Below are 114,708 nucleotides of genomic sequence, written 5' to 3'. Positions count from 1 at the left end.
CCGGAGCCTCCACCTGCGGGGACGTTTGGGGAGAGTCTCTCAAGTTCTCCACAAGTGATTGTTTGAATTTCTGTTTTGTCGTTCACAGGGCAGCACAGAGTCCAAGCCGGCCCAGTCGGCCCTTCAGAGCCGTCACGTCAGCCAGACGCGGGGCGACGCGGCAGCTGGCACCCATTAGCGCCCACGCCGCTGTCCACGCGGGCGGAGCTGCCATCTGAGAGCTAAGTATAACCGCGTCGTGTTTCGTAGCCAGAGCAGACAGAAGCCTCTAGAGTTTTCCACCCCCTTCCAGAATCTACACTGGGGAGAACCACTGTGTTTACCGGGCTCTAACGGACAGACGGCAGCACGAGCCGGCACGCGGGAGGCCGGCCGGCCGGGCGCGTCATGTGCGCGGGGCACCAGCTGCAGGAACCGGCTCCACGTCCGAGGCCGCGAGCAGTGACCGCCCAGGCAAGACACTCGTCTGTCACGTCCAAATAAGCAGGTGTCAGTCTCCCTGCCGGACTCGCAGCCAGGCGTGAGCTGCTCTTCTGCTTGACGAGACAGCCTGGGCCCCGGGCACAAGTGGGTTCGAGTGAGGTTGCCTGGCACAGATGCCAGGAGGGCGGTCGGCCGATGTGGGGAGCGAGGGGAGCGGCAGCCATTGCCCGGCAAAGGTGGCAGAGCCGGGGCGGGGACAGAGGGGCCAGGGCGGGGACAGAGGGGCCGCGGCTGGCCGGGCACGGGAGAGCCGGCAGAGCCTCATGGTGGCACCCACGCAGCGCCGCCCGCGCCCGCTCACGGGACCAGGTCTGCAGGGCATTTCTGTGGCGGGCCCAGTCCTGGAGAGCTGGTGCCCAGCGTGGGCAGCGCCCGGCTGCGGGGGAGGAGGGGCTGCGGAGGGCGTGGCGCATGGGACGCCCCTCTGGGACGAGAGACACGCCTGCCCCCAGCCGGTCACGCCTGGGCACCTGCGCCCTGAGCGGCAGCCCACACTCGCACCCAGGCGGGCGTGGCCTCGCGGAGTGCCCTGTCCAGGCCCCGCTGCGACCACTGGTCCTCCCGGCAGCCTCGGGGACCACAGAGTCACGGAGGGCGTGCCTCAGTCTCCCCTTGTAAACGTGAGGCAGATGCTTTCAGCTGGCGGAAGCAGACGTGCTGCAGAAACAGAAGGACGTTCGATGATCTCGTCGGACACGGCGGGAGCCGAGGCTCCTCCTGACGCGGCCTCAGCGCCGGGCGCCCGCGAGGCGCACACTTGGCTCTGAGCAAGCGGGAGCTCCAGCCGCGCGGGGCGTCTTTTATTTTCCGTTTGTGATTTTTCAGAGAGATTTGTATCCGTTAAACTCACTGGGAATACGGACAGTCACATGGAGTTGCCGTGTGTGCGTGTCTGTGAGCATGTGCACGTGCAGAGTGTGCATGCCGAGTGCACGCGTGCCGAGTGCGCATGCCGAGTGCACGCGTGCCGAGTGCGCGTGCAGAGTGCGCGCGTGCCGAGTGCGCGTGCCGAGTGCACGTGTGCCGAGTGCACGTGCAGAGTGCGCATGCCGAGTGCGCGTGCAGAGTGCGCATGCAGAGTGCGCATGCAGAGTGTGCGTGCCAAGTGCACGTGTGCCGAGTGCACGTGCAGAGTGCGCATGCCGAGTACACGCGTGCCGAGTGTGCATGCCGAGTGCACGCGTGCCGAGTGCGCGTGCAGAGTGCGCATGCCGAGTGCACGTGCAGAATGCGCATGCCGAGTACACGTGCAGAGTGTGCATGCCGAGTGCACGCGTGCCGAGTGCGCGTGCAGAGTGCGCATGCCGAGTGCACGTGCAGAATGCACATGCCGAGTACACGTGCAGAGTGTGCATGCCGAGTGCACGCGTGCCGAGTGCGCGTGCAGAGTGCGCGCGTGCCGAGTGCGCGTGCAGAGTGCGCGTGCAGAGTGTGCGTGCCAAGTGCACGTGTGCCGAGTGCGCGTGCAGAGTGCGCATGCCGAGTACACGCGTGCCGAGTGTGCATGCCGAGTGCACGCGTGCCGAGTGCGCGTGCAGAGTGCGCATGCCGAGTGCACGTGCAGAATGCGCATGCCGAGTACACGTGCAGAGTGTGCATGCCGAGTGCACGCGTGCAGAGTGTGCATGCCGAGTGCACGCGTGCCGAGTGCGCGTGCAGAGTGCGCATGCCGAGTACACGTGCAGAGTGCGCATGCAGAGTGTGCATGCCGAGTGCACGCGTGCCAAGTGCGCGTGCAGAGTGGGCGTGCCGAGTGCGCGTGCCGAGTGCACATGCAGAGTGTGCATGCCGAGTGCACGCGTGCCGAGTGTGCGTGCCGAGTGCACGCGTGCCGAGTGCTGTGTTCCATGCAATGGAATGACAGGATAACGGTGCCTCCGCGTGCTGTTTGCTCCCAGCGTTGGACCCAGCCTTCCCTCTAAGAATTCCAAGTAAAGCTCCCACCTGTGACTTTTCATACAAGCGAACCTTCAGTTAAAAGCATTTTAGGAAAAAAAAAAACAGAAAACTGGACACAAAATTAAGGAGCACCTGGGTGCTCAGAGCGGCCTGTGGCGGGCGTGGTAACAAGGTCACGGCAACCGCAGGACTGTGCCCTGCACGCGGGGGCCGGCGTCCGGGTGGAGCTGGCAGGGCCCAGGAGGTCGGATGTGGCTGCCGCCCGCCGGCCTGGCCTGGCGGCTGAGGGGCCCACAGGACGCAGCCGGGAGGCAGGGAGGGAGGAGAGTCTCATCTCCCCATCAGGCTCTGCCCTCTCAGGAAGCCCTCGGTGGCGCATGTTTGCCCACGTGCTGACCCAGAGGCGCCAGGCAAGACAGAGTGGGTCACCCGCGGGGGCTTGGGGGCCGCAAAGCCGCCCAGACACTTTGGGAAAGGTCTTTTTCCCCTTACAACCAAAAGCAGCTCCATGCGGGCCTGGACTCCTCCCTCCCACTTAAAAAGAAGAATCAGGCCGGGCGCGGTGGCTCACGCCTGTAATCCCAGCACTCTGGGAGGTCGAGGTGGGAGGATCGCTCGAGGTCAGGAGGTCAAGACCAGCCTGAGCAAGAACGAGACCCCGTCTCTACTAAAAATAGAAAAATTAACCAGGCGTGGTGGTGGCACCTGCAGTCCCAGCTACTCGGGAGGCTGAGGCAGGAGGATCCCTGGAGCCCGTGGTTGGAGGTTGCTGCGAGCTGGGCTGACGCCATGGTGCTCTAGCCCGGGTGACAGAGTGAGACTCTGTCTCAGAAAAAAAGGAAGGGGAGGGGAGGGAATATTCTCAGGATGCAAAACCCGTGAATGCAGAGGGCTGACTGCTCCTGTCGGCAGGCTCCACGGGGCCGAGCACGGGTGCGAGTATTCGTGGAGCTGGGTGTTCCTGGGGGTCCGGGAACCAGTCTCCCGAGTTTGCCGAGGGACGACTGTGCTGCTTTGCATGTCCACCACCAGTGTCATCGCTGAATAAAGTAGGTTCTGCTAGAAGGTACCCATGACTGTTGAAGGAGGGAAGGAGGGAGGGAAGGAGAGAAGCAGGGAGGGAGAGAAGGGGGGAAGGAAGGAGGGAAGGAGGGAAGGGAGGAGGGAAGGGAGGAGGGAAGGAGGGAAGGAGGGAAGGGAGGAGGGAAGGAGGGAAGGGAGGAGGGAAGGGAGGAGGGAAGGGAGGAGGGGAGGAGGGAAGGGAGGAGGGGAGGAGGGAGGGGAGGAGGGGAGGAGGGAAGGGAGGAGGGGAGGAGGGAAGGAGGGAAGGGAGGAGGGAAGGAGGGAAGGGAGGAGGGAAGGAGGGAGGGAAGGAGGGAGGGAGGGAAGGAGGGAAGGGAGGAGGGAAGGGAGGAGGGGAGGAGGGAGGGGAGGAGGGGAGGAGGGAAGGGAGGAGGGGAGGAGGGAAGGGAGGAGGGGAGGAGGGAGGGGAGGAGGGGAGGAGGGAAGGGAGGAGGGGAGGAGGGAGGGGAGGAGGGGAGGAGGGAGGGGAGGAGGGAAGGGAGGAAAGGGGCACGACAGCAGCACGGGGGCCACCCGAGAGCCCTGCCGTGGCCTTGGCTCCGCGTGGACGTGGACGTGGCACCAGCCGGCATGCGCCCGCCATTCAGACGGGACGCTGGGCCTCAAAGCCCCGACCCTCCGCGCAGCCTGGCTCCTCGCACCACCCTCCCTCCCACTTGCGTTTCTGGGGGAGGCGATGGTGCCCCTCTCTTCTCAAAGCCTGAGTCCTTTCTTTCCCTGTTTACTAAGCTAGGTTGTGCAAGCGTTGTTTCGAGGATGCTATAAAAATGGAAAAGTAAATCTCACCTTGCACACAGAATTTTTGAAGGTCCACTTTTGCCCCAGGGTGGTGACAGTGAAAAACCCAATCGAGCAACCTCCTGCCAACGTGCGGGTCCGAGCATCGGTCGGTGGGGTCTCGTCAGCACAGGTCCCCCTGGGACGGGCCCCAGGACCCCGTGGACGCCACAATCCAGCTTCCCACGTCCGTGACGTGAAACAGTGTAGCTCTTGCGCGTGACCCTGCATGTCCTCCCGTGTGCGCTAAATCACCTCAAGACTACTTACAGCACCTCACACAACGCAAATGCTGTGCAAATACTTGCTACATTGCATTTTATTTGCATTATTTTTATTTTATTGTTATTTTTATTGCTTCTTTTCCAAATTTCACGCCCAAGGTTGGTAGAATCCTCAGATGTGGAAACCAGAGGGACCGAGGGCAGCGGCCGTTCCAAAGTCTGGAATAATTAGAGGCAACAAGGGCCCTCGCAGCTTCTTTGTAGAACTTTGGTTTTTCTGATGCTCGACAGAGATTTGATTAGCCTGGTGAGGCTGCCAGGCCAGGTGCTGCGCTTATCTAATTTATTCATTCATTCCTCTCCTCAACGAAAATGTCTTAAATGCCTTTTATGTTCCCCCCAAGCATTTTAAGCAGATGCTTAATCATAGGAAATAGCACTCCCTTTATGCAATAGCCTTATGCAACACCACAATTTGTCCTCATAAAGGCAATTAGCACACGAATTGCCACCCCCTCCGAAAGAAATTGCAACACTCGATGCCGTGGAGAAATCCTACACGTCTCGGGTGTCTTCACTCTACTTTCCCCTGAGGTAAAGCTGGAAGGCGGCCAGGGCACGCACACGCACCAGCAAGCACGTTGCCTTCCTGGGGGGAAATAATTCTGGAAAAGGGAAACAACATGTTATTGAAGAAAATCTGGAGAGGACCCGACTTCAGACACCGTCTCCCAGCAACAGTGAAGTTACTTGACTGCTCTGTCCTTTCCTCATCTGGGAAAAGGCGCGGTGAGGCCTCTCCCCTCGCGGGACTGTCAGGCGCGGTGAGGCCTCTCCCCTCGCGGGACTGTCACCCACCCGATCACAGCCGGAGCAGGGAGGCCGCTGCGGCCGCAGGGCCGACGCACCCACGCGAGTCTGCGGCAGGAGGAGGCTGGTGGCGCTGAGTGGCTCAGCCTGCTCACGACCAGGTTTGCGTCCCAGAACCTCCTCTCCAGGTGGCAAAGCTGTTGGCGGAGCCCCACGGATGGCCCCTCCTATTTCCCGCTGGCTCTTGTGGGTCCCTAACTCCCGGCACAGACTCGGGGCCGCTAATCCACCCAGGGCCGGCTGGCGTCACCCATGGGAGAAAGCTCCAGGTCACGGAGGGTCCCCGGCTGCACCCCAAACAGTCACCCAGCAGCACGACGCAGACCCGGGGCCTCCCGCTCAGGCCACCGGGGGAGCAAGGAGCTGCGGTCAGTCCCACGGCAGGTGGGGACGTGGCATGTCCCGTCCACGGAAGCTGAGGGATTCTCCCTTAACTCCCCGCCGTCCTGCGGCAGCCCCAAGGCCTCCGCCAGTGCGCGACCCGCGCGACTGTGCCATGTCCACATCTCGCTGTGCTTAGTGACTTAAATTAATGTTAAACATAATCCTGTCTTTAAATTTAGCCCCATCCTAAATAAAAGGAGTAACATCATGGACTTAATATACTCATTATAGCACTTTCTAGTACACATTCAAATAAATATATGATAATATCTAACAAATATTAACAAATACTAAAAAGAGAGCTGTCCCTTCCCGTGTGCCGACAGCATCAGGCGCAGGGTGTTTGGGGAACCGCCTTGAGAACAGCCGCCTTTGGGGACCCGCCGAGGCTGCCTGCCGAGCTCCTGCGGGCCGGGCGCACCTGGCGCGGCTGCAGCGCAATGTCCCCACCTAGTGGCCGCCGGCCCCCATTACACTGAGCCCCAGGGCCCACCATCCTCTGGGTTTCCTGTGCGTGACGGAACCTTCTGGAATGAGACGGCAGTGATGGTCGCAGGACTGGGTGAGTGTACTAAAAAGCAACTGAGTTGGAGATTTTAAAAGGGTGAATTGTATGGTATTCCTAGATTTTTAAAAAGAACTATTGTGAAAGGTTTCAATATGAACAGAAAGAGAAAATGTCAGTGTCTCTCACGGTGAAACTAAATTACCTGCAGCTTAGTGAGGGTGTCTTGACTTTGTCCGAGGGACCGGACGCTGAAAACATCCAGGGACCACAAGTCTTAGAAATAGAAATCCGCTGTTTCATTTGTGCATTTTTGCAAACCACAGCTATCCTTCCCCTTAAACACAATTCTTCCAGGATTCCTTTATCTGATGTTCTAACAAGGGCTTTCTTTTTAAGGCCACTTCTCTCTAAAAAGCGCTTTCCAGCTGCAGCTACACAGATCCGAACGTGCAGCACAGGCCTGTGCCCTCGCTCTGCAGCGCAGCTTGTGGGTGTGGTTAAATTATGATGTTTTATTCTAAGGGGAGGCTAAGAACATCTGCGTCTTGATGGAAACCATGTGTTCTCACAAGACGCTACGTCAGGCGTTCTAACAGGAGATATGCTTTACAATTACGCTTTCTGAACAGAATACCCCTGCAGAATTCCCACCAACGTTCTCACACGCCCGCTAGAGAATCTTCCTCTGCACCTCATACAGGATTGATCAGTGCAATTATTTTGTAAAGGTCTTTGTCAGTGGATTCAAAATAACCAGAAACAATAATTATTATTATTTAGCATTCAAGTGTTAATTTTCCAGCTGAGATGCAGCCTCAGGCTTGCACAGCCACAGGTGTGGATGGAGTGGAAACGAAGTCGCGTGTGCCCACCCGTCTGCAGGGAGGGAAGGCTCGGGCCGGGCTCCTCGCTGCTCTGCAAAGAGCAGGCTCCCCTCACAGGTGTGGGGACAGGCTGCTGCAAGGTCCCCGAGGGTCCACGCAACCCTTGGGTCTGTCCCTGTCAGGGTACATGTGACACTGTCCCTGTCACGAAGCCCCAAGCAGGTCTTCCTTGTCTGTAAGCCTCAGGGAGAAAGTGCCTCGGGGGCCGCCCCAGTCTGCTCCCAGAAGGAGGGCCACCCTGTCCAGCAGCAGGAGGTGACATCCAGTCCGAGGCCCCGAGGACGGCAGGCCATACCCAGAGCAGGGCAGCATCTCAGGACACGTGGAGGCCACCTTGCCTCCAGAGCTCCCGCAGGCTGGCCTGGCTCTGCCCAGCCCGGCCTCCTCCCCGCCACAGCCGTGGACCCTGCATATCTGACCCGCAAACCTATCTGCGTGTCAGCCACAGCCCAGTGCGGGCCACAGAGCCCTCGGGGAGAGAATCATTCATCCCACAACGCCAGTCGTGCTGTGGTTAAGAGAGCCTGACGTGGGTTCACAGGAAAGAGAGGGGAGCCCTGATTAGTGAGACCCGTGATGAGACAGCAGACGTCACTGCCAACCGTGCTGAAGAAAAGGATTCCGAGGGAATATTATGAACAACTTTATGCCCAGGAAGATAAAATGGAAAATTCCTGGAAAGACACAAGTCATCAAAACTGACTCCAGAAGAAATACAAAATCTGAATGGACCTGTAACAAGTAGGAACTTTAATTGCTGATTAAAAATCTCCCCACAAAGTAAGGCCCAGTCCCAGAGAGCTGCCCTAGTGAATTCTATCAAATATTTGAAGAAAAAATAATACCAATTCCCACTCAACTATTCCAGAAGAAAGAAGAGGAGATAACACTCCCCAATTCCTTCTGGCCAGGAGCACCCTGGTACCAAGGCCAGACTAACGTCGCAAGAAAACTTCAAACCCGTATCTCTCATGAACATAGACCTGAAAACCCTCAGCAAGATACTAGCAAACCAAATCCTACAGCATATAAAAGGGATTGTAAACCACGACCAAGCAGAATCTATCCCAGAATTGAAACGTTAGTCGAACATCTGAAAATCAACCAATCAACAGATGTGAAAAGTCATTGACAAAATCCAACACCTATTTATGACAAACAAGGAATGTCCTCAACCTGCCAGTGATCAAGTACAAAAATCCTGCTGCTGACACACAGCTCATCACGAAAGACTAAACGCTTCCCTCCTGAGACTTCAAACAGACAGGACGTCTGTTCTCCCCACTGCTACTCGCCGCTGTGCGGAGGGCTGTGGTCTGTGCAGCGACCCTGCTCCGGAAGGAGGAAGGAAGGAAAGAAAGAGCCATAAATCTTGAAAAGAAATAAAACTATGTGATACAGGTGACCTGATCCTCTATGTAAAAAAAAATCCCAAGACATTTACAAAGAAACTACTAGAACTAATAAACTTATCAAGATTTCAGGATACAAACAAGATCCATTCTGCAAAAATCAATTATATTTTATATACTATCAACAAACAACCTGAAATTGAATTAAGAAAAACAATTCCATTCACAATGGCATGGAAAAGAATAAAATACTTAGGTTTTTTGCTTGTGGTTTTTTTTTTTTTTTTTTTGAGACAGAGTCTTGCTCTGTCACCTAGGCTAGAGTGCCACGGCATCAGCTTAGCTCAGCTCACAGCAACCTCAGACTCCTGGGCTAAGCGATCCTCGTGCCTCAGCCTCCCGAGTAGCTGGGACTACAGGTGCACACCAACACACCCAGATAATTTCTTTCTATTTTTACTAGAGGCGGGGGTCTTGCTCTTGCTCAGGCTGGTATCGAACTCCTGAACTGAAGTGATCCTCCTGCCTCGGCCTCCCAGAGTGCTGGGATTACAGGTGTGAGCCACTGCGCCCAGCCAAAATACTTAGTATTGAATGTCACAAAAGATGTGTAACATTTGTTCACTGAACACTACAAAACATCACTGAGTTTTCATCACTGAAAACTACAAACATTATAGAAGATCCACATAAACGGGGAGACATTCTGTGCTCAGAGATTGAAAGGTTCAGTGTTGTTTACACGTCAAGTCTCCACAAATTGCCATAGATTCAACGCACCACCAAAGTATCAGCATGGTTTTAAGGAAATTGACAAATAACTATTTATTTATATGGACCTGAAAAGGATTCAAAATATCCAAAAGAACTTTGAAAAAGAAGGAAGTCTGGGCACCGGCACTACTGAATCTCAGACTTGCTACAACGCTGCGGTGATCACGCTCATCTGTATCAGCATAAGGACAGACATAAAGATCGATGAAACAGAACCTGAAATTCCAGGACGTTCACGGTCTATGTCGTAAAATCTAACGCAGAGAAACGTGTTAACGAGTCGCTGGAGAGGGATTTCTTTCCATCAAGGGCTCTCAAGCCTGCAGTCGGCCCTGGGTCTGCCGTGTGCCGAGTGCCGAGTGCCGAGTGCCGAGTGCCGCGGCTCCAGCCACCCTCCGCTCCGAATCGCACTGAGACCGTCCCCGGGGACCAGCTGTCCACACACCCTCTCCAGGGGCTGCCGTGACCCTTGGCAGTGATGAGATGAGAAGCAAATCAGGAGGTAATTCGTACATAAATTGCCAGTGAAATTGGTACAGGAAGATTATTTCCTCTAACACCTTTAAAATTGTTAATTGTGAAAATTTTCAAACAGACGCGAAAATGCTGACATTCCTATTGCCCTGTCCAACAATTCTCAGCTCGGAGCCATCCTGTGTCCGACACGCCTGCAACCCCCCAAACCTGATTATTGTGAAATAAATCCCACGTGTCATATTGCTCTATCTGTAAACATTTCAGTATATGTCTCTAAATGATGAGGATTCTTCTTAAACCAATATTCAAATAAATCATCAGTGATATCCTATGGGATTTTTTAAATCAACAGAAGAGAGCCTCCCAGAGCTGCTTGGACACTCTGCATTCAGCCTGTTAAGCCCAGAGATCTCTTTCTAAAGATGTTTTTAGACCCATCTGATGATGTAAAGTCAAATGAGTCCTACACTCATCTTTCCAAAAAATATACTTTTTCCAGCTGCAGAGAATACATTGTAACATGCCACAGTCAATAGCCTGCTGCTGTTATTGTGTCAGAAAAAATAAGTACTTCAGAGCTCACTGAACTGTTCGCTCTCACGGAATGCACCGAGTATACCTGTGGCGACAGCTACAGCGCTGGGAAGGCGGGAAGGTGCCCAGAAACTCCCAGGCTGGCAGAAGTGCTCACTGTCTGCCTCTACATCTGACAAAGGGAATTATTAAATGAAAACTTGGCTTGGAAATGTGAATCAGATTCACTCTAAAATATGTTTTATTTTCTGAACACCTGTCTGGCAATAATGATAAACAATTAAAACCAAGCCGGATGGGAAGACTCAGATAGCAAACACTTCAATGCCTTCTCTATCTGCCACAATTAACCGTATTCCTGGTGAAACTGCTGGGACGAAACAGAATCCTTCTAACTCAGTGGGCTGCCCAGGAATGGCAGTGACAGCGGCCTGCGTCCCGCGGGCTGTGGCGGGCCGTGGTCGGGTCCTGAGGTCCGCCCTGCTCAGCCTGCGCTCTGCCGAGAAGCGGCATGTTCTGCCCTGTACACGAGTCGGCCCTATGCAGGGCACCAGCCGCTCGCACAGTGACAGAGCCACAGATGTCGTCTTCACCCCTCCTGACGCCGCCTTCTCCTCGTCTTCCCAGTTGTCGTGTTCGGAAATCCGTTAACATACAGAAACAAACAAGAAGGTCACGTGTTCCTCTTAACCAACACACAGTGCGTTCGTTCTCATCTGTCTGCTCCTCTCCAAGCGCCATCTCCCGAAAGTACAGCGCCCGCAGCCAGGCCCGCGGGAGCCGTACAAAGCGCCAGTGACTAGCTGATTAAGCTGGAATGGCCCTCGTACCCACACGCCGTGCAGAATGGATCCAACTGCATGTGCTGTGTCGCACAGCACCACGTTCTGAATTAATCTACCACGCAGCAGTTCACACGGCCGCACTTTGCACTCCAGACGCCGGATCTCACAGGCCGCCCCTCCCGCCCCAGCTGGCTTTAGACCCTCATGTGAGGAGCGTCTCTCCCTGACGTGTCCTCAGCCCTCCCGCCCCCGGGACGTCCTCCGTCCCACCCTGTCCTGCCCCCACTCCTCAAAGTAAAGGGACTGTGAGCACGCGCGCCCTCGAGGGTTAGCTCTGTATCTCAAAAACCACCCCAAAAGAAGAGGAGGAGGAGGAGGAAGTTCGTTGTTCCCTTTGGTGGTGGGGTGTCACCCTGTCACCGTCTCCCACGGGACGTCCCAGCAGGACGGCCCTCACCACACGAGCCCCTGGACCTCCGACTTTGCAGCCTCCAGAACCATGAGCCCAGTGAACTTCTTTTCTTTGCGAGTCGCCCAGCCTCCGGTTCTCTGTGACAGCGACACAGACTAAGGCGGACGACTGTCATAAGGTAGATCACGATAACGAAGCATCGATGTCGGTTCATGCTGTGACTAACGTGCCGCACCAATGCGGGTGTCAACAGCGGAAACCGCGGGAGCGGAGCGGAGCACGGGGAACTCTGCCGCCTGGGTGCAAAGCCTCCTCATCATCACTTCTCTCGGTGCCTTCCTGCAACCTCGCTGTCTCCTCTCAGCAGCTGACGGCTTCCAGTACCATGAAGACACTCACAGCTTATTCCGAATCACAGGATTCTCCACCGGCAACTACGAGCTTATTGACTTGGAGACCTGAAATATAAATGGAAAGTGTACGTGCTGCGTGGCCCTCACCTGGAGATGGAATGAGTCAAAAATACGGTCTAAATTGTGACGCTCTTCCAAACATATTTTTAAAAGAAAAACGTTTTCATGTTCACAAAGATTTTTTTTCTTCTGAGAAATTGGAAAGGAGAGCTTTCTTACAAAGGGTTGTAACCTGCAGGCTGGGAATCCTAGCTGAGAAATCTGAGAGCAAGCACTCTGTCGGGGGGAAGGGAACAGGAATTTGTGCTGAGCGGGGTGGCCAAATATACAGACTTAAGCTGCGGGAGGAGTCAGGGGTATTTGTAAAGGGAGAAACATGCACATGTGCACTTGAGCTTCACGACACCTCATGGGTCCCATGTTGAAAAAATGGAGGCCTTGGCACGATCGAGAGTGGCGTTTTTGGCCCTCTGACGTCAAAAGGTGAGGCAGAGGACACGAAACCCTCTGTGCACATCCTCTGTAGACTGGCCAGACCCGCTCTGTGGTCGCTGGTCTCCTGTCGGGAAGGAGTGCTGGTCAGTCGTGCCAAAACTGCAAAAGGAGGAGCGGCATTACTGGCTGGGTGAAGTCAGCAGTGGGGCGAGTTTTTCCAAGGGCGGGTTCTGCTCAACCCTCAGAAACCCTGACACGCTGAACAAGGGAGGCGTGTATCGAGGCGTGTCCAACCTCCCACAGGCCATGGCTAGAAACTCAGGCTTAAAGTTGCTCTGGTGTCCCCTTGGCCAAGAGAGGGTCTGTTCAGTCAGTTGGGGGGCTTAGGATTTTATTTTTATTTCTCAATAGTTAACTGAGGTCTAGGAAACTGTTATCTTTTTTTCCAATAAGGTAAGATTCTGTTTCAACTTGTCTGGTATTTGTTTTTTTCTATTTCATGGCATTAGTAAGATAGTTGATTTTTAAAATTTAATTTTTTTTTTATTTTTTATTCTTTTTGGTACAGATAAGGTCCTTCTCTGTTGTTCTGTTGTCCAGGCTGGAGTTTAATGGCATCATCATAGCTCACTGCAACCCTGAATACCTGAGCTCAAACAATCCTTCCCACCTCAGCCTCCCAAATAGCTGGGACTACAGGCATGCGCCACCACACCCAGCTAATTAAAAAAAATTGTTTTTGAGACAGTCTCTCTCTGTTGCCCGGGCTAGAATGCCATGGCATCAATCAGCCTAATTCACAGCAACCTCAAATTCTTGGGCTCAAGCAATCCTCCTGCCTCAGCCTCCCAAGTAGCTGAGACTACAGGCTCGTGCCACCACACCTGGCTAATTTTTTCTATTTTTAGTAGAGATGGGGTCTTGCTCTTGTTCAGGCTCATCTCAAACTCCTGAGCTCAAGCAATCCTCCTGTGGTCTCCCAGAGTGCTAAAATTACAGGTATGAGCCACCACACCCAGCCATTTTTAAATTTTTTTGTAGAGATGGGGTCTCACTATGTTGCCCAGGCTGGTCTGGAATTCCTGGTCTCCAGCAATCCTCCCACCTCAGCCTCCCAAAATGTTGAGATTTCAGGTGTGAGCCACCATGCCCAGATTGATTTTAATGAAAGGTGACACACCAGTTGAAGATAATCTAAGTTTCACATGCTATATATCATTCCTAATTTGAACTGATTTCAAGACGATATGGCATCTACTCAGGTTAAAGTTATAATCATCTATGGCTAGCTGCACCTATCTACATCCATCTATCAATTCCATCAGCGAGGTATTTCAAGGTCACTAATAACATATGGTCCTTCCCATTTTATGTAATTATTTTCTTAAAACCGAAGCTCACACACTGCCTATAGCAATAAACACCAGTGCCACCTTTGTGGAGGGTGATGTGAGCATGTGCGTCCGCACTTTTTAAGATCAACCCATTGATGCTGAGCATGGAGACTTCTGCCCCCACTGTCTCTCACCCCAGCATCACCCAGGGCTGTGCCGTGGTTTGTCCTCGCGGTATTTGGAGTTCATGGGAATTCCTCATCATCTGGTTGCGTTGTAAATATTGCCCTTGCCTTGAATTTTACCTGCTTGCTCTGTTTTTAATGGATTCTGAGATACTGAAAAACTATGTCACTGGTGCACAATATTCCCACAACCTCCGTTTTTAAAAAATTTCATAAAAATTCTCTGGCCGGTACCACGTTTGCCCTTGTAGTCAGGGGGCAGGGGCTGCAGAAAGCACGCAGGTGTAACTGAGCCAAACTGGGTCTGTTTTGTCCGTCTGCAACAGAAAGCCAAACACCAAAGCACCGGTTTTTGCAGCAAGAAAGGTGTATTGTCAGGTGACCAAAACAAGGACACAAGAGTGGGACTCAAATGTCTTCCTGAGCTGGGGGTTGGGGCAGGTTTTATAGTCAGAGGGTCATGAGGCATAATCTGACTGGATCCTGCCATGGGGTGATGCCAGAGCTTGACCTGATTGGGTCCTGGACCCTGCCGGGCAGCGTCCACTTCTCTGTCCGGTCCCTGAGCCAGTCCCCACTCTTCGGTCTGAGTACTTGGGTCCCACCGGTGGTGGCACACTTGGTTCATCACGGCACGCTCAAGTTATGTGACCATTAACTTGGGGGCCCTTGGCAACAGAAAAACTCACAATTTTGTTACATAAAAGTTGTGGTCTGACGCTGTGACACAGGGACAGACAAAACCTTGTTGCTACAAAAAAAATGCTCTTGTAATAGCAAAAGGTGACAATGGCTAAAAGATATTACCCATTCTGCTGCTGTTATCATTAAAAATTAACAGTTTCCAAAATGCTTACTACCATGAGAAAAGTTATCATATAACGCTAAGTGTGTGGGAAAGCAGCAAATACAGGACAATCTCAGTTGCACAGAAAATTTATGTCAGGACAGATATACACAGAGAAAAAGAACAGCACCACTGTTAATGGGGAAAAAACCCAACTCTGCAAAATAATTTAAAGAGGTTTATTCTGAACCAATGAGTGACCATGCCACAGGGCTACACGATCTCAAGAGTTCCTGAGAAAGCATACCCAAGGCAGTTAGGTTACAATTCGGTTTCATGCATTTCAGGGAGACAGGAATTGCAGATAAAATCATAAACCAATACGTAGAAGGCCACCTTGGTTTAGCCTGAAAGGTGTGCAGGAGGGGCTTACAGGTTATAGGTGGGTTCAGGAATTCTTTGATGGGTAATTGGTTAAAGAAATAAAGCTTTGTCTACAGGCTTGGATTCAGTAGAAAGGAATGTTTTAAGTCTGCTAATCACAGACAAGCCACAATATGCAGACTCAGATCTGATAAGCAAATTGATGGCCTGCAGGTGAAATTGAAGACCAAATTGAAGGCCTAACCCTTGCCCTGCAGGCCTTAGGTCCTGTTTGTAATGAGTGCTGTATTTCCAGAGTCTGTTTTGTCAGCCTAGTGATTTTGTTTGTTTGTGTTGTTTTGAGACAGAGTGCAGCGGAGCCATGACAGGTCACTGCAACCTCAAACCCTTGAGCTCAAGCAACTCTCCTGCCTCAGCCTCCCGAGTAGCTGGGGCTACAGGCATGCGCCACCACGCTTGGATAATTTTTGTATTTTTGGTAGAGACAGCGTCTCACTCTTGCTTAGGCTGGTCACAAACTCCTGACGTCAAGTGATCCTCCTGCCTCGACCTCCCAGAGTGCTGGGATTACAGGCGTGAGCCACTGTGCCCGGCCAACGATCTCTACTTTAACGTTAATGCTGGTCAGGTGTAGTGTGTCCAACCTCCCTCCCCTTCGTGGCTGGGAACTCAGTTATAAGGTTTTTCTGGCCAATGAGGGAACCGTTCAGTTGGGGGAGGGCCTTAGGATGTTATTTTTGGCATACATCGCTTACTACGATTGAGAAAGGAAAAACTGCAGCCCGAGCTACAGGACGGAATGCAAAATCTATCAGGCCCAGGCAGCATCTCTGGCTTCAGTCGGGCCCCCACCGAGCTGTCCCGCCGTTACCTTCTGGCTCCTGCCAACAGCCTAGGCTACTTTATCGTAAACCCTCACAAACGGCTCAGAAACGGCCGCCTCGGTGCCCGTAACGTAAGCGCTGCCCGCGGCAGCCACGCCCGGGACCACTGCGTCTCGGCCGAGCTGGCTCCGGGCTGAGCAACCCCACACCGGCTCCTGCGCCCGAGGTCCCGGGCGGAGGCCGCGCTCCTCCCTCCACGACCCCCACGGAACGCGCCCGCGAGTCCCGGAAAAGCTGCCGCAGGAATCGGGGGACGAGCCCGATCCCGACCGAGCCCCGCTCGGCTGCAGCGCCCTGCGTCCTAGCACCAGCATTAAGAGGCAGAGAGGCCCCCGGGGCCGGGGCGCGCACAGCATGCCGGGACCCGCAGTCTCACGGCGTCCGGACTCGCGGTGCGCGCCGGGAGAAAAACAAAGCTCGCGCTGCATGCCGGGACTCGTATTAGGAGGGCGAGCCAGGCGCGTGACGGGGCGGGAGGCTCGCGGTCCCCGGCCCGCGCGGCGCTCCGGAGAGAGCGGGCCGCAGTGACGCGCTCCCGCGTGCGGCCCCCAGGCTCGGTCCCAAGACGCTCCCGGGCCCGCCGCTGGCGCAGCGCGCCTGGCTCCGCGTGGGCGCCTTGTTTACTCGCGGTCCTGAGCGTGCGTACGCACGCACGCGGTGCACGTCGTGGCGCCGTGACGTCAGCGCGCTCCAGGAAGCCGGCGCGGGCCGACGGCGGGTGAAGCCGGTGCCCGAGCGGAGCTGCCGCACCCTGGGCCCCGCCGCACCCTGAGCTCCGCCACCCCGCCCTGCGTTCCCGATGGAGGCGCCGGCCGCAGGCCGCGTTCCCGCCGAGGGCGCCCCGCCGGCGGCCGTGGCCGAGGTGCGCTGCCCGGGCCCCGCACCGCTGCGCTTGCTCGAGTGGAGGGTGGCGGCCGGCGCGGCCGTGCGGATCGGCTCCGTGCTGGCTGTGTGCGAGGCCGCCGCCTCCGCGCAGCCCTCCGGGCCCGCCCCGTCCCGCGCCGCCTCTGGCAGCTGCGTGCGCTCCGCGCGGGCCGAGCGCAGGCTCCGGTCGGAGCGCGCCGGCGTGGTGCGGGAGCTGTGTGCGCAGCCGGGCCAGGTGGTGGCCCCCGGGTGAGTGCGCCTCGCCGGGAGATGGACGGTTCCGGGACCAGGGAGGAGAGGAGGGTGGCGGGTCTTGGGTTTGCGGGAGGCGGCGTCTTGGGCCGGGGAGCGGGGCTTTGGGGTCCCGGGCCGAGAAGGGGGGGTCTTGAGAGAGGGGAGTATTGTGCTGGGAGCGATCTGGGGCGGGCTTGGGTTGGAGAGAGGCACAGGTCCTGAGGATCCAGGGCGGGCACCTTGCCCGGAAAGTGCCTCCAGGCTGCAGTGTTACGGCTTTTTCGGGGTGGGCAGGGGCGCCCCAAGGCGCTGCGCTCTGTGAGAACGTTGGAAAGAGAAGCCGCGACACTTCTCCACAGGTAGACAGTCGCCAGCTGTGATTTTACTAACTGAGGGTCATTTTGAATTAAAAGGAAAAATTCTTTAGCTCTCTGGAGTTACTCTTTTTGGGAAAGCAGTTGCATTCATTGCTTTTCTTCTGCAGTAGACGGCCTCCCTTCCCCTTTAAGAGTCCACCTTTACAAGTTAAGAAAACTCAGGGGTGGCTGTGAGTGCAGGTCTAATTAGGCCAGCTCCAGACTTGTTATTGAAATATAAAGTGTTGGGTGTGTGCACATGTTTACATTTTGTAGACTTGGTGAAACGCAGCTGTAAAACCTGGTGTAGTTCTGCTTCATAACTGAGGAAGGAGCAGAACTCAGGCCCTGCAGCCAGTGCAGTGACCCTTTGCTTGGCCACGGTGGGCGTCTTCGGGGGCTGGGTCCAGGTGGCAGGGTAGTGCATCATCATTTGATGGGCTCCATAACTGTCAGTACCTCTGTTCCAGTCTCATAAGGGAATATGTTTCCTTTCATGAAATACTTGAGCACGTACGTGTCCAATTTATGTTTCAATTTACCAGTGTTGTGTTCTGAGATTGGGTTGACATGTGGGCACAAGTGCGGGTACACGTGGCTGAGGTTAGTTTGATTGTAAGGAACAGAAACTCCAGGGAAAAAGTGCGCCTGCCTGCAGTGGGTTGGATGTGAGAGCTTCCCTCTGGAAAGGACGTCACCCTCTCTAGGCTGACACTCTTGCCCTCTTCTGCACGGCCGTGGCTCCCTCTCCCCTGGGCTTGCGCCAGCCTGCCTTTGATGAGTATCTGCTAGGTGCCTGGTTCCACAGTAGCAGGGCCTAGGACAGGACCAGCTTTTCATCGCAGCCCCACAGTGTCCTGCCTCCACTCACCAGGTGGAGAGGTGGCTCCAGCACGTCATTTGGAGATGGAGCCTGAGTCCTGGCCTTTGTCACCGGTGGCCCTCCTGCCCACTGAACGCTGGTGGGTGGGCCTGGGAGGGTTCAGGCCACACCCTCAAAAGGAGCTGTCTGCCTGGCTTCCCTGGAAGGACAGGGCTGTGGCTCAGTGGGCACTGTGGTTGGACCTCAGAAGAGTTACCCGACCTTTCAGAAGAGTTACCCGACCTTTCTTGGGCCCTAATTAGCGCTTTGTCAGCCCACAGACTGTGGAGGTGAGTCCTGGTGCTGGTGTATTCACCAGGTGGAAAACTACAGAATGGAAGAGCTCTTCTGGTTTCTCATTCTGCTCTTCTGATTATACAGAAAGAGTCCCTGAAGGCCAGACAGGTATGTAACTTCATTATATAGGTAGTTAGTATAGACACTCCATGTTCAAATAAGTTAATCTAGTGAATCCATCCAACCCAGTACATAATCAGGCAAGTAATTAGTTTGATGACAAGTTTCCAGCAGTTTGTAGCTTTCCTTTTTTTTTTTTTTTTTTTTACATCTCGGGTGTCTTAGAGCAATGGTTCATCATCATAGGGCTCTTTGAGAAATTGATGTGTTATAGTTTCTCCTCTGATGAAGCATCTAGGTGGCACCAAAGGTATTCCTGTAATCAGGAGGCTCGCTGATTCCTGTGCCACTACTCCACGGATAGCAGGTGAATCCCTGCTTTAGAGAAGGCCACACCAGTACGACATTGCATCTAAAATGCCTCCTCCATTTCCGTGTGTCCCTGCGGGTTTGTGTACAGGGTGTTTGTGGGCGTTCCAGCGCGTGTTGTAACGTGAAGTTAATGTTTCCAGTGGTATTCCTGCGTGCCCTGCGCGTGGGGATGAGGAGGAGCAGTTGGCGGAAGCATTGGTTTAAAGCCCTGTTTGCATTTCCTTCGGCAATTCTCGTCATTACTTGGGAATCAGGTTTGTGACTTTCAGTTGCCTTGTCTGGTTGGAGTCCACAGATGTGTTTGCAGCTGGGATTCAGAGCTGCTCGCTGTTCTGCACTGTTGAGGCTCGGTCTGAGTAACTGCCCTGGCTCCTGGGGGCTGCAGTCGGGAGCCCGTGAGTGTGGCCTCCCCCACAATGCCTGCTGACCTTTGTGGACACAGTTTGAAGGTCGCTAGATTCAGTCACTTGTTGATAGGTTTTGTAGAAAGACAGTTTACTGGTGAGTTTCTGCGGTGCTGTGGGGGCTTGGCTGGCATCTGTCCATAGAGAGCTGCAGGTAGAGATTGCCCTAATTTTCATTTGTAGTCCATCAGTAGTGGATTTCTCTAAAACATCAGCTCAGTAGGTCTTTGCTGGCAATTTACAATTGACCCTGAACAACACGGTTTGAACTGCAGGGGTCCATTTCCACACAGATTAGCTTCAGTAAATCTAGTCTGTTCTGCACATCCGTGGGGGCCACATCTGACAGTATTTGTGGGACGCAAAACCTGTGTATATGGAGGCCAACGTTGTGTGTCTCTGGGTTTGCAGGGCCCATTGTGGGACTTGGGGATGGGCGGATTTCGACGTCCGCGGGGATCCTGGAACCAGTCCCCTGTGGGCACTGAGGGATGGCTGCGACTGTCTCTGGAAGTCTTCCCGAGGTAGGCTGTGCGTGTCTGTGAGGACAGGGGGTATCGGCCATAATTCCAGCCTTGTCATGAGCATCTGTCCTTGTCTCCGTGACACGTGGACGTTGCTTGGTGAAGAGCCGTCTCGGTCCCTGTAAGGGCTTCTGGGCTCGGGTGAAGCCCTGGGTTTGTGGACCACGTGGCATTGGTTCCTGCAGGCTTTATCGAACTTCTGCTTTCCCTGATTGCTGACTTGTGGGACCTTTGGGAAAGGTCCTCAAGCGCAGCCCTCGGATCTTCCTGGGGGTGCCGTCCAGGACGTTGTCGGTGGTGTGTGGAATCCAGGGAGGACCAGCGGTGTCTGTCAGGGGCCGGGTGGTTCTGTGTGCCCTGTGGGCATTGTGTGCTCGCTTCTGGTCCAGGACGACTTTGTGTCTGAGGCTTTCCCACCCACGGTTACCCTTCATCCTGATCTTTTCACAGGACTTGTAAAAATGCTTGTTTTTAAGGAATGAAGCAAAGTATCTTTGAAGAAATGCCATGAAACTTACTAAACTGGAGCGTGTGAAGACCAGACGTGGGCAGCGGCTTGTGTGGTGCTGCGAGGGTCTGGACTCTGGGGCTCCCGTGGCTGAGGCACGCGTTGCTTGGCAGCAGCTTGTTTCTTGCGGAGACTGTGTCTGTGAGGAACTGCGGTGCGGTGGTGCCTAGGCAACTGCAGCCAGCGTGTCTCGTGGGGGCTTGGGGCAGAGAGGAAGCTCTGGTCCTGTTCTTGTGGTAACTCTGAAAAATGCCTTGTATCGTGGAGTATTGACAAAGCGCAGGAGAATCCCACAGGGTGTGTGTGACAGGTGAGGCAGAGCCCCAGAGAGGTGGTGGCACCCGCGGCCCCTAGAGCCTCCCTGGAGAAACAGCAGGTGCCAGTGAACGTGTGAACAGCAGTAACAAAGCCAGGCACTCGTGGCTGTGGTTGTCACTGTTGCCATCAGCAGCGTTGATCCTGACCACATCGGTGTTTATTCTTAGACGAAGAACAGTTCTGGGAACTCAGAAGTGCCGCATTTGAGTGTAGTTGAGGTAATCACTGGAGTGCCATGCGATCTGTAACAGGACTGCGTGTCTTCACAGCGCTTCGTCCCAGCAGGCAGAGAAGCAGAAACCGCTCTCCTGCCCAGGACAGACATGGAGGTTCCGAAAGGTGTGACCTGCCCGGCGTCTCCCAGTGTACGTGGCTTTGGGAGCTGTGAGATGCCCAGCGTCTCGGGGCTGTAGGTGGCCGCAAGGGACGTCCAGTCCCGCCTCTCCTGTGCTGCTGTGTCTGTAGCCTGGATTTCATCCAGAGAGGCTGCCAGAGTGGGGGAAGTAGATAGGATGATAGTATATATCTATTTCTATATTTATGTGGAGGGAAATTATTTTAATTGAACGTATTTTGAAAGTCACCATCTGACAGAAACTAAATCTGGGAATTATTAGTTTATCAAATGATTTCCTTTTTTCCTACAGATTTGTTTTCCTTTTGATCTGTTGTCATTCACAGGGAGGCATTGAAGTCTCCAAAGAAAGGAGAAAATACCTGAAACAATCAGGGAGTGTGTGGTGACCCTCAGGACCGGAGGTGGAGGCTGCGTGGACGTGGTCACTGGCGTGTGACCAGCCGTCCACACGAAGAGCGTCTGCGTTAGCCAGCGTTTGGTGTGAGATGCTACTAAAAGGCAGGGGAAAAAATCACTGAGTAAAATGAAACTCATTCCAACAACAGCAGCATTACTGTCTTTATTGCTATGTATAACAGACTTTAGAATCAAAAATCTGAGGAAAATTGTAACAAACTTAGACCAGAGTACAATGTAGATTAGTGCCTCGTTTTATTCCACAGTTAGGCAGCGAGAGGGTTTCACAGCTCTAAACACAGTTCAGTTATGATCCCCTGCAGACCTCGTCTTGGAGATAAGGAGACAACCTTTTCATCTGGATATTGAGAATCTTGATGAATTAGTAGGTTCTTTTAGTTAAATACTTTTTATCCTTTGCTGTTGATATCTGCACTATTCAAAAGATTGTTTAAAAGACCCTTATGTCTAAAACTTGGAAAGTCATCACTTTGTTTAATAATTTGTACTTCAGATGAGGTTTTGCTTTGTTTTTTTTTCCCAGTTTTTAACAAAATCATTGGGCCTTTTTGTTTCCTTAGCTCTGTGTGTGGATGTGACTTACATTTGCTGCAGATTTCCAGGTATCTGACCCAACCTTTTAAATAAAAGCCTTGAACCAAATGGGCTTTGAAGCCCATCTGCCCCAAAGTGCTGTGTAGGGTTTAAGAAATTGTGTGTGCATTGTCAGATATATCTCCATTTTTGTGTTTTCTGTAAAGTTAGTTTTAGATTAGATCATATGAAATCATCAAATATCTGGGTACAGAGGAGTCCGCAAATCTCAGTTTTATGTGTATTTTAAACGATGCAGAAATACTGGTAACAAAGCTAAAAACAACAAATGATGCAAATTCTTTGTCTCAGAAAAGTACTTTTCATATTTGGAAGAGAATCTAGAGAGAATGGAAATGATCAGAGTATTCACATGATATTTTAAAGGATAAATACAATTTTTAAAGCTTATGAAAAGACATCTTAATGGATTTTTAAGTAGTACATATTTAGCATTATGTATATGCAGAATTCTTTATAATTTTTAAGATGGGATTGTGCTGAAATTTAACTTAATATTTGTATTCTGAAGTAGCTTTTAAAGACTTTCAGTAGTCTTTAAATATTCACCGTACTAAATGGTGAATATTGCTGGTTTCATCTATTCTGCTGTGTTTTGTGTCGGCTGTAAGCTGGTGGGAACGGTGGAGTCGGCGAGCATTGTGCCGTTGACTGGCAGACACACACCGTGGCGTCGGCGCTTTGTCTTGAGCGCACCGAGGGGTGGATGCCGCTCTCCAGGCTGGCAGCATTTAAGGGCTCGCCGGCTCTCCGGGGTCTGCTGAAATTCTGCAAGGGCGGCAGTGAGCCACTTCCTGGAAGGGCTGTTCCCCGGCGGAGAGGGCAGGAGAGTGTGGATGGTGTGGCCTGCGGCGTTCCACGTGCTTTTGGAACACGTTAGGAAAATGGTTTCATCAGATGCATGGCCAGACCGCCCTGGCCAAGTGCACAGCTCCCAGAGGAGTCTAAAGAGGTGCTGGGAATTGGAGTAGCCCGTACTTACTTTCACTCGTCCTCCAAATGCTCTAGACTCTGTCCTTCTCAGCCACAGATTCAGTGACATCTGCCGGAGCTCCAGGACGGTCTGTCTTGGCCCCGATGACTTCTGAGCCCTGGCGCTGGCTGAGTCAGTGACAGCCTGCGGGGTGCTGGAGCAGGTGGTCCCTTTCGAGCACACCACCAGCCCTGTGTGACCTGGAGACGAAACAAGAGCACTTTTTCCTTCAGGCTCTTTTTGGACGTGATTTCAGACTTAGAGAAGAGCTGCAAGAATAGTACAAAGAGTCCTCACATGAGCTTCACCCAGCCCTCCTGACTGTTAACATTTGACCACAGTCGCTTAGTCTTTCTCTCCAGGGACACACGCTTTTCTGGAGAGTGGGAGAGTCAGTTGCAGATGTGACGTCACTTCACCCCTAAATACTTTAGTTTCCCAAAAGCAAAGATCTCTTCTTACGTAAGCACTGTACAGTTCTCAGCGTCAGAAATCAGCATCAGTGCAGTGCCGTTTTCTGCTCTGCAGATTTCCCTGGTAGTCCTGACGATGTCCTTCGTAACAAAAGCAGACCCTGGACCCCGTGTGGCGTGCAGCTGGCCTGCGTGAGTCAGTTCTCTGTCTTTTCTTTCTTTCCCGTAGCGTTATCAGCCCGTGGTTTTGTAGCATGTCCCTTGGTTAGATCTCAGTGACGCGTTTGGGTGGGTCTGTCCCCAGCAGTGAAGCCTTCTCCTAAGACAGTGATCTTAGCCATGTGATGTGACCTGTTGATCACTTGGTTAAGGTGGTAACTACCAGGTTTCCATAGCAGAAGGTTCCTAGTTTCCCTGTTGCAGTTAAGTATTTAATGAGAGAGAACTTTATTACTATGTAAATACCTTAAATTCCCACTAACCTTTGACACACCGTTTTTGGCGTGTTGATAATTCCTGCCCAAATCTCTGTTTCTAGGATGGTTGTACAGTAGTGATGTTCTCAGTTCCAGCATTCCTTCTCCGTTCTTTGGTTGGGTTCGTACTATAAGAACAAATGATTCACTGTTCGGCAGTGTAGATTCATGGAGTCTTTCAGTCACTGGGTTATAACCCACTGTTGCTGTTTGCTCTGATGCTCAAATTGTCCCAGATTTGGCCAGCGGGAGCCCCGGCCGGCTGGCTCCCAGGGTCTCAGAGCACAGCCTTACCTTTTGGTGTAACGCGGTGCTTTAGGCTCCTGCTCTCGTGGCTGCAGCCCTGGAATCAGCCATTTCTCCCTCCAAATACACCTCTCCACGTAGAATATTAGAAATTAGAGGAACCCCCTGAGCTCTCCTGATCTGTATGTAACAGGGAGCAGGCTGGACCCAGTCGAAGCTTCCACGTTCCAGGGCCCTGCCCCGAGCTCGCCGGTGCGCCCTCTGCCCGCCAGCCTTCCGTCTGGGAGCTGAGAGTCCAAAAGCCGGTGGAGTCTGGTACTGCACTCGTGAGTTTTGGAGGGAAATAGCTTGTTTGGAAATTGCATGTCATGATTTTCTCATGGATTTTCTTCAGGAGAACTAACATTTGTGGTGACTGCCTTGACATGCGTGGTTCAGGCTCTCTGGCAAACGCACTTTCTCCTGGTCCACCCTCTGGATGCTGGCCGCCTGCCCCAGCTGTGACACCAGGTGGCAGTGTCCTGCGGCAGCAGAATCCACACTATGGAAAGAGAGAGACAGAACCTTTCAACCCCAACACAGAAAATTACGTGACTCTTTCACATGATCAGCCAGCGTGTGGGAGACTTTTTAGACGGGGTGTGTGTTTTGGTCCTTGCTGCCATGCACATGGGGTGTGGGGACCACGCCCTCAGGCTGTGCTGCCTGCCTTGCCTCCTCCATCTCCACCCTCACCTTCCTCCTCGCGTGTCAAGACCTGGATGTTACCTAGACGCTTTTGTCCACCTCAGGTAGAGCCGACTGTCTGTGTTGGTCTCTGCCTGGGCGCCTCTGCCTGGCTGACCTCATTTGACTCCTTACCTTGCTGTGTGAGCCAGGGTGTCACAACCTGCTGCTCCGTGTGGCCTGCTGCCTTCAGGTTCTGAGCTGAGCTGCTCACCCAGGGACGGCTGCGTGCAGAGGGGCAGCTTTGCCACGCCGTGCCGGACCTGTGCTTCTGGGGAGCGGGGGCCAGGCGGGGAAGCTGCCAGGTGGCACTTGGCCTTGTCACCACCCTGCCCTCAGAGCAGGCCGCAGCCCATCCTTACTGGCAGCACAGTGCCACCATGTGAGATGTCACACAGCTTCACAGGGTGGTCTTGGGAGGTGGGGGACAGTGGACAGGGAGTGGCACCTCCAGGACACAGGCTGGTGGGCAGTGGGAGGCAGAGTGTTGGGGGACCCTCCGAGATCTGACCGGAGACTGAGCAGGCGAGAGGTGGGCAGGATGTAGCAGGCCACGCGTCCTTTGTTCAGGCAGGTGCAGCTGGTCAGGTCTTGAACACCTGGCCTCAAGTGATCCTCCTGCCTCGGCCTCCAGAAAGTGCTGGGATTGCAGGCATGAGCCACCACACCCGGCCTTCTCTGAGCTCTTTGATTTCTTGCATCAGTGTTTTAGATACTCAGCATGTGTGTATGTTTTGATAGTTTTATAACTAAGTATTTCATTAGCTTTGAAATGATAAGTGGTATTGCTTTTAAATTTTGGTTTCCACATGTCCGTTGTTAGTATACAGAAATGCTGTTAGTTTTGCGTGTTGATTTTGTGTCTTATGACCTTGTTGAACTTCTTGTTAGAGTTTTGTTTTTGTAGGTTCCTTGGGATTTCGTGTCTTGCTTTTCAGTCTGTCTCCCTTACTGCACTGGCCAGGACCCGCGGTTGAGCGAGTGTGTGGGGAGCAGACATCTGGGGGAGGCGCTGGTTCCGCAGTTGATCCTGCGTGCGATGCCAGCTGTGGGTTTCCACGGATGCCCTTTATCAGGTAGAGGCAGTTGCCCCGCTTTGCTGCGAGTTTACCGTGAGTGCTAGAGATGGAGCCCTGTGGTTCCCTTTCTCAGTTGTTCTGTCTTCGGTGTTTGTGTCCAGCTGCCACTGACCTTGTGCCCGTGAGCTGGGAGGTGAGCACCTGACTTTGAGAAGCACCTGAAGGTTTCTCTGACACCAGCACCGCCCACGGCTCTTTGAGTTTGCTGTGCCCTGGTCTCATTAAATAGTATCTGTTTTTTTAGAATTCTGACATTAAATGCTCTTAGTTATTTTCTGTATTTTGTCTTTAGAGTGTTTTTATATTTCCTCTCTTGCTCACAGAGTGTAATTCGGACCCTCATCTGCAGTCTGACTTTTGTGTTCAGTCTGGTCACGCAGGTAGATTAATTACAGAACTCTGCTCATTCATGGCAAAGTAATGCGACAAGATTAAAGAAATTGTACTTGTTGCTTTAAAAAGTTAAACAGATTTTTTCAAACAATATTATTACTACGTTGTCTGGTTTAAAAAAAAAAAAAACAAACCTGATACAGGTTGAGTATCCCGTATCCAAAATGCTTGGGACCAGAGGTGTTTTGGACGGAGCACTTTCTATGTGCCAAGTTTTGAGGGACCTTTTTTCTTGCCCTGGTTCCCCCGGCTGAGCTGGTGAGGGCCCTGTTACGGGGTGTCGGGAAGCCAGTCCCGTCTCTGCATCTCGCTCCGGTTCCTTCCTCCCCATCCCCGCACGCGCCCAGCCTGTGTGCTCACGGGACGAGCCCTCCACTCCCTGCCGGGACCGGGACGCCTGCTGCAGACACAGCCCCACATGCCCTTCTGCGGCGACGCGATCACCCCCCAGCCCAGTGCGCCCCCCGTTCAGGGAAACCAGACTAGGGAGCCGCGCTGTCTGTACTCAGCCTCGGCCGTCCAGCGGGGTGGGCATGGGATGGGCCCACCGCCTGGCCTCCTCCAGCCCTCGTCCCCTCTCCTTGGCTTTGGGCGTCTGCTCTGCCCGGGGAGCCACGTCCTGGGGGCGGCAGAGTGGCCCATGCGTGTGTGGGGTGGGGTGGGGTGTGTTCGGAGCCGAGGACCTGGAAGGAAGCAGATGCTGCCCGTGTGCTGAGGGCAGGGGGCTGCAGGCGGCTGGTTCCTGCGGGCACCCCGGCTTTGGAGACCGCGTCCGACTCCGCCGCAGCAGGTACCATGGACAGGTCCCGCTGGCGGACAGTGGCTGGGCCAGTTTCCCCAGGGCACCGTGCTGCAGGGTCTCTGCTGGGCCGGCACAGCCTCGGCCTGGGGCACCGACCGTGCCGTCCCGGCAGGAGCCAGGACACTGGATTCCCTCACTTAGATCCAGCCCCTTCCAAGGCTGCTGCGGGCTGAGCAGCGTTCAGACGTGTAAAGAAAAAAGTTTCTGTTTACATAAAAGATAGGAGTATTGTGATAGTTGTGTCAGAAGAATACAGGTGAATCATAACTGTTTTCTATACTTGAAATAATAAATGGGATGTCATTCATTATTTTTTGGTGTTATACCAGTTTGTTCCTTATTGCATTTAATTAACACAGTTTTGGTTTTTAGAAATTTTCTATCACAAATATAAGAGGATTATATCAATACTTAATGTATTTTAAGGCAATTTTTATGTTATCGCGAAGTCTTCTCCCCTGACTAGACGTGCTTAGTGTTGGCAGCTGTCTGTCATGTGTACAGCAGGGGGGTCGGTCTGTTTCACTCTACACGAGGAAGACCCCTAGGTGAAGTCCCTTGATTTTATAAACGAAGACGTACGCCCTGGAGGGGTAACGTGACTTGTTTGAAGTTAAGTGAGCGTCGCTGTAGAAACAGTACAAATGTTTTATTATTCAGGTGCTCTTTCTACCACAGCGTGATAAACCAAGAGATTTTAAAATGCGTTTCCCGTTGTGTTTTGTAGCACAGTTCTGGTGCGGTTGGAAGGATGCAGCCACCCGGTTGTCATGAAGGGCCTGTGTGCGGAGTGTGGGCAGGACCTGACCCAGTAAGTACCTGCACAGGGGTGGGCCGACCCCGGGGCTCAGGGTGGGCGCTCTGGTTGCAGACGGCAGACACGGCCCCTCCCGCCCATGCCAGCCACGCTCTGCGCTCAGCGCTTTCACTCCTCAGTTTCGGGGCCACCCAGTCACGCTGTGGCTCTCTCTAGCGTGCTGCGGACGTGCGGGGGTTAAGGCTGTCTTCTCGCCCGGCCTGGAGACTCAGGGCACATGCTGCCTGGAGACTGCGCACCTCAGAGCCTCCTCCTCTCACCTCAGAGTCCCCTCCTCTCACCTCGGAGTCCCCCCATCCTCTCACCTCAGAGCCCCCCCATCCTCTCACCTCAGAGTCCCCCCATCCTCTCACCTCAGAGTCCCCTCCTCTCATCTCAGAGTGCCCCCATCCTCTCACCTCAGAGCCCCCCCATTCACCTCAGAGTCCCCCCATCCTCTCACCTCAGAGCCCCCTGATCCTCTCACCTCAGAGTCCCCCCATCCTCTCACCTCAGAGCCCCCCCATCCTCTCACCTCAGAGTCCCCCCATCCTCTCACCTCAGAGCCCCCTCCTCTCACCTCGGAGTCCCCCCATCCTCTCACCTCAGAGCCCCCATCCTCTCACCTCAGAGCCCCCCCTCCTCTCACCTCAGAGCCCCCATCCTCTCACCTCAGAGCTCCCCTCTTCTCATCTCAGAGCTCCCCCTCTTCTCACCTCAGAGCCCCCATCCTCTCACCTCAGAGTCCCCATCCTCTCACCTCAGAGCTCCCCTCTTCTCACCTCAGAGCTCCCCCTCTTCTCACCTCAGAGCCCCCATCCTCTCACCTCAGAGTCCCCATCCTCTCACCTCAGAGCTCCCCTCTTCTCACCTCAGAGCCCCCCCTCCTCTGACCTCAGAGCCCCCCTCCTCTCACCTCAGAGCCCCCCCCTCCTCTCACCTCAGAGCCCCCCTCCTCTCACCTCAGAGCCCCCATCCTCTCACCTCAGAGCCCCCCCTCCTCTCACCTCAGAGCCCCCCCTCCTCTCACCTCAGAGCCCCTCCTCCTCTCACCTCAGAGCCCCCATCCTCTCACCTCAGAGCCCCCCCTCTTCTCACCTCAGAGCCCCCCTCCTCTCACCTCAGAGCCCCCCCCACCTCAGAGCCCCCATCCTCTCACCTCAGAGCCCCCATCCTCTCACCTCAGAGCCCCCCCTCTTCTCACCTCAGAGCCCCCCCTCTTCTCACCTCAGAGCCCCCCCTCCTCTCACCTCAGAGCCCCCCTCCTCTCACCTCAGAGCCCCCCTCCTCTCACCTCCGAGCCCCCATCCTCTCACCTCAGAGCTCCCCTCTTCTCACCTCAGAGCTCCCCCTCTTCTCACCTCAGAGCCCCCGTCCTCTCACCTCAGAGTCCCCGTCCTCTCACCTCAGAGCTCCCCTCTTCTCACCTCAGAGCCCCCCCTCCTCTCACCTCAGAGCCCCCCTCCTCTCACCTCAGAGCCCCCCCTCCTCTCACCTCAGAGCCCCCATCCTCTCACCTCAGAGCCCCCATCCTCTCACCTCAGAGCCCCCATCCTCTCACCTCAGAGCCCCCATCCTCTCACCTCAGAGCTCCCCTCTTCTCACCTCAGAGCCCCCCCTCCTCTCACCTCAGAGCCCCCCTCCTCTCACCTCAGAGCCCCCCTCCTCTCACCTCAGAGCCCCCCCTCCTCTCACCTCAGAGCCCCCCTCCTCTCACCTCAGAGTCCCCCTCCTCTCACCTCAGAGCTCCCCTCTTCTCACCTCAGAGCTCCCCCTCTTCTCACCTCAGAGCCCCCATCCTCTCACCTCAGAGCCCCCCCTCTTCTCACCTCAGAGCTCCCCTCCTCTCACCTCAGAGCCCCCCCTCCTCTCACCTCAGAGCCCCCCTCCTCTCACCTCAGAGCCCCCCTCCTCTCACCTCAGAGCCCCCCCTCCTCTCACCTCAGAGCCCCCCTCCTCTCACCTCAGAGTCCCCCTCCTCTCACCTCAGAGCTCCCCTCTTCTCACCTCAGAGCTCCCCCTCTTCTCACCTCAGAGCCCCCATCCTCTCACCTCAGAGCCCCCCCTCTTCTCACCTCAGAGCTCCCCTCTTCTCACCTCAGAGCCCCCCCTCCTCTCACCTCAGAGCCCCCCTCCTCTCACCTCAGAGCCCCCCTCCTCTCACCTCAGAGCCCCCCATCCTCTCACCTCAGAGCCCCCCCTCCTCTCACCTCAGAGCCCCCCCTCCTCTCACCTCAGAGCCCCCCTCCTCTCACCTCAGAGCCCCCCCCTCACCTCAGAGCCCCCATCCTCTCACCTCAGAGCCCCCATCCTCTCACCTCAGAGCCCCCCCTCTTCTCACCTCAGAGCTCCCCCTCTTCTCACCTCAGAGCCCCCCTCCTCTCACCTCAGAGCCCCCTCCTCTCACCTCAGAGCCCCCCCTCCTCTCACCTCAGAGCCCCCCTCCTCTCACCTCAGAGCCCCCCTCCTCTCACCTCAGAGCCCCCCTCCTCTCACCTCAGAGCCCCCATCCTCTCACCTCAGAGCCCCCATCCTCTCACCTCAGAGCCCCCCTCCTCTCACCTCAGAGCCCCCCTCCTCTCACCTCAGAGCCCCCCTCCTCTCACCTCAGAGCCCCCTCCTCTCACCTCAGAGCCCCCCTCCTCTCACCTCAGAGCCCCCCCTCCTCTCACCTCAGAGCCCCCCTCCTCTCACCTCAGAGCCCCCCTCCTCTCACCTCAGAGCCCCCCCTCCTCTCACCTCAGAGCCCCCCCTCCTCTCACCTCAGAGCCCCCCTCCTCTCACCTCAGAGCCCCCCTCCTCTCACCTCAGAGCCCCCCTCCTCTCACCTCAGAGCCCCCCTCCTCTCACCTCAGAGCCCCCTCCTCTCACCTCAGAGCCCCCCTCCTCTCACCTCAGAGCCCCCCTCCTCTCACCTCAGAGCCCCCCCTCCTCTCACCTCAGAGCCCCCCTCCTCTCACCTCAGAGCCCCCTCCTCTCACCTCAGAGCCCCCCCTCCTCTCACCTCAGAGCCCCCCCTCCTCTCACCTCAGAGCCCCCCTCCTCTCACCTCAGAGCCCCCCTCCTCTCACCTCAGAGCCCCCCTCCTCTCACCTCAGAGCCCCCCTCCTCTCACCTCAGAGCCCCCCTCCTCTCCCCTCAGAGCCCCCCTCCTCTCACCTCAGAGCCCCCCTCCTCTCACCTCAGAGCCCCCCTCCTCTCACCTCAGAGCCCCCCTCCTCTCACCTCAGAGCCCCCCTCCTCTCACCTCAGAGCCCCCCTTCTCTCACCTCAGAGCCCCCCTCCTCTCCCCTCACCGACCCCCACCGTCCCAGCCTCGCCATCCATCCTCTCCGCTGGGGCTCATTTACCTGCGATGCCAAGTGCGCTCTCTCATTTCTCAGTTAAGCAACATGAGTTGTTGCTGGATCTTTTTCCCTGGGTTTGTGTGTTTGAGAGCTTATTTCTGCTTCCATGTTACCTTTACAGTTTGCTTCACAGGGAACTCTGAGCGAGCCTGTGCTGCGTGTGGGAGCACTGTAGCTCTGCGTGTGACAGCGAGAGTTTGTCATCGTTTTCCTGTCTGGACAGCAGAGGCCGTTGCCGTGGTTGCCGATAGAATTAAGTGTATTAGTATATGTGAATGAAAACAGAAGCTAAAGTCCTATCACGTGTAGTTAAATGTGATTTTTGTGGACAGTTAATGGAGGGAGAGCAAGTAACCCCGTCCCTGCGTCCCCAGGTTGCAGAGTAAGAACGGGAAGCAGCACGTCCCCGTGTCCACAGCGACCGTGTCCATGGTGCACAGCGTGCCGGAGCTGATGGTGAGCTCCGAGGTGAGTCGCGGTGTCCGGGCACACTGTGTGTAGAGGGACTCTGGGGCAGACCCGATGGCCGTCGTCAGGCGGATGCTGTGTGTGGAGTGTCACCTCCCTAGGACGTGGAGCTGCCTCGTTCCCATCTTCTCACCTTTCTTCACAAATGCACCTGCCTTTGCCTGTGACTCTCGAGGCACCCTCGGCTCCACTCCAGTGTGTCGGGGTCTCTCCAGTGCGGCCAGTGCCGATGCGAACGCCTGGGTCAGTCCGGGTCCCTCTGAGCCAGGGAGGGATGTGAGAGACAGCTGCACGCGGGCTGGGGGGGTGATGGGGCCACCAAGGGCATCGTGGGCCAGGCCAGCGTCATTGGGAGGGAAACGCTTTCTGGTGGGGACCAGCAGGGCACGAGGGGGATGGCGCTGTGTTGGCTTCCAGGCTCTGCTGTGTCCAGAGCAGCTGTGCTCAGGCTGTGGTGAGGAGGGGATGGGGAGGGACCCAGGTGGCCTTAGCAGTGCTGCTGGGAGGAGAGCGGGAGAGCCGGGTGGCTGGGGAGTGGTGGACACAGTGGGGTGGAGGGACAGGCTGCGTCCGTGTGCGTGGACCCCAGCGCACAGGGTTGAAAACGGGGCTTGGGTTATCTTCGAAGGTCTCCGTCTTGTCCGTGTGTTTCGAGAGCCGTGTAGGGCAGTGCTGGTCTGAGGCCTCCTGGCACCTCATGTAGTCCTAGGTCGGGTCCCCAGGAAGGGGCAGGAGGCAGACCCCCTCCCACCACTGGGCTTCACCACCTGCGGTGGGGACAGTGGGCAATTTCCACAGTTAGCTAGAAAAACTAGTTTCTTACCATAGTCATTAGGCTGTTTCAGGGCCGTATATGTTTGTAAGTAGATAAAACATTTTTCAGTGTTGTGATTTTATTAGATTTGTGCTTATAAATGATGTATACCAACTTCTGTCTTTTTTATGGGAAAGACAAAATGTCCGATACATGAATCCAGGTTTTCTGAATTAGTGAACTTCAAACAAGTAGAAATGAGTGTGGAAGACAGAACTAGGCACCCTGAGGAAGAAGGGGGTGTCCCCGCTGCTCCCACTGTGAGAGCCACGGCCAGCGCCTGTGCACCTTCCTCCCAGGGACAGCACGGCACAGGGTCCTGTCGAACCCGGCCAGGACCAGGGTGTTGTCGGTCAGTAACCGAATGCCAGTTACGTGAGAAATCGTGAATGGTGCCCACCCTGCTGCCTCGCACACCCCACGGCTCTGGTGTGACGCAGGGAGCCTGAGCTGGCCTGCGTGTGGGCGGCACCTGCAGGGCACCGTCTCCAGGGCCCACCTGGGGCTCTTCACGGTGGAGCAGCAGTGCTGGCCTGGAGGGTCCAGCCTGGGTGTCATCAGCTGCTGCCACCACAGCCCAGTGCGGGACAGGTGTGCCCTCCCCCAGCTGGACTGCGCTGTCTTCTTTGTGGGTTCTGCAGCTCACTCTGACGGAGTTGCCGCTGGCATCCTACTACATTTTTATAGCAATAACCCGTCTCTCTCCCCTCTCCTTTTTGTTGGTTTACATATTTAACTAAATTATAAAACAGTAGTCACAAGGCAGGCTGCCGTGAACAGGTCTGGCCCACACGGGGCTGGCCTTGGTTACACGCAGCACAGGTCAGCCGGGTGCGGCCCCAGGGCACAGCGGCTGGTGGACACCTGGCATGTTGCCAGCCAGTGCCCGTGTGCTCCGGGTTGAGCCCTGGAGGTTGGTTAAGGGCTTATCTTTGTCTTTTGGTATTTCTTAACAAAAGTGTATTTTATTTTGGATCCAAATACACTTTGCCATTTTTCATTTTTTCTTTTAAACCTTAGCAAGCTGAACAACTAGGAAGGGAAGACCAGCAACGACTGCATCGAAACAGAAAACTAGTGCTCATGGTTGATTTGGACCAGACCTTAATTCACACGACAGAGCAGCACTGTCAGCAGATGTCAAATAAAGTAAGTACCGTGAGCACCATCACAGCACGGCTTTCCCGGAAACCAGGGATCCCCTCGTTTCAATTCTAAAGTACATTATCTTGTGTTTATTTCACACACGTCAGCCTGGATTGGGGAAGTAGACTGGTCATGGATGTGAGCTCTTTGCCTGTTCCTGGGCCGTCGTAGCACATGTGCAGTCTCAGGGCGGACTCCACCGTGCCCGGTGTGTGTAGGAGGCACTGCACACGCGCCCCTGTGAGTGGGGGAGCCCCGCGTGTGCAGACCCACACTCCAGCCTGTGAGGACCAGGAGGGGACGGCACGCAGACTCCGTGGAGGGGCGGCCTTGCTGGGGAAGGTGTGCTGATTTCAGGTGCTCTTGTGTCGTGGGGTCTTCAGGACAGGTGGCCGCTTGGGTCTGTCCTCACCAGAGCCAGACTGGAGACAAAGGATGCAGTCACTGAGCTTGAAATCTCAGGGAGAGTCAGGGAGACGTGCAGGTCAGGGCGGAGCCCACCTGGGCAAACACAGAGCTGGCCCAGAGTTCAGCTTATGCCCCGGAGGGAGCAGAGAAGTTGAATTTCTAGACCAGAATACTTCTGATGCCTGTTACAAATGGCTCACCCGAAGCTGTGTCAGCTTATGCTGTCATTAGCACAGAAGATCTCACCAACACTGAGTGAGCTGTTGTTTTTTTTTTTCTCCCAGACAGGGTCTCGCTCTGTTTCCCAGGCTGGGGTGCAGTGGTGAGATCACAGCTCACTGCAGCCTCCAACTCCCAGGCTCAAGTGATCCTCCCGCCTTGGCCTCCCAAAGTGCTAGGATTACAGGTGTGAGCCACTGCTCCTGGCAGAGTTAGCATTTTTTAAAAGCGTTTGCTATTGAGCAGATAATGTGTATGTAAATTCTGGGTTTAGACCTTGCGTTTTGAGAGGCTTGTCAGTTCCTAATAGCTGCTGGGTACACGTTGGGTGCTGGCACGGCCTTGCCGCGTTCTCTGGCAGGAGGCCAGGCAGAGGCTGGCGGGTCCATGGCAGAGCCCAGAGCAGGTGTGGCTGTGACCCCTGGCAGGTTTGGGGAAAACCAATTCATGGCAACTACAATAGTAGGTTCTGCTCCAGACGTCGTCCGAGGGAAGTGCAGTCATTTAAACTTGGCCGAGTGAATCAGTCAGGTGATACAAGCACGCAGGTGGGGTCTGCGGGTCCCGCAGGTGATCTGGCACTCACGGTGCCTGTACATTGTTCCGAGTACGGAGGTAATTTAGTGATGTGACTTGTGTGACTTTCTTTTATTGCTAGAATTCAGTCCTGTTACTCACAGCGCAGCTCGTGGTTTAGTCGTCCTGGTCATTTCTGTAAGCGTGGGAACCCGTGTAGGACACGTGGTCTTCTGCGCAGTGCGCTGTGCGTGTGTTGCCCGGGCAGCATCTAGTGTTTACTCTGCCTTTGAAGTTGGGCGTTTGAAGTTAGTTTTAAGAGTTTTATTGCTCTTTATTGTGCTTTGTAGATACTGGTTTTATTTGTTTGTTTTACGACTCCAAGGTTTGTGGCAACCTTGCGTTAAGGACGTCTCTTGGTGCCATTTTTGCAACATCACACGCCGACTTCCTGTCTCTGTGTCACATTTGATAATTCTCCCAGTATGTCACACTTCTTCATCACTGTCTTACCTGTTGTGGTGATCTGTGGTCAGTGATCTCTGACGTTACTGTCACAGTTTCTTTGGGGGTACCACACACCACACCCGTGGGAGACGGCAGGCTTTATAAATGGAGTGTGTGCTCTGACTGCTCCACCGGCTGGCGGCTCCCCGTCTCTCTCCCTCTGCTCAGGCCTCCTGTCCGCTGAGACACGGCAATATTGAAATTAGGCCAATAAATAACCCCATAATGGACTTGAAGTCTGTGTTCCCCAGCCCCGAGGCCACAGAACTCCACCCCCACTCCCAGTCCATAGAAAAATTATAAATATCTTCCACGATTCTGGCAGGGGGTGGACAGCAGGAGGTGAGTGGCGGGCACGCAAAGCTTTACCTGTATCTACCCCACTCCCCATAGCTTGCGTCACCACCTGAGCTCCACCCACCTCCCCTCCCCACTGTCCATGGAGATTTTTTTTTTATTTCAGTATGAAGGGGTGGGGTTTGTGAGTATGGGTGCTCAGTTTCCTTGTTTGTTTTTGCTGAGACAGAGTCTCTGCCACCCTGGGTAGAGTGCAATGGGGTCATTGTAGCTCACCGCAACCTCCAACTCCTGGGCTCAAGCGATCCTTCTGCCTCAGCCTACCGGGCACAGACGGATGCCACAAGGCCCGGCTGTGGTTTTTTTTTTCTTACTTTTTGGTAGAAACAAGGTCTCACTGTTGCTCAGGTTAGTCTTGAACTTCTGAGCTCAATCAATCCTCCCGCCTCAGCCTCCCAGAGTGCTGGAATTATAGGCATGAGCCACCTCACCCGGCAATCCGTGGAAAAATTGTCTTCCATGAAACCAGTCCCAGTGCCAAAAAGGTTGGGGACCACTGCTTAAGTTTCAAGTAAAAAGAAGAGTTGGCCGGGCGCGGTGGCTCACGCCTGTAATCCTAGCACTCTGGGAGGCCGAGGCGGGTGGATCGCTCAAGGTCAGGAGTTCGAGACCAACCTGAGTGAGACCCCGTCTCTACTAAAAATAGAAAGACATTATATGGACAACTAAAAATCTATATAGAAAAAATTAGCCAGGCATGGTGGCGCATGCCTGTAGTCCCAGCTACTCGGGAGGCTGAGGCAGTAGGATCGCTTAAGCCGAGGAGTCTGAGGTTGCTGTGAGCTAAGCTGACGCCACGGCACTCACTCTAGCCTGGGCAACAAAGTGAGACTCTGTCTCAACAAAAAAAAAAAAAAAAAAAAAAAAAAAAAAAAGAAGAGTCACACACCTCTCACTTTAAAGCAAAAGCTAGAAATGATTGAGCTTAGTGAGGAAGGAATGTCGAAAGCCAAGATAGGCCAAAAGCTGGGCCTTTTGTGCCAAATAATAGCCAAGTTGTAAATGGAAAGGAAAATTTCTTGAAGGAAATCAAAAGTGCTCCTCCAGTGAACACACAAATATGAATAATAAGAAAGTGAAACTGCCTGTTGCTGATGTGGGGAAGGTTTGAGTGGTCTGGACAGAGGATCAGACCAGCCACAACATTCCCTTAAGCCAAAGCCTAATCCAGAGCAAGGCCCTGACTCTCTTCACTTCTGCAAAGGCCGAGAGAGGTGAGGAAGGTGCAGGAGAAAAGTTTGACACTAGCAGAGGCTGGTTCATGAGGTTTAAGGAAAGGAGCCGTCTCCACAACACGGAAGTGCAGGTGCAGCAGCAGGTGCTGATGTAGCCGCTGCAGCAAGTTGTCCAGAAGATCTAGCCGAGGTCACCGATGCAGGTGGCTACGCTGAACAACAGACTTGTAATGTGGACACAACAGCCTCATCCTGGAAGATGCCGTCTAGGACAGTCACAGCTGGACAGGAGAAGTCGATGCCTGGCTCCAGAGCTTCACAGGCCAGGCTGACTCTCCTGTTAGGGGCTGATGCAGCCGTGACTTTAAGGTGAAGCCAGTGCTCATTCACCATCCTGAAAGCCCTAGGGCCCTAACCCTACCCTGCCTGTGCCCTAGAAATGGAGCAGCAAAGCCTGGGCGACAGCACACCTGTTTACAGCATGGTTTGCTGAATAGTCTAAGCCCCCTGGTGAGACCTGCTCGGGAAAAGAGATTCCTTTCGAATATTCCTGCCTATTGACAATGCACCTGGTCACCCAAGAGCTGTGGTGGAGACGTACAAGGAGATGAGTGCTGTTCTCATGCCTGATAACACAACCACACTCTGCAGCCCGCGGATCAAGAGTAGTTTCAACTTTGAAGTCTTAACTATTTCAGAAAGACATTTTGTGAGGCTAGAGCTGCCATGGACAGTGATTCCTCTGTTGGATCTGGGTAAAGTAAATTGAGAACCTTCTAGAAAGGACTCACCATTCTAGGTGCTATTAAGAAAATTCGTGATTTATTGGAGGGAATCAAAAAATAAACATTAACAGGAGTTGGGAGAAAGTAGATTCCAGCCCTCATGGATGACTTTGAGGGATTCATGACTTCAGTGGAGGAAGTCACTGCAGATGTGGAGGAAACGGCAAGAGAACTCGAATAAAAGTGGAGCCTAGAGGTGGGACTGAATTGCTGCAATCTCGGGATAACACTTGAATGGATCAGGAGTTGCTTCTTAAGGACGAGCAAAGAAAGTGGTTTCCTGGGATGGAACCTACTCCTGGTGAAGATGCTGTGAACACTGTTGAAATGACAGGATTTAGAATGTTCCATAAACTTAGTTGGCAGAGCAGCAGGGTTTGAGAGGACTGACTCCACTTCTGAAAGAAGTTCTACTGTGGGTAAAATGCTCTCCAACAGCATCGCGTGCTACAGAGAAATCTTTTGTGAAAGGAAGAGTCAATCGATGTGGCAAACTTCACTGTTGTCTTATTTTAAGAAACTGCCGCAGCCGCCCCGACCTGCAGCAACCACCGCCCTGGCCAGTCAGCACCACCCACATCGAGGAAGACCCTCCACCTGCAAGAAGATTAGTATTTGCTCAAGGCTGAGGTGACTGTTAGTATTTTTTAACAATATTGCATTTTTAAATTAAGGTATATACATTGTTTTCCTAGGCATAATGCCGTTGCACACTTAATAGACTACAGTATAGGGTAAACATACCTGACTTTTATATGCAGGGGGAAACCAAAAAATTCTTGTGACTTGCTTTATTATGGTGGTCTAGAACCGAGCCATCTCTCTCGGTGTCCCTGAGGTGTGCCCGTACGAGACAACCTGAACTGGCTGTGGTGGATTCTCACGTGCGTGATCTGGGAGGTGCCAGTGTCCTGATGTCTGTGTGGTCTAAGCACCGACGGTCCTGTCCGCATTAGCAGCACTCATTGTGCCCTCAGCTCTGCATCCGAAGGGCACCTGTGGCCCAAACCCACGTCCTGCTGCTGGCCCCGTGGAGAGCGTGAACGCAGGGCTCGGTGGCAGCCACCCCTCTGGACGCAGGGCACCTGCTGACTTTTTACTGCCAAGTGAGGCGAAAGTTGTCACTAACAGTTCTCACTCTTAAATCTTTTAACAGAACACCTTCATCATGAGAGGTGTGACTACTTTGGAGCTAATAAAAATTCAAACGGGCCTGAGTCATCTTTTTTAAAAAAATCATTAAAAGTAAATATTTTTTACTGAGAAAATAATAGGATTAAAAGGATCTGGCCGGGCGCGGTGGCTCACGCCTGTAATCCTAGCACTCTGGGAGGCCGAGGTGGGCGGATCGTTTGAGCTCAGGAGTTCGAGACCAGCCTGAGCAAGAGCGAGACCCCATCTCTACCAAAAATAGAAAGAAATTATATGGACAGCTAAAAATATATAGAAAAAATTAGCCGGGCATGGTGGTGCATGCCTGTAGTCCCAGCTACTCGGGAGGCTGAGACAGGAGGATCGCTTGAGCTCAGGAGTTTGAGGTTGCTGTGAGCTAGGCTGACGCCACGGCACTCACTCTAGCCTGGGCAACAGAGTGAGACTCTGTCTCAAAAAAAAAAAAAAAAAAAAAAGGATCGAAGTTTAGCAACTTACCTGCACATTAATCATATAGAATAAGTTGGTGTTACTAATTTCATCAGTCTACTAAAGATAATTTGGAATACCATTTCAGCTATGTGTTGTATTTTTAAATTAATAACACTGTATCTTAAAACTGTCCACGAGTTAGACTAAGTTATCTAGGAACGTTTGGTTTACTCTCTTCACTAACTCAGGAAAACACTGTGGGTACGTTACGTGGCGTCTGTTCTAAGCAGCCTGCCCTGGCTCTGCTGTTTGACAGATGCTCCATCTGAAGAAACGTGAATGTCATCACTTTGAGATTCTCTTTTTATTTCCCGTCAGCGTAATAGTGTGGACAGAAGAGCCAGGACGGAAGTGTGAGGCTCCACCCACGTCCTCACGGCCCTTTTAGGGAAGCTCCTGTCAGTGGGTAGTAATCATAGTTATGGGTAGTTGTCAGGTTAGTTCTAGTTATCATAGGTAGTTAACATTGTCATAGGTAGTTATCAGGAGTAGTTAGAGTTATCAGAGGTAGTTATTGTAATTATTATGAGTAGTTATCACAAAGGAAGTTATCATAGGCATGTGTCATGGTTATTATGGGTAAGTACAGCTATCATAGGTAGCTACTGTAGGTAGTTGTCGTGGTAACCCAGTTAGCCGACATCGTCACATGGTCATCGGTGTGTTCCCCCAGTGGGGAAGCTGTGTCACCCACTCCTGGTGCGTGTGCGGGTGGTGGTGTGGACGGCGTCCTTGCTGGCGGGGCGGCCTGTGCGTGTCTGCGAGTCCCGTGCGGGGCGCGGCCGCAGGTGCTGCCTGGGCGCTCGTCTCCGAGGGCGGCTCCTCCTGACCGTCTTGCTCTTCCTTCAGGGCATCTTCCACTTCCAGCTGGGCCGGGGCGAGCCGATGCTGCACACCCGCCTGCGCCCGCACTGCAGGGACTTCCTGGAGAAGGTGGCCAAGCTGTACGAGCTGCACGTCTTCACCTTTGGCAGCCGGCTGTACGCGCACACCATTGCAGGTCAGTTAGCCACGGCCGCACTGAGGGATGTTCGGGCCGTAAACATTGTAGTGCGTGCACGGTGGGTTTTATTCCTCTCCCGTTCTCAATAATGATTTCTTAATAATGGAGAAAAATGTGAGGAAGCTCTCCCTGAAGCTCAGGCTTGTGTTCGAGCTGGCAGCTGTGCAGCCCTAGTTGGGTAGGACGGTCCTGCCACCAGGGCCTGGAGGGTGGGGCCACTGCCGCTCTGGCCAGTCTGGAGTTTGTCAGGACCACAGTCACGTGCAAAGATAGAAAGTTCTTTTTTATTAAATGGATAATTCCAGAAATTAACGTACTTTAAACACTGCTTTGTGAATTATTTCAAAGGGCTTTGGAGCCAGGCTGTGCGTGTGTTTGCACTCGAGGCCTCGCGAGGGCAGAGCGGGCAGCTGCTGGGAAATGAGCAGCCTGAGGGTTGAGCGTGTCACGCTGGCTCCTGCTGCTGGGCGAGGACCGGGTGCCCGTGAGGCTCCTCTCCCACCTGTGCCCGGGGCCCCTGGACTGAGCTCAGGGGTGGCGCCGGCAGGGTGGTCACCGCCCGTTCCGCCCGTGGGCGTCGGCCTGCCTGGGACCAGCCGCAGCTCTGGAGTGTCCCTGGCAGAGATTGTGAAATTAAATACTTTACAATCCAGAGGTCTTTACAGATGGGTCTTGGCCCGTTGTTGACGGGGAAGTGACTTTTGAGTCCCCCTTTAATACATATTGCCCCTGTGGGAAGTTTTAGTCACGAACATATAAGCAGCTTATTAAAGTTAATTCGCCTCTATTAGGTTGGTGCAGAAGTAATTGCGGTTTGGGACAGTCAATTTTAAATCATCGTAAGTTGGCTCAGACACATCTTGATTAATCAAAGTAGGAACCATTAGGATCCACACATTTTTGCCAACTGAGAAATAAGTTTGTTTATTCCTGTAGCATAAAAATCTGTGCTTCGGGATTCGATGAACTCTTGAAGCAGAAAATGTTTGGAAAGCGTTACCTGCATCCTGCTGGCTGTGGAGGCGTTTTCCCTGCAAAGAGTTGTGGAGATGCTTGAAGAAGTGACAGTCGGTTGGCGAGCGGTCAGGTGAATGTGGCCGATGAGGCAAAACTTTGTAGCCCAATTCGTTCAACTTTGGAAGCGTTTGTGCGACTCGCGGTCGGGCGTTGTCGTGGAGAAGAACTGGGCCCTTTCTGTTGACCGATGCGGCTGCAGGCGTTGCGGTTTTCGGTGCATCTCATCGATTTTGAGCAGACTTCCCAGAAGTGATGGTTTCGCCAGGACTCAGAAAGCTGCAGTGGACCAGAGCGGCAGCGGACCACCACACAGTGACCATGACCTTTTTTTGGTGCGAGTTTGGCTTTGGGAAGTGCTTTCGAGCTTCTCGGTCCAACCACTGAGCTGGTCATCGCAGGTTGTCATGTGAAATCCACTTTTCGTTGCTCGTCACGATCCAATCGAGAAACGGTTCGTTTTTGTTGTGTACAGCAGGAGAAGATGACACTTCAAAATGATTTTTTTTGATTTTTCAGTGAGCTCATGAGGCACCCACTTACTGAGCTTTTTCATCTTTCCAATTTGCTTCAAATGCTGCATGCCTGTAAAATGGTCAATGTTGAGTTTTTTGGCAACTTCTCATGTAGTTGTAAGAGGATCAGCTTCAATGACGGCTCTCAATTGGTCCTTGTCAACTTCCGATGGCCGCCACTGCGCTCCTCATCTTCAAGGCTCTCTTCTGCGTTGCGAAACTTCTTGAACCACCACACTGTAAGTTCGTCAGCAGCTCCTGGGCCAAATGTGTCATTCATGTTGTGAGCTGTCTCCGCTGCTTTACGACCCATCTTGAACTCGAGTAAGAAAATCACTCAAATTTGCTTTTTGTCTAACATCATTTCCACAGTCTACAATAAATGTAAAATAAACAGCAATGAGTCATTAGCAGAAAAACCTAAAGTGAGAAATGCACATTAAAATGATGTATAAGATAACCGCATTTATTTAAGAATGTGTTCCCATATCAAATGGCAAATTTCAACAATGCTAAAACCGCAATTGCTTTTGTACCAACTTAATAAATTCAACGTGTTCACCTTTAATATTATGGCTCCTACTTCATGGCTGCCTGAGATACATGACTTGAAGTCTAATTATCTAATAGGACGATATCATTGGCATTCTCAGACCAGTAAATAACCACCTAGTGTGATCTCAATGTTTTTGTACCTCCTGAAGTTCCTATGTTAAAACCTAATCATCAACGTGAGGAAATTAGGAGGCGATTAGGTCATGAGGGCTCTGTCCTCAAGAAGGGGACACACAGGTAAACTTTTGTATTTTAGTTACAGTGTGTTTCAGCCTGCATTAGAAAACAGTACACGTGTGTGCCAAATTTGTGACTTCACGGGTGGCGTTGTAGAGGACGAGCCCAGGGTTGGTGAAGGCCAGTGTGAGTTAACCGTGGTTAGGACACGTGTCAGGCAAAACAGGTGGACTCGGGGAACACGGAGATGGGAACTCGAATGAGATTTAACCTAAAAATGTAAGTGTTCAGAAAACACGGATTGCATTGTCAGAGTTTGGGTTTAAAACTGCTGGTGGGCCGTCTGGCCCACCACCTTTGTTTACCGATGACTGAAATGCAGTGGAGGGCCAGAACCGCAGTCAGGGCTCCGGCTCTGGACTGCCACCTGCCCGCGTTAGGGATCCGGTACCTTTTGTTCCCGGCACCGTGCGCCTCGCGGTGGGTGGGGGTTGTGTGCACTCACTTGCCCTCCAGGCTGGCGCTCAGTCACGTGTCCGCAGTGCCTGGCAGAGTTCCAGGTGACGCTGGACTGGGTGGACGTGATGAGCGGCTCCCGCAGACACGCGCTGCACCGCGAGGGCCCGTGGAGTTCCCGCTTCCCCTCCACCCGCAGACACGCGCTGCACCGTGAGGGCCCGTGGAGTTCCCGCCTCCCCTCCCGTGTCTAAATTTGTGTGTTCAGGCTCTTGTGTGACGAGTGGTTGGAACATTTCTTTTTGAGGCTTTATCATTATGGTGGGTTTTTACCCCAGAGAGTTTTAAATGGTTGAAATTAAATTTTTTAACTGACTTTGAACTTGATGCCACCAACATACTTTATTTCTGGAATAAATTATCTGAAAAGCCCGTTTTGCTTTCATTTGGTGCCCCTCCTTCCACCAGCTGAAACACACTCACTGTACATCCTGTGGTTCTTGTAAACTAACAAGAGATAACCTGTCTTTGTATTCTTCACTACAAAATATGGGGACTTTTAATTAAATGATGTATATTTAAAACTTTGCAAACTTATGAAGGTAATATAGGTTTTAAGTTCAGAAGATGAATTCAATTTGTAGATCAAGGAACCTAGAACAGGGGACTTGAGTATGCGCGGAATTAACTCGCTGAACAAAGGTAATCCCAAGAAATCTTTGCCTAATTTGTTGATTGTTACCATGGGCATTTCTAAAATGGAAAATCTGTTTTTGCAGATAGAATTGTAGTATTGTTTTTAAAGACTTCCAGCAGATGTACTTCTATTATTATCATTCAGTACTTAAAGCTCTTTTGAAAATTATTTTTTAAAAATTAAACTAGACTTGCAGTTAATAGTTGTCAGGCAAAACATAGGTGTCAAATACAGCATGAGCAGAAACTTTGGTACGAAACTGCACTCTCCACTGGCTGGGCAGCCCGTGGTGTAAAGGACATTATTGTCATTATTCTCAGTCGAGTCTGTCAGGCAGGTTTTTCGGATGTTGCCTGAACTGGCGGCACTGAAACGGGGTGTGTGCAGTGAGAATAACTGCACGGCCCATGGTGTGTGCGCCACCGTGGTTCAGCCGTGCGGTTTGAGAGAAGCGGCCCCCACGGACACTACTCGGCCTGGCGCGGCTGAGAGCGGTGCCCGCCCGCCTGGCCAGGGAGCTCGAGGGGGAGGTGGCGCCACGTGGTTCAGGCGCAGTGCTCGGGCCACCGAGGTGGAGAGCCACAGCCAGGTCCGCAGGTAGAGCGACGAGGCACCTGCCTCACTGATACAGGTGCCCTCTGTCGTCTTGTCTTACCTATCTGGTTTCGACAGGCAGCTCGCTAGCACATTGCACATTTTTTCAAATTAACAGAATTGTAAACACTTGGAAGCATGCATCATTTTTGAGCATGAATCAGTTTACAAGCGGAGGGAAGTTGTCCTGAGCAGGGTGAGGAGCTGGGTGCTGATCCGGGTGCCGTGTGCCGCGGTTATGCAGAGGTGTTGGCGGCTTTGCTGTGTGCAGTGTGGTGCAAATGCGTCTCAGACTGCTGTCTTTGTCCTGTTTTCTTTTTAAAGGCTTTTTAGACCCCGAGAAGAAGCTCTTTTCTCATCGAATATTATCAAGGGACGAATGTATTGACCCATTTTCTAAAACGGGAAACCTTAGGTATGTACTTGGCCAAGTCCATCACAGAGAAGCTTACTGTTCCGTTCCCAGCTTGAAACTGTGTTGAGAATTAGAGTGTAGTTCTGTGTTTAACATTTTCTAGGAACTTACACACTCCTCCCTCCAGTTTTCGGTGTCCTTGGAAAGTTCTTTTCCAAGCCAGACTCCTCCTTTCCTCCTTCCGCCTGCCATCTCCCAGGGTGGTGGCCCAGGTGTTCCCAGCCCCCCTGAAACTGCCCTGGAGCCAGGCCCTGGTGTCTGCCGGGGGAGGCGGCAGCCCTCACCCCCGCCTCGTGCCTGGTGGACGGCACAGGCTCCAAGTCAGCCAGGCACCAAGCGCCTGCACTTTCCTGCTTTCTGTGTCTGTTCTTAACCACACCTGGTGTAGGTGATGGTCCAGCCCTGCAGCTTTAGGTTTTCCTTCCTGCTCAGAGGCCTCACACTAAGGGTTATGGCAGGCGGGGCAGGAGGCAGATGTGCGTCCCCACGACATTCCAGTCTGAACTCACTGCTCTTCTGCCCCTGACTACCCGAGGGAAGGGCGGGGGTTCCTGGGGGACTCGGGGACTCAACCGTTGGGGCCGGGACGCAGGAGAGTGGAGCTGCACAGGAGGGGGCAGGTGTGTGGGAGATACCTGTGAAGGTGTCAAAGTGAAGAGACCAGTGTGTGGGCAAAAGAGCCTTTGCGCCTTCACCTGATGTGCAAGGCCCGCAGTTTTGCGGAGCCGCTGTCCAGAGGGGTTTTTGATATCAGCACTGGCATCTCAGAGTGATAGTTTTTAGCAGTTTGCAAGCTGTTAATCCTACTCATCATTTATAACATCCTAAATTACCACATTGCCTGTATTTTTGCCTATTGCCATTTCTTCCTTCCGTCAGCTTTAGACGCCCTTCCCGTCCTGTCCTCTGAGCTTTCACCGCAGGCTGGCTCCTCCCCACGCCTGTGTGAAGGGCTGTTTTATATTCTTTCACGTTTCTTGCTCACTCTGTGCAAGGAATTTCCCCATTTCAACCGGCTTTTCCTGCCTTTGTAACTCTGTATCCAGTGTAGCTTGTTTTCATGGGTGATGGTAACACTGTATCAAGTGTAGGTTTTCTTGGCTCTTCCTAAGAAAACAGTAACAGCTTCAGCTGCAGCAGTTTTGGGGCTCATTCTGGCCACCCTCATCTAAACATTCCCCTTTTCAGATTTAGGGATCCACACAGACTGTGAGGCCTATGCAGGTTAAATATTATTTAAGGAGAATCTGAAGGTATTTATTTCAAAAACAGACCTCTCTTTTGCTAGTTAGTATCGGAGAGGGCAGATGGAGTAGGGCAACAGATAATGAGAGATGATGTTAGCGGTTTATTAAGGAGCAAAAGTTACCTGAATGAGGAGGTCAGAGTCGCATGGGAGCACGTCCCAGGGTGGGCACAGGTGGTGGGCACTGGGGCTTGCACAGAGGGAGCTGCAGGTGGCTTAGAAAATTCCAGATTGGCAGTTGGGTCTGTATCCAGAGTGAGCAAATTCATTCCCTCACGAGGGCTGAGGAGTGTCGCTGTGGCCTGCAAAGCCTGGCAGTCACTCGCTGGCCCCTTCAGAAACAGTTGGTCGACTCCTTGACGTGAGGAGAGTCTGGGAGTGTGGTCCTTGCACCGGAGCCTCCTGGCAACGCCGAGGTGCCCTGCAAAAGCCCTTCCGTGGGGTCTGTCTCTGTCTCTGACTAACCTGCCCCCTGCTGGCCACGTAGTGTAATCTTAAACCCTTGTGTTTAGCAAAATGAGCAATTGTTACAGCTTTTAGTTATTATTTTTCATAAGTGACCCATTTTTACGTGTAGAAACCTCTTTCCTTGTGGAGACTCAATGGTTTGCATTATTGACGACCGAGAAGATGTGTGGAAGTTTGCGCCCAACCTGATAACCGTGAAGAAGTACGTGTACTTCCAGGGCACGGGTGACCTGAACGCGCCTCCTGGCTCCCGGGAGTCCCAGACCAGGAGAAAAGGTGGGTCGCCTCTTTCCTGATGCTTCAGAAGAAAAATTTGCATTTTGCTTGTTTATCTCTTATTTCTTACCTCTATTTTAGCTGTTAAAAATTCAAGGTTTACTGTGTTTTTGTTTTGCCTTTTGCGTTTCAGTAGTTATAGAGGTTTGGGGGTTTATTAATGTAGTACTGAAAAGCAGGATATTATTTGATTTCTTTTTTTTTTTTTTTTTTGAAACAGAGTGTCACTCTGTTGCCCAGGCTAGAGTGAGTGCCGTGGCGTCAGCCTAGCTCACAGCAACCTCAAACTCCTGGGCTCAAGCGATCCTCCTGTCTCAGCCTCCCGAGTAGCTGGGACTACAGGCATGCGCCACCATGCCCAGCTAATTTTTTCTATATATATTTTTAGCTGTCCATATAATTTCTTCTATTTTTAGTAGAGATGGGGGTCTCGCTCTTGCTCAGGCTGGTCTCGAACTCCTGAGCTCAAACGATCCGCCCACCTCGGCCTCCCAGAGTACTAGGATTACAGGCGTGAGCCACCGCGCCCAGCCTGTGATTTCAACTGGGCTTTTTAAAAAAATAGCACTGAAACATTTTCTCAATCTGCATGAAGATCAAAGAATGCCGTCTAATTTAATACATCTCAATGGTATCTTTCACCCGTTTTCCTTAAATGTGACCCTGGGATTTGGCTATGGGGTTCTTTAGATGGTGGCTCGTAAGAACTTTCCTCAGCGCCGTGATTCAGGCTGTGCCCTGGCCTGGACCCCAAGCATGGCGTGGTGTAGCCTGTCGGGCAAGCGTGCAGCCAAAGGCTGTCCTAAAAAGTGATTTTGATTTTAAGTATTTCTGATCTTTACTTTTTGTTGTTGTTGTTGTTGTTGTTGTTGAGACAGAGTCTCGCTCTGTTGCCAGGGCTAGAGTGCCGTGGCGTCAGCCTAGCTCACAGCAACCTCAAACTCCTGGGCTCAAGCGATCCTCCTGTCTCAGCCTCCCGAGTAGCTGGGACTACAGGCATACACCACCATGCCTGGCTAATTTTTTCTATATATATTTTTAGCTGTCCAGATCATTTCTTTCTATTTTTAGTAGAGACGGGGTCTCGCTCTTGCTCAGGCTGGTCTCCAACTCCTGAGCTCAAATGATCCACCCGCCTCGGCCTCCCAGAGTGCTGGGATTACAGGCGTGAGCCACTGCACCTGGCCTGATGTTTACTTTTTAAATAAAATATTTTGAGTCATGTCTACTGCTGTTCTCACTGCAGTAGGACTTAGATGTCCAGGTCAGGGGCGTGGAGGGACATCCTTGCAGCAGGTGGGGACTGGTGCGGGGCAGGTGGGTTGGCCTGTGCGCTCAGAGTGCGTCTCAGATCTCTAACGGTTGTGAAACAAAGGGACGATGCACTTGTGGCCCACAAACCTCAAATGTTTCCTACGGGTTGAATATCCCTGATTCTAAAACCCAAAATGCTCTGAAATCTGAAGCCTTAGAGCACCAACACGATGCTCAGAGGACATGCTCATTGGAGTACGTTGGATTTTCAGATTTGGGGTGTTCAACTGATGAGTTTACTGCATCAGTGCCAAAATTGGGGGGAAAAATTCGATATTCAAAACAGTTTGGGTCCTAAGTGTTTCTGATAAGGGATACTTAACCCGTGTCTGCCTTTTGACAGCAAAAGTTGGCCCAGGCCTGGTCTGGAGGATGGTCAGGCTCATGGCTGGGGAGGTGTGCTGCTTTGATTTTGAATGTCGCTTGATGCTCTGACAGTAACTCTCTGTGTGTGTGTGCAGTAAACCATTCTTCCAAAGGTGCCATCTCAGAGCAGGCGCCACCTGCCAGGGACCCCGAGGAAGGAAAGCAGGCGCCTGGGCCCGAGCAGAGGGATGGCCTGGGGCAGCCCACGAGGCAGCTGAACGGAGGTGAAGCTCTTCCCCAAGGGGACATGCCCCGGTCCAGGCAGGCGGCTGAGAGGGATGCCCAGACCCAGGCCCCCTCCACCAGCAGCCCCAGCAGCCACGAGCTGGCAGAGGCCACAGAGCCACAAAAGCCTCGTGAGCAGGGCAGCCGGGCCTCCCCAGGAACGCAGCCTGCCCGGGACACCCCAGGCGTGGACTTGGATTTTGACCTGTCCAGCGACAGCGAGAGCAGCAGTGAGTCGGAGGGTCCTAAGTCGTCGTCCTCCACCAGCTCCGATGGGGAGAGCGAGGAGAAGAGCAGCCAGAGAAAGCCTAAGGCCGCCCCCGAGGACAAGAGGGTGCTGCCTCAGGGAGGCCCCCCTGACACAGGCAGCGGGAGGCCTGCGGGGGCCAGTCCCCCCGCGGAGTCCGGGCCCAGTGCCCACCCTCAGGACAAAGGCCCCGAGCCAGGTGCGCCGGAGGAGAGCGAGCGCGACGGCCTCTGCAGCCTGGGCAACGGCTGCGCGGACAGGAAGGAGGCAGAGACCGAGTCGCAGAACAGCGAGCAGTCTGGCATCACCGCCGGCGAGTCCCTGGACCAGAGCGTGGAGGAGGAGGAGGAGGAGGAGGACACAGACGACGACGACCACCTCATCTACCTGGAGGAGATCCTGGTCCGCGTGCACACCGACTATTACGCCAAATACGACAGGTTCCTCAACAAGGAGATCGAGGAAGCTCCGGATATACGGAAAATCGTGCCTGAACTCAAGAGCAAAGTGTTGGCGGACGTCGCCATCATATTTAGCGGGCTGCACCCCACAAACTTCCCAATAGAGAAGACCCGGGAGCACTACCACGCCACAGCCCTGGGCGCAAAGATAGTCACTCAGCTGGTGCTGAGCCCCGACGCCCCCGACAGAGCCACCCACCTGATCGCCGCGCGGCCGGGTGAGTGTGCCGGGCCCTGGGGACAGTGGGGGCGGGCAGGGTGCTCCGGCCAGGTGGGGGGCTGTGGTGGCCTGTTGTAGTCGCTCTTCAGAGTCACTGTAGCTTTCCTTTCACACTGAGCCTTCAGGACCTTTTGCCAGAGCCATTTCCTTTCTTTTTTTTTTTTTTTTTTGGAGACAGAGTCTCACTCTTGCCCGGGCTCGAGTGCCGTAGCGTCAGCCTAGCTCACAGCAACCTCAGACTCCTGGGCTCATGCTATCCTCCTGCCTCAGCCTCCCCAGTAGCTGGGACTACAGGCATGCGCCACCATGCCCGGCTAATTTTTTCTATAGATTTTAAGTTGTCCAGCTAATTTCTTTTTATTTTTTAGTAGAGACGAGGTCTTGCTCTTGCTCAGGCTGGTCTCGAACTCCTGAGCTCAACCGATCCTTCTGCCTCGGCCTCCCAGAGTGCTAGGATTACAGGCGTGAGCCACCGCACCTGGCCGCATTTCCTTTTAAGATCAGAGTAATAGCTATTTTGGTGAATTTCCAATTTGAGCATCTTATGTTTGCCTCAGTGCATGCTTACCGAGTGTGTGCTCACCGAGTGTGTGCTCACTGAGTACGTGCTCACTGAGTGTGTGTGCTCACTGTGTGCTCACTGAGTGCGTGCTCACTGAGTGTGTGTGCTCACTGTGAGTGCGTGCTGAGTATGTGCTCACTGAGTGTGAGTGCGTGCTCACTTAGTGTGTGCTCACTGAGTGTGTGCTCACTGAGTGTGAGTGCGTGCTGAGTATGTGCTCACTGAGTGTGCGTGCTCACTGAGTGTGCGTGCTCGCTGAGTGTGCGTGCTCGCTGAGTGTGCGTGCTCGCTGAGTGCGTGCTCGCTGAGTGTGTGTGCTCACTGAGTGTGCGTGCTCGCTGAGTGTGCGTGCTCGCTGAGTGTGCGTGCTGAGTGTGTGCTCGCTGAGTGCGTGCTCACTGAATGTGCGTGCTCACTGAGTGTGCGTGCTCACTGAGTGTGTGCTCGCTGAGTGCGTGCTCAAGTGCGCGGTCACGCCCAGCGTCGTGGGGTGCCTGTGTTCTCCGTGCGCAGTTAGGACCTTCTCCCAGGAGCAGAAGTCGAGGCTGAGCTGGAGAGCAGGGCTCCGAGCCAGGGCACGGCCGAGAGGTTAGGAGGCAGATACGGCAGTCGGGGCAGGACACTGATCCCCCTCCATGCCAGAAAACAGGTGCGGGATTTCACCCGGAGCACACGCAGGGCAGCTTCCTGCTGTTGGAGAGGGTGTCAGCGGTGGCTGCTCCTTGCAGTGGAGTCTGCCTGGGACACACCTGGGGCCGGGCCTGGTGAGAGCCCTGTGGTTGGGCAGGTCTTGCAAGTGCTCACTGCACTCACTGCTTCAAGGAAACGCCCACCTGATCCCTTCTTGAAAATGCTCCTCACAAGCAATTTGCTTTTTCCCAAATGAAGATTGCGGGAATTACCTTGGTTTCTGCTCACCAAATTACTGTTTCTCTCACGACCTTCATCAACTGAGTCAGGGCTTCCAAGTACTCGGAGCCACCCACAGGGCCCAGGGTGGCCGTGGGGGCTCAGCTGACCCCTGGCCGGCTCCACAAAGGTCGGCGTGGGTTATACTCAACTCGGTGGTTCCAGGATGGCTCAGGTCATGTTTGACGCACGTGTCCACGATTTGTCGAGTAGAGGTGAGATGGCAGAGGCAGGCTGTTCTCGTGTCCCCGAGAAACCTTATGTCCCAAGAGAGCACCCAGCAGGCAGTGGGGTCCTCCTTCCTGTCACCGGGGCTCCTGGCCGCTGGGATGACAGGTGACTTTCCCAAGGACACAGCAAGAGGGACTTGGTTGCGGGGTCCTGTCCCTCGCTGTGCTGGGCGCCCCTCACCTGCTCCACCCTGACCGCGGCGTGGCTGAGTTGGGTGCAGAGCTGGGTTTGGGGCCCTGAGGGCTGGTGGAGGAGCTGAGGCCCCACTGGGGGAGAAAGGTGCTGTGGTCTGAGGTGCTCCTGGGCCTGCTGACCGCGATGTCACTGAGGCTGAGGGACACCAGGTCTGTGTTGTGGGGGCGGGGGCCCTGCCCTGGCCTGTGGTCAGTTGCTGTGTTGGGTCCTGGGATTCAGGCTCAAACCAGGCCTCGGTGGCCTCGGGCATCTGCAGGGGGACCGTGAAGCCTGCGCTGCCCTCGTGTGTTACAGTCACGGCCTGAGAGCAGCAGGAGGCACAGGGTCAGTGGGCGACGCAGCCCCTAGAGCCGGTGGGGGGGCGGGGCAGGGTCCGGCAGGAGCCTTGGGGCCGGCGGGGGTTGCAGGTCGATGGCCGCCGTTGTCCCATGTGGGGTAGGACACATGTTCCGGGGTGTGGAGTGGGGTCGGGCCGTGCATGGGGTCCTGAGAGAGGGTCGCCCTGTGGGGCGGGGGCTGCAGAGTGGGGAGGGTGGTGGCACGGACCAGGGCCAGCCCCGGAGACCTGGTGGCAGAAGCTGTGGGGCTCGCGGAGCGGCCGTGCGCGTGCAGAGGCTGCCCCTGCGCAGGGTCCTCCCCCGTCCGGACACCCTCCCGCCACTCTGCACGTGGAAGCCCCCGGCACGGGACGGCCTGACCAGCGGTTTCCCCTCAGGCACGGAGAAGGTCCTGCAGGCGCAGGGCTGCGGGCACCTGCACGTGGTCAGCCCCGACTGGCTGTGGAGCTGCCTGGAGCGCTGGGACAAGGTGGAGGAGCAGCTCTTCCCGCTCAGGGAGGACGACGCCCGCGCGCAGAGGTACGGCGGGCGCCGCCCGGGTTGGGGGCGGGAGGCCAGGGCAGCTCTGCGCTGCGCTGCTGGGTGTTTCCCTGGGACCTGCGGGGGAGGGGGCGGCTCTGCGTCTCCATCCCGGCCACCCCCCTCCCCTGATGAGCCCCACCTCCTGCTCTCCAGCCCCTGCGGACACACAGGTGAGCTGGGACGCTCACGCAACCAGCCACACCTGGGGAAAGAACTGGCATTGCCTTTTCTTTGGGCGTGGATCTGAGCGTGATTACGTTGCTTCACGCTGGGGAGCAGTTACAGGGGCTACGTCAAGGGTGGGCCAGGTCGTAGGTCGGCGCCAGGAAAAGCGGTCGGCCACAGGAAAGCCATGGCCAGTCCAGCGTCTTGGGGCAGGTCTGCAGAATTACCTGCAGCACGCACAGGTGGTGGCGTAGGGAGGAGACGGAGGTTCCCATCGTTCACGCCCTCACGGTGGGAGTCAGGCACGCTGGGGGAAGCGGCAGGAAAACGCACGTCCGCTGTGGAGAAAGGGCCGCGTGTGTCGGGAGCCTGAGCGCTGCATCCGGGTGAAGCCACGCAGCGGGTCTCGGAGCGTCTCGAGGGTGCGGGATTGAAACAGCCCTTCGCTCCGGGGGCTCAGCCACGCGCGGGTCTGCAGGCTTCGCGGGTGCTGGCGACGGCGGCACTGTCCTGTCTTTGCCGCGTTGGGGACTGTGGCTCTTGCACGTTTGGGTCCTGGAATTGAAGAGTTGCGCGCCTTCCACCTGGATGAGCCTGGGGACGCGGGTGGTGCCTGCTGGGAGACGACCCTGTGCCCACGGGCGCCAGCACCACGTTCACGGCCTCGTTCTCTCGCTCCACAGGGACAGCAGCCCCGCGGCCTTTCCTGACGGGGACGGCCTGCTCCCGGCCACTCTGTTCCACCCGACGCCTGTGCACCCCAAGGCCCCGCCAGGCCCGGAGGTTCGGGTGTACGACTCCAGCACCGGGAAGCTGGTCCGGACAGGGGCCCAGGGCCCCCGGCCCCCGCCCCCTGGCGCCCTGCCTGTCCACGGGGAGCCATCCTCTTTCAGGTACATCGCGGCACCGCGGGGCTGACCTGTGCCAGCGAGAGCTGGCATCTGGGGTTGAGTTCATCTAGTCTTGCTAAGGGTGGTGTCAGGTACCTGCAGTGAGGCCAGGTGACGGGAAAGGCCGTTGAGTCTGTGGGGCGGCCTGGCTGGGGACTGACTCCCGATCGGGGAGACACCTTCCCACCTGCACTCCTGGGCCTTTTTGCTTGCTCTTCTGTCCTGTCTTAGGCCCCAGAACTGGGACAGAAGCCTCCTGATTTAGGCTCTAAAACGTCCCGCACAGGCTGCCTGGTGCTGGCTGCATTTGTAGACAGGACTGGCCGTGGTTGGTTACGTGTCCTGGGTGCCCAGCAGAGGACGGGCCACGTAGGGCGGTCCGACCCCTCCCCGTCCCGCCCTCTGAGTCTGCCCTGCAGACCCCGCAGTGGCCAGGCAGGGCTGTGCCACATGTCCACGTGCTCAGAGCATACTCGGGAAGTGGCGGCAGTGGCGCTTTGTGAACAGATAGGTGAGGAAGAGAGACTGCCCTGGGCCAGAGGCTTTGGGAGCCGGGACCAGAGCTGCCCGGGAGAGATCGGTGCCGGCGAGGGGACTCCTGAGCCAGCCGTCCCGCCTTTTTCTCGCGCCTCTGCGTGGACTCGAAGTCAGCCCTCAGCCTGAAGGCGAGTCCCCTGCAGGCCACCTTGTACGTGGCTGTAGGACCGTTCTGGAGATTTAAACGAGGAATCTTTGGGTGTTTTTCCTAATAGTGGTCATTGCTTTGAGATTCCCTTGATACACGTGTGATCACACACCCACTTCCCCTTTCTTTTCTGAGAGCCCCGGCCCTGCCCGCAGTCACCCCACATGGTCAGCAGAGCAGAAGCCCGTGGTGCCATGCGGCCCTGCCAGGCTGAGCGGCTCGGCGCGGGGCTCTTCCAGGGGGTTTTGGGATGGGCAGTGACTCAGACCCGTGTCCGGTCTCTGCCGACCTCTAGCCTTGGTGACACTTCAGGGGTCAGCCCAGGACGTTAGTTAGAGATGTGGCTTCCCTCTCTCTGGACGTGGACGGTTCCGTGGCCGGTCTTGGAGCCGACCCAGAAGGCCGAGGGGACGGCACCAAGGCCCCCGCGCAGTGTCGCCTTCCTGGGAGCTCAGCCTGAAGCCCGTCCGCCCCGGGGTCTCCCGACGGCAGCCGGCACGTGCCCGAGATGCCAGGTTGAGGCGGGCTTTGGGCTACTTGCTGCTTTGTCATTTGTAACTAAAGTGTCATCGCCAATTAAACATCTTCTTCCAGCAACATGGTGTTTGTCCGTCCACACAGTTGAGTTAGGGCTGTAGCTGCTGCTCATTTCCCTTGAGAGTTGCTTTCCGAAAGTGGGTCCCTGAGTTCAAGGCCATGTATGGTTTTAACTGCAACAGGTGGGATCAGCGATTTGGCCAAGAATCTGTGGCAGTCGTCTTCCACCTAGTGGGACACGTCCGCGTGTCATGCACACGCATGTGCCTGTGGACGGCATGTCTCTGACACGTCTGTGCAGCTGTTCACACTGGCAGCTGGAGAGAGCCTGTTTCATTGAGTGGTGGCTTTTGGCTGCCCTGGAGGGGCCTGTGGTTCACGGCCGCGAGCCCCCCGCGAGGCCTGGTGTTGCGTTGCCTGCCCCTTCTGGGAAGGGTTTGCTGTAAGTGACAGAAAACACCTTGAGGACAAAGTTGGCCACAGACACATGGGGGACGTGGCCTGGAGTGTCCCACAGTTCCGGGAGCTTCGGCCCTTTGGGGCGCTGTGGAATGTTGGGCGTTTTCTTTGCAGCCAACATCTGTGGCTCAACTATTCATAAACAGCCTGTTGAACTGAGTTCTGCGCAGCATTCTCTGTAAACTTGTTCTTGGAATGTTCCTCACTGTGGATTTGTTCAGAACACCCCCTGCCGTATCTTAAAATTTTTTGGTGGTCTCATATTATTTTGAGTAAATTCTACGTATTTTTTAAAGTGTGACCCTGTCAAGCAGCGGCTGACCGCGTGGCTGGTGGCGGGGGGAGGGGCAGAAGTGCTCAGTGTGCGGCGTTTGTGGCGGCGCTAGGAGGACGCAGGGCCCTGTGTGCAGAGTGACTCCGGTTCCGGTTGTGCTGTGGCACCGCTTGGGTTTGTGGCACCGCGTGTGAGTTTTACTGCCCAAAGTACCTCAGAGGTGGTTGGTCTTTTGTTTCCTCTTTGTTAAAATTGTCACGTGTGCAGAGTTTGGATTGTTGTTGCTGGACTCCACCTGTTACCAGGTGGTTACGTTCTCTGTTGCCGGGATGTTCTTTGTGGTGGTGACATCCTCCTCGTTCCCTGGGTGTCCTGCCCTGGAACGTGAGCAGCACGGGGAGCAGCGGGCTGGCTCCAGGAGGAGGGTGGGCGTGGCCGCCTCGGGCACGGCCAGAGCAGGGGTGTCTGGGTGCAGGTTCTGCTGCCAGTGGCCCTGGGATAGGTGAAGCCACCTGGCACCCTGGCCAGCAATGCGTGGGGGCCGCCGTCACGGGACCAGCAGCAAGCACAGCAGCAGGGGACACGAACTCACTGTGGCGCCAGTGGGTTACAGAGGATGCCCAGGTAACTGAGTGTGCGTGTGTTTCTGTGTTTCTGTGTGGTGGGCACAGTCGGGCCTGGGAGGACAGGATCCGGATGAGAAGATCTAACGAAACTTCTGACAAAGTCCTGTCGCCATAACTGCTAAACAGCAGGGTCAGAACTGCGTGGTGCTGGCTCAACATGACAGATCAGCAACGTGAGGGGCGTGCAGCCCCCAGCAGTCGGAGTGTGTCCCGCACGGGCACAACAGAAGCGCCAGTGGTGGAGACAGGCCCGTGACTCTGCTGGGATGTTGGGGCCGGCGGGATGCCCTGGGGTGAGCAGGGAGTGGCAGTCCTGAGGCTGCGCCCTCACCTCCAGGGAGCAGACTTGCAGCCAGGCCTGCCGCGACTGAGGTTCCTCGTGCTGGAAGAGCCGCCCGCGCCTGTGCCCCTGGAAAGGCCCCAGTGCTGGGTCTCGGCGGGATTCCACGTCGAGGGGAGGATGGCGTCCGTGGAGCTCCGCAGGGCTGGCACGTGCAGAAGGCAGTGGACACGGGGAGCCAGCCAGGCGCAGCTGGGACGGGGCAGGAAGGGAGGACTTGGCACTCTGGGGACAGCGAGGCAGAGTGAGCCACATGGGGCAGAGGGCAGCGTGGCGACGGGGCTGGCGCTAGAGATGCCGTCAGAACTGGACGTGGAGAGTCCGTGGTCAGCAGAGGGCACTTGGCTCAGGCCGTGGGGTCCTGCGGGGAGGCTCCACCCTCAGCCCAGCAGGCGTCGGCGGCACAGCTGGCCGGGCAGGACCGCTGCTCACACCCGGCTCAGGCCCCATGACCTGTGGCTTCCGAGAGCCTTGACAGGTTCAAACACATTCTGCTCACTCCCCCAGATCCTAGAATGCTGGGCTAGAAACAGGTCTTTACAGTTAATGGAAAGACGTTCTCTCTTCGAGACCCTTCGTGCACCCAGGTCTGTCCCTGGCGCGGTCGAGACGGTGGCCTTGAGCGCTCAGCCCCTTGTGGGTCAGGGAGAAGCACATTTGTCAGCAAGATCTGTGCAAAGCAGCTACCAAATGTCTTTCCAGAAGGCTAGGACTTCATCCTTGAGTGCTAGTGTATGTCGTCATGTGACTTAATTCTAGTCTTCCAGCCGAGTTGAGAAAGCTCTCTGGACAACTAACTGAGGAAGCACGAAGAACAGGTTTATACTGACAGTAACTAGAAATTTTCACTTTCCAGACAATTGCATTTCACTCATGTCTTAATGGTTATGTGGTTCAAATTACCGTGGCAGGTTGTGTTCTCTAGTGTGTTAAAATTTGAATCAGTAGAAACAGGACAGCTCTTGGCATTAAAGTGATGCAGCTGAAATTTAGTTTCTGAGTTGCAGTTTTACAATAGTGTTGCGTAATTTAAAGTAGCCACAAAATCAGTGGGTGCTGATTTTGCATGAGCAATACCTGTGTTTTAGAGTCTGCTTTTCATGCTATTGAAAATAAAATCACAAACCTTTCACTTATTTTTTCTTAAGTAGCGAGAACAAAAGCATATTGTGTTAAACTATATGGAATGGTTCAAAATTAGACACAAAATTGGTTTTTGAATTATTCAGACTTGCTTGAAGTGAGTGTCTACAGACTGGGACTTTCTCAAACAGATGAGAGGACGTTGTTATCTGAAGGCAGACCGTGCAGGTGGCCAGCTGGACTTGAATGACGTTGAACACTCCTCTACTTGAATGGCACTAACAATATGGCAATAGATGACCACACATCTGTTCTGAAATGTGTATGCTTTATGTGAACAGCGGTGGTTCAGTTTCAGATGAGTCTGTAGAGAGACAGACGCCCCCGCCGTGCCTGCGTTCCCCAGGTGAGCACACCTCCTGCTAACTAACAAGTGGACCGGGTGAAAGTTCCTTTTCGTTTTATTCTGGAAGTGTGATTTGCACCAGAATATTAATTGTCTTACATTGTTACCAGCCCACGTAGGACTTGTTACACCGTATCAACCACACACACTTTGTGGTGGGAGATGGCGCTGCTGTGCTGTACCCACGCCGGCCTGCCAGCCCCATCCTGGTCACCATAGAGGCATCTCCACAACCTTGGTCACGCTGAATTAATCACATTTCATGTCTCTCCTCACTTGACTGTGGAGGTAACCATGTGTTCTCCTGAAATCAGTAAGTGTCGGTACTGCTCGTTGATGTTGATAGTTCTATGTTCAAGATTGATGAAATGACCAACTTACATAAGAAAAAAGGAATCTCCGTTTCAGGCTCCTCCTCTCCCCGTGTAAACATAGCTCTAAACACCCGAGGGACAGAAACCTGCGGGGACCAGACCGATGTCCCCGGAGGGCGCCCTGTGCTGTGGTGAGGAGCCAGACCTGGATCTGGCAACATGGTGGCCCAGTCCTGCCGTCACTCGGTAAATGGACTTTACGTTTTCTTTGTGGGGCGAGATCCCACATGCTTCCTCCTGGTGGCCGAGAGTGAAATGTGGCCTTTAATTTAAACCCAGGACCTTTCCCCATCCGAGTCATGTTGTGCCTGCCCGTCGCACACACTGAACACATCCGTGTCTCTCGTGCGCGTCTCCGCGCGTGAACACGGGTACTGTCAGGTGCAGGTTGTCCCCGGGGGTCTCCGGTAGCCGCTCCCACGTCCGGCGGGACAGCAGCCTGTTCCCTGTGTGGCTGGGGCCCCAGCAGCCCCCTGCGAGGCTGAGGCCGCCTGCTGTCCTTGCCTGGGCGGCACAGCCCTCGCCCGTCGTGGGTGCCTGCTCCTGCCGTGACGCTCAGGGCGGCCCCCCACCACTGCAGACGGGGGCGCAGCCCGTTCCGCCAGAACCCCGGGTGGACCGCATTGTGACAGGGCGCCTGGCAGCCAGTGGCAGTTGGGTCTCCATCTGCATCTCCATGTTCTCCTCCCCTGAGGTGGAGGGTGTAAGTTTTTGCTTGTTCTTGCTTTGGTGCGTGTGGTTCTGGGCCAGGGCGCTGCTCGGTGGATGGCTCGGGGGACAGGTGTGTGGGGGTCTCCCTGCGCCATCGGCAGGGTCAGGAAGGGAAGCGCTGAGCGAGGCTGTGGCCTCCTGGACGCTGTGCGCAGGCTCAGAGAACGCCACCGGCTGGCAGGGTAGTCCGTCCCCTGGCCCTGACTCAGAGTGTCCCAGCCCTGGAGAAGCGCGGTCCCCTCAGCCACGCACAGGAGGCCACTTCCACCCTGCGGCTCCCTGAGGCGACGCTGGCAGCAGGAGCCTTGGCAAGAGTGTGTGAGGTGCCTGAGGCATGGCGCTCCCCGTGGAGGGACCGGTGCCCGAGGGCCACACTGCCTACCCCGTCGCCAGAGTGTGCCTTCCCTGCCAGGGCAGCTGTGTGCAGCTAACTGTGAACATATGATGTTGGTTTTCGATTAACCTTTGTAGATTCACCTGTAGTTGAAGACGTACTCCAAATAGACCTTGGTCCCTGTACCCAGTTTCCCCAACTGGCAAAAGCTGCAAAACTGCAGCACAGCCTGACACCCCCATGCCCAGACACAGCACCCTCAGGCCAGGGCACCCCTGCATGCCCGCCACACCCACTCTCCTCCTGGCCACCTCCTCCCTGTCCCCCAGCAGCCACCAGCCTGTTCTCTGTCCCTGCAGTTGTGTCAAGACGATATAAACATGGGGCTACAGATGGCGGAACTTTCTGGAGTTGGCTCTTCACTCAGCACGATCCCCCGAGGGTCAGCCAGGCTGCTGCTGTGTCGGCACCTAATTGCTCTTCACCGCTGAGTCGTCTGTGGTGTGTGGCTGAGTCGTCGTCGTTTAGCCGTTCACCCTGGCGAGCGCGCCGGAGTCGTGTCCAGCTTTTCCTGTAAACATTCGTGCAGGTTGAGCGCGTTGTCCGAAAATCCAAAACCCACAGGGCCCTCAAACTCAGAACTTTTTGAGCACCAGCATGACTTCATGCTCAAGGGAAATCTTACTGTGGCAGTTTGGATTTTGGACGGTCACTCGATACGTATAATGCAAATATTCCAAAACCGAAAACACTTCTGGTCCCATGCCTTTCGGACCAGGGATATATGCCCAGGGTACAGTTGCTAAGTTACATGGTGTGTGTTTAGTCTTTCCGAGAAACTGTCAAACTGTTTTCTAGAATGTCTGTAGTATTTCACGTTCTCAGCAGCAGGGTGAATGCTCCGGTTGGTGGTGTCAGTGTTTCGAGTTCGCCATTCTGACAGGTGTGTGGTGATCTCATAATGACTACTTTGCATGTCCTTGATGAATAATGGTGTCGAACATCTTTTCATGTGTTTATTTGTCATCTGCATATCCTGTTCAGTAGAATGGCTGTTTGGGTTTTCTGCCCGTTTTCTGCCCATTTTCTGACTGGATTCTTTGGTTTTTACTGTTGATTCTGAGAGCTCCTTGTGTATTTTAGACACGAGTCGTTAGCTGGGTTTGTGGCTTGCAGGTATTTTCTCCCAGTCTGTAGCTTGTCTTTTATCCTCTGAGGAGGGTCTTTAGCAAAGCAAAAGTTCTGAATTTTTATGAGGTTCTAGCTACCAATTTTTTCTTTTAGGAATTGTACTTCAGTGTGAAATCTATTAACTGTCAATCTAGTCCTAGATCCCGAAGATTTTCTCTTCTGCTTTATTCTGAGAGTTCTGCACTTTTACGTTCAATACCTGGTGATCTGTGTGCGGTTAACCTTTGCGCGGGGCCTGCGGCTTGGGCTGAGCTTCATCTCCCAGCTCCGGCCCCTGCCGTGGAGCCTACGTCCTCCCAGCCTGGACCTCCCGCGACCTCCCACGGCCCCCCTCGGCCCCCCGCGACCTCCCGCGGCCCCCCGAGACCCCCCACGACCTCTCACGACCCCCCGAGACCTCCCGCAACCCCCCGCGGCCCCCCGCGGCCTGCTGGGGAGCAGCCCGGCTGTGCGTGTGGGTCTGTCTCTGGGCTCTGTCTGTCCCTTTGGTCCACAGGCATTTTTGCCTTTTTCTTAATCTTGGAGTGAAAGCGTCGTCTTCCTCTGTGCGTGTGATGTCAGTGCAGGTCATTCGTGCTGGTCTCTGCCAAGTTGAGGAAGGTCCCTCTATTCCTGTTTTCTGTGTTTATTGATATTATCATGTGATCTTTCTTCTTTAACCTGCTGATGTAGGTGGATTGCATTGGTTTTTGAACATTGAAACAACCTTGCAACCTTTAAATAAAGCTCGTGTGTTCGTGGTGTGTAATAATCTCATACATTTTTGTTCAGTGTGTTTCCTTACGTTGACCCTGGGTCTCCAGTTCTGTGTTTCGTGCTGTCTTGGTCCAGCCCCTCCCCGGTGCAGCTGTGATCGTCCCTTGTCCTCACCCTCTGGGGCTCCTTCGTTCCTGACGTCGGCAACTTGTTTGTTCTGTTTTTTCTTTGTCCATCTTGCTAGAGGTTTGTCAACTTCATTGATCTTTTCAAAGTGATTTATTTCATTGATATTTTTTCTCTATTTTTCTTTGTTTTCAACTTCGTTAATTTCTTATCTTTATCTTCCTTCTGCTTGCTTTGGATATGTTTCTTACAATTTTTTCCTTCAACAATCAAACACAATCTAGGAAACTCAAGAGGAGAAGGAAACTCCATTGTATTTTCCTGTATTCTGGCTTCCTAGCAGAAGGGCCCCTTTTACCCTCGCTGTGCGCGCGCCCCTGCGCCCCCGTGACCCGCGCCCCTGCACCCCGCGAGTCTGCTGGCCGAGCCTCCTGAGTCCCTTCATGTCCGAGGATGTTTTCACTGGGCAGACTCTGGGCTGATCGTTCTTTTTTCTTTAGTGCCTGAAAGATGTCCCACTTCCTTCTGAGCACCGTGGTTTTGATGAGAAAGCTGCTGTCGTTGGCATCGTCTTCCCTGTAGGGAAAGGGCCTTTTGTTTCTCGATGCTGTCGAGGTTTGCTCTTATCTTTAATCAGAAGTTTATGACGTGTTTCCGTGTGGGTTTGGGGGTTACCTTGTTTAGGTTTCACTCGGCTTCTCAAATTGGAAGGTTCATGTCTTTTGCCAAATTTGGGACGTTTCCAGCCATTACTCCTCAGGGCCCCTCTGCCTGTCGTGAGACTCCAGAGATGTGGGTGTGGCGTCCTGTTGTCTCCACGTTCCTAAGGCCGGTTCACTTTTTCCTTTTCTGACCATTTTCTGTCTGTTCCTGAGACATGGTGATTTCTGTTAGATCCTCACTGACTTTATTTTCCCGTTGTCTCCTGCGTTTTGCTGTGGAAACCGCCGTTGCACTTCTTTGTTTTAGCTGTTGTATTTCTCAGTTCTAAAATTTCCCTTTGGTTCTTCTTCACGTCTCCGTTTCTTCACCGCGGCTTTGTGTTTCCCGCGGTTTCTGGGCTGTGATTGCTGGTGGGCCCGTCGGGTCGGCCTCCGCTGCCGTCGTCCCTTCCGTGGGAGCCTCCGGGTCTCGCAGGACGTGACTTTTGACGGAAGCCGGGACGCTTGCACATGGTGTCGTCAGACTCCGTCTTGACCGACTTTTTCTGGCACCACAGCACAGAGGTGGCGTCACCGCCTCGGGCCTGCCCTCGGGGGCGGGCGCCAGGCTCCCCTCGTGGCCCCCGACCTTCTCTGAGACCCCAGGTGTGGGGCGCCAGGGCCTTTGCTGGTGCTGGTGAGAGTGGAATAGTGACTGAGAGATGTTTTGAATGTTCATTTGTTAATTCATCTCGCAATAATAATACTGGTGAGCCCACCTGTCCGCGGATTTTTCCAGCCAGCCGATCGAAGATGCAGGGTGCGAGCTCTGCACGTGTGCAGGGCCGATTGCGGACGCGAGCGCGTGGCCGGTGGTCTCTGAGGGCTCCTGGCCCGGGTACTGCAGACCCTGCGGGCAGCTGCAGCAAACTATTGCACGTGGATACAATTGACTTTTTTTTTTTAAATAAAAATAACTATTTTCCAAATTGAAAAGAACTCTAATGGGAAGAGTGATTTGTTTTATATGTTTGCAGTTCTCTCTGGCTGAGGTCAGTTCACTGTGTTTGGTTGTTTTGGTGGAAACGCACACAGGCTTTGGCCCCAGGTGAGTGGAGGAGGGAGATTCTGCCCACGCCCCGAGGGGCCTGGGAGAGCCCTGGATTTGGCGACTGGTCCGAACCGTCTTTCAAGGTGAAGGGAAATTTGATTTTTTGGGGGGAGGAGCACTTATCCACCGGGTGCCAGCGCCCCAGAGCACCTTCTGTGGCCACGGGCCCACACGCGTGTTGCAGGGCCCTTCTCCATTGCAGACGGAACCCTCCTTTCCTCCCGTCAGCTTCTGGCAGAGAGGACATTCTTGCGATTACGTTTCAGTTTTGGTTAAAACTATTAAAAACAACTTTTCTGAAGGGAGACTATAATATATTTGTTTTTGGTAGAAAGAAATGCTTCCCCTTTCTTCGGCTTCTCCCGTGTTCGCAGTGGGAGCTGCGCGGTGCCAGCCAAGGGTGGCGGGCGCTGGGGGCACGGTGGGGCTGCCGGTGCTGAGATTTCTGTGCAGGAGTCTGCCCTCCATTAGATAATGCCGCGTTCGCCTAAGGCAGTGGCTTCTTTTTAATTTTGTCACTTTGACTTAATACCCCAATTTTTCTTCACGATGATAAGGTTTTATCCCCTGGTCAGAGTCTGTGGTGAGGGGACCTGTGGTCCTGTGTCGGCCGCGAGACCTGCTGGCCTCAGGCCGTCGTGCCGGGGAAGACCCCGTCCTCGGCTGGGGCGTGGAGGACACGCCACCGGTTTGCACAGATTCGCCCCAGATCCTGACAGTCCCAGCACACAGAAACATACGTGTAGTAAGACCTGACCCTCTAGATCTGCGTAGCTAGGTGTGTACAGGGGAAAGAAACTGCTTCAGACAGAAGCGCCATTTTAGCGCAGTCATCGGTGTAACGTGAGTGTCCTTGAAACAGAAGATTGATCCCTGCTAGTTGATTTATCACAGTGACACTTAATAGTTCAATAAAGCTGTACAGACAGGGTGCTAAATTATCTTTTCCTAGTCTTTATGAACAAGTGATTTTAATGTCAGCCTATTGAAGTCTGTGTCATAAATTCACCATTACATTTTTGTGTGTGTTTGTGTAGGTGGGATAGGCCAGAAATGTCGCTTTGTTTGTTTGATGTTTTATTGCTCTCTTGACTTACCCTGAGGGTGAATGGCACTTCCCCACGGTTGCTGGGGCTTGTCCCTCTCCCTTCACGTGGCGCTTTGTCGAGGGATGCGTCGAGCTGGGCAGGTGCTCTGTGGGCAGTGGTGGTTTGTGGGTAAGAGAAGGTAGGTGTCGTCCTCCAGCAGGCTGGTCGCTCAGCCCGGCCCAGCGCGCGGAACTCGACGTAGTAACTACACGCAGATAAAGCAAAGCGTAGCAAGCAGGCGCTGGCGACAGCAGGTCGTGTGTCTGCATAACTGAAATGTTCTCTGTGGGTGTGTGTTTGCCTAGTCCTAGAGTCAGGGTCTGATTCAGTCTGAAAAGTGCGATTCCCACTGCTTTTCCTCATGCGGCACCTATAAAATTCATTTCAGAGCTGTTCAGCCACATCAGCAGCAGATGTTTGGTGAGGAGCTGCCCGAGGCTCGAGATGGAGAGCAGCCTGGCCCTTCTAGGAGGAGGCGACAGCCCAGTATGTCAGAGACAATGCCGCTGTACACTCTGTGTAAGGAGGATTTAGAGAGTATGGACAAAGAGGTGAGCCCCCCGCACGCCCCCCCAGGACTCCCCGGCCCCCTGCGGCCGGCGCCCGCCGTGCGTGAGTGGATTTCTGGATGGCGTCCTCGCAGGGAAGGTGGAGCTGGCATCCCGTACTTGCGTGGCCGTGTGTTGTTTGGGTCAGCACTCGAGTTTCTCACGGAAGTCGCCTGTGAAGAGATTCATCGCAGCATCAGGGCTGCGTCGGCTGCGTTGGGCGCTAAGGACACTCACACGGCGGGTTTTAGGGTCCATCGGTGCTTGTTGGCCACGTCCCCTTCTGTGCCCCGCACAGCCGGGCCGTGTCGGGCAGTTGGCTGCACAGCGAGGGGCTCCTGGCCCCAGGCGGGCGGAGTGCGGCCCTGCCCCGCGCCCCCCGTGCCCAGGTGCACCGCGCTCCAGTGCAGACACCCTGGGCCCCCGCGTTTCCGCGTGGGTTATAATCGCACACGTGCCAGTGATGGCTGCAGTGTCACGTGGTGTCTCGTCCTCACACCACCAAGTGGCTCAGGCGACGTCAGTGGGCGATGATGCCGGGACTCGGGGTCTGTTGTGAGCCGGAGACTGGTATGGTGGGGCTGCTCCGACCACCCGGACGGAGCCGGACTGAGGATCCGTCTATAAACAGGTGGTGGTTGTCTCTAGGCTCGTCCTGTAACGCGGCGGGGCCGCCAGTGTGCTGCGATGCCCAGTGGCCAGCCCCGGGCAGGGTGCGGTGTTCGTGATTTCCTCATCACCCTTGGGCAGAACATTCAGACTACTCTTTCTTCTTCCTTTCTAATTTCAAAAAATTTTGGTGCAGTGCTTTTGTGTCACGCAGCTGAATGGTATCAGACTGAAGTCAGGCCTTGCGGTGCACCTGTCCCCAGAGTGGCGCCCACGGTGCCCAACAGGCAGGTGTCGTCCCGTCCCCCCGCCCCCAGTTTCCAGTGTCCCTCACTGTCTCGGGACCATGTAAATCCTGCAGCTGTTGTTCAAAAGGACCATTGTAGAAAACGTGTCACGGACCTTTTAGCAAACGTGCTCCGGCCGGAGGCACCAGCTTGGGGCTCCCGGCTGCCCATGGGTCGGAGCAGAGGCCGTCGCTCTCCGACGGGGTCTTCACGTTCCTCGTGAGCAGCCGCCACGCTTGCCCCCCACCCGCGAGCAGCCGTGGCGCCCGGAGAGCGAACTCTGACCCCACGAGAGTGCAGCGGGGGGCACTGAAGGAGGGAAACGGTCTTGGGTTATTTTCAACAACAGCAAAAAAAGACAAACGGTCGTATTCAGGACAAGAGCTTACCAGTGACTCAGGTTATCATCTTCAGACAACAGTTTATCTTATGAGGATTAAACCTTTTTCGGGTGTGGTGAATTTCTCTATTTGCAATGTTTCTGTCTTTTTGAGCATTAGCTGTTTTTTGTTTCATGAAAATCTTTTCTTTAAAGAAGTTTCTTCAACCACTTCTTCTTCACCCCTAAGCCCAGACTCCGTCATCGGGGGCGGCAGAGGTTTCTCTGTGAGGACGGCTGCTGGCTGCGCCGGGCGGGAGGAGGGTGGTTGGCGCCTGGTCTCCTGGCCGGGCCAGGAGGGATTGGGGCCACCCCTGTGTGCGTCACCTCGCCAGGTGCTGGCCTCGGCGTTGGTTCTTGCTCATTAGCAAAGGGGACTGAACTCCTAAGGCGAGCAGTGTCCACAGGCTGCTGTCACTCAGACCTTGCCTTTCCTGCAGAAGTTAAGACGCACCTTAAACCTCAGTTTTGGCTCTTCGGGAGCAAATCGCATTGAAAGACAGAGAAACCCTCCCGACTGGGTTCTGCGGAGCCTGGGGCTGCTGGTCTATAAACGGCAGCGAGACTGGAAGGTTTTGTGTCCTGTGAACAGCGAATATCAGAGTCTGCGTCCCGGGGGGTCCTGGCCCAGGAGAGGACGCAGCAGCACCGCACCGCCAGCCTGGGCAGGGCTTCCCAGACCTAGGCCGACGTCGCCCAGGGCTCCTGTGCCGCCTCCGCCGTGGGCGCAGGGCTGCCGTGGGCACAGGGCTGCCGTGGGCACAGGGCTGCCGTGGGCGCAGGGCCACTGTGTGCTCAGGCCAATGGGCCTCCACCCGCAGCCTCCCTCTGGGGCCAGGGCCCTCGCTGGCAACATTCCGTGGGCTCCGCCATCTGCGTGCACAGCCTGGCGGGCAGAGAGGTACGGGGCGGGGGGCAGACACTGCGCTTCCTCCCGACCTGAGGAGGAGACCACAGACAAAGGTGAGCTGGCAGCGCCGTGAGACCTGAGAATTGGTGCCCGTTTCACACGTCCCGGGACCACTGAGGGTCCGTGCGAGTGGGGTCCAGAGCCGCTGCGTCTGCTGTGTTCACGTCCACGCGGAGTGCCGTGGCAACACGTCTCTGCCTGCGTCCGTCTGTCTGTCTGTCTCACACAGACACCGGGCATCGAGTCAGGGCCAGCCTAGTCCACTGTGGCCTCCTCGCAGCTGATTACACCTGCAAGGCCCTGTTTCCAAATCAGGCCACGTCCGCAGGGACGGGGGCTCGGACTGCTGCCGTGGGGCGGGGGCCACCGTCTGCCACAGCGCGGGCTTCAAAGAGCGTTCGCGCTTTCTCTCTCTTTTTCCCCAGAAAAATGCACACGTACGTGCCACACTTATCTTTTGTCATTGAGATATTTGAGGTTAGAAAGGCTCTACTAAATTTCAGTCTCTTTTCCGTCACATGCTGTTTTATGTCTGTGTAACGTAAATATATTCTAGTGACACCAACACTCCTCTTCCACACAAGCACATCTGCAGTCTCTTTGACGTGGTTCCGCCCATCTGCAAGTGTCTATGCCGCGGAGCTGGCTGGGGACACCCGTGGGCCGGCACCACCAGAGGCCGCTGGCTCCACCCTCTGCCGCCAGAAGCTCCTGGCGTGTAGCCCATCTGGGTGCCTGTGGCCCTGAGTGTCCTCGGACCCCGTCTCTGGGACCCGGGGCTGGGGGCCTCCACAGGCCCAGACTCCATCTGCGTCAGGCCTGATTCCTGAAGGCCTGGGGGGCCCTAGGAAGTGAGGACCCACCAGGGGTGACGCCGGAGCCCAGGAGTGAGCTGCACACCCGGAGCTGTGCTGACCCTCCAGCTGGCACATGCAGCCCTGCCAACCACAGGGGCCGCAGTGGACACCCCAGGGTGCGGGCGGCGGGTCAGCCTGGCTGGGCTGGTTCCCAACCGCAGCCAGGTCTGGGGACCACCTGGGTCCTCAGCGCTGTGGACTCAGATCACCTCGGGGCAAAGGCCTGTTCCCAGCACCGTCCCGGACTGAGCTTCCTGAGAGTGTCACGTGGGAACCCCAAAGAACTTTGGAGTCACAGCTCTTGCCCTTTCTGTTCGGGGTTGGCTGTGGAAATCCCTTCCGTTTAAGCGCGGTGGCGTGAGACCGTGCATGCGTGTCTCGGTGCGATGTCTCTGTGGATGTAGGAAGGCAGATGTTTCGCGTTCAGCCTTTGCGGTGTTGCGGCGCCTGCGACCTCTTCTCCGTCGTTGCTGTGGTGACCCAGAGCAGAATTCGGCCCAAGCCGTCAAGCCCGGGTAGACAGAGGTACGATTTCAGATGTGACCCACACGCCACGGCTGGGTCCCGTCGGGAACCGCGGGACTGGGAGTTCTGACTGGGGCGCCGGGAAGTCGGCACCGCTCAGCCCTGCCAGCTTGTGCCGCCTCCTGTTGGAGGTGAGGGGCGTTTTGATGGGATCAGGCGGGTGTGTTTCTGCCTGTATTTGTCTCTTTTTGAATTCTTGAGCATTAAAATTTCAAGATAACACCTGAGACTGTAGAAGTGTTTGCTTTTGGTGAAGCAGAATCATAACTGATAGCATTTGAGGTGAGGGTCGCGTCCGGCTCCCTGCTGGGACTCGTCTCTGACCCCCAAATCAGCGCCCCGCCCCTGAACTCACCACGTCTGAGCCACGCGTGGTCTCTCACTTGCCACGTTTTTCACATTTTCGTGCCTGTTGGTGGTTTGCTGTTGAGACTGTCCTGGGCGAGGTGCTGCGGTGCCACCTCACGTGCTGAGCCTCGCAGAGCAGACACGCGTGTTGGAGATGTTTTAAACAGAAATGCTGAACACAGCCGAGGAAGCTGTTGTGACCTGTGCAGTGGCCTCCGGGTCCACGGGTTCCGCATCCTTGATTCACCCACCTGTGGACTGAAAATATTCAGGAAAGGCCGGGCGCGGTGGCTCACACCTGTAATCCCAGCACTCTGGGAGGCTGAGGCGGGTGGATCGCTCAAGGTCAGGAGTTTGAGACCAGCCTGAGCAAGAGCGTCTCTACTAAAAAAAAAAAAAAAATAGAAAGAAATTATCTGGCCAACTAAAATATATATAGAAAAAACTAGCTGGGCCTGGTGGCACATGCCTGTAGTCCCAGCTACCCGGGAGGCTGAGGCAGGAGGATAAGCCCAGGAGTTTGAGGTTCCTGTGAGCCAGGCTGACGCCACGGCACTCACTCTAGCCCGGGCAACAGAGTGAGACTCTGTCTCAAAAAAAAAGAAAAAGAAAATATTCAGGAAAAAAACAAAACTAATACAACAGTTTTAAAAAAATACGGATTTTAAAATGCTACATAAGCACCATTTACACAGCATTTACTTTGTACGAGGGTGACAGTTGCTGCAGCCATGACATAAGCGTGGGTGGTCTCCGCGCTCCCCGGGTGACGGGCCAGGTGTGATCCTGAGAGCGTCCAGGTCGGGTCTGTGTTTCTGGGCTCCCTGGTGAACAGCGTGTGCAGTGGTGACGATGATGGCAGGAGTAGCAGTGCTGTCGTGGCCCGTGTGGTGGTAACGTGCTGCGATGCTGTGAAATAGTAAAGTCACAGAAACTGCTGTGCCCTTCCTTCCAATTCCTAGGCCAACAGGAGTGTTAACTTACTTTGATCTTCTCACCACACCAACAATAACCTTTCCATTCCAGTAATGAACCCCCCGTGCTGCTCAGTAGCAGCTGGCCTCTCCCTGGAGCACCGCCTCGCACACGCTCCGTTATTCTCACTCACCCTTTACAATCGTCCCCACGGTGGAGCGACTGGAGCCCGATGTCTTCCCCGCGCACGGCGGCGTCCGGCCTTCTCCAGACGCTTAATTATTTCTACTGTCGTTTCCACTGGAATCACCTTTCTCTTCGCTGCAGGCTCCCCTGGACTTGCCGTGGACTCCGCTTCGCAGGCGGATGAGGACTGAGGCCTGTGTTTGTTATGTGGTGAACAGTCAGTCTGATGTCAGTTAGCTGGAGGTTGTAACTGCTTTGTCCTCAAGAGGCCACAGAACCTGCAGGGCCAGTGTCAGACAGTCTCACTCTGGGACTGTCCTGCTGTGATTTCAACGTGGTGCTGTCACCTCTGCACGTTTTCCCTTCTCAGTTCCCTTTTTTTTTTTTTTTTTTTTTTTTGAGACAAAATCTCGCTCTATTGCCCGGACTAGAGTGCCGTGGCGTCAGCCCAGCTCACAGCATCCTCAAACTCCTGGGCTCAAGCGATCCTCCTGCCTCAGCCTCCCGAGTAGCTGGGACCCCACAGGCACCACCATGTCTGGCTAATTTTTTTCTACTTTTTGTAGAGATGGGGTCTCACTCTTCCTCAGTCTGGTCTCGAACTCCTCCACCTCGGCCTCTCAGAGCCTCTGAAATGCTGTGACTCTACAATGGTGCAAAACTGTAGAAACTGTATTTCAAATTTAGAATTTTGATTTAAAATTCTTTGTAATAATTTCATTGTAAGATAGGCTTTTTGCTAGATGAGTTTGCCCAACTTTAGGATAATGTAAGTGTATTGAGCACATTTAAAGTGGGCCGCGCTCAGCTGTCACACTCGGTGGGTAGGTGTATTAAGTGCATTTTCGCCTTACCCTGAGTTTATCAGGACATGACTCCGTGACGAGTTGAGAAGCTTCTGTAGTTCAGTAGAGATGACTTGTTCAAAAAGCGCAGTTACCTTCTTCATAAAAGAAATCTCTGGAAAGATACATGTCGTTCTCAGATATTTTTATGAGTCGAGCAGAATGAGGGAGAAAAACTTTAAGCATTGGGGTTGGATGTGTGTCCATGATTTAGCCCGTACAGAACATGTCCCTGAATCCTGCAGACGTGGGCGGAGTGAGTGTGCTCATCGGTTGGTGTCCCCAAGCACAGGTGTTGGCGAGGATGTCTGAGGCCTTTCAGAAGGTCGGGCTGCGGTGCCCACACTGCCACGTTGAGGCCCTTCAGGGTTGCTGGGTGGCTGCAGCTGTGGCTGTCCTTTGGCCACTGGATCTAACTGTGACGGTGAACAGGCTGACCCGTCCTGCCTGGCCCAGGGGCCCTCATAGCTGTGCTCTGGGGAGGTGGCCCCCAAGAGAGCTGCCCGTCACAGTGGGCGTGGCTGGTGCGCTGCGTGGCCCTGCCGTGGGCGCAGCGCTGAGACATCGCTGCCTGCCTGTCTGCCAAGCAGCCCACTGGTGGGGGGCAGCTGGACTTGGCCCCTCGCTGCCGTGTGCGTTTTCTTCTCTGCGCTTCCATGCCCCCCATCTCTGCACAGTGCGGGGGAGGCCAGCCCTGGCAGGTGCCGCGTCCTGCGCTGAGCCGTCCTCCCCCACCCGCACGGTGGGCACAGGCAGCACCCGCCTCCGGGGCTGCTGAGAGCGCGAGAGGGAGCCCAGGCGTCCCTGGTGCCTCCACCCTCCTCTGGTCCTTGTCCTCGGGGGCTGGGCCACACTTGAGGGAAACGGGAGAGAAAGCGAGTGGGCCGGTGTAGCTCGTCCCTGCCTGCCGCAGGGTCTCACCCCTTCCGAGTTCCAGGATGGTAAGGACCACGGGTCCCTCCTGGAAAACGGTGCTACTCAGGGGTCGTGGTGTGAATCTCATCGATCTTGAGAATTTTAAATGAATACGCTGGTGATTCCCCGTAGAATCGCCAGTGTGCTGGGTGGAAGTCCCTGTTGGAATGACAGGCTGGAGGGGTTTCAACTCCATCTCCCCGAGAAGCAGCGCAGCTGCTCCGGTGTGTCGGGTGTGGGTTTCCCAGAACCCGCTCCGTGCGCTTCCCTTGATACTCCTCGGATTTGCTTTTAAGGGTTGGTTCAGTGTCAGACTCCGGTATCCACGGAGGGTTGGAATTAAACCTCCAGCCGTTGCCCCAGTCGTGGTTGCGGGTTGGTGCGGTGGGTTCCTCGGGGGCTTTGCAGACGTCTGTAGCCCACTGACTCTCGCACTCGCCAGGTCGACGACATCCTAGGAGAAGGCAGTGACGACAGCGACAGTGAGAAGAAGAAGCCGGAAGAGCAGGAGGAGGAGCTGGAGGGGCGGCCTCAGCCTGGAATGCCCGAGGACTGCAAGGTGCTGGCAGCCGGCTTGGCGTCCTCGCCCAGCGAGAGGAGCGTGGCCCGGGGGCCCAGGTGAGGGCGGGGCCCAGGTGAGGGCGGGGCCCAGGTGAGGGCGGGGCCCAGGTGAGGGCGGGGCCCAGGTGAGGGCGGGGCCCAGGTGAGGGCGGGGCCCAGGTGAGGGCGGGGCCCAGGTGAGGGCGGGGCCCAGGTGAGGGCGGGGCCAGGTGAGGGCGGGGCCAGGTGAGGGCGGGGCCAGGTGAGGGGGCGGGGAGGGAGGGACCAGCCGCTGCCGGGCTGAGGCCTTCTCGGCACTGACGCAGTTGGGGGCACCGACCCCCTCATGGTTGAAAATGGACGCATGATTTTTGATGTCCCCAAAACTTAAATTGCCAGTAGCCTGCTGAGGAGCAGAAGCCTTACTTAAAAACATAGTTGAACACGTATTTTGTGTGAGTAGCACAGTGTTCCTACAACTAAGCAAGCTACAGAAAAGAAAATGCTGAGACAATCATAGGGAAGGGAAAGCGTATTTACGTTCAGAGTGGACGTGGATCATCACAGAGGTGTCACCCTGGTCTCCGTGCGGAGCAGGCTGTGGGGGAGGGGCGGGAGGGGCCCACACGCAGGCGCATGCGCGCAGCGGCTCACAGCCCTGTTCCGGGCGGGCTGCACACGCCGGATCTCACCAGCAAACACAGAGTAGCCAAGGCCGCCTTGCTCTGGCTTCTGCGTTTTGTTGTTGACAGTGATGTTTGGGGTGTGCCATCTTCACACAAAACAGTGGGAGGAGAAACCTTCAGGCAGAAGGCAAAGGTCGGTCTCATCAAATAACAGATTTTTCAAACTAACATTTACAAACTACTGCACTCATGGCAACATAGATTTTTATCGGTTTTTTTTTTTTTTATGATTTCAAGTATTACGTGGGCAAATTGAATTTTTCCCCTTCAGAAAGTCTTTGTGTGGATTATGAGAGGTGACACCTGTGCACGTGTGTGTGAGACCGTCCAGCCAGGCTGGTCTCCAGGGGCTGTGGCTGGGTCCCCAGGGTCACCTCCGAGAGCAGCGGGGCCCTCTCGTGCTTCACGTCCAGCCACGCTCTGCTGCGTGACGCCAGCACAATTTATCCAGTAGCCCCTGTTGGTGGAGTGAGTTACCTTGACCACACGCGTGTGCGTGTGTGCGTGTGTGTGGTCTACACGTGGGACTGCTGGTTGAGGACACTGTCGTCCTGTGTGTTAGGAGTGACGCCTGGTGGCGGTGCTGTACCCCCTGCCCGGCGGGCGTCCCCAGCTGCTGGTGCACAGTCAGGTCCAAGGGAGCGAGGGGGAGGGAACGGCAAAGTCAGTCCTCCAGCTTGAGCCAGCAGCCCTTGCAGTGAACGATTGACGGTCCCCTGTGGGGCCACCCCCACGTCCACTGCGCCCCACAGGCAGCCGCTGCGTGCTGCGTTCTACATGGGGCGCAGGGAGGCCACGCGCCGAGGTCCTGCCCCTGCAGTCCTGCCCCTGCGTCTCTCTGCTGCGTTCTCACCGGGGGAGTCAGACAGCGCCTCCTCCTCTTCCTCAGTCCTGCCAGTACACACGCACCAGAACTTGGGTTCTGGAGTCATCCAGTGGTTACTGGGACTGTACAGTTTTCTGCGCAGTCCACTAGGACCTGTGGTGTCGTATGGGCTTCCCGAAGGCCTTGGCCTCCCTCCCGGGTTTGGCAACAGCCTTGCGGGTCCTCGCTCCCCTTTCTTCCTTTCTCCTGTTTCTGAGTCGCTCCCCACCCGCCACTCAGAGCCCCCTGTCCTGGTCCCCACACCCGAGGGGCACCTGTATCACTCTTCTGGGTGTCACCTGTTCCTGCATTTGGGTGGAGTACATCTTCCAGAACCTTCCTGAGAAAGTGCAAGTGGGAGGAAGGAAGGACTGCCTTTCTGCTGTCCACCCACACATGGTGTGAAAGTTGGGCAGGAGGCTTCGCGCTCAGATCGGAACCATCTTGCATAAAACTATAGCGGCCTCAGGCCATTGTCTGTCTCCTGGTGCCACCGGCGGCGGTCGGGTGCGGGTTGGCGGGCCTGTCCTGTGCCCACGGAGCCTTTGTCCCTTCCCGGTGTGGCCGAGTATCTGGGACCCGCCCTGGAGCGTGAGGCGACCACACCGGCTCCCGCAGGCGTCTCTTCCGCACAGCCGGGCGGGCCCTGAGCCAGTGCAGAGTAAGCGCAAGGACACGTGCTGGGGGTGTGGTTTAAGAACTTGGTCTCTAGAACCTTCTCTCGGCTGCTGCCTAATCAGGGGCCTTTATTTCCCCCCTTGCGTCCCGATTCCCTGCTCTGTGAATTAGGGATGGTGATGGTGACATCAGCCTCAGGGGTGGCGCGACGCTTCGACAGGTGAGCCTGGGCCAGCATAGGACTCGCTCGGGGTCTGTCCGCGCTGGCCCGTCCCCAGGGTAGTGTGGGGACCGTCTTCATCAGCTGGGCCAGTCGCCGTCTGCGGCATTCTGCGGGCGAGCGAGCAGCGTGTCCCAAACGGGGTGTGCGTCGTTCGCTGGCCCCGCGCACGGCAGCCGGACCCGATCCCGGCGTCGCGGGGAGGCGGGAATGGAGGCCCCGGGTTGTGGCGTTGCTCGGAGAGGCGCGTGATCGGCAGCTCCGTGGTTCAGCAGGGAACGCACGTGTCTCGGAGCGGCCGCGCAGTGTTGGCCTGGGGTGGTGCCGCCTGCGCCGGCATTGTTGAAACGGCGCGAAGCTGTTCTGGGAGAGGCTGTAAATTCTGCGCTGGGCCATGAGGAGCCTCGGTTTTCTCCACGTGGATTCCGCGGTGGTTTTGCTCAGTTTTGTCCACTCTCTGGGGTCGGTGGATGGTCTGGGGCCCAGTCTGGGGAGGGGAGAGCTGGGAGGGGGCGGGGCTCTGAGTGCCCGACCCCCACCCCACCCCCACTCCCGGCCGTGGAGGTGGGCGCGCTCGGGCCGTCTGTCCACTGCGCAGGTGTGACGGCTGCTGCCGTCTTCGCGGCGCGCTCTGGTAGGAGGGGCTTTTTAACCTGGCTTTGCTTCCCTGCGAGTCAAACCCGGAGAGGCTCCGCATGCCAGGGCGCTGCTCTGCGCCATCCTTGCCTGCCGGCCCGATTCACACGGCTGGAAGAGAACAGGACGGGCGGGGAAAGAGCCTTTGCCCCCACGCAGCTCGGTTGCTGCTCTCCAGGCCGAGGCGGAGGGGCGTGCTGGGCTGGGGTGGGGGGGGTGTAGGTCCAGCCCCCGGCGCGGAAGGGAGCGTGGGAAGCGGCTGCCTGCCGCGAGCGCCGCCTTCCTGCCGCGAGCGCCGCCTGCCTGCCGCAGTCCTCGGACGTGTCGCTGTGGGCGGGAGGCAGTTCAGAGCCAGGCAGGACCCGGGGGCGCCGCGCTCCAGGCCGCCCTTCCGGAAACCGTCCTGCTTGCTGCCGACTGCTCGGGCAGGAAGGGCTGGGGTCCTTACTTTAATCGCCGTTCTGCCATGTTTCGCGCGCGTATTCGACCTTGGTGAGTTTAGGGCCTTAGAGTGAAAGGACACAGCGTCCAGGTTCGGCGTGTTTGTGCAGACCCTGCCCCGAGCTCGCGCTCCCTGTCGCCAGGGCTGGCGCCGTTTCTTACTAGCAGCCGCGCTCCCTTCTAGCTCTCCGCGTGCGTGGCCGTCTCCGTGGCATCGGCGTGGCCGTTGGACTCCGCTCACAACTGCTCAGCCAGTTGTTGGTTTGGGGACCTCACTCCGTCCTTTCCCAAGGAATTTGGAGAACGTGGTTGTCTGGTTATATTTTGTTCCTGTTTATGGGGAATAGAACCAGAATGTGGATTTTTTTTTTTTTTTTTTTTTTTGACAGAGTCTCACTCTGTTGCCCAGGCTAGAGTGAGTGCCGTGGCGTCAGCCTAGCTCACAGCAACCTCAAACTCCTGAGCTCAAGCGATCCTCCTGTCTCAGCCTCCCGAGTAGCTGGGACTACAGGCATGCGCCACCATGCCCGGCTAATTTTTTCTATATATATTTTTAGCTGTCCATATAATTTCTTTCTATTTTTAGTAGAGATGGGGTCTCGCTCTTGCTCAGGCTGGTCTCGAACTCCTGAGCTCAAACGATCCGCCCACCTCGGCCTCCCAGAGTGCTAGGATTTCAGGCGTGAGCCACCGCGCCCGGCCAGAATGTGGATTTTTTGAAATTTTTCTCCAGTATTTTTATCTGAAATCAAGTAAAATATGTTCGGAGCTTTGTTTTGTTGTTTGTATTAGAACATGTAGGTTTCGTGATGATTCTGTCCCCGCGTGTGACGACACAGTCCACGCGGAAACGCAGGCTGGGTTTTCACATACGTGTTCCGGTTGGCGGCACATCTTGCTAATTGCACAGCCAAGCTGTTCCAAAATCTTCCTTTTTCTTTTTTTTTTCCTTTCTTTGCCACCCATTAATCTGCTTCACAAAATCTTAATATCACTTGAAAACGATTTTTAACAGAAGCAGGAAAGTTGTGTTTTCCACTTGCCCACCGAGAATTGATTCTTTCTCTCAAGTCTGCAGACATCAAGCGCCTGCTGTATGTGCGGCAGTTGGCTGGGCACCTTCATTCCTCAAAGTAAATCCGTAAGGCAAGAAATCAAGGATATGTTTGAGAAACATTTGCCCAAACAAGGTATTTTCAAAATGTTTAAAGTACCCCAGAACACATCCTCATCACCACCGTTCGCAAATAAGAACGGTGTACCCACGGTTACGTAGGTCTTACACGTTCGGTTTCTTTTTCAGCGAGCGCTCAGTCTTACTTTTGGCGGTAGGTTAATCATGGCTCACAGAAGGCGACTTTAAAATATAGCATAAGACTTTTCCTCCAGATTGTCCTAGAGTCAGTGAAGTGGAAACAACATTTAAGTAACTGCCAAAAGATGCAGTGCGGTGTTGCTGGTGACTGTTACGTTGGAGCCGAGAGGTGGAGGTAGCAGTTTTCACTGTCTGTTGACAGTAACAGCAGCCAAAGCCTGTTCCCTAAGTACGAGGGAATTTTAGGCTTGGCGCAGTTTCCTGTCCCATCTGGCACAGTGATAAACAAGGAGAGAGAATAGCACCACGTTTGAAGGCTCAGTTTCGTGGCGCACACACCCGGCCGCTGGCTCTCAGCCCTCCACGGGGGGTGTGGACGGCCTGCCCTGTGGCCAGCACCGCTCTTCCCAGGTCTCCTCCGTCGCTTTTCCTTTTAGGAAGGTCACATCCGCTTCTACGCTTACGTACATACGTGCAGATGGCTCCTGGACACACACCTAAACGTTGTTTTTCATCTTTGCTAAATATGAACTAAGCAAGGTGTTCTTCAGGAGAGAAAAAGGAGCAGAAGAAATATGTGAGGAAATAATGGCTGAAAACTTCTAAAATGGTTGTGTCTTCTTGGATTGTCAAGTACGGGTGCTGATCCGTGCACTGTGAGTGTGTTCGGGAAACTGAAATGTTGGAGGGGAAATTTGCATATGTATTATTTATCTTCTTGCCTTATTCCACACAGAGTTTGAGATAAGTTTTTAAGCTTTAAATTTTTCCAAAGTTAAATCTGTTGATGTTTCTCTATGGACCTGTGCAGCTGGTTGTAAAAGCAGAACGTAAATATTCCAGGTTTTGCTAAGAAGAGGTGCAACTGTGTCGGTCACGGACCAAGGCTTGTGGCTGCTGCTAGTTTTCGAGGTGATTTCTCAGCTGTTGCTACTGGGTCGCGCTGCATTTTACACCGTCCTGCAGGTGCCGTTTAGCCACGAGTCCGGCCGTGGCGGTTCTCAGTGCGGCTCTCTGTGCTTCATCGCAGAATCGCAAGGCCACATGGCTGAGACCCAGGGTGGTTGTCATCGCGGCGTCACCACGTGGACCCCCGGCCGTGCGGGGGCCTGAGGAGGGGGCGCTCCGGCTCCGGCTGCTCTTCCTAAGACTTAAGAGACATTGAAATGTTGCCCCCTGTATTTCAGTAAAAGCCCTTTGTTTCTGAAACGCACAGAAGCCGTTTCCCGAGCCTTCCCCAGGCCGCCTGGTCTGCGCCACGCTCGTCTGTGCGGCAGTTGCGTGGGAATGACGCCACCTGACGGCTGCTCGTGGAACTGAAGGACGTGGCACCCGCAGGACTCGTCACCCACAGGACGGACCCACGTCCTGGACGTGCCCAGAGCGTGGAAGTGTCTGTTCTGAGAAACACCTCCCACGGGGTCTGCGACTTCTGCTTTCCCTGTTTGAAATGTGATTTTTCAGGTGACTGTATCATTCCGCACGGAACGGGGTTCCAGGTTTCGTATTCCTCGTACGCCCACATGGCTCCAAGCTTTCTGTTAGCAATCAGAGTGACCTTCAGGGGGAGGAGGAGAGCAAACACTGCCCTATTTTTACTTTCTCTGCTCTCTCCACACGGTTCTGCTGTCTTTTGTAAAAACAGATGCTTGACAAGATCAGAGGCCTCCACAGTTCGAGCCCAGACGTGCCGAGTGTGGTCCCATGTGTCAGCCGAGGGCAGTGACAGCCTCTCAGAGCCATCGCTGCAGCGCGTGGGCTGGGGACGTGGAAAGGTGGTGCCCGTCAGAGATCAAGCATGGGTTGGTGTCTCAGATTAACGTGGCGGTTTGTGGCTGAATTGTAAGGTTCCAGAGTGTCCCGCCGTTCTGTTGACTGCCAGGTTCGGGTGACAGGAGTCAACCCAGACAAGCAGCACCCAGTCACGACGTCGGAACACCCGGGTGGACCCGCAGCACGGAAGCCATCCCGGGTCTGTCCTCGCAGCCACTCTGAGACGTGCACACGTGTGACCAGCTGTAGGAGTCAGTGGTGCTGTGGGACGGTTTCTGGAGCCTTCCATCTTCCCAGGCTGAATTTCAAGGCTACTAGCTGCATGTTTGAACATGGACTCCTTGTTACTGGTGGTCAGATGGACCTGAGGGAAGGGAACGTGGGTCAGGCGTGAGAGCGGGTTGTTCCGTGCAGAGTTGTGCCGTGTTGGTGCGTGTGCACGGGGCTTTCCAGCCAGGGGCCACACGGGTCCTTTCTGTGGGCTTCGTTCAGGTCCCGTGGTCTGTGCTCTTTCTGAGGCGTGGAGAGGAAGACGGTGGCGTGTTCCGATCTTCGGACTGAAAGGGCTGAGGCGACGTTTCTTCGCGTGCTGTGTGCTGTGTGCTCTGCCACCGTGGGGGCTTCTGTTTGCCAGGTGGCACTGTGACCGCCTGACGTTGGGAGGAAAGGAGTGAATGTTGGAGCGGTTCCTGTGCCTCTCCCTGGCTCCTCTCCCTCCGTTCCCTGTTCCTCCCTCTCTCCGCGGCGTCCCACGGAGCCACCGTCCTCCCCTTGGGCAGTTCCTGTTAGTGGGCCCTGGGACTTGGTCCTGCGAGCTGTGAGGCCACCCCTGCCAGCCGCCCGCCGGGGGCCAGTCCTGGGCATGGGGTTGAGGCAGGCGTCACTCACGGGCAGAGGGCCGGGCCACCATGGTCAGGGCCGGGCTGTGCACCCCCGTGGCCCGTCCCCACCAGAGGGTCCAGGCCTGCCCTCGGCTGAACTTGGTGACCTGAGGTCCAAGCTTGACCTGGGACCACTGCTGCGGTTCAGATGGGTGCTGTGCACTGGGCGGCGTGGGCTGGCTTACGTCATGGCGGCCCCCTGGGGGTCAGGGCTCCCTCGCTGATCGTGCCCATGATGCTCCTTCTGTCTCGTAGACAAGCTAGATGACTTTCTTGGTACCAGCACGAGTGGGTTCAGACTGTTCCTATGCTACAGTGTGAGTGTGTCAGCTTACACTGTGTGCGTTACGCGTGTGCTATATATGCACAAGAACACGTATCACATACATGTGCGTTAGCTGCATTGTAGGTATGTCAACCAAAACGATGTTTCTGAGGCTTTCACCTTTAATGACGGTTGTCGCTGAGTCTCCTCGGGGCAGCAGGACTGTCCGCAGCCCACGGTGCCCCGGCTGGTCGGAGTCCAGGGCTGTGCCGGTTCTGCAGAGTGTTCTGGGCCAGGTGTCGCTGGGACTGGGGCGGCTCATGAGCAGACTTGACGGCGTTGCTGGTCACGTGACGCACTGGTGTCCACCTTGGTTTGTTGCTAAAGTCCTTAGTTTCAGCAGCTGCCTATGGAAATGAGGGTTTCGAGATAATGAGCCATGGAACGACCTCATTCGATTACCTGGGTATGCACCTGTGGAGAGATGTCTGTCCCCTGTTTGCTGACAGAGCATGAGCAGGTCACTCTGACAGGTGCACCTTGCGGGCCGTGTCCTCTGTATCGTAAATACTAATCTCCCTGCTAGTATTTTGGGGGTAAGATAAAGGGTTCCTTTGTCAGTGACTTCACGATGTCCTAGTGTGTAACCAGGAATCAGTTGGTTTTCACCGGCACGAGTGGGCCTGTGCTGTCCCCCCACGTCCCAGAACACAGCCCGGGAGCAGGGGGTGCAGTGAGCACGCGTCACACGGCCCCCGGGGCTGGGAGCCCAGGTGTGTCCTTGACCTGTGGGTGTTTCTGGCACTGAAACCAGCGAAGCCTTTGAAGGTGCAGGTCTGGAATGACGTGGTGACATGTGTCTGGGCACCGAGGCGTCTCACACTCGTCTCCTTCTCCGCAGGGGCCACAAGCGGAAGCTGAACGAGGAGGACGCGGCCAGCGAGTCCAGCAGGGAGTCCAGCAACGAGGACGAGGGCAGCAGCTCGGAGGCGGACGAGATGGCCGCCGCGCTCGAGGCCGAGCTGAACGACTTCATGTGACCACGGGCCGCCGGCCCAGGTGGGAGCCACGCCACCAGCCACGCCACCAGCCACGCCACCAGCCACGCCCCGCCTCACAGATCTCTGGCTTCCCTGGGCCGCCTACAGTGTGGGTTCCTTTTCTCCAGAAAGACGTGTATATTTTGTAGAGCTCCACATACAGAAACACGTTATTTTGTAGAGAAATGGGTGTTTTTAAGAAGTTTTACTGCAGGAAAGTCTGTTGTAAGCAACGGTGTGGAAGGGAGTCGGGCGCTATGCCAGAGAGCCCCGCAGGGCCCACGCGGGGCCTGGAGCGGCCGTGCCGTGGGGGGGCCTGGGCAGGGTGTCCCTAACGGCCCAGCGCACGCCACGTTGGCCGAAGACGGGACGAGGCTTGGAGAGTGACGTGCGGAGAGCTGGGGTCTCATCCTGCCGTTCACAGCTGGAGCCATCAGAACCCGAGAAGATTTTTACACGAAACAGAACACACGTGTGCACAGAGCACTGAGGCCGGCACACATGGCCCGGCGAGCCCCGCGTCGGGTGACCGGGGCTCCTGCGCCGCCCACACCGCGGTCTCGCTGCCGCTGGCGTCCCGCGCCCGGTGCCGCTTCTCCTGGGCAGCCCGTCACTGCTTTGAGAAATCCACTGTAAAGTCTCTGTATATCTGTTTCCTACCTGACCCACCAGACGGTTTCTTCCGCTGAATAAAAATCCTTTTTGTAAGTTCTCTCTCAGGTGCGCTGCGGCCCGAGAGTGTCTGGTCCTCCCGGTTCCTCCTCCGCGGACGCGGCCGTGAGCCGGGTGCCGGCGGTGGGGGGCCTCCCTGCGCGGGTCCTGCCGCAGAGCTCGTGGACGGAGCGCAGCGTGGGAGGGTCGGCCTGGAGGTGCAGACGGGAGCACAGCCTCACGCACTCCGAGGCCACCCGCGCTGTCCCCAGTGCTTGGGAGGGTCCTCAAAGATTAGACCAAGACGTGCAGAGCACAGAAGGCCGTGTTGTTTCTGGCTGTTCCACGTGTGCAGAGCAGACCCAGGTGGGCACCGGAGGAGCAGGAGGCAGCTCTGAGCCCAGCGCTGGCGGGTAGGGAGCGTCCTGCGGCCGCGAGGTCTGTCCTTAGACCGCGTTGTTCTGAGGTCTCTGGACAGAACGTGCCCCGTACGGACGTGCCCACGGCTGAGCGCTGGGCTCTGGGTGGAGGAGGTCGGGTCGGGGCTGTGCCCAGCTCTGTTTGAAGGAGAGAGCAGGTCTGGGACTCCGGCCGGGGGCGAGTTTTGTTCTAAGGACATTGTTGAAGTACGACTTCAACCAGCTTCAGACCCGCACAGCAGACCTTCCTATTTTCTGGGATAGTTACCAAATTAAAAGTTAAGTGCTAGGCTAAGGCTGTGTATGGTTTATACTCTTTTCAGTTGTAAGTAACAGAATCAGCCCCAGGAGGCTTGTCTCCAGGTATTGACTCTTCTGAGAAGTCCTGGGTGGAGCCTCAGGTACAGCTGGACCCAGGTGTTGCCCAGATGCTCAGATGCTGTAGGTGAACCCTCTTGTGGTTTGTCCTTTCTCTCTTGGCTTCAGCCTCAGTGGGCCTTTCCACGTCGTGGCTAAGGTGGTCAGACTCATCCACACCCTGAGTGACGTGGACAGAAGAGATGGAGCCACCACCGTCGACCCAGGGAACAGGTGTTGGGCAGGTGAGCAGGTGCAAGAACCAAAGCGCAGTCCTTGCCTCATCCTCCCTGAGGTCAGTGACTGTAGGGACCCTCCACAACAGCAATCATCAAAATCTCCATGTTTTCCAGTCCAAATTTTTCCTATGAAACAGAAAAGGAGAGAAAAAATCCTTCGTGGTGGATCCACATAAAAAGGCAGAAATGGACACTGCAGAGCTGTGAATGGGAACAGGCTCGCAGGCAACATCGGTGTTAGGGTGACCTGCGCTGCTGTCTGACTCTGCTCCTCCGGGTGCCGAGCCGGTGGCCACGTCCCTGCCCACTCTTCTGTCTGCACGCGTGTGGGGTGGGGGCTCCACTCCTGGTCACAGCCTTCTCCAGAGAACCCGTTCTTAATTCCCGATTTACTCTCCCCTGACCGTGGCTTGTGGGAGGGGAGTGGTGGGGTCGCCTCCGCACAGGGCCTCGCGGCTCAGGCGCCTCTGGCAGGCGCTGGGCCCTTCGCTCTGGGTCCCCAGCAGAGCCGGCGAGGGCGGCTTCCCGTCAGTCCCGGGCACTCTGGTCAGGTCATGGCAAAGTGACAGTAGTGGCATTCGAAGGAACAAAGTAACTGAAAGGCGGGGTGTCCAGCTTGCCCCCCCGGATGGCTGTCCTTGGCACAAAAGGTTGTCTGCGGAGCCGGGTTACGAGGTGGCTTCCCCACCTGTCCCTCCTGGGACCCGAGAGCCACGGTCCGACCGGGCTGGGCAGGGAGCCCTGGTCTGAAGGAGGCAGCTGCTCCGCGTCCTCGCGTCCTGCCGGGAGCAGGTTCAGCCGCAAGCTTGCAGCACCGCAGGCGGATGGGGCGGAAGAGCAGAAATAGACTTTCACGCTGACATCCCAAAGATAGCCAAGGTTTCTTGCGATGTAGTTTGTAGGAACACAAACAAGGCGTGAGCGTGTGCTGGTTGGCGGGGAAGCCAAGTAAGGATTTTATTTCTTGTAAAGCCTGGGAAGGACTCTGGACTGTCTCCAGTTCCTTCTGAGCAGGGGGTCCTGGAGGGCTTTGCCCATTTGCAATGTCCCCGGCATAGATGTCTGTCGTCAGCGGCCCCTTGTCCTGCCCTGGCCGAATCCCTTGACTTTGTGGGTGGCCTGATTATGCTCTGAGAGGCCCCTAAGCACGAAGTCAAACATGATGCCCTCCTCGTGTGTCCCAAAGAACCTTTTTAAGGAAGAGGATGCAGACCCATCTCCCTTGGGGACAGTCGGTGAGAAGAGCTTCCAGGGGAGGTGGGTGTGCGGCCGGGGGCTTTCCTGCTGGGGCAGGAGCAGAGATCACCCACCCTAGGGCCGGTGCCCACGGGGCCAGCGGGTCCCCTCCGGAGACCCTGGGCAGGGGACAGCGCCACCAGGTCCCAGCTCCGGAGCACATCTGAGGGGCCTCGTCGAGCCCAGCTCGGGGCTGTGTCCCACTCGCCGGGTCCCCGCAGCCCTGGTGCCCCGCGGAGGTGGCACTGGCCCCCAGGAAGGCCGCCCAGAGCAGCCCACACGCGGGGCCCGAGAACAGCGGGTGTTCTACACAGGAGAGCCGGGGGCTTCTCCGTGGGACTCGGTGACCAGCGATTTGTACAACTTCCAAATAAAATCTTTTAAAGAAACTTTAATAGGAAACTTGAACTTGCTTCCCTGACCATAAGTTTTTACATGTCGGGGTTTATGCTTAAAACGGCTGTAAGGAAATTTGTGATCAAGACTTTGAAGAGATAACTTATTAAAGTCCAAAAGAAGCCTTTTGCATAAGTAAATAAATTTTAGACCATTTGTTTGTAAATATTCAAAAATCTGTAACCATTGAGTTTTAATAAAGTCTTCTTCCTTTTCATTTTTGAGAAACACGATGTTGAAGTTTCACGTAACAGCACGAGTGGGTTTCACGACCAGTGAGTTTTCAGAACCACCGTGAGACGCCAGCGTGTGGGGTCGGGGGTCGGGGGTCAGGGGTCTCCACCGGGGGCCCATCCAGGGCTTGTCTCGGTGTCGGGCATCCTGTGGGTTTTGACAAAGGTCTCTTGGCAGGTGTCCACCCTGTGGTGTCCCACAGAACTGTGTCACTGCCCCATGGACCCCCATGTCCCCTGCAGCCTTGGGAGCCGCTGACCTTCCCACCCTCCCCGTGGGCTTCCGTGTGCAGAGCGTCACGCGGCCAGGGTCACGCGGCAGCAGCCGTCCTTAGCAACGTGCATCTGAGTTTCCTCTGTGGCTTCGCGGCTTCACAGCCCGTTTCTTTGTGGCCCCGAGTGACGCTGCGTCGTGCAGACGTACACAGTTCATCTGTCCAGTCCCGTGTGTTGCGCACATCCGTGCGCAGGGTCTTGTGTGGACGAAAGCTTTCAGCTCCTTCGGGTGCGTGCCAAGGGGCACGGCTGTGGGGGGCGCGCTGATCCGGTCTGGGTTGGTGCGAAGCCGCCGACCGCCTGCCACAGGGGCCGTGTCCTTTCGCAGCCCAGCGGCGAGCGGGGGGGCCCTGCGGTGGCACGTCCCGCAGCTGCAGCCATTGCACCGATGACAGCCGTGTGGTGGTGCCTCGTGTCGAGGTGTGTTCCCGTGGTGACGTGATGTGCAGCGTCTCACGTTTCTCCTTGTGTGAAGTGCGTTTAAGCTCTTTGGCCCATTTTTTAATCAGGCTGTTTTTTAAGTGTTTTTTTTTTTTTTTTTTTTGAGACAGAGTCTCACTCTGTTGCCCGGGCTAGAGTGCCATGGTGTCAGCCTAGCTCACAGCAACCTCAAACTCCTGGCCTCAAGCGATCCTCCTGTCTCAGCCTCCCGAGTAGCTGGGACTACAGGCATGCACCACCATGCCCGGCTAATTTTTTCTATATATTTTTAGCTGTCCATATAATTTCTTTCTATTTTTAGTAGAGATGGGGTCTCGCTCTTGCTCAGGCTGGTCTCGAACTCCTGAGCTCAAACAATCCGCCCACCTCGGCCTCCCAGAGTGCTAGGATTACAGGCGTGAGCCACCGCGCCCAGCCTCTAAGTGTTGAGTGTTAAGAGTTTTGTGCATTTTGGACGACGGTCCTTTATCAGACGTGTCTTTCGCAAATGTTCTCCCCTGGTCCGGCCTGTCTGCTCTCGACGGTGCCCTGCACGGAGCGGAAGTTCTTAATTTCAGTGATGTCCATCAGTTCTCCTTCCACGGGTCCTGCCTTTGGTGTGGCGCCAGAAGTTCCTTGTCATGCCCAGGTCTCCTAGATTTCCTGCTGTTCCTCTAGGAGTTTGATAGTTTCGGGTTTTGTATTTAGGTCTCTGATCCATGTTGAGTGAACTCTTCATAAAGGGTATAAAGTCTTTGTCTAGATTTACTTTTTTGTTTGTGAATAACAGTTGTCCCGGCACCGTTTGTTAAAAACACTGTCTTTGCGCCTTGTGGAAGGTCGGCGGCCTGTGTTTGTGTGGATCTGTTTCCAGATTCTCTGTTCAGTGTCACTGATCTGCTTTTCTGCTTTTTCACCAACACCGCCTTGTCCCGATCGCTGTGACTTTACGGTAAACCTTGACGTCGGCAGTGTCAGACCTCTGGGTTTGTTCTTCATTGCCAAGTTGGCAACTCTGGGTCTCTCACCCCTCCCTATACACCTTAGAATCATTGTGTTGATATCCACAAAATCACTTGGTAGGGTTTTTATTGGGACTGCATTGAATCTGTCAATCAAGTTGAGAAGAACCGATGTCTTGACAGTATTGAGTCTTCCTGTCCATAAACATGGAATATCTCTTCCTTTATTTCATGTCTTTTATTTCTTGCGTCAGAACTTTGCTGTTGAGCTCACGTAGGTGTTGCCCATATGTTGTTAGTTTTTGGCTACTTCCCCAGACTAAGCCCCACGACCGCAGGGCTGCGTTTTGGTTGTCGCTGTAGCGTCCCTCAACCCAGAACCTGGCTCCCCGTGTGTGCTCAGCGGGAGTTGGGCAAACAGACGAAGGAAGCTTTGTCCCCAGCGAGCCCCAGAGCCCCTCCGTCTGGGCTCAGGGACCCGCCAGCACACGGCCTCGTCCTCGGCGCACACCCCCTGCCACGCAGGTCACTGAGTGTTTCTTTCTCCACCTCTAGTGAGGACGTTCTGCGTCCTGCGATCACTTGCCCAGACTGACCGTCGGGCCAGTCGGGAAGACCGCGGGGAGGGCTGCGGCCCCCGTGCTGGTGGGAGTTGCTGTGTCGGTGGTTTCCTGCCTGTGTCTTCACGGCTGTTGCAGCAGGGAGACTGGAGAAGCCATACCAGGAACTGTTAGCCAGAAAATCTTTTTTGAAATACTCTTTTTAATTTGTTAAATGTTAAATATAATGAAACATAAAAGAATGTGATTATGAAATGTGTGTGCTCTTTAAAGAATAAAAATGAATAAAATAGGGCAGGTAGACAAGAAAAAGAGATAAAAGGCCTCCAGATGGCAGAGGAAGAAGAGGAGCTGTCTGCGCAGACACATCTGTCTGGAGCATGAAAATCCCGTGGAACCACTGACACCATCAGGTGGAGAAAGTTCAACAGGTTTGCCGGGTACATGATCAGCGCGTGAAAATCCGTTCTGTTTCTGCACACCGGTGGGGGACCCCCCAAAGAAAGCAGTTCCATCTGCAGTGGAATCAAAAAGAACAAAATACAGAGGAAGGAATTGAGCAAAAGAAGTTCAAAACATGTACACCAAAAGCCACGACTTCGAAAGCAGTTGAAGAAGCTCTAAATAAGTAGACATCTGTATTCTTGGATTAGCAGGCTTAATATTGTTAGTGTTAATTAAATTTCAGAAACTCCCCAAACTGAACAGACCCAAGGCAATCCCTGTCAAAATCCCAGCTGCCTTTTTTGCAGAAATTGGTACGCTAACCCTGAGTTTCATATGGAAATATGTGAAAGACCCAGATTACCCAAATCAACCGTGAAAAGCAAGAACTAACTTGGACCGCATTGCCACAAAGTCAAAGTCACCAGGACGGTGACGCTACCGTCAGGACTGATGTGCGGTTCATGGAACAGAACTGAGAGCCCAGGAACAAACGCCCACATTGTGTCCCGCTGATTTTTGACAAGCGTCCCAGGACAATGAAAAGGGGAAGAAAAGCCTTTTCAACTAACGGTGCTGGGACAGCTGGGCCTCCACATGTATGAGAGGAACACTGGACCCGACGCCGTCTACAAGGACTGACTCTGGGCAAAGACCTGAATGTAAGAGCGAAAGCAAAACCTCTTGGGGAAAACATGGAGGTGAATATAAATCTTTGTGTCTCAGATGAAATCAAAGTTTTCCTGGGTAGGACGACTGAAGCTCAAGTGACCAAAGTAAAAATAGATAAATGGAACTACATGAAAATTACAGGATTCTGTCCTTCCAAGGATGCTATCAAGAAAATGAAAATGCAACTCTGAATGGGAAAGAAATTTGCCAATTATGTATCTATAAGTGTCTGGTGTATACAGAATATAAAGAACTCTTACAACTCAGCAATAAAAAGACAATCAAATGTAAAAATGGGCAAGAGATTTAGACTTTCCTCCAAGAAAACATACAAATGGCCAAAAGCACATGAAAAGCTCTGTGTCGTTGTCATGGAAATGCAAATTAAAACCACCCCACTGTAGTATTAATTAAATGGATACTAATATTATATGGTCTATATTTTATGTGTGATATATAATTTATAATTATAATTCATACAATTATATTATGGATATATATTTTAAAAGTGCTTGAATTATATTTTAAAGTAAATAGTACAAATATTGAAAAGACAGTAAGAAGTGTTGGCAGAGTGCTGGTGAGGATGCAGGTACAGCCACCGTGGAAGACAGTTTGGCATTTCCTCAAAAAGTTAAACATAGACCCAGCGATTCTACCCCTAGGTGTATACCCAAGAGAATAAAAACATACAATCACACAAAAACTGGAACACAGATGTTCATAGCAAGGTTGCTCATACAGCCAAAAGGTGGAAGCAACCCACATGTCTGTCCCTGGGTGGCGGATACACTGGCCCAGCAGGGGGGAGGCCACGAGCCCACGGAAACAAACAAAGCACAGTGGTCCCCTGGTAGCCGCGCGGTGGGTTCCAGGACTCCCCTTCGGACACCAAAATCCGAGGTGCTCAAGTGGCTGACGTGAAACAGGAAGTGTTTGCCTGTGGCCTCCACGCGCTGGTGTCACGTCTGGGTCACAGCACCGAGCAGCTCACGGGGATCTCCAGTAAAATGACGGATGGTGTCTTCTCAGCACAGGTGCCCGTGCAGCCTGCGAGCTTCCCCGTGGGTCCCGCAGGCGCAGGCGGCCTCCCCACTCCGGTCCCGCTCGCTGCCCCGTGGACACGGCAGCTGCCACCGGGCAGAAACAAGCCTGGGGTGGGCCTCATGCGCTTTGCACACGCCCGAGAGCCGAGGGTGCCTTCGCTGAGCGGCGCAGCGGGGCGTGGGGCGCAGCGGGGCGTGGGGCGCAGCGGGGCGTGGGGCGCAGCGGGCGAGTGGGGCGCAGCGGGGCGTGGGGCGCAGCGGGGGCGTGGGGCGCAGCGGGGCGTGGGGCGCAGCGGGGCGTGGGGCGCAGCGGGCGAGTGGGGCGCAGCGGGGCGTGGGGCGCAGCGGGGCGTGGGGCGCAGCGGGCGAGTGGGGCGCAGCGGGCGAGTGGGGCGCAGCGGGCGAGTGGGGCGCAGCGGGGAGCGGGGCGCAGCGGGGCGCAGCGGGGGCGTGGGGCGCAGCGGGCGAGTGGGGCGCAGCGGGCGAGTGGGGCGCAGCGGGCGAGTGGGGCGCAGCGGGGAGCGGGGCGCAGCGGGGCGCAGCGGGCGAGTGGGGCGCAGCGGGCGAGTGGGGCGCAGCGGGGCGTGGGGCTCAGCGGGGCGTGGGGCGCAGCGGGCGAGTGGGGCGCAGCGGGGCGTGGGGCGCAGCGGGGGCGTGGGGCGCAGCGGGGCGTGGGGCGCAGCGGGGGAGTGGGGCGCAGCGGGGCGTGGGGCGCAGCGGGGGAGTGGGGCGCAGCGGGGCGTGGGGCGCAGCGGGGGAGTGGGGCGCAGCGGGGCGTGGGGCGCAGCGGGGGAGTGGGGCGCAGCGGGGCGTGGGGCGCAGCGGGGGCGTGGGGCGCAGCGGGGGAGTGGGGCGCAGCGGGGCGTGGGGCGCAGCGGGGGCGTGGGGCGCAGCGGGGGAGTGGGGCGCAGCGGGGGCGTGGGGCGCAGCGGGGCCGTGGGGCGCAGCGGGGGCGTGGGGCGCAGCGGGGGCGTGGGGCGCAGCGGGGCGTGGGGCGCAGCGGGGCATGGGGTGCACCTACACGGGGGGCTCGCAGAAATAGCCTGCGTGACAGGGCACGGCGCACGCGTGGGCGTGGTGTGCCAGAGGAATATACAACCGTTATAAAGAGCTTTAAAAATTATGGCACCGCAGGGCTCCCGGTGGAGAAATGCTAAGTGGGTTTTCGCTACTTCCTCCTTCCGGGGTTTGTTCTGAGCTCTCTGCGGACCGCTGGGGGCGCAGCCCCTGTGCAGACCGCGGGGACGGGGTGGGCTGGCGGGGGCTTCCCTTCCCCCGGTTGTGGTTCCACCAAGACCTCCCAGCCCGCCGTCCCTGAGGCCACATCTGCTGACCTGGCTCGGGGCCGTTTCCCTTCTTGCCTCCGGGGGAAGGGTCGGCGGGAGCCCAGCGTCCCTCCTAGAAACCCCTTCGATTCAGGGACGGCGTTTGTGAGCCCGACAGGACTGTGGTTTCAGAAGCTCTTATGGGATGTTCTGTGTCTGATCAGCCCCGTTCCCCTGGGCTGTGCACACGCAGAATCTGCAGGGAACTGGTTTGCAGACGCATCTTCCTGCGCTAGTGAGGGTCTCGCCCCCGCCAGCTGTTCTGTGTCCCGTGTGTCTTAGGGGGTCAAAGCCCCAGGTCACCAGAGAGCTGATGACAAGAGACAGCAGCATCACCACGGAGGACAGTGAGGAGGGGTCTGTGTCCCGTGTGGGGGACAGTGAGGACAGGGCTGCAAACCGTCTCCCGCCGTGTGACGCCAGCTCCGCGTGACCTGTGCCCAGAACCCCCGGGGCAGGTGCTGGCGCCAGGCCCCCTGCACCATCTGCAGCTCATGAGCCAATTAAACCTCTCTGCTTCCCAAATCAGCCGCCTGGGTTTCCGCTGCTCAGGGGCAAAGCCGGCCAGCTCTTCCACCCCGCCACGCGGCGGTGAGCCAGTTCCCGCGGCGTCCTGCGTGCACAGCCGGTGCGAGGACGGTGCCCACCTGCGCGCTGTGCCAGGGTGCGACCGGCCGCGCGAGGCCAAACACGGAGCCCGGGGAAACCCAGAAACGCAACCTGCATCTGTGCGTCGCGGGTCCCCACAAAATGAGGTACAGGTGCTTCGTGTGGGTTTATTCTCTGTCCTGCTCTGGCTGCTGCTGTCTGGGGGGTGTCCTCACGTGACCGGCCCTCGCGGCCGTGGGGTTCTCTGAGCCCTTGCTCCATTTTCCTCCTGCCGGCGCACGGGTCCTGTGCTTTCTCTCGCCCGTCCCAACAGGGCTGCGAACTCAGTTTTAAGGTGCTTTGGGGTCCTCTTGGCTGAGAGGGTCCACTCAGCTGAGGGTTTAGGAGTTTATTTCTAGTTCACAGGGGACACCAGTGCCCTCCGGGGCTTGTTTTCACACCCAGCATCCTGGGGACAGCACAGAGCTTGGGTTGCCCACAGCAGCCCCCGCTGGGAGCCAACACCAGGCGGGACACTGTCCTGCCGCTGCGGGGAGAGAAGGTCAGGCTCCCACCGCTGCCGTTTCCTCTAGACCAGAGCCCAGGCCACGGGAGGCACCTGGCCGGGGAATGGCAGGCGCAGGGCTGACACAGGAAATCACACACACGTGCAGATGAGAAACAGCCAGCTCCCGGGCACGTGCGTCTGCACGTGTGTGCGTCTGCAAGTTGTGCATATCTGGAAGCCTCACTCAAGCCACCGTTAGGCCTGGGAAATATCCACACCATGCCCGGCAGGGGCCGTAGAGCCACAGGGCCAGCGGTGACCTGCCTCCGGCCGCTTCCCAGCAGCACTTGCCTGGTGTGAGCGACACACTCACACGGGCCGCACGTGCTGGGAACAGAGTGGAAATTAAGAAATAGCAAAACTCCTGTCTTCACCACAGGGACTTAGAGACACGGGGAGCTTGGAGACTTTGTGTTTCTTCCTTTGTTACATTTTACTCTATTTTATATATTTCACATCTACGCCTTGAAAGTTTTAACCCAGGATGGACACTGTAACTTGATAAGTACGAATCGTGCATTTCTGGGCTCCAGGGACAGCACCCCACGACGCACAGGTGCCCCGGGGCGGCCGTTTCTCATCCCCACGTGGGAGGCGATTTCCTGAAGTTGCTAACCTCTGTCAGCCCCACGCCCGGCGGGAAACGGGTCCGGGCCACCCGGTCCTCTTACGATACGGTCTTTAGCTCTGCGTGACACCCAGGACGTGAGTTGAGATGGTGTATTCTCCCAAGGCAGGCAATTCTGTGACATGTCACGTTGGACGAGTTTTGAATGAGTTCCAAAACATTTCTCTAGGACAGCTGCGTCCTGACTCTCCCGTCTCCCCAGAGACGATGGTGTGTTCCAGAACAGTCAGTCCAGACTAGAGACTGGGGAACTCAGAAATGGGGAACGTGGCTTCTTGCTTGTGCTGCAGGGCAGGTAGCTGAGGGGTCAAGGTCAGGACTGACCCTACTCGTGGCGTGCCATGCCGGACGGGGGACTCGGGGAGGCCCCTGATCCCGGTAGCATTTCCTCCTCCTGACTGGCACAGGGAGCGGTTCGAGGGTGTCTGTGTGTTGCCCCCCAAGAAGCCCAGGCACCCACAGGTCCAGGATCTGCCCTGACCTGGCACCTGCTCCCAGAGGCCGCCGGGGACAGGGCCGACCCTGTGCAGCCTGCATGGGGGTGGAGGCACCTGCCGCCTTGAGTCCCGGGAGCCTGTCTGCCGCCCTGGCAGGGCAGGGAAGCCCTGAGGCCCCCCCCCCCCCCCCCCCCCCCGCTCCTCTACAGATGGCCTCCATCCCAGACAGGGTGCGAGCTCCCTGTTATGACAGACCCACTGTTGTCCGGTTCACCGGGCACCAGGCACACGGGGGGAGATGCAGCCCCTGCCCCGGTGCACAGCCCAGAGGGGCCCACACGGCCTAGGTCCAGTCCCGTTGCACCTGTGTGGGGGGCATGGAGGGGAGGCCACGCCCACCCACTGGCCCGGAACCCGCTTGGCTGGAAGGAAGCTGAGACGGCAGGAAGGGGCTCCAGGCGGCAGCAGGCCCCAGAGGCCCCGGCAGGAGCTCCCCTCCCCAGAGGCTGGGCTGCCCGCCAGTCACCGAGCCAGGGGCCCCCACTGGCCGGGATTTCCGGAGCTCTGCCCGGCTGGAACTCTTGTTTCAATGCCTTCCCCCGCTGCGTCAACTCAGCACACGTTCCGGGTACTCCCAGCGCAGTCACACGTGCACCCGCGCATTGAGCAAACCACGGGAATTATAAAGAAATAAGTACGTAAACAATCCCCCCAAGAATATTTGGCCATGTAATTACATGTCATGAAACATGCAAACCAGTTCCGACAGGGCAATCCTTGAACTTTGGCGCCTAGAACACGGCTTTCTTCCGGGTTTCGCTGTGTGTGTGATAACCGACCTCCGCTACCGTCGGGCGGGAAAGGCGTAGCCGCTGCCTCGCTCGGAAGTCGCTGTTGAGACGATCGGGCCTGATCCTGCCGCCCTTCTTGGAGCCGTTCCTCACAGCAGCACCGCCAGGTGGTGCCGGCCAGGGTCAGTCGAATCAGCAAATGTCTCTGGTTTCCGACCTGAGCAAGCAGCTGCCTCGGGGAGACTGACGCATCGGGGCTCCAGCTGCTCTGAGGTTCTGTCTGCAAGTGGAGTGACACCCTGTCCCTGCTGGTCCTGGGACATCTCTCCCTGGCCGGGACCCTGAGCGTGGCCTCCTCTGTGATATTTCTCCTCCAAGGACTGATTTCCCCAGCGTGCGGTCCCGGCCCCCAGACACACTCCCCCCGGCCTCTGCTCTGTGGCGGCCGCCCCTGGCTGTCAGCGCTCCCGCAGGGCTGGACTCCGGCCACGGGACTTGCAGCCTCGGACACCCTGGTCCCCTGCGCCTGCTGCCCGCTCCTCCCTCACCTGGGGGTGCAGCAGCGCTGAGCTAGTCAGCCACAACCTCTGCTTCGGGGGTCTCAGCTGAGGATAAACAGGTGTTTTATCCTTGAGGGAAACTTCGGAGACCTCTGGTGCATGAACAGCAGCCCGAACCACGGTCCGTGGGGCTCCTGGGCACATCTGAGGTACCGACTGGAACAGGCTGGAACATTTTAAATTATGCCCTGGTTATATATGGAAAGAGCACAGAATACCGGTTGATAACAAGGGACTTTTCTCCCTGTGTGTGTTGTTTCATAACAGCACTTATCTTCTTCAAGACCTGGTATTACTCTTGAACCAGTGGGCTGTTGATTTCCTCCTAAAATTCAAATTTTCACTTTTATAACTTGGCCAGGATCCAATTTGACAAAAAAAAAAAAAAAAAAAAAAAAACCGCACACATTTTAAAGCTAGCAGCATTTGGTATTTTTTCCCCTCAACAGCAAATGCTCCGCTTGCCGAGGCTGCCTTGGAGCCCCACGGAGCAGCACTTGCAGCGTCTTGGGGGGGCTTCGCTCACTCGCTGTGCCTGTTTGGAAGCTGCAGAGCCTCTTTTTATTTTTGTTCCTGGTAATCTCTGGTCCGTAGGTGTTGAGGGGTGAGGAATGTTCCAGTTATTCCACAGCAAGTACGGGGAATCGTGAACAGGCGACAGTTCGAACCTTGAGCCTCTTTCTTCTCTCCGTGGAAGTGCGGCCCCTGCGGCCCCCGTGGCCAGAACTGGGCGCTGGCCGTGGACGCCCTGAAGGGCCGATGTCCTGTCTTCTCAGCGGCCAAGTCTGTCCCAGCCGCGGCCCTTGGAGACTCTTTGCTGAAAGAATAAGTGAGCGGACAGACCAAGTGTTCGTGGTCAGTCTGAATAAATGACACTTCCCTGCAGTCTCCCCCAGGTCACGGATCTGGGGTGACCTGGGTCTCAGAGTCACCCTTTCGGCCGGCGGGTGGCGGTGCAGCCTCTGCCCCGCCTGGCTGTGGGCCACTCTCCCGCTGTGGACCCCGCGTCCTGCAGACCCGGGAAGGGCTCAGAGTGGGGACGAGGCCTCTGCTCAGAGCCCTGTATGCTGCTCGGGGGCGCTGGCGGCTGCCAGGACGCTGGCGGCTGCTGAGCCGCCTTCCTTGCCCAATGTCACTCACCCCAGTGGCCTTCACCCTAACCCTGACCCTGACCCTAAGCCCTGGCTGCAACTCCTCCCGCCTGGCGAGGTCTGCTCCTCAGTCTGCTCCTGCTGAGAACCTCCGTGCTCCCCACACGACTCAGTTTCCCGGCGCACCTGTGCGAGGCCAGGCCAGGCCAGGCACGGCTCCTGCGGACACGCAGGGCTGAGTAAGCTCCTGCCTCAGAGCCGATAAACACGTGGGAGCCTTTTAATTCTCTTCAAATAAAGTGACCTTTACAGAGTTACTTCTGATGTTCATTATTGCATATCAGACAAGTAAAATTTTATATTCAAAGCAAACTTGGAATCAGCATTCCTGCCGGTTACTAGGGAAGGACTTTTCCGTAAGATTCCTCACGTGGCAACTGTATTTCCCAGTTCCGATAATCAGGGGAACCAGCTGCGGAGGAGGGGAGGAGGAGGGAGGGCAGAGGGCAGGGCAAACACCCTGCGCCTGGCCTGGGGACAGTCTGAGCCCCCCAGCAGGACTGCCCGTCCATGGGGACACATTTCTCAGGATGATACCACAGGGTGACATCACAGGGATGGCACCACAGGGATGACATCACAGAGATGACATCACAGAGGATGACATCATAGGGATGACATCACAGAGGATGACATCATAGAGATGACATCACAGAGGATGACATCATAGGGATGACATCATAGAGATGACATCCCAGAGGATGACATCATAGGGATGACATCACAGGGAGGACATCACGAGGAACAGGACCTGGTTTGGGGCCTGAAAGTTCTATTCCACATCCGGGTGCCCATGTCCCCTGCAGGAGGGAGGACTAGACATGCACTCACGCATGTGCAGGTATGTTTGGCCAGCTGAGAGGTCAGAGGGCACTGTCCACACAAGACCACCCTCCCTCTGACACCACTTGCAAGTCCAGGGGTCCCAAGACGCCCTCGGATTGGCTAACTCACCAGGCAAACTCACGGAAAGCTTTCTACTCGTGGCTTGTTGCAGGGAACGGAGGCATCGGGACAGCAGCGAGGGAGGAACACCTGGCGGGCCCCGCACGGAGCCCACCATCCCGCCCGTGGAGTCGGGACAGCCATCCACGCATGGCCGCGGCAGGGGTCACCAACCGGGAAGCTCTGGGGCAGGCCCGCGGTTTCACGTGGGCTCCGTGGCAGAGGCTGACTGGTTGCCCACGCGGATCCCTGGGTCTCTAGCCCTCCCGGAAGCAGCTGAGGCTGCAGGACCCCAGACCTACCCCGAGTCACGTGATTGTCGGCTCCTCTGGGGGCCCCAGCGACCCCCGACCCGCCGCCAGCGGCTGTTCCCGGGTCCTGGAGATCCTCCGCCAGTCGAGCTGCGCAAGACTGAGCTTCCGCTGTGCAGTTCACGGGAGGGGCTTTCACGCCACCCACGGGGCGGGGGATGCTGAGCCCAGAGAGGTGCGGGGGAGCTGCTGTGGCCTCGTGGGACCTGGGGAAGCCCCCGCGCCTGCGTCCCAGCCCCAGCCCGCTCCCAGCGCTTTCCCACCGTGCGACGTGAGCGCCGCGGCCGCCTGGTGCCCGCCTGGTGCCCGCCAGCGCCGGTGAGGTTGGTCTGTCTGCTCTGTGACCTCTATGGGGTTTCATCTCTGGGGCCGGCATAATGAAAACGATAGTTTTGGGATTTTCTGTTTTTTTCCAAACCTGAGAGTCATGACGTAGACCACATGTGGCACACCCGGTGAATGGCAACCTGCTCCCTCTGAGGGAGGAGGCTGGCCAGGAGGGGACCGAACTTGCTGTGCAGGCCGGGCAGGACAAGGCCAGAGGCGTGTTCTTAATGCAGTTTTACCCAAACATTCTCACTTCCATCAAATGACAATCATGCAGTGCTGTAGGGGCGGCACCGCGAGGACAGCCCCACCCGGGCTCCCGGGGATCTGGGGCTGCAGGGAAGTGGTGAGGCCCTCAGGCCACACCATCTGTGCCGAGCCTGGCACGTGGCCTGCCGCGTATCTCTCCTTCAAGGCCGGAAAACGCACTGGTCTGGGGAACCAGGAGCCCCCAGGCCCGAGCACAGCCCTGTCCGGTCCTCAACCACAGCGGCAGCGAGAGTTTTAAGGACAATGACACAGCTGACCTGGATCTCCTTCAAGATGCCTGGCAGGGAGGGAGCGGGGGTGACACGTCCGCAGGCTTAACTTCCCTGGTGACCTGTCACTTTGCAAACTGGGGCACGGCAGGAAGTGGACAAGAACGTCTCCACGCTTCACATTACTCAGCACTTTCTCAGGAGCAGTAAGCAAGGGCGCCAGGCCCGCAGGGGTCACATGGGGTTGGCCGTGAGGAGGAGGGACGTGGGGACACGCCAGCACCACCAGGGAACAGGGAGCAGGGATCGGGGTAGCCGTGAGTAGCCCGGGCCTGCCGCAGAGCTGTGGGATCCGAGCTGTAGAGAGAGAGGAGCTGTCTGATGTTCCGAGCAGGGGGATAATGAACGGAGCCTGTTTCTGGAAAATCAGTCTCTCTCCCCTTCCATTCCTTCGCCCAAAAGCAAGAATTCAGAAATGAATCCCCCCTGCTCCTTCAAACCACCGTGTGCCTGGCCCGTGCCGGCTCCCCGAGGGCCACAGGGCACAGATGCAGCCCCGCCTGCCGGGGAGAGACCCCAGCCAGTGCCCGAGAGTGACACGAGGGGTGCATGCACCCCCCAGGGACGCTCAGAGGTCACACCTGTCACCTGTCTGTGCGTCTGTCCCCCCAACAGGCACAGGGATGATTCCAGGACGAGAATGGTCCGTACCACAAGCCCAGCACTCAGTGGGTAATTAAGGAAAGTTCTTGAGTGAATGAAAAGAAATTATTTTACAATAACAGGAACCTTAATTGACGACACCTGTGTCCGTGCACGCAAACAGGTTTTCTGTCGTTGTGGATTTGATATGAAGGAGGACACCCAGGTGAGCTGCTGGATGATGCTCTGGGCCAGAGCAGGTGAGGTGACGCAGTGTGTGCCGACCTGGGTGGCATGAGCACGAGCACGAGCAGAAATAAGCAAACACGCTGAATTGTCGGGCCCTCACTCTCCACTGCCTGATGGGAAACTTTTCCCTGGGACGCTCGGGTCGGACACCTGCTCCGACACACAAACCCCCTCACAGAAGCGAAGCCTGCCCTCCCTGGGCGCCAGCCTTCGACCCGCACGACTTCCGAGTGCGGGGTCTGGCTCTGGCCCCGCCACCGAGAGTGAGCGGGAGAAGTCAGGATGGATCAACCCACAGCCACGCGGAGGATTAAAGCCTTGGCAGATAAATCTTATGGAAAATTGCCAACGGAACTGGAATTATTTAGCTCGGAGGAGGGAGAAGACGGCTGTGTTCATAACAGCTCACATCTCCATTTTTAGCTCCTGCAGTTCCTGTTTGGGGGGTTGGGAATCTGGAGGATGTCGGGGGCCCTTCGCTTGCGGGGCGGCGCTGCCTGGGCCTTGCGCCTCGGCGCTGGTTTCGCCGTCTGCGGGGTCAGGGCCACGGCTTCCCTCGTGCAAGGGCACCTGGCAAGCACAGGAGAGGGGTCTGCCCTTTGTGTCCCGCTAAGCTGCCTTGGAGACCCTGAACTTCCCCCACTGAGGAGCGCAGGCCCAGAGGAGCTCCTTTCAGCTCTGCAGCTGGCCGAGTCTGGGGACATTTTTGACCACACCAGGGGGTTGTCCCGGCACCTGAACACCCCATGGCACCCAGGACGCCCCCACACGGGAGGCCACCGAGAGGTCTATCTCTGTCTCTGTCTCTCTGTCTCTTTCTGTCTCTGTCTCTCTCTGTCTCTATTTCTTTCTCCACCTCTGTCTCTCTGTGTATCTCTGTCTCTGTCTCTCTGTCTCTATCTCTGTCACTCTGTCTATCTCTGTCTCTGTCTCTTTGTCTCTGTCCCTCTCACTCTCGTGCATTTTCTCTGCAGGGCCTCCTGCCTCTGTGAGCCGAGTAACGGTTTTCCGCGGAGGTGGGGGACGGGCAGCGCTTGCGCTTTTGGAGGAATAATGTGAGGCGCACGGTAGATGAAGGGGGGCTGGGTGGACGGCGTCACCCTCCTGGGCAGCACCGGCACCCTCTGTGCGTCGGGGCTTTACTGTTTAATCCTCGCCCAGTTTGACGGCAGCACAGCTGCGCACACAGGTGTCTTCTCCTTCCCGAGTTCTCCGACCCAGGAGGCAGGAGCACGTTTGACCAGGTGCTGCCGGCCCAGCACGACCTGTGGACAAATGTGTACTGAGCTGGAAAAAGGCCAACGACCTTCGTCAGTGAGTGTGTGACCAGGACTCCCGCCCTGCACAGAAGACAGGGAAATAGCCGTGCTCAGAACGGCACTGGTGCCACATAATTTGTGGGAGGACAGCAGGGCCCAGTTACCCAGATCCTCACTGCAGTGTGCAGTACAGGGAGAAACAAGTCACGTAATTTAAAATGTCATCACATCAAATTTGAGACCGTTTCCAAGAAGCATGACAGTAGCGAAACTGAATGTTAATTTCATAAGCACAAAATTGATCTAGCAAAGGGCTCCTGCATCCGCTGTGGATTTGACTTAAATGGAGACACTCTGGAGAAAGACGTTGGGTGCTCACTGGATCACAAATATTTCATATGACAGGAGCAATATTGAGAAGTGTTATGTAAACTGTCCATTAGGGCCACTGATTATGAAAGTTTACAGGGATAAAAATAACACATCTTGCTGCCGGTTCGGCACACGGAGGGAGAGGGCACAGACGAGGCAGGTGGCCGAGAAAACCCCAGGTCTGTGGCTCCTCCCTGCCAGGCTGAGCGGGAAGGAGCACAAAGTGGGGTTTACGTGTGGACGGGCTCACAAAATTTTATGTACGTGAATTCCAGTGGCACGTCTGTTCCACGAGGGAAGCACCTTCTTACCCCCTGCTGCACGTGGAGGAACGAGGGCAGAGGGCAGAGCCACCTGCTCTGCCGAGCACGCGGTGGGCAGACAGGACGATGCGCACAGACAGGACGACGCGCAGACAGGACGATGCGCGCAGACAGGACGATGCGCACAGACAGCGGCAGCGAAGGCGGAGCGGGGAGGCTGGGGGAGGGGAGCGTGACGAACACCGGAGGAAACCTAGGAAAGCTCCGGGAGAGACCACCCGGGACGGGGGACGTGGGAGCCATCAAAGCTGGCAGGCGCAGCGCAGACGAGAAGGCAGCGAGGGCCGGGCAGAGCCCCCGGGAGGGACAGGCCGGGGCACCCGGCGGAGCTGCGTGATGACGTGTACGCGGACGCCACAGAGAACAGAGAACAGACAGACGCGTCCTCCGGGAGCAGCTGCGTGAGCCCGGCCAGGCCCCGCGCCGCGCAGGTCTGTCCCCCTCGGCGCTCGCAGGGGTGGCCGGTGCCAGAGCAGGGAAGAAGAGCGAGAGAAAGCTCAGAGCCAGGCAGGTAAACTACCGAGCGCACGTGTCCGGCAGGCGGGCAAGCCGGGGCGCAGAGAGGGGTCTTCCTCCCGGGGAAGGAGCAGGTGCCAGCGCCTCCCACACCTCGCACACACCAGGGCCACCACCGGGACGGACCACGACGGGGACCGACGAGTGCAAAGCCAGTCTGTGGCTTCCAGGGGCTGGCGGGGAGGACGGGGACACCCAGCGGACACAGGCTTCTCTACCGGGCGGCACGAACGCACAAGGCAGACTGTGGCGACGCCCGCACACGGGTGACGCGCCAGAGCCATGGAGACACGCACCTGTGTGGCTGAATTCCACGGAGGCTGAATTCTACCTCAGTGAATCTGCCACCAAGTTTAGAAAGGATAGAAATACCATCTTGTTTTGAAAAGCAGTTAAGAAGTAAAAATTATAGTTAAATGTCTAAAAGAAAATTACCAATGTGGAAAATATTTTTTAAAAAGTAATCTGACATGTGAGTTGATAAACGTATACATTGGCTCCCTCCCCTGTACGTTCGGTGAACGTTCCCTAACCACAGGCTGAGTGCCAGGCCCTGTGCCAAGGACCAAGGATGCGGAAGTAAAACTTGCCCTGCCCGAGTCCACCCAGACAGGTAAGTGGACACCCGAGCTGCTGCTGCTTCAGAGAAACGAATTTCGGTTACAGGTTGAGGCGACACTCACAGCATCTTTCCGCGAACAGCACAGCGGCCGAGACTGCAGGCTGTCACTACAGTCGAGAAAGCTGGTGGAGACGCATCTATGCGGATGTTCACGGTGGCCGGCTGTGACGGGAGACACTGGAGAAGCATCAGCGTCAGTGACAGTTTGCTCAAAGTGTGGGCTCGTAGCCTGGAGTTCCGCTTAAACATCCTCAGACATGGTGTCGGAGACTGGAAAACGCTGGGAACGTTCATTTCCTTTAAGGGGCAAAATTCAGTATATATTATGATGCTATTTTTGTATATAAAAATTTATTTTTACATAAAAAATAACCAGAGTGTTTTGGTACCAAAATAGGGACCGGAATCTTTTTTTTTTTTTTTCTTTTTTTTTTTTTTTTTTGAGACAGAGTCTCACTCTGTTGCCCAGGCTAGAGTGAGTGCCGTGGCATCAGCCTAGCTCACAGCAACCTCAAACTCCTGAGCTCAAGGGATCCTCCTGTCTCAGCCTCCCAAGTAGCTGGGACTACAGGCATGTGCCACCATGCCCAGCTAATTTTTTCTATATATATATTTTTAGCTGTCTATATAATTTCTTTCTATTTTTTAGTAGAGATGGGGTCTCGCTCTTGCTCAGGCTGGTCTCGAACTCCTGAGCTCAAACGATCCGCCCACCTCGGCCTCCCAGAGTGCTAGGATTACAGGCGTGAGCCACCGCGCCCAGCCCGGAATCTTAATAGTGATAAAGTTTGGATGATGAAGAGGGGGTTACAGATGATTTATTACTTTCTCCTTTTTCACAAAAAGTTTACAAATTTTGCCTATATTACAGACAAAACCACTTTGAAATGTTTGCTCCTTTCCTAGCACAGAAGCCACACCAAAGTGCGAACGCACCGCCGGGACTGAGCTGCCTGTCACTCAGAGGCAGCAACAAGGAACGACTGTGCCCAGAGTGAAAGTCACCGTGCCCTGCTCCCCGTCCCCAGGTGGTCCCCCCAGCTGTCCTCACAGGCTGGGACGACACATCTATAAGGGTCCTGCAGTGCCGGAACCCAGGACATGTGGCTGCCAGAAGGCCCAATATCTTAACTTTGATTTCAACAACAATCAGAAGAAACAGAGTGAAACACTTCACGGTTCAGAAACAAAGCGATAAAAATAATAAGAGGGAAAGAGGAGGAGACTGAGGCCGCAGAGAGAGAAGACACACTCGGAGAGGAAGACCGATGAGAAGGAAACACGCACCTGGCGTCCATCTCGAGACAGACACTGGGCCAACCTACCTGACGAACCGGTTCTATGAAACGCTCCATCGATGGACAGGTACATCCTCTCGCCGGGCTCCGCCAACGCGGACAGCCCTGGGGCAGGACGCCGGACTGCGTGGCCTCTCGGGGTACTTCCCAGGTCCCTGGTTCAGAACTCAGTTTTCAGACGTCGTGAGTGTTCCAACACTCCAGAGTCTAGATTATTAAGTGCTTAGTAAGCACCTGAGATAACAGTAATTGTTAGTGAGGCCAGAAATGTCCTAGTATTAACCCATTTATTTATTTATTTATTTATTTATATTTATTTATTTTTGAGACACAGTCTTGCTCTGTTGCCTGGGCTAGAGTGCCGTGGTGTCAGCCTCGCTCACAGCAACCTCAAACTCCTGGGCTCAAGCGATCCTCCTGCCTCAGCCTCCCATATAGCTGGGACTATGGGCATGTGCCACCATGCCCAGCTAATTTTTTCTATATATTTTTAGATGTCCAGATCATTTCTTTCTATTTTTAGTAGAGATGGGGGTCTCGCTCTTGCTCAGGCTGGTCTCGAACTCCTGCCCTTGAGCTATCCACCCGCCTTGGCCTCCCAGAGTGCTAGGATTACAGGCGTGAGCCACCGCACCCGGCCAACCCATTTAGTTACTCAAACAAACAGTGAAGTGCCTTCTGCTACAACTCCCAGTTTACAGACAGGGAAACAGAGTGGAGGAACCTGCTCAAGGTTCGAAGACTCCACATGCTCAACACCAATGAGCTAACACCAAACCCATCCCCCAAAAGCAGCAAATATTAGCTAAAAAGTTATTAAACAGACCGTATTAAAACACACGTGTTGTCTTTTTTTGTACCATTGGCAGGCTTGCCAGTCCTGGTGCCTGGTAGATTATAATCGATCATTTTAGAAAGGAATTTGATTACGTCTCCACTGACAACCTCCCGTGCGAAATCGGACGACGCTGAGTTGAGAGGACAGTCGACAGGAGGCAGAGAGGAGGCTAGCTGTGAGCACTCGGGCTTCCCCTGCCGTCGTGGACTCTTACGACTGGGACGATCCCACTCAACTTACTGGTTTTCCAGAGGCTGAAGGTGAGAAGGGAGCTAACATGTTGTGTGGTAGAATTGAGATTCTCAAACATCTGACAGGCTCACTGAGAAGGTTAGTTAAAAACTAAGGAAATAGAATTTAATAGGAGCAAACTGTACTACACTAGACCTAGATTTCTGGAGAACCAAATAACTGCAAAGTACGGGTCAGGAGAACATGGACACACACGGACTGGAGGGCCCCAGGAAGCCAGCACTGCCTGCAGACGTGGGGTGGGCGCAGAAGAGGCTGCTGGCAGTAGGGCTGGGCAGGCAGAGGTGGGGTCTGCAAAGGGGCGATGGGCCAGTGGCACTGGGCACAGTCACTGCAACAGAGACGCGGTGCCAGGACCAGGCTCTTACCGAGGCAGTCAGGGCAGAGCCGGGTCTGGCGGTTTCGTCCCAGGAAGATCCCCCAGACCCGCATGTTCATATCCGAGGGGATGCGAATGCCAGCGCGGGGTGCTCGCCGTGCACCAGGCACAGACCAAGGCGCCATGAGCTTCCTATCAAGTGCTCTTGAAGGAGGAGAGTCCTGGCGGGTTCTGCTCCTGCAGCTACAAATGTTTCCTGGCCCCGGGAGCACATGCCCGACAGGCAGACTCTGCTCACCGACTCGCCGTCCAAAACAGGGAACAGCCTCCCGCCCTGTCAGGGACGGCGGTGCCAGGCATCTCCTGCTCTAAATTCAATGAATGTTTCCATGGAGAAAAAACCTCCTTTCCAAGGCCTGGTGCTCGGGGCTGGAGCTGAAGGAACATTTCCTTCTGGCGGATGCAAATGACAAACACCCACCTCACCAGAGGGCCACTGCAGGCACTCGAGATCCACCACACAGGAGCATCTGGAATCTCCTGGTGATTGGCCCCAGGAGAGGTGACTCAAACACACACAGCACTGTCCTTGTGGCCAAGTCCCCGTGGGTCTCGGATTTGCTTCGGGGCCCTCATTTCTTCCTCTTTACTCAAAGTTTACTTAGGGTGTGGTCACGTGGGGAGAACACCCTGGTGCCTCTGGAATAACTACAGTGTGAGTGTGAGAGTGTCTGTGTGTGCCTGGATGCATGGGGTGTGTGTGCCCCTGCATGGGTGCAGGTGAGTGTATGAGTGACTGCGTGTGCAACTGCACGAGTGTGCACCTGCATGAGCACAGGTGAGTGTATGAGTGACTGTGTGTGCACCTGCACGAGTGTGCACCTGCATATGAGCCCAGGTGAGTGTAGAGTGACTGTGTGTGCACCTGCACGAGTGTGCCCCTGCATATGAGCCCAGGTGAGTGTATGAGGTGACTGCGTGTGCACCTGCACGAGTGTGCCCCTGCATATGAGCCCAGGTGAGTGTATGAGTGACTGTGTGTGCACCTGCACGAGTGTGCCCCTGCATATGAGCCCAGGTGAGTGTATGAGTGACTGTGTGTGCACCTGCACGAGTGTGCCCCTGCATATGAGCCCAGGTGAGTGTATGAGTGACTGTGTGTGCACCTGCACGAGTGTGCCCCTGCATATGAGCCCAGGTGAGTGTATGAGTGACTGTGTGTGCACCTGCACGAGTGTGCCCCTGCATATGAGCCCAGGTGAGTGTATGAGTGACTGCGTGTGCACCTGCACGAGTGTGCCCCTGCATATGAGCCCAGGTGAGTGTATGAGTGACTGTGTGTGCAACTGCACGAGTGTGCCCCTGCATATGAGCCCAGGTGAGTGTATGAGTGACTGTGTGTGCACCTGCACGAGTGTGCCCCTGCATATGAGCCCAGGTGAGTGTATGAGTGACTGCGTGTGCACCTGCACGAGTGTGCCCCTGCATATGAGCCCAGGTGAGTGTATGAGTGACTGTGTGTGCACCTGCACGAGTGTGCCCCTGCATATGAGCCCAGGTGAGTGTATGAGTGACTGTGTGTGCACCTGCACGAGTGTGCCCCTGCATATGAGCCCAGGTGAGTGTATGAGTGACTGCGTGTGCACCTGCACGAGTGTGCCCCTGCATATGAGCCCAGGTGAGTGTATGAGTGACTGTGTGTGCACCTGCACGAGTGTGCACCTGCATATGAGCCCAGGTGAGTGTATGAGTGACTGTGTGTGCACCTGCACGAGTGTGCCCCTGCATATGAGCCCAGGTGAGTGTATGAGTGACTGCGTGTGCACCTGCACGAGTGTGCCCCTGCATATGAGCCCAGGTGAGTGTATGAGTGACTGTGTGCACCTGCACGAGTGTGCCCCTGCATATGAGCCCAGGTGAGTGTATGAGTGACTGTGTGTGCACCTGCACGAGTGTGCACCTGCATATGAGCCCAGGTGAGTGTATGAGTGACTGTGTGTGCACCTGCACGAGTGTGCCCCTGCATATGAGCCCAGGTGAGTGTATGAGTGACTGTGTGTGCACCTGCACGAGTGTGCCCCTGCATGAGCCCAGGTGAGTGTATGAGTGACTGTGTGTGCACCTGCACGAGTGTGCCCCTGCATATGAGCCCAGGTGAGTGTATGAGTGACTGTGTGTGCACCTGCACGAGTGTGCCCCTGCATATGAGCACAGGTGAGTGTATGAGGTGACTGTGTGCACCTGCACGAGTGTGCCCCTGCATATGAGCCCAGGTGAGTGTATGAGTGACTGCGTGTGCACCTGCACGAGTGTGCCCCTGCATGAGCCCAGGTGAGTGTATGAGTGACTGTGTGTGCACCTGCACGAGTGTGCCCCTGCATGAGCCCAGGTGAGTGTATGAGTGACTGTGTGTGCACCTGCACGAGTGTGCCCCTGCATATGAGCCCAGGTGAGTGTATGAGTGACTGTGTGTGCACCTGCATGAGTGTGCACCTGCATATGAGCCCAGGTGAGTGTATGAGTGACTGTGTGTGCACCTGCACGAGTGTGCCCCTGCATATGAGCCCAGGTGAGTGTATGAGTGACTGTGTGTGCACCTGCACGAGTGTGCCCCTGCATATGAGCCCAGGTGAGTGTATGAGTGACTGTGTGTGCACCTGCACGAGTGTGCACCTGCATATGAGCCCAGGTGAGTGTATGAGTGACTGTGTGTGCACCTGCACGAGTGTGCCCCTGCATATGAGCCCAGGTGAGTGTATGAGTGACTGTGTGTACACCTGCACGAGTGTGCCCCTGCATGAGCCCAGGTGAGTGTATGAGGTGACTGCGTATGCACCTGCACGAGTGTGCCCCTGCATATGAGCCCAGGTGAGTGTATGAGTGACTGTGTGTGCACCTGCACGAGTGTGCCCCTGCATATGAGCACAGGTGAGTGTATGAGTGACTGTGTGTGCAACTGCACGAGTGTGCCCCTGCATATGAGCCCAGGTGAGTGTATGAGTGACTGTGTGTGCACCTGCACGAGTGTGCCCCTGCATATGAGCACAGGTGAGTGTATGAGTGACTGTGTGTGCACCTGCACGAGTGTGCCCCTGCATATGAGCCCAGGTGAGTGTATGAGTGACTGCGTGTGCACCTGCACGAGTGTGCCCCTGCATATGAGCCCAGGTGAGTGTATGAGTGACTGCGTGTGCACCTGCACGAGTGTGCCCCTGCATATGAGCCCAGGTGAGTGTATGAGTGACTGCGTGTGCACCTGCACGAGTGTGCCCCTGCATATGAGCCCAGGTGAGTGTATGAGTGACTGTGTGTGCAACTGCACGAGTGTGCCCCTGCATATGAGCCCAGGTGAGTGTATGAGTGACTGTGTGTGCACCTGCACGAGTGTGCCCCTGCATATGAGCTCAGGTGAGTGTATGAGTGACTGTGTGTGCACCTGCACGAGTGTGCCCCTGCATGAGCCCAGGTGAGTGTATGAGTGACTGCGTGTGCAACTGCACGAGTGTGCCCCTGCATATGAGCCCAGGTGAGTGTATGAGTGACTGCGTGTGCACCTGCACGAGTGTGCCCCTGCATATGAGCCCAGGTGAGTGTATGAGTGACTGCGTGTGCACCTGCACGAGTGTGCCCCTGCATATGAGCACAGGTGAGTGTATGAGTGACTGTGTGTGCACCTGCACGAGGGTGCCCCTGCATATGAGCCCAGGTGAGTGTATGAGTGACTGTGTGTGCACCTGCACGAGTGTGCCCCTGCATATGAGCCCAGGTGAGTGTATGAGTGACTGTGTGTGCACCTGCACGAGTGTGCCCCTGCATGAGCCCAGGTGAGTGTATGAGTGACTGCGTGTGCACCTGCACGAGTGTGCCCCTGCATGAGCCCAGGTGAGTGTATGAGTGACTGCGTGTGCACCTGCACGAGTGTGCCCCTGCATATGAGCCCAGGTGAGTGTATGAGTGACTGTGTGTGCACCTGCACGAGTGTGCCCCTGCATGAGCCCAGGTGAGTGTATGAGTGACTGCGTGTGCACCTGCACGAGTGTGCCCCTGCATGAGCCCAGGTGAGTGTATGAGTGACTGCGTGTGCACCTGCACGAGTGTGCCCCTGCATGAGCCCAGGTGAGTGTATGAGTGACTGTGTGTGCACCTGCACGAGTGTGCCCCTGCATGAGCCCAGGTGAGTGTATGAGTGACTGCGTGTGCACCTGCACGAGTGTGCACCTGCATATGAGCCCAGGTGAGTGTATGAGTGACTGTGTGTGCACCTGCACGAGTGTGCCCCTGCATATGAGCCCAGGTGAGTGTATGAGTGACTGTGTGTGCACCTGCACGAGTGTGCCCCTGCATATGAGCACCGGTGAGTGTATGAGTGACTGTGTGTGCACCTGCACGAGTGTGCCCCTGCATATGAGCCCAGGTGAGTGTATGAGTGACTGTGTGTGCACCTGCACGAGTGTGCCCCTGCATATGAGCACAGGTGAGTGTATGAGTGACTGTGTGTGCACCTGCACGAGTGTGCCCCTGCATATGAGCCCAGGTGAGTGTATGAGTGACTGTGTGTGCACCTGCACGAGTGTGCCCCTGCATATGAGCCCAGGTGAGTGTATGAGTGACTGTGTGTGCACCTGCACGAGTGTGCCCCTGCATGAGCCCAGGTGAGTGTATGAGTGACTGTGTGTGCACCTGCACGAGTGTGCCCCTGCATATGAGCCCAGGTGAGTGTATGAGTGACTGTGTGTGCACCTGCACGAGTGTGCCCCTGCATATGAGCCCAGGTGAGTGTATGAGTGACTGTGTGTGCACCTGCACGAGTGTGCCCCTGCATATGAGCCCAGGTGAGTGTATGAGTGACTGTGTGTGCACCTGCACGAGTGTGCCCCTGCATATGAGCCCAGGTGAGTGTATGAGTGACTGTGTGTGCACCTGCACGAGTGTGCCCCTGCATATGAGCCCAGGTGAGTGTATGAGTGACTGTGTGTGCACCTGCACGAGTGTGCCCCTGCATGAGCCCAGGTGAGTGTATGAGTGACTGTGTGTGCACCTGCACGAGTGTGCCCCTGCATGAGCACAGGTGAGTGTATGAGTGACTGCGTGTGCACCTGCACGAGTGTGCCCCTGCATATGAGCCCAGGTGAGTGTATGAGTGACTGTGTGTGCACCTGCACGAGTGTGCCCCTGCATGAGCCCAGGTGAGTGTATGAGTGACTGTGTGTGCACCTGCACGAGTGTGCCCCTGCATGAGCCCAGGTGAGTGTATGAGTGACTGCGTGTGCACCTGCACGAGTGTGCCCCTGCATGAGCCCAGGTGAGTGTATGAGTGACTGTGTGTGCACCTGCACGAGTGTGCCCCTGCATGAGCACAGGTGAGTGTATGAGTGACTGCGTGTGCACCTGCACGAGTGTGCCCCTGCATATGAGCCCAGGTGAGTGTATGAGTGACTGCGTGTGCACCTGCACGAGTGTGCCCCTGCATGAGCCCAGGTGAGTGTATGAGGTGACTGTGTGCACCTGCACGAGTGTGCCCCTGCATGAGCACAGGTGAGTGTATGAGTGACTGCGTGTGCACCTGCACGAGTGTGCCCCTGCATGAGCCCAGGTGAGTGTATGAGGTGACTGTGTGCACCTGCACGAGTGTGCCCCTGCATGAGCACAGGTGAGTGTATGAGTGACTGCGTGTGCACCTGCACGAGTGTGCCCCTGCATGAGCACAGGTGAGTGTATGAGTGACTGTGTGTGCACCTGCACGAGTGTGCCCCTGCATATGAGCCCAGGTGAGTGTATGAGTGACTGTGTGTGCACCTGCACGAGTGTGCCCCTGCATGAGCCCAGGTGAGTGTATGAGTGACTGTGTGTGCACCTGCACGAGTGTGCCCCTGCATGAGCCCAGGTGAGTGTATGAGTGACTGTGTGTGCACCTGCACGAGTGTGCCCCTGCATGAGCACAGGTGAGTGTATGAGTGACTGCGTGTGCACCTGCACGAGTGTGCCCCTGCATATGAGCCCAGGTGAGTGTATGAGTGACTGTGTGTGCACCTGCACGAGTGTGCACCTGCATATGAGCCCAGGTGAGTGTATGAGTGACTGTGTGTGCACCTGCACGAGTGTGCCCCTGCATATGAGCCCAGGTGAGTGTATGAGTGACTGTGTGTGCACCTGCACGAGTGTGCCCCTGCATATGAGCCCAGGTGAGTGTATGAGTGACTGCGTGTGCACCTGCACGAGTGTGCCCCTGCATATGAGCCCAGGTGAGTGTATGAGTGACTGCGTGTGCACCTGCACGAGTGTGCCCCTGCATATGAGCCCAGGTGAGTGTATGAGTGACTGTGTGTGCACCTGCACGAGTGTGCCCCTGCATATGAGCCCAGGTGAGTGTATGAGTGACTGTGTGTGCACCTGCACGAGTGTGCCCCTGCATATGAGCCCAGGTGAGTGTATGAGTGACTGTGTGTGCACCTGCACGAGTGTGCCCCTGCATATGAGCCCAGGTGAGTGTATGAGTGACTGTGTGTGCACCTGCACGAGTGTGCCCCTGCATATGAGCCCAGGTGAGTGTATGAGTGACTGCGTGTGCAACTGCACGAGTGTGCCCCTGCATGAGCACAGGTGAGTGTATGAGTGACTGTGTGTGCACCTGCACGAGTGTGCACCTGCATATGAGCACAGGTGAGTGTATGAGTGACTGCGTGTGCACCTGCACGAGTGTGCCCCTGCATGAGCCCAGGTGAGTGTATGAGTGACTGTGTGTGCACCTGCACGAGTGTGCCCCTGCATGAGCACAGGTGAGTGTATGAGTGACTGCGTGTGCACCTGCACGAGTGTGCCCCTGCATATGAGCCCAGGTGAGTGTATGAGTGACTGTGTGTGCACCTGCACGAGTGTGCACCTGCATATGAGCACAGGTGAGTGTATGAGTGACTGCGTGTGCACCTGCACGAGTGTGCCCCTGCATATGAGCCCAGGTGAGTGTATGAGTGACTGTGTGTGCACCTGCACGAGTGTGCCCCTGCATATGAGCCCAGGTGAGTGTATGAGTGACTGTGTGTGCACCTGCACGAGTGTGCCCCTGCATGAGCCCAGGTGAGTGTATGAGGTGACTGCGTGTGCACCTGCACGAGTGTGCCCCTGCATGAGCCCAGGTGAGTGTATGAGTGACTGCGTGTGCACCTGCACGAGTGTGCCCCTGCATATGAGCCCAGGTGAGTGTATGAGTGACTGTGTGTGCACCTGCACGAGTGTGCCTCTGCATGAGCCCAGGTGAGTGTATGAGTGACTGCGTGTGCACCTGCACGAGTGTGCCCCTGCATATGAGCCCAGGTGAGTGTATGAGTGACTGTGTGTGCACCTGCACGAGTGTGCCCCTGCATATGAGCCCAGGTGAGTGTATGAGTGACTGTGTGTGCACCTGCACGAGTGTGCCCCTGCATATGAGCCCAGGTGAGTGTATGAGGTGACTGTGTGTGCACCTGCACGAGTGTGCACCTGCATATGAGCCCAGGTGAGTGTATGAGTGACTGTGTGTGCACCTGCACGAGTGTGCCCCTGCATATGAGCCCAGGTGAGTGTATGAGTGACTGTGTGTGCAACTGCACGAGTGTGCCCCTGCATATGAGCCCAGGTGAGTGTATGAGTGACTGTGTGTGCACCTGCACGAGTGTGCCCCTGCATATGAGCCCAGGTGAGTGTATGAGTGACTGTGTGTGCACCTGCACGAGTGTGCCCCTGCATATGAGCCCAGGTGAGTGTATGAGTGACTGTGTGTGCAACTGCACGAGTGTGCCCCTGCATATGAGCCCAGGTGAGTGTATGAGTGACTGTGTGTGCACCTGCACGAGTGTGCACCTGCATATGAGCTCAGGTGAGTGTATGAGTGACTGTGTGTGCAACTGCACGAGTGTGCCCCTGCATATGAGCCCAGGTGAGTGTATGAGTGACTGTGTGTGCAACTGCACGAGTGTGCCCCTGCATATGAGCTCAGGTGAGTGTATGAGTGACTGCGTGTGCACCTGCACGAGTGTGCACCTGCATATGAGCCCAGGTGAGTGTATGAGTGACTGTGTGTGCAACTGCACGAGTGTGCCCCTGCATATGAGCTCAGGTGAGTGTATGAGTGACTGTGTGTGCACCTGCACGAGTGTGCCCCTGCATATGAGCCCAGGTGAGTGTATGAGTGACTGTGTGTGCAACTGCACGAGTGTGCCCCTGCATATGAGCCCAGGTGAGTGTATGAGTGACTGCGTGTGCACCTGCACGAGTGTGCCCCTGCATGAGCCCAGGTGAGTGTATGAGTGACTGTGTGTGCACCTGCACGAGTGTGCCCCTGCATATGAGCCCAGGTGAGTGTATGAGTGACTGTGTGTGCACCTGCACGAGTGTGCCCCTGCATGAGCCCAGGTGAGTGTATGAGTGACTGTGTGTGCAACTGCACGAGTGTGCCCCTGCATATGAGCTCAGGTGAGTGTATGAGTGACTGCGTGTGCACCTGCACGAGTGTGCACCTGCATATGAGCCCAGGTGAGTGTATGAGTGACTGTGTGTGCAACTGCACGAGTGTGCCCCTGCATATGAGCTCAGGTGAGTGTATGAGTGACTGTGTGTGCACCTGCACGAGTGTGCCCCTGCATATGAGCCCAGGTGAGTGTATGAGTGACTGTGTGTGCAACTGCACGAGTGTGCCCCTGCATATGAGCCCAGGTGAGTGTATGAGTGACTGTGTGTGCACCTGCACGAGTGTGCCCCTGCATATGAGCCCAGGTGAGTGTATGAGTGACTGCGTGTGCACCTGCACGAGTGTGCCCCTGCATGAGCCCAGGTGAGTGTATGAGTGACTGTGTGTGCACCTGCACGAGTGTGCCCCTGCATATGAGCCCAGGTGAGTGTATGAGTGACTGTGTGTGCACCTGCACGAGTGTGCCCCTGCATGAGCCCAGGTGAGTGTATGAGTGACTGTGTGTGCAACTGCACGAGTGTGCCCCTGCATATGAGCTCAGGTGAGTGTATGAGTGACTGCGTGTGCACCTGCACGAGTGTGCACCTGCATATGAGCCCAGGTGAGTGTATGAGTGACTGTGTGTGCAACTGCACGAGTGTGCCCCTGCATATGAGCTCAGGTGAGTGTATGAGTGACTGCGTGTGCACCTGCACGAGTGTGCCCCTGCATGAGCCCAGGTGAGTGTATGAGTGACTGTGTGCACCTGCACGAGTGTGTCCCTGCATGAGCCCAGGTGAGTGTATGAGTGACTGTGTGTGCACCTGCACGAGTGTGCCCCTGCATGAGCCCAGGTGAGTGTATGAGTGACTGCGTGTGCACCTGCACGAGTGTGCCCCTGCATGAGCCCAGGTGAGTGTATGAGTGACTGTGTGTGCACCTGCACGAGTGTGCCCCTGCATGAGCCCAGGTGAGTGTATGAGTGACTGTGTGTGCACCTGCACGAGTGTGCCCCTGCATATGAGCACAGGTGAGTGTATGAGTGACTGTGTGTGCACCTGCACGAGTGTGCCCCTGCATATGAGCCCAGGTGAGTGTATGAGTGACTGTGTGTGCACCTGCACGAGTGTGCCCCTGCATATGAGCCCAGGTGAGTGTATGAGTGACTGTGTGTGCACCTGCACGAGTGTGCCCCTGCATGAGCCCAGGTGAGTGTATGAGTGACTGTGTGTGCACCTGCACGAGTGTGCCCCTGCATATGAGCCCAGGTGAGTGTATGAGTGACTGTGTGTGCACCTGCACGAGTGTGCCCCTGCATATGAGCCCAGGTGAGTGTATGAGTGACTGTGTGTGCACCTGCACGAGTGTGCACCTGCATATGAGCCCAGGTGAGTGTATGAGTGACTACGTGTGCACCTGCACGAGTGTGCCCCTGCATATGAGCCCAGGTGAGTGTATGAGTGACTGTGTGTGCACCTGCACGAGTGTGCCCCTGCATATGAGCCCAGGTGAGTGTATGAGTGACTGTGTGTGCACCTGCACGAGTGTGCACCTGCATATGAGCCCAGGTGAGTGTATGAGTGACTGTGTGTGCACCTGCACGAGTGTGCCCCTGCATATGAGCCCAGGTGAGTGTATGAGTGACTGTGTGTGCACCTGCACGAGTGTGCCCCTGCATGAGCACAGGTGAGTGTATGAGTGACTGCGTGTGCACCTGCACGAGTGTGCCCCTGCATATGAGCCCAGGTGAGTGTATGAGTGACTGTGTGTGCACCTGCACGAGTGTGCCCCTGCATATGAGCCCAGATGAGTGTATGAGTGACTGTGTGTGCACCTGCACGAGTGTGCCCCTGCATATGAGCCCAGGTGAGTGTATGAGTGACTGTGTGTGCACCTGCACGAGTGTGCCCCTGCATATGAGCCCAGGTGAGTGTATGAGTGACTGTGTGTGCACCTGCACGAGTGTGCCCCTGCATATGAGCCCAGGTGAGTGTATGAGTGACTGTGTGTGCACCTGCACGAGTGTGCCCCTGCATATGAGCCCAGGTGAGTGTATGAGTGACTGTGTGTGCACCTGCACGAGTGTGCCCCTGCATATGAGCCCAGGTGAGTGTATGAGTGACTGTGTGTGCACCTGCACGAGTGTGCCCCTGCATGAGCACAGGTGAGTGTATGAGTGACTGCGTGTGCACCTGCACGAGTGTGCCCCTGCATATGAGCCCAGGTGAGTGTATGAGTGACTGTGTGTGCACCTGCACGAGTGTGCCCCTGCATATGAGCCCAGGTGAGTGTATGAGTGACTGTGTGTGCACCTGCACGAGTGTGCCCCTGCATATGAGCCCAGGTGAGTGTATGAGTGACTGTGTGTGCACCTGCACGAGTGTGCCCCTGCATGAGCCCAGGTGAGTGTATGAGTGACTGCGTGTGCACCTGCACGAGTGTGCCCCTGCATGAGCCCAGGTGAGTGTATGAGTGACTGTGTGTGCACCTGCACGAGTGTGCCCCTGCATGAGCACAGGTGAGTGTATGAGTGACTGCGTGTGCACCTGCACGAGTGTGCCCCTGCATATGAGCCCAGGTGAGTGTATGAGTGACTGCGTGTGCACCTGCACGAGTGTGCCCCTGCATGAGCCCAGGTGAGTGTATGAGGTGACTGTGTGCACCTGCACGAGTGTGCCCCTGCATGAGCACAGGTGAGTGTATGAGTGACTGCGTGTGCACCTGCACGAGTGTGCCCCTGCATGAGCCCAGGTGAGTGTATGAGGTGACTGTGTGCACCTGCACGAGTGTGCCCCTGCATGAGCACAGGTGAGTGTATGAGTGACTGCGTGTGCACCTGCACGAGTGTGCCCCTGCATGAGCACAGGTGAGTGTATGAGTGACTGTGTGTGCACCTGCACGA

The 114,708-nt window shown here is 55.6% G+C and overlaps 1 protein-coding gene across 3 annotated transcripts; it reads left to right on the top strand.

The window, feature by feature from the left end:
* Positions 1-16,667: 16,667 nt before the first annotated feature.
* Positions 16,668-81,362, top strand: CTDP1 (CTD phosphatase subunit 1). 3 transcript variants are annotated; one of them, XM_069467858.1, is made up of 13 exons: positions 16,668-16,981; positions 27,872-27,955; positions 31,662-31,755; positions 33,590-33,718; positions 40,176-40,326; positions 44,662-44,752; positions 46,576-46,742; positions 48,518-49,573; positions 52,188-52,329; positions 53,181-53,390; positions 64,458-64,620; positions 71,836-72,011; positions 80,535-81,362. In XM_069467858.1, exons 1-13 carry the CDS (start codon positions 16,668-16,670, stop codon positions 80,671-80,673), a joined length of 2,916 nt encoding a protein of 971 aa, XP_069323959.1. In that variant the 3' UTR covers positions 80,674-81,362. The 3 variants fall into 3 exon arrangements, with proteins under 3 accessions (XP_069323959.1, XP_069323961.1, XP_069323960.1); XM_069467859.1 differs by having other exon boundaries at positions 16,928-16,981; positions 48,536-49,573; XM_069467860.1 differs by lacking the exons at positions 64,458-64,620; positions 80,535-81,362 and having other exon boundaries at positions 71,836-71,926.
* Positions 81,363-114,708: the final 33,346 nt, after the last annotated feature.

Source organism: Eulemur rufifrons, chromosome 5 (assembly GCF_041146395.1).
Source record: "Eulemur rufifrons isolate Redbay chromosome 5, OSU_ERuf_1, whole genome shotgun sequence".
Classification (NCBI taxonomy): Eukaryota; Metazoa; Chordata; class Mammalia; order Primates; family Lemuridae; genus Eulemur; species Eulemur rufifrons.
This window is presented reverse-complemented; position numbering and strand designations above follow the sequence as displayed.

What these genes read in the sequence shown, in the direction of transcription:
- CTDP1 (XM_069467858.1), top strand. Translation starts at nt 16,668, where the DNA reads ATGGAGGCGCCGGCCGCAGGCCGCGTTCCCGCCGAGGGCGCCCCGCCG. An exon ending in TGTGGGCAGGACCTGACCCA is followed by an intron (nt 27,956 to 31,661) that starts GTAAGTACCTGC and finishes CTGCGTCCCCAG; the next exon opens with GTTGCAGAGTAAGAACGGGA. An exon ending in AGCTGATGGTGAGCTCCGAG is followed by an intron (nt 31,756 to 33,589) that starts GTGAGTCGCGGT and finishes TTTAAACCTTAG; the next exon opens with CAAGCTGAACAACTAGGAAG.